The sequence below is a fragment of the Perna viridis genome, chromosome 6 (assembly GCF_037379345.1).
Source record: "Perna viridis isolate PV_CMFRI_1.1 ecotype Kerala chromosome 6, ASM3737934v1, whole genome shotgun sequence".
NCBI classification, from domain to species: domain Eukaryota; kingdom Metazoa; phylum Mollusca; class Bivalvia; order Mytilida; family Mytilidae; genus Perna; species Perna viridis.
This window is the reverse complement of record NC_142450.1, coordinates 4,897,882-5,011,031: the sequence shown is the minus strand read 5'-3', so window position 1 is coordinate 5,011,031 and position 113,150 is coordinate 4,897,882. Positions and strand designations below refer to the sequence as shown.

Here is a 113,150-nt window from a genome sequence, read left to right as displayed (position 1 = left end):
CATCACACAAACGAATTGGAAATTTCCTTTTTGTTAGAAACCGAAGTTCATGGATAGCCAAACCTACCAAAACTACGAAAATTAGAACCACACGAACAATAATACTTTCACAGTATACATACATACATATATATATATAAACGTCTCAGAATGTGACGACTCTATTCACTACAATGCTCCATCGGATCAAATTGATACAGGAAAGATATGTAAACGAATAGAAAGGTCGTTGTTAGAACTGTCAAATTTGCGATGCAAATTTTTGGTTGTTCCCTCCACGGGACTCGAACTCGTACCGCTGTGACATCTATGGCAACACCGCCTGCACAAAGTCCAGTGCCCTAATGCTAATGCAAAAAAAGCACATTCGTTGGTCTCGAGGTAAATTTTACCAGCGTCTGCTTTCAATCACCAATAAGAATTAAGTAGCAGTTATTTCATCAAGCATGCAATAGTTAAGAGAAAATTCACTTCATTGAAAATTAAAACACAACTTGCCTCTACAAAATTCATCGACCTCATCATCGCCATTCCGACAGTCGTTTTCTCCATCGCACATGAAACATTTATCTGATTGTTCAAGCAACCAGCAACCTTCTCGTTTTGATACAGCTGAAATAAGTATATATATATAATATACAACCGGTGCAAGACGATTGTAGAAATTTCTCACATCGAGAGAAATAAATTTTGATAGTTTTGATACCGCGGCTTGTCAGCTTATGACATCAACAGTTGTTACGAGAGAACAATCTTTAAATATAAAAGAAACGTTTTACATCAATGAGATTTCAAAAAACCAACATGAAACAATCAATCGCCTTTTTCAGCTAATCAGCGTGCGAGAAGATGAATCCGTTTGAAACGGAATTATTTTCGCACACCAGTTAGGTAGTGTGAAAAACCAATGACAGAACTCCATACGATAGTGTTTTTGTTTGTTTATATTGTTTAGAGTTTCTGTCTGTTTTCTGTGTTAAGTCTTCGTTCCTGGACAATTAATATAAATTGCCTATCATGGTTCAAGAAACACAGTTCTACTATCAACCATTTCACCTCATATATATCGTTTCTTTGTAGACCTTTTACATTGTAGTTTATATTAACAACAACACCAATTGTATATACTGAAATTCAAGGTATCCCTGCAAAGGATGAAGATGTAGCATTACTCGTATGGTTATTTCATTCGAATTAATATGTGTTTAAGTACTTCTTTGTCTAAGATTATGGCAAAATGTGTATAAGGTGTAACACATGAAAGAACAAAAATGCAGATATTTTATCGCATTATCTAAATATTCATACATCATAACCTCCATAAATAATCATCAAAGTGTTTTGTAAAGTTTTTCTTTTTAAAATATTGATTGGTTTAGTTTAGTTGAAATGCATTTTGAAAAATAACGGAAACATTCAAAAAATATCTACGTCATAGATGCATCAAGTTAAATTTATATACATTTTTCGGTTATTTTCTAGTTGTACTAAATATAGTTTTGGCAAAATTGATTAAATATTGAAAAAAAAAATGATGTGCATTCCATTGCCTATTTGTTTCACATAATGGTACTTTATATACGCATTTACACATATTTTTTGGACTGAGATAGTTCCCTGTGTGCTCTTTTCCCGATGAAAACCTAAAATGTGCAGAACATTGAACTGCGTCTTACGTCTGAAGTCACATTTACACTCCTCTAGACGTTTAGATTTCACGCACACACGATACCCAAACTCACGCTAAACCCTCATCAAACGCACGATTAACGAACGCTTCCATCGTGCGTTTAAACAAACGCACCCAGCATGTGTTTAAACGCACGATAAACGAACGCTCCTAGCGTGCGTTTAAAATAATGATATTGACATATAATGAAGACAGAAAAATAGAAAATAAAATTAATGAAATTATATAAATTGATAATATCAAAACATATAAAAATAACAGTTAAATCAAGGAAATAAACAAAATACAAAAATAAACGAACGCTTCTATCGTGCGTTTATCGTGCGTTTAAACGAACTCAAAACGATGTGTAAACGGACGATAAACGATAGACGAACGCTAAAATGGGAAACGTGAACGTCTCAAGGAGTGTAACACTGCAGCCAGTCATCTCAGGAAATGTACGAATCTTGAGAAGTCGAAAAACGGAATTGATTTCACGGGACGTTATTCGATTGATTTTGTTTTATTCAAAAATATGTGAAGGCCAGTCTGCAGATAAAATGGACATTCGGCGCTGTATGGATCTTGTAAATATGCATGTATTATACCTGCGGCGACCTGTGTATCTGCATATATATTTCCAAGCAACGCTATAAACAGTTCAATTCTTTAATGTCTCGCTATATCACCCTTGAAGATCAATAACTGTTAAAATGGTTATTCGCACTGGACAAAGATAATAACATTTTACTTTGAACAACAAATATTAACAAATCATCTGTGTAAACAAAACAAAACGTTAAGTTTAAAAATGGTTTTCGGCCCAGAATTGTTTTACTGTAGACATAAATACAAAATAATATATGAGTAAAAAAATACTATTGTTGTCGATGTTTAAATGATAAAATTTATTGACAAAATTGGATTAGGCTAAAATGCCCATGTATAATATTAACATAAAAAATATTTTAATGCATATAAATTTGGCTTTGCCTCCAAACGTCATGTATTTGTTCTTTTATCAATAATGTCCGCTGTATTGTATGTTTTGAATCTGTTTATTTTGTTTTACCGAAAAAATAAAAGCATTTCTCTATGTTTCTTTGATTGTCTTTCATCTTACAAAAAATAAAAAAGTGGCCATTTTGTTGTATAAGCAGAAACACTTACTTGGATGATAAAAGAGTAATCAAGGGAACAAAGGTTATAGCTGTAATCAAAAGAATGTAACCCAGGGACAAAGACCAGACATGGAAAACAGACACTCACAACAAAGAACATAAAGTAATTAAAATCATACATACAAAGTAACAAAAGTTAATGAGCAACTCGGACTCAACTAAAAACTGGGAGCATGGACCAGGTGCAACGGTAGGGTAAGCGTCCTCTGCGTTTCTAGAAACACCCGCCGAGTTGCTCATAAGAAGTCAAGTCCGGAGTAGACAAACGAGGAAAGGAAAACTATGATTCGTTGAATACATCAGTTTTCATGGTGCTGATGGATACACCATAACGATCCACGAGTTCATGATGACGACCATAAAACTTCTGTAGTGATGACTTCAATCTTGTAGCAACATAACCCTGTTCCAACAGCCTATTTGTTAGAGTTCTATTGCGATACAAAAAGTCTGTGTAGTTTCGGCAAGTTCTGGCATAACGTATGAGTTGTGATATGAACACTCCATACGCAGGAGCCGAAGGGATGTTGCCACAGATGAAAGGAAAGTTAACAATTCTGAATGAAAAGTCATCACGTTTGTCGTAAAGTTTGGTCAATAGTTTTCCTTTACCGTCGATGTCTAAGTGTAGGTCAAGATATGTCTGTAGCATCCTTTATCTCAAGTTCTTTTGGGTAGATGCGATGTATCAAATCCCCGAAATTAGGATTGTTTCAAGATAATACGTCATCGATATAGCGGAAACTGAGATTGAAGGATCTAGCCAAACGATATTCTTTCTTTCTGATCAGATCAGCTATAAAGTCAGCCTCATAAGAGTGAAGGAATAGGTCAGCAAGTAAAGGAGCACAATTTGTTCCCATTGGAATGCCGACCGTTTGTAGAAAAACACGTCCACCACACTGGACAAATATGTTGTCGATTAAAAATTCCAGCATTTTGTAAACATCTTCCTCTGTATATTTGGAAGATGATTTGCAATTATTTCTTACAAAGTATAAGGAATCTCTATCAAGAACTATATATTTGTATCTAGGTGTACCATCTTTTTTAGGAAAACAACGATGTATAATGTTTCTAAGTCGGGATTTTAACTGAGTATGGGGAATAGAAGTATACAGTGTTGAAAAATCGTAGGTTTTAATGCTATTATATTCAGATAATAGTCTTGAACTGATTGTCTCCAAAAGATCTTTCGAATTTTTCAGGATCCACATTGAATAATACCACTACGGGAGTAACAAGTGTTGTGGAAAAGTTTTGAAAGAGGTTTGGTGGTACATTTTGCAGATCCAGCTATGAAACGTTGTTTGTATGGATTCTTGTGAAGTTTAGGAATCCAGTACATAGACGGTAAATCACAATCATCGTCCTTGGTAGAGAGACCAAAAGACGATAGCACAGATTCATGGTTTTCCACAATCTCATCTTTGGAGAGAGTGTTAGCTGTGTAGGTCCTATCACTGCTATTATTTTCTACGTCTACCTCTGATAATATACATTGGATATAAAACGTTTTGCAGACAAATACAATGTTGTTTTGGGCTTTGTCTGCTGGTACGACAACATACTGGTCCTGTATAGTAGACAATGTTGTAGCCTTGGCACTCATTGACCTACTTAAGACCTTCATTCGTTTGAAAATTAAAGATCTCACGGTCTTTAACCACTCTGACAGAGAATCAATGTCTTCTTGTTCTCGTTTTATCCATTTTCTTGCATAGTCTTCGACGGTATCCATAAAAACTTTAAAGTTATAATTCCAATTTATGGAGCGTGGTTCACGGTACTTTTTTTTTAAACAACCACACAGCTTTTAAATCAATGCATTTTACCATGATTATATAGAGCAATACCTAGATAATTTGAACTTTTGACTTTCCCTTATAAGCGTCAGGAATTTAGAAAATAATTTGAAGATAACATTGTAGAAACGAATAAGGCTTCATTCAGTTAAATGAATGTAAATTGTCCTACAAGACCTTTAGGATGACCTCTGCAAGTATTTAACTGTCTAGGTTAAGTCTATACGCTGGTTCACCATATCCGTGTTATTCTATAGTATGAAGACGCTAAGAACATCAAACAAATTCATTTGGCGTATAAGAAGACGAAATTCTCATTATGACTTTGAATGCGAAATTAAGTCAACGATTGGAATCACTTAGAGTATGATTTAAGTCTTACTGGAATTCACGTCCTTCAGAGCTTCAATACAAAGTTATTTTTTCTATTCTTCCTTCAAAGAGTTCATCATATGGACGTCAATAATTTTTTGACTTCTTTCTTCCGTTCCCGACATGTCATAAAAATAGGCCTTCCTGACTTAAGCCAGTAAATCCAAAATACGAAAGTCTAATCTAGGGAAACAAGGTTATAGGGGTAATCAAAAGAATGCAATCCAGGGACAAAGACCAGACACGGAAAACAGACACGCACAACAAAGAATACGAAGCAACTAAAATCATACACACAAACCAACAAAAGCAAATAAGCAACTCGAACTCCACTAAAAACTTGGAGCATGGACCAGGTGTACCGGTATGGGAAGCGTCCTATGCTTTTCTAGAAACACCCGCCGAGTTGCTCATAAAAAGTCAAGTCCAGGGTAGAAAAAAGAAGAAAGGAATACTATGACACGTTGAACAAATCAGTTTCCATTAACACAGTAATACTGGTCTCAATTATTTGCGACAAGAAGTTGCAAGAAGTGTCAAGAAGTTTCAAAAAGTGACAAGAACCATAATATCTCGAAAGGGCGACAAGATGGGGAGATATTGACAAGATATTTTTGAATAAATCTGTATATTCAACATCATTATCTTCGTGAATATAAGTCCATAAGCTGGAAGATTCCACCATGCATCTCCAACTCATCAACTACATGGTGATTTTCATGTACCTTTATACTTCCCATCAAATTGTCGCCAGTTGATATTCTCTGATAAATTTCCAGTATAAGTCTATATTTGAAGCCGACTGGAACAAAAAGTCAAAATTGTTGTGATCCAGTTGTTTGATAGTCTAAAACTTCCTGAGACATAATGTGTACAGAAACACACACACACACACACACACACACACACACACACACACACACACACACACACACACACACATATATATATATATATATATATATATATATATATATATATATATATATATATATATATATATATATATATAAACGTCTCAGAATGTGACAGTTCTATTTGCTACACTGCTCCATCGTATAAAATTGATATAAGGAGATAATGTAAGCAACGATTTTAGAACTGTCAAATTTGGTCATTCCCTCTGCGGGACTTGAACTCATAACGCTATGACATCTATGGGAACATCGCCTAATATTGATTTGTTGTGACATGCATCATTTATTTGACCCTCTATCCTACATATTAACACCTAAATGCACCATCCCGTACTACCATACATCGTGTACTAAGTTACAACCCCAGAGGAATGACCCGAAAGCTATATTTTATATGGCCTAGCTGGCCGAGTTGTCTAGGGCGCTGGACTTTGTGCAAGCGGTGTTGCCATAGATGTCACAGCGGTACGAGTTGGTCGTTGTGTGAGTGTAAATCACTTTCTTCAAAACCAGATAAGTCAAAACAGACCTTGTGACATACTTAACGTTGGTCTCCCGACACTATTGGTGACATCATAGGTAGATGAGTGCTTGAATTCCGCAGTGACAGAAATTGAATATCAAGCAGTCATAATATTCCGAAGAAATCGAATGAAAAATATAAAATAAATCGCAAAATATCAACTTTCTTTTCTATTTCATTTCTTTAACAATCGAACAACCGAACCCATATTACTTATCGCGCATAATCGTAAACTGATATTTTAGATTAAATGGAACGAAGGGCACAGTAGAGTATCTCATAGGTTACGTATTATTTAAAGTTGTGCCTTGAGTTCCTGATATTCTAAGCGTGGAAATTGGATGAAACCGATTTACTTGGGACACAGGATTACATTGTGAAAATGTTGCAGATGGAGACGAGGCTTTCTACATAGATAAAAGAAATTTCAATTCATTTGGGCAAATATAAAAATATGTTTTAGTGTGTCTTTGTTTTAAGCATGCGCCTTTATAAATCAGAAGTAAAGATCAACTCCTATATAACATGAATTATTTGTATGACCTTGTTGATTGTCAGTGAGAAAGTCGTTTATGAAATGATTGTTTTACTACTCACTTTTTTGTTTAAGGTTACTGCATCTGTAATGCTTTCTTTTCAGTAATATACGAATATGTCATCTCTGTGCTGATGATATTGTATACACCAAGCTGACATGATTGTTTATTACATTTCTTTATTGAAATCTTAAGAATTTTCGGTTGAGTGAATTTCTCTTTTTTGCGAATTAAAAATATGTTGGTACACATTTGTTCGAGTCAAGTATGACTACGATTGTTTATAATATTTTAATGTCGTTTTTGAAAGTGTGCAAACTTAAAACAAATACCTAAATATATTTGAAAAATTGCTATTCACATTGATAATTTTGCTACATAAAACACTTTTATCGTGAGTGTAAACAGATGACTTCAGTCGTACAATATCACTTGTTATCAAAACGTCAATACCACAATACTTGGGTGTGTCAGAAATACATTGCTAAAAAGGAAACTAAAACATACGAAATGTAACAATGACATACACTGAAAACAAATAGTTTCCGTTCTCGGTGACAATTGTCTTTTTTTATACTAGTAGTACACAAACATATTATTTACATCATTATTTTACTCAAAGTATTGGTCATTACTTTTCTTTTGGTTAGTTTTGGTATTTTGGTTCCCTTGATTACTCTTTCTATTCGGCGTTTTCTATTATCGAGGCAGAGTTGTCTATCTTTCTATTTGATATGCGTTTCTTCTTCTGTAAAACAAAACATCACTTAAAGTACGACTGGCATGCTCAATTTATAGTTCTAATATAATGTTACTTTTCAAGTTTAGAATCCCAACTTCCATCTATATGATGGAGAGACACTTTGTCAATATGTATCTGATGACAGTGATAAAGTATATAATGGTAAGTCACCAATCAGACATCATTTATAGTGAAACGCATACTAAGTTACCGATTGGACATCATTTATAGTGTTAATTGTGCTTAGTGACAAATCAGACATCATGTATAGTGTAAAGCATATTAAGTTACCGAACTGACTTACTTTATTGTGTAAAGCATACTAAGTTACCGAACTGACATCATTTATAGTGTAAAACATATCAAGTTACCGAACTGACATCATTCATTGTGTAAAGCATACTAAGTTACCGAACTGACATCATTTATAGTGTAAAGCATACCAAGTTACCGATCAAACATCATTATAGTGTATATCATTCCAAGTGAAAAATCCGACATCGAATAGCATATGTAACATAACAGATTACATTGAAGAAATATGAAGTAGAACTGGACAATCAGATGACACTGATGACATTTTGCACCAAGCTGATGGAAGTGATAACAAAATAACATCATACTCATTTGAAAATAGTTTTGCATTTTTTTTAAAACATTAGTTTAGGGATTCATTACATAATTATATCTGATCAATATTATAAAATATTAGAACATTTAACTACGAAAAGGGGTTTCCAAGGAGAATTGAATAATATTTTGTGAAATACATGCAAAAGAAAATACTTTCGCTACACTGCTCCATCGGATCAAATTGATACAGGGAAGATGATGTAACCAGGGTCAGCCAGCTAGGATAAATAAAACATACTTTTTGCTTGCCAGGTCATTACTCCTCGTAGGAAAAATATAAGATTGTACCTTAGTACACGATGTATGGCAGTACAGGATGATTCGAAAGCGACAAAGCACGGAAGTAAAAAAATCACCTTGTCGACGAAACCTTTTCTCTACATAATTCAATATATTTGTTTGTTTGTTTGTTGGTTTAACGCCCGAGCAGCAATATTTCAGCTATATTCCGGCGATGAATATGAAATGGATGATAAAATAAACATATGATGGTGAAATGAAAAATGGGATGGGACACAAGGATAATGGGGTCGAGAAATTTTGATTGCCACTGGAAATAGGGAGAGGTGGGAAGGGTCGGGCAATTTAGCCTCCTGTGGCGGAGCCCTATGGTTCCTACTCCGGGAGAATACCACAGTAGGGTTTTTTTAACGTGCGAGGAACGTGACATATTTCCCAACACGGTGCGTCACTATGGTTTGTGGTCAGGTTTTCCGTATTATAGCCTGACAACCCCAGCTTGAAACACGCCAGGGGTACCCCATTCCACCAACTAGGGCATACAACCCAGTTGCTCTGTGAGCAGAGCGCCCTAGCCCCCGGCTAGGGTTCTGAGCACTATTTAGTTGCCTTTTACGACAAGCTTAGCGCTGCTGTAGGCCTATTCTTTTAACACCCGGACCTGCACGGGTCCATAATTCAATATGAAATATCTTTTAGTTTCCTGTATTGTATAAATGCATTGGTGAATACAATCACTGATTTAAGCTTTTCATGTGTCAGTGTGGTGAAAAATCAAAATCAAAAGTTTGCATACTGCTGAAAAAGTAAGAGCACTCTTGCAGCTTTTGTTAATTCTTGAGAATCCACATCTGATTAATCTTCTTGATAATGTAGGTTTTATCATAAACACTCTGAATTCCATTGCCGGAGTTTTGATAGAGGTTAAGTCGTGTTCCTGGCAGACAAAGAAATAAACCACTATTTGTAAAAACAATTGTGAAGCCTCGTTATACAATAATGAGTAGGGAGATCCATGTCATCATCACCTCCAGAACAACAAAAGACGTTAGGGCAACATGTGATTGTTAAACGTATCTTTCTTTGGTATAGTACAAAGGAAATATGTATGGTTACTAGGTGAACTGTCAGGTGTTGCTTCCTTAATCAGACAGTAAGTCTTTTGCACACAGGTACTATGTTGTTTGAAAGAAAGACGACACATTTGTGATAAAATCCTACTAAGTTATGATGACCTAGGGATAGTTTAAAATGAAGTTGGTTTAAGAACTCATTGACGTTTCTGGAAAGTATTAACGAATTATAAAAAACTATTCAATTAGAGAGTGTCTCGAGCTCTTCGTTTTCCTATCTAGCCCATTTCCTTGCATAAACCCTCAATTGTATCCAGACTGCTTACTATGACAAGTTTTTATTAAATTCACTATATTTCTTTCTTTCAAATACAAAATATGAAACTCATTTGAATACTACAAATAACGGTATGTTGTATACGTGATTAAAAGTTCAGCATGCAGCGACATTAAAAAAATGAAAAATCATTTTATGAACAAGTATCGTTTATAATTAGGGATGGATATTTCTGGAGAAAATAATTGTATAAAATCATGTTTCATAGTTCGTTTTAGTAATACATCTTATATATGCGATGTATGAAATAAAACATAGTCATCCAAGAACACCTTTATTTTGTTACATTAGATTACGATAGGAAACTTTTATAATATAATCGTTGTAATTGAAATACTGCTTAAAGGATTATTAAAAAAAAACTGTTTGATATAATACAAGTATAAGAAGCAGAAAATTAAGTTTTTTTTTTGTTTTTTTTTGTGTTGACACAGTATATCTGAAACAAAAAACTGTTGAAACTATGCAAGAGGCGTACTCTTTCCAAATAAACTGATACTTCTAAAATTAAATATCATAAATAAATATTGAATCTGTTTATAGTTGTGAACAATGTGAGCCTGACATAAATGGAAAATTCTACTTGGTACGAGTTAAGTAACAGTATGAGATAAGGTGTCATTTCATATGTTTAGCCTGGAAAACATTCTGCTTAAATGAACTCCTTTAATTATTTCCCTTTTCCATTCAACGCTTATATTTCCAATAGTAATACCCCTCAAATATCATTTGCCCATAAAAAAGATTTGATTTATACTATAAAAAATCTACATTCAAACTGGTGTTGTCCGCGATACACATTGAATCAAATGTTGCTATATGACTTTTATTCATGACATTAAATTTCCTCAATGTTTCTAGATCTTGGCAGGAGGCATTGTTAAACTGTTTACAAAACATCTGACTTTCAATACTAGGTCTAGTTTTATGGCTTGAGCAACTTTTGTGATGACATAAGTAATGTAGACGACCATCCGAATGCGCATGCGTTCCACTATCGGAAGTTGAACCGATCGAAACTTTTAACAAGGAATCTTTTGTTGATGGTTGGATTACGGGAAGTAATCTCTGAGAAACAGATCCATTTTTAGGACCGTATAATGTGTTCATTCGAACCTGTTTTTGTTGATACACATATCTAGTTCCACTAGGAGTACTCGACTGCATGTCATTTTTACTTCTAAAAATAGCTTTCAACTTGAAGAACGTTGGAAATTTCTCTAAATCAATACAGCATCTGCAGAACGTCCGCTTGAATGCATATCTGAATTTTCTGGACAAGAGATTGTATAATATTGGGTTGATTGTAGAGCTGATAAAATATAAAACACCTGAAAAAGGAAACGTACTTATTGTAAAAGTTTAATCCTGGCACATTTATATTGAGTATTTCAACTTTCGTACGTTCATGCATGTGTCAGTTTACCAAAGCAGTTTCTGTTAAGCTAGAAACAATGTACTGTACTTTAAGAAAAAATATTTTGCTTGGTTCACAATCAAAATAATACGAACGTTTTCATACAAGGTTTACATTCTAGCCTCGTTTTTACTAATATTTTCCGTTTAAAAATTATTTTAAAATAAACCTTCTTTAGGGTTTACAATAACAATTTGGTCCTTCAAATGAACAAAATGCATTGAGCCAACACTTGTATTTTTGCATGAGTCAGAAGTTGATGAACCTGTCAACAACAGCGTATAATAAGAATTATTTGACGATTACTTGCTGTGTTATTCATACTTTCTTGACTTGATATTACATAACTCCTCATAACCGCAGGGTGTATGAAATAAAAGTTCACTGCATTACAGATTTTTTTCTGAAGAGTTTTATTATCTAAAAGTACAAGTATAAACCGTAACTTTTATGTTATTGTATTTTTAACGCACAGCTCTTAATCTTCTCATTTCCACCTACACCCAATTGAGAATTTACCATTCTCAGAGAATTTACCGTTCCCCACAGAGAATTTACCATTCCTAATAGAGGATTTACCATTCCCCATAGAGAATTTACCATTCCCAACAGAAAATTTACGATTCCCAATAGAGAATTTATCACTTCCCAATACAGAATTTTCCATTCCCAATAAAGAATTTACCATTCCCCATAGAGAATTTACCGTTCACAATAGAGAATTAATTATTCTCAATAGAGAATTAACTATTCTCAACAGAGAATTTATCATTCCAAATAGAAAAAAAATTACCATGCCAAATAGAGATTTTGTCATTCCCAGTAAAGAATTTACCATTCCCCGCAGAAAAATTTCCATTTTTTGTGTGGTCTTCATGGTAGTTTAATTTAGCATATGAAAAATCAAATCTAAGTATACACTTCTGTAGAAATCGTATTCATTTGAACTATAGTCATTAAACTAATTATAATTTGTTTACAAATAAGTATATCTAAATTGATTTCCCCATTCGAAATCCCATCCCCAATACGAAAACCCAGTTCCTCATCAATCCCTATGTTTGACCAATATAAGTTTTTTTATGGTTCCAGGGAAGCTATCAATATATCAACAATTATTTTTTTGTATATATTTGAAGATAATTGGAAAAATTGAAACGATTTTTTAATCTTATAAAATCGTACCAATTAGAATTCATTTATCTAAACATTGCTTAGACTTTATTGTTTCCTCCTTGTATGACCTAATTTAATCAATGTTACAGAATACATTGTGTGGAACCTTTTGAAGAATCACAGACACTTGTAGTCACGTTAATTGAATTGCTAAAAATGTCATAAATAGGAACCAATACTTAATTTTTAGAAATGACAACTAGATGTCTCAAACCAAAAAAAAAAAAAAAAAAAAAAATAAAAATAAGTATGATAGATATAATTTGAAGAAAGGTTGAAGACGTTATATATTACAATTGATAAATCGACTTCTTAAGCCAGAAGCTAGAATTTTAGTATTAGCGTGCTAAATATGGGATATAACTGTTAATAAGATTAATGACAATTCGAACAAAATTCCCCTTTGAGTTTAGAAAACGAGAAATATCTATTTATTATTAGTAACATGACTGTAACATTTTAACTGAACTCTAATTCATATGTCGAAAATTGCATTCATAAGGTTCCACAGCTTACTGTAGTGTATTATTTTTATCCTGCAACAAAAAGAGTGTGTAGAACAACGCAAGGTGCATAATATCGTCGCCTGGTTATCTTTTCAGGTATGAGCAACATAAAAAAAAACGGGAAACAGGTAGCCAGTTTAAATGTGCCCTCGCCGACCGCCGCGCTCAAAAGATTTCTGAAAAAAAAATGGACAAATTTCGCATATTTTTTTTTAGATAATGTTGTTGCAGTTTGAAAAAAAAATAATACATGAACATTGTTGAGAATATCACTATTTTTTTACTCGCTTAGATACAGTCAGATAAGCTCGGGAAACCCTCGCAATCTGACCGTTCCTAAAGCTCGTAAGAAAAATTGTATTTGAATGAGGGAATGGGGTTGGGGGATTGGGATTTTTTAATCGAGAGAAAAGGGAAAGTTCGATTGGGAAGAGGGATGGTGAATATGGGGAATGGGGGATAATTAATGGTGTAAGTGGGAAGTTTATACCGTTCATGAGCTGTGATTTATGCATTTACCTGATATGTAAAACAAATGACTGTGGAATTCCATTGCCTCCTCTGTCCATTGTTTTGTATATAACGTCATTAACCTTTGAGCATGAAATGGTGCCCAACAAATGAAAAAGGCAGCAACAACTGCGACTGTAAATATAAATATAGATTGTTCACTTCATGTTTTGTTCCGAACATAAAAAGACAATAACAGCGTATTGACTTAAAAATCAAATCACGATACACGATATACGGGTGGGGGTTTTAATCGAGATGGCATGGGAGGTCATGCCGAGCGTTTATTTTTAATTGGTGCCAAATTCATTTACTCTTTTATAAGTCGGAATACTGTTATTTTTTTGTCTTTATACTGCTATCCTTATACATATATTAAAAAAATCGCATTCAATTTTTAAAGACGTGCTTATCAGATTTCTTTATCAATAGTAGTTCCCAAAGGTGACGCAAAAGGTAGCTCCTGGAAGGGTGGGAACGTATAACAAGATGCAATATACTGTCAATAGGCATATACCGTCAATCAATATATCGTCAGTGGGAATATGTCATCAATTTAATACACTGTCAAAATATTACGTGAAGTAGAGCCATTGCATTATAAAAATGAAATGCACTCAGCCGTTCAATAATTAGGGAAGACCTTTTTTCAGCACTATGTAATTTAGAAACGTTTGCAGCTGAATTGTGATAAGACATAACCATCTGAAAAGGAAATTTTGTATAACGTAACGAGGCTGACTTCAGAGTGTTTGTAGTATCGTTTGTCTCAAGTTCGTTTGGGTAGATGCGATGTTCAAAATCCCTGTACTACGATTGTGTATAGGCAAAACGTCATCTATATAACGGAAAATGGAATCTAAGGATCTGGAAAAACTACGATTATTCATTTCGATCAAATCCGCAATAGTTAGCCTCATAAAAATGAAGGAAAAGGTCTGCGAGTAGCACATTGTTTTCCCATTGGAATGGTGCTCATCTATTCATGAAAAGCGTGTTCATCAGACTTGCAATATATATTGTCGATATTAAAAATACAGTATTCTTATATCGAAGTTCTTCGATATGCTGCAGGACGATGCGGACACTCTACCAAGTACTGCGTATTTGTACTAAGGTGTAAGTTACACACCACTAATTCAACCAATGAGCTATTAGAACGTATGCAAAAATAGTCCTACACAAGTTTTAGGGAACTTGTTATGTTGCTTTGGAAAAATTGTACATCAAATCTGCACAAGTGAGCTCGTTTTTTTCAGAGAATCATATTTTCTTTATTTCTTCATAAAAATGGTTACTGTAACTTACTAAATTGAATATGTTTATGTATATGTAATATGCCGGTGTCGCACGGTAAGGTAGTAAACCCCACATGATATCTTCTGGACTATCAGTGTAAGCATGCAGCTTTTAGGTTATCATCAGATTAAACTTCAGGAAGAAGCTCCATAACACACATAACTTAATGAAAACATTGTAGCCTATGGGAAGTGACATTAGTGGCTTATAGCCTGTACTGGGAAGTGACATTAGTGGCTTGTACTGCTACTTTTAGAGCAACAACAATGTATGATGTTTTTTAGTTGAGATTGTGGGTAATAGAAGAATAAACGGTTGAAAGATGATAGGTTCTGATGCTATCATACTCTGATAATAATTTAGCACTGAGGGTTTTCAGATCTTGGAATTTTTCAGGTCCCACACTGAATTGATTTCACGACATGTGTAACAGTTGGAAGACTAAAGACCCTTACTGAAAGCTCTCAGTATGGAAATTGATAGTTTCAAAGGAGACTTGGTAGTATGTTCTACAGATCCAGAAGCGTCATTTGTATCGGTTCTTGTAATATCACTATTTTAATAGGGACATTTCAGAACTCATTTTTTTGGAATGAGGACTATGTGAATGAATTACGTGGAACGAGGCATTTTGGGAATGAAGTTATTGAAGAGGCATTGGGAAAAAGATTATGGGGAATGGGGCATTTGCAATAATATATATAACGCTTTGGGCACGTTTAGTTCTGCGGAATAATTGTAATTAGTAGCTGAAAAGTAATAATTACAAATCTAGATAATTACACTTGAATACACAAACATAGACACGATATCTACACAAGCAGTAGATCATGTGCTTGTGTAGGTAACAAGTATTTGTTTTAATTAACTAACGATAAAATATCAGTATGCCGTAATATTAATGATTAAATGTACCTGTAAATTTGTTTTATTCTTACATCTGGTGAAAATGTTCGATAAAGGTGTCAGATGTGCTTACATTTTTACAGAAAAAAAAGTTGATTACAAAAAAGTTGCAATTTAAACGTCTAAATGTTGTTTAAGTCACGATCATCAACATCTACTATCATCATACTAAGAATAATCAATTATCTCTCATTTCAACCATCCCGATCCATGACATGAACGCATGTAAATGTTAAGTGCAGTTATGTTAAAGATGGTTTATTGAGGTATTTTGTATATAACTCTCGACAGCTGCAGCAGTATATTACTTCCGGAACATGAACTTACAATGTATCTTCCGAAGTATAAAAATTATTTAACATTGTTTTATTTGTTTGTACTGATAGCGTTACATACTGCCGCCCTTTGTCCATGTAAAGCTAATAAAATATGAAGGAAACATTTTTATGCTTGGAATACAGCACAAGCATTTAATTCAGAACGAATCTTAAACTTCAGTACTCTTCATTTTGTGAAGTTTATTTTACTAAATATTGACGTACATGTGTTGCGTTTTGAGATTATGTGGGTGATGCATTGAATCGTCTGATATAATTGTCTAGTTTATGAATAACTGACTAACAGCAAAAAAAGCTAAAAACTCAAACAAACGACCAATTTTAATCTAGACATAACTGGTTTCAATACTATATATTGTAAGTATTATCTGCTTATTTAATTTTTGGTTGAAGTTAAAATAAAATGTTAATTGCGTTTCAGGGCTAACTATGTTTGTTTGCTTTTTGTTTTACAATGAACTTACCAAGCATTTTCAAAACAGCTTTCCTCGCTCTAGTTGCTGTGTTCTTGCTACTTGTATTCAAAGAGCCTTTTAATGTTCCTATTTCTGTTTTACGAAGTTTTATTCCAATCAAAATATACATAAGGGTGATGATAGTCATGGGTAAAAAGAAAAATGCAAACGTTGACACTTGAAACATTATTATCATACGCCCGTGCCATTTAAGAGGAATATTACACACAAGAGTTTCCGGAATAGGCAAATTACTCCGGGGATCTTTCAGATAATAGAACGTTCGTGTATGGATCGGATATGGTAACGCTACTATTCCCGATACGATCCATATAATAAGTATACACTTAATTGCCCTCGATTGCCTTGATACCCGTTGTCCAATAACTGGATGGCAAATTGCAATATATCGTTCTATTGTAAACCCAGTAATTGTTAAAACAGATGCATATGACGTTGATTCAAGAAGGAATGCTTTAAAGACACAGAATGGCTCTCCAAATCTCCAGGGATATGCTTCCCATATATTGTATACTTCTGGTGGTAATGCTGAAATTACAAAAAAAAAAAAACACGAAGCATTTAGATACATGAGTATCTTCATGGAACTCACATTTTCATTATTTTATAAATATACGTTTTATGTTATGATAACTCCTGTCGGAAGACCTTTTGTCGTAACTAATGACGTCATTTTGTTTCTATTATGACCTTATTACTATCCATAAACGTCATGAAAGAGTAATCAAGGGAACCAAGAATATAGCGGAAATCAAAATGATAGTTTGTGAAATTGACTTTTGCCTTTAATGACACTGACGTTACCTATCAAATGATTTGTTTGAATATTTTCCTTAAATCATTTTTTTATATGCCACACTTGAATGAAGAAATCAATCCAAGTTTTTTTTTTGCTTATTCTATTTATCAAACAAATAGTTTATCAAAATAAAAGAGCAGTTTATATCAATATATTGATAAACAGTTCAAAAACCAATCGGCGCAACTATTTGACGGATCGATGACTTATGACTGAATGATCGTTCACTGATTGAAAACCGGTGACCGGTGGCCGATCTGATTGTGGTTTTGTAATGTACGATGATAGATAATTGGTTCATGTAAATTTCGGATATTAGATAGGAACGAAACAAATAAATTGCCATATAAAATGTACTTTGAGCTTTAGGTAATAAATTTGTTTTTCATTGAAAATAGTAATTTTAATAGACAAATAAATTGTTGAAAGTCTGAATCTTTATAATTGAGTGAATGTGTGTAAAAATGGAAAATAAAAGCAAACCAATTCGTACAAAAATATAATCCGATCATCCATCACATGATGTAAATAAAGAAAGCGGTTACCGGTTAAACCGATTGGTTTGACAGACCGATCAATAAACTGATCGGTAATCGACGAACAATCATATTATAGTTGCACGGATTGGTTTCAGTATGCTTGCAGTTTCCGTCAATATTTTGGTTGCATATTGATCCATTTTTTGCATCCATAAAATCTGAAAGAGTAATCAAGGGAACCACGGTTCTCGTGGAAATCAAACGAAAGTAAACCAGGGACAAGACTAAACAAGGAAAAGAGACACACAACAAAGAAAATTAACTAACTAGTTTTTCATAAATGATATAGAAAGTTGAAGAACGTCAAAATTGATTATAAATACTTCGATATGAGAACTTAAACAATGTACTATGATAAATATCTGAACCGAAGGCTGGAAAATGGAAAACCTGTCTGAACCAGGTATCAATTTCACAGAAAGTCGTAAAATTTATCATAAGTAATGACGTCATAACAGAAAAAGCATTGTTACGTCAAAACGTACGATCGATTTTACACTAAATGTAAAATTGACGCCAGACCTTTTATTGAAACAAAATCCTTTATACCAGTCTTAAATGTGTTTTGAAAACTTTAGAATTCAAACACCTGTCTTAATCTTATTTCAAAAAGGAGTTTTGTTTAGACAGGAATCGCTGTATATGTTTGTAAATCGTATCAGGTACGTGTTAGCTAAATTCGGGAGGTAATGATCGACGTTACAAATGGCATATGATTGATAATAGGACAAAGAGCAATACGTTACAGTTCAAACAGAAACATGCTTTGTAAATGGTACAAGTAAATTTGTTGGTGCTGAATCTCTTAACTCTTACATGACCTTCGATTGATAAATCACGGAATTATAAGTCTTAACAAGGCAATGACATTGCAACAGTATATTTCAAGTATTTCTCTTTGAAAAATGTTCATCATACATAAGTGACATTAAGGCTTGTTAGTGTCGTCACGTGACAATATGAATTCACAAAAAATTGTCAATTTCCCATTCAAAAGTATATGAAGTAGTTGATTTTTGGGTAAAATCTACAAAGTTATCAAAGAAAACATTTATGCGTGAATTCAATGATAAATTATGATGGTGAACTATTTCTTCGCTAAAATAGGTGTGATAATTACTCAAAATAGGTTTTTTTACAACTATGTATGCCAATCATATACATGGAAGAAACTGACTAAATAAAGAACGGTCTTCGGGTATTAATGATTTCAACAATAGAAATCCCGGAAAAAATATTGAAAGACCGAGACTAACGAGTTTCTTTAGCAAGTATGTTGTTTATAACTCATCTTGACAAACGTGTTTTACCACAATCATTTATTCGTTATTTACACAATAAAAAGTAATTAATCAGTGTTAATGCCTATGGTGTTCTCATTATGTGACCAGACAATGTGAGTTAACCATAGGACAGAGGAATTATTATGGTCATACAGCTATAAAACATCTTGGAGGCTGACGATATATCAAATCGAACAGTCATTGAATGCATAAATCAAAGCAAACGATTTTAGACTATAGTCAGATAATCTACATAAAGGCGATTAATAATAAGTCATTGACCAAAGAATCGTGATTGCAGTATTTACCGTAGAAATGTAATATCACAATGCACTGTTTAAAGCTATATTGGAAACCAACATTTCAAATCATAAAACAAAAGCTGGAAGCTTTATGAATCTTTTCTAATTATAAAAAAAAAAAAATAAATTCTTGTCTGAGATGGCTTTTCTTATTTAAGTCCTGAAATTAGCTGTCATTCGTTATTGTATGTTAACACGTTATTGTCACGTTAACAGTTTTCTGTTGTTTAGAACGAATTTATTTGAGTTACTGTGTTGCTAGTTACTGATAGAAAGATCTAGAAAAACAAAAAAAAAAAAACCAAAAAAAAAAAAAAAAAAAAAAAAAAATTATGTTCAAATTAAATAACAGTTACAGACCCAAGTATTTTTTTCGTACATTTATCATATTTGACACACCAAAATATTTACATCGAAATTTATAAGACTAAAACATATATAAGTAATGTTACTAACCAATCGATCTCATATTTTACATCTATGTTTACGCAATATACATATACATTGTTTTCCAAAACTTTACCAGTAAGCTGGGAAATGCACTCCACTTGAAACACAATAAAATCATCGAGAAATTATTTATTACTTAAATTACTAATAATATATGTAATTGGTTATCTTAATTAACCATTTTTTTTTGATAATCACGCTTTCAATTAATCATCTTATACATACTGTTCCCCATCTAATTCATGGAGCAGAAGTTATAGTCTTATCTTTTGAATTAATAATTTACATAATAGTAATGACTTGGAAAAGTGAGGACAGATTGACAATACACGAAAGGTGTAAAAATGCATTTATAAATATTTCTACTGAACAAGTCCACTATTCGGTTATAAAAACCGAGAATAATGATGCACACACGTTCAAAACAAAAGGCAAATATTGTACATACATTAACTGTGAACTACTTAAAATTTTAGAATAATGACTTACCGAATGTCAACGCCAGAGTATCTGATAAAGCTAGAGATGCTAAATAATAATTTGTAACCGATCTCATATAAAAGTTTTTCAAGATCACTATCAAGGTAAACAAATTTCCAAGAAGTCCGGTGATAAAGATAAAAGTATAAATTACCGTCAAACACATTGCAGCAATGAATTTACTTCGTTTAGGTCCAAGATAAAGAACGGTGAAATCCTGAACGTTAAAACTTGATGTGTTCTTAGAAACTTCATTGAGTGATAAACTAGAATTCTGAACATCAAAGGCCTTTTGTGGAAGCTTATTCAAATCTGACGAAAATGAATAATCTGCGAATTCATACAACTGCGAGATGTTCACGTATGAAATCATGTTTTTCCTCTGTGGTACACACATATAACTTTTATTTACGACATATAACACCTCCATTCTAGTTAAGCAATAAATTACGTTACTTTAATAAAACAAATTCCAGATCAAGCGATGCGTATTAGTCGGATGAAAACAATGCTTAAGAAATTGTCTGATGGAATTCAATAAAAACTGGAATATTCTGTTAATATCTTCGGAGAAAAATACTCTCTAGTCTGACATGAAACAGAACCTTTTATTTGTATGTATTTTAATATAGATGTTAATAGTCGTTGTATCACAAAACAGCACGTAATATGTAATTGATTATTCTTCCTTGTATTCATTTTACAGTCAAAGTTCCCAATTTCTGATTTATTTCATCAAATACTGACATGTTAACGAGATCTTTACAATCCTTTTTGACCTTGACGTGAGGTAGGTGTCAGTAGTTTTGCCTTAACAAATCACAACCTATCGTGGTAGCTCACATATTGGGATTGAAATCAAATGACCAAATAATATATGTTTACAACTGAGCATCTTTCACGGAAACAGTCATTTTGTAGAAAAAAATCGGTTGTGATTGCTTGTTGCGTAAGTTATAACACATGGACACGAATTTTATTAGACTTCGGACGAATAAATTATTTATTGCATACATATCGAATGAAAATATTGATAGAAAACATGGAAGCCATCAAACTTTGTATAGTTTGTTTCGTTGTATTTTTATATTGAGTGAAGTATTTAACATGTTACTTGTATACTTTACATAGACCCTTTGGTGGTAAGTTGGCGAGCATGCTCAATATACACTTCCGGGAGGTAGAGCTTGGGTAGAACAAAAGAATTTTCCTCGCGGAAGTGTATATTGAGCATGCTCACCAACTTACCACAAAAGGGTCTATGTAAAGCTCATCGACTACCCCAACGTTACGACAAAAGGGTCTATCCGATGAAAATCGTTCAAATTTCGAATAATACAGAGGTAATAAAATATTTAAATTTAAAAGATTAACCTTTAACTAAAAGCACAAAAAATAATGCAAGATAATGAAGGGCCTAGATTTTTGGCCTTTTTCTGAATGATATAGAAAGATTAACACAACTGTACTTACAATACGAAACAAATAATCTAAAAAAACTATGTTATGTAATTTCATAATTCGCTTTCATTGTTTCAAAAGCAGATAATATGAAATTTAAGTGTTTAACCTTTGTTATGATAGTAGCAGTTACGCATAAGCGGTCGCAAATTTACATTTTAACTGCATAAAAGTCCTTCTACGTTATACAGGCATCCAGTTTGTCAAATGTTGATAAAAGTAAAATATGTAATCGTTATGACTGTGACAGAATGAATAAACCACATAAAAATTACACTTCATTCGATTATTTGGTCACACGAGTTTATTTCAAAGCCAGTACATATAGATTGATATATCTTTTAATAGCTATACAATGTGTGACTAATTAGACATTTCGAAACAGTTCAATAATGACGAACACGTGTTGCATCCTACAAATGAACTATTCTTCAATTGTTTAAATATCATATCATTGCAACGTTTATTTATATGAACAAACACAATGCATACATGTTGTATATATTTGATTATATCAAAACGTTTTTTATCTATAAACATTTACGCAAATCTGGTCAAAAAAAAGAGAAGTTAACAAAGTTTATAAAGTTAATTCTTATGTAGTTTTTTTACAAAGTTTATAAAGTTAATTTTTATGTAGTTTTTTATCTACCTGTAATTGAAATTTACTATGTTAATTGCAATTACAGCACACAGTGTGATATAACTTAACTTGGAACTTTCTGCTATTTTTTAAAGTACTTGAGCAGACAGATATAAACAATTTTTAAAGAAAATGTATGAACACAATTGTGTGTATGAACACATTTAAGTCTAATGAACAAAATTATCTCGAGTCTTCTCATGTTTTTCTAAAAGTTGTTTCCCATTTTCATACGAAACAAACACAACATCAACAAAGTATCATGACTCGTGACTGATCAAATTTCAAGGCTATAGATGAAAGACAAATTGTATTGTGCGGTGATACTGACAGGAGGTATTTGCATATAAATTTGTTTTTGTGTCGGTAGCCAAAGCTAAAATCAAAATAACGGTCATTTTAATACGTTGCATCAATATAAATAACATATCTATAAAAAGATTAAATTGTAATATGAATTGATAATTTGATGCAAATTTTGTATTAAAAAATCAATACTCAATTTAGATTTTTGGCTTTTTCAAAATCGAAGTTTGTCTAATTTTCATTCAATTAGAGATTATGAAATGATTCTAGAACTATTAATATTTTGATTGCTCAAGTTTTTTTGTTTTTTTTTTAGATTTAAAACAATAAAAATATTCACCCAAATCAAATTGGATCAGCAAAAGGGAGATTGACTTATTTTTCAAAGTAAAAGTATTACATTATGTAGATACATTAAACAACGACAACCCAGCCAATCAAACTTACAACAAGAAAGACATATTTAGTCTTTCAGATAGGGAGCGATTCACGTTAACAGCAGCCATTATTGGTCGAACAATGATGTCATAACACGACATATCGAAGATGGAGGAAAAACAGGATTCAGTTTAATTAGTCAATGTCAGGCGACATGCTTCCCTCTTAGTGGCTGCTCTGTGGGCAAAGTAAATAAAATCAAGTTTGGATTTTAACAAAGTCTGGCCTGTTCGTTTTTTGAGTTTTTTTTCAAAAGTCCTGGTCCTTTTGATATGTCGACTATTTCAATTTTCAAGACTCCTCAGTTGCCTTAGAGACAGGCTTTTAGACCAAGATTAAAAGAAAAAAGTGATCGCATACGCTGCCAAAAGAGTTTTATTTCCGATATCCATATCTTATTGAAAAATATTTTTTATTGACAAACAAATTTAAGATGATGAATTTCGAGCTTTGATTTACAGACTTTTTAATGTATCAAGTCCTTTTAGATTTTCACTTCTTTATTGTTTTATATTCTGTACTGATTTGACTAGTGATTGTACCATTTTATTCTGACCCTTACCGGAAATAATGAACAGTGATGGAACCACGTTTAAAGTCAACATGCCTGTAACAAGTCTGGACCATTGCAATGAATCCAAACCTTCTAGGTTTTACCATGATGATGCATTCTGTTATACGGACTTTCATTTTGTCCATTCCATTTAAAAAAAATACCTAAATTTTATCTAATCGATAATTTTGTTATTGTCTTTCATTAAAGACCTACAAAAAGAAATTGAACTACAATCAATCAATCAATCAATCATTGATAGGTTCAGACTTAAAAAATAAAAAAAAATGAACCAGAAACCATAAACGAATCAGTCAAATAAGAAGAGTTTCCTTGTTAGACATAAAACATTGAGGCATACCACAAAATTACACGACTTTGCACAAATGACCCATTGAAGACTGAATATTATTTGATTCATCAACTGTAAGATAAATATTTTTAACAATAGGTTTTGAAGTATTCTAAAATCATTCTTAAAATATAATTATCGACAATTTGTTTCATTATTGATATTTTAGGAGTCAACACTGCCATTTGAGCCAATGATACATGAAAATCAAAATCTTTATAGGATTTGAAGTCACTGCTTCTGTAAGAAGCATGTGGCATATAACTAAAAACAAATTGACGACTTTTAAAAAAAATGTGTTCGAGTTGGACAACATGCCTACATACCTAGTGTACAATGCTTACATGTTTCCTATAATTTCAATTTCTAAGCCTTTAAAAGCTATGTATAAAACGTCAGTTCACAGATATAAAACATTTTTATTCAATTATTTTGATGAATTTGAATAAACAATAATTGAAGTTTTGCCTTATTGATAAAAAACAAACGCTATAAATCTATGTTACCGTGTTATAAAAAACATGTATGGGAATAATTATATGTTAAACATTTTCGGTAGTTTTAAAACGTCTTTGTAATAAAATAAGCTTTACAATTATTTGATTACAACGCCAAGAACATAAAACGTTATTCAAACACAATCAATTTCATGTGAAGCTCGATTAGCATGAATTTCACGATCTTAAACATTGGTCACCAATTACGCCTTGAACAGCACAGAGCGACTTCAAGAAATCAAACTCTAAGTGCAACTGATGTTAGTTTTACTTACAGAGATAAATCAATGTATTTAAGAATTGCCTATGATAAAAATTTTGTCTATTGAAAATAACATAAATTTTCCATATGCATATTGTTTATTGCGCGACTAAAAACAAACATACAACAGAATAGTTTTCTACGCTACAGTCACAAGCACAATAACGGACTTAAACGGGGGAAAGCAAGTTCCTAAAGAGTGAAAGAAATATAATGATATATTATACAAAAGCATCAAATTCGAAAGACAATTCGATGTTTAAGTGTATTCAGGAACAAAAAGACAGAAACAATCTGTATGTACGATGTTAACAACATTATGATATATGACACCACATAAATAGAAAGATATTAAAAACGAGATTGCCCTACAAGTATTGAGGCACTTGAAATATGACGTCGATTTATACCATTAGTAACATCCCCTGATTCTGAGAAATAGGCACGTCCTGCTCCGCATTCGCTACGGAAACATTCAAAGAGTAAAATCGGTAAAAATTTAGTGGTTATAATTCTGACAGATAAACCGAATATATCTTGTCTCATCTGGTGGACAGATATTTCATATCTATCATTTTTAAAAGTATACTCGGTCTGCTTAGGAAACAAAATCTACAAATAACATCTACTACTGTAACGAACCAACTGTGAGATGTATACTGCAAAGGCTTGGGATGTTAGTATACGGCCACTATTTAAGAGAAGTTTACATCACGTTTGTCAAACAACGCAGATTTCAAACGGCATACATCATTTATGTATATGTCAAGTTACATATGAATCAGAAAAGGTGCAAAAGCTGTTTCTTTATTATAAAGTTCATAAGGATTTTTAAATTCCATATGAAATTCTAGGTTTTTCATTGATTTGTGAAGATTATTTATTCTGGTATGCTACCATTCCATTACGAATTCCAAACCTTTGTTCATCAATTTCAATCTTTCTGCAAGAATACCATCAATCCGTCAAGAAAACCACCCGCTCCAAGAAATCGTTCGTGTCCTTTCCGTTACGGTTCTTTATACGTCCACAAAAACACGCAATTTTTCGAAAAGTGATTATGCAAATGTAAATAAAGAAAAAAAGTGAAAGAAAAAGTAATTTAAAATAAGAACGCAAAGGAACATTCAGAACTATGGAATTGTTCAGTTTTCATTTAAGAACACAAACTTAATGCCTGCAGTTGAAGGTGGTATACTTAATCACAGCACACTGAAAATAAGAACACCCTTTACTGCGATATTATTCTCTTGTGTGCTAATAGAGTATACAATACTCAACTGCGGGCAGTAAATGAACAATATATCAAAGAAAAAATTATTGTTATTAGGATTCTTCATATATAACTCATTATCTCTAAAATACAAGTTTGCATTGTAAAACTGAGCTAATCGCTTTTCTTTTTCTGTACAAATTATGGTAAGATCCCTATCTATTACAAAGGTAGAAATTGATAAACCAGGAATGGGGCAAACTTTTCTTCAAAAGAAATTCAAATGGTCTGTTGAAACTCTAACATTAGATCAAAAATAAGTTTACTAAGGGTAAATAAATATAAAACCTATATAGATATATACCCACATGAAATTCAAAACCCCACTACAAATTACGATCCATATTCTGCATTTTATAATGTGTTATTTCTCCATCTTCGAAAACAATAAAGGATTAATAGAAACAAATCAGGTCATATAAGAGTTCTTTAACCTTGGGCTAACAATGTTCTTTGTCAAAACACCTAATTTGCAAAACAAGATCAATTTTGTATGAGAAGGCAAATTAAACATAATAAGATTTGAGTCTCTTAAGCTTTACAACGTCAATGCAATTTCGAAGTGTGCAAGAACCGACAGAAATTTGCAGTTTATTATTGTGAACAGTTCCAGCATCAATTTGATGTAATTTAATGCTGTTATTCTTAAGGGTGTGAAATTGTATTGAAAAGTTGGTTTAAAGGGAAATTGCACAATAGGAAGCATTGCACTTGTTGGTTTAGATTTCGGAAAAAAATGAATCTAATTTCATGTAAGAATGAGATTGATATTATGAACGAAACCAATTTCAGTACAATAATCATAACATACAATGTGACAAAAAGACAAAAAGAAGCAAACATATAGAGCAAGAACAACAAATTGGAAGGAACAATATACAGATAAATGTACAAACACAGGAAAGTTACATTAAAGAGAACGCATTCAATATTGATATTTTATAAATCTGGTAAGTTTGTTGACATTAAAACATTGATACTATACATAAACGCCTTTCATAAAAATATTTCAAATTTCGATATGTTGTACACCATTTTTAAACAGCTTCCTCTACATGCTGAAGAACCAAATATATAGAAAGAATTAAATAAAATAACTGTATATATGAGGTATAAAAATTTCAAAATAGGAAGCAAAGGCAAGCTCACAGAAGTCTGCCATAGGCATTTGTATTTGATTTTCTTTCGTCATGCTTGGTAGTTGGTTTCTTTTTCTTTCGGCCATTCTTTCTTTTACTATTACAAAATCTATAAGGCAGAAAATTTATGCTACCTATCGCCGTTTTATCGCATTTGATTTGTATTTTATTTATATAAGGCTATTTTTACCTGTAAATGATTAGTTGTTCTTTATTGTGTGCGAATATTTGCCTTGTTTCGTCTTTGTCCCTTGAATATATTGTTCTGCTTTTCGCTCGAATTCTAGTTCTCTTGATTACTCCATGTAATATAAAGAATGACACATCCTGTTTTAGGATTTTTTTTTAAGTTTGTGATACTTAAATAAAAGTCTACAACAATATCCGATAAAAATATACTAAATACTGTTGTAAAATGCCCAAAAGCATGCAAACTGAACACTACAAATCTCATTTTATTTTCGATGTTCTCTACTAGTTAGGTCTGAATTGAGCACCGAATGAAGAAGACATATAATTGCTTTGTGAAAGCACTACCACTACATAAACGACTGACAATCGGTAAACTTGTCTTTTTATTCCTTAAATGCAATGAAAACATTTATCAATTGAAAAAATACCAGTGAAAATAATAAACGTAGATAATTTACCATAATACCAGTTATGGGTTTACTCATTAATAAGAACCAACAGACAACATTGCCGCGTGGAGTCAAAATGTCAATAATTCACTTCAGAATTTAATGACTTGGGATACACGTTTTGTTAAATACTGATAATCAATCTTGTTTAGTTTTAAATGTAATAAATTTGACGTGAAAAAACATAAACTATATGAATTACTCGGGCTTTTCTTGAGATATAAATTAAGCAACATGTACTGGAGAAGTAAAATAGAATATTAGTGAAGAAATAAGTATTGATGTCAATGTTGATAAATGTCCAGCAAAGGACAGGTAGTTGCAATTAAAATCATAATTTTATTTTAAAAAAGAATTAGTGTTAACCCAGAGAGTTTCTTTCATTGGAAATATTATATTTAAAATTAGTTTATAAAGGAAAAATATAACCATTTCATGATCTTTAACAGGTAGTATTGTTTCAATATCAATTGAAATAATAGAGTATCACGATTGTTTTAAGGGCGGATATGCACATAGGTGCAACTGTACGTTCTAAAGATTTCATTATCTGATGTTGGATATTATTCATCTGATCAATAATTCACAGCAATATGCCACCAATAATTCAAGAACATATAGTAGATTTGCACCCCGCTTATTTTATCAAGGATAAAAATTGGTAGCGACATTAATATGTGCAAAGATACTGTGTCAAATATCCTCCAACGTCATGTTCAGAGATGAACTGTGAAACCAAAAGCATCGACTGGTGTGCCATGAAAGACATCTGCCCGTGATTTTGTACCGTGTTTGAAGAAATAACCTGATGAAATCGGCATCAATCCTACGCATACAGTGGGATATATGTTAGACTTTCATGCAGTACTGTGAATAGATGATTGCTATGTATGGGTTTGAAGATTTGCCAACTTTCCCTTTATCGACCCCTGCTTAATGGCTTAAGGAAATAAATACTGCTAGCATGGGCACAGCAACATCATTATCGACTTTTGAGATTCTGACGCCATTTTATCCTTACTGACGAATCAAGGTTTTTGCTCCAAGGATCTGACGGACGAGTGCGAGTGAGGAGAAAACAAGACGAACGTTGCAGGGAGAACTGCTGTGAAAAATATGTTTGTCAAAAAAATAAATTTTGTTTTGAATCGACAATGGGAGGCTCAGAATGATTTTAAAGTTCCCTAACAAAGCAACCACATTTGCTCAGACTAAAGAGTTATCTCCACTATTTTTCAATAAATTTGAATGCTTCCTATGTGATTTGTTCCGTTTTATCATTGCAGTTAATCCAAGACCTGCATTCAACTTTAATAAAAGCTGCATTTTTGATATGAAATGGAATATTATTTTTTGAAAAAAAAACTCGCCATGTGCCACCCACTGGCTGGTTTTTTGCATGGGCATCCTCTTATTGATTTACACACATGTATTGTTTGAGTCGTTCTTGATGACGGGGGAAAATGACCAATCGCTGAAGGCTTTAATATTGTTGATCTCTTATGAATACGTTCTTTCAATGCAATTTTACGCTTAAATAGAAAACGCACACACGCATTCATTTTTTTCTAATCTGGTGTAATAATAAATGTACAATAACCGTGAAACATACGAAAGAACAGTAGTTAAACATGTGAGTTTTGTGGTTGACAATTACGTTATCTTGATAAATAGGCCACAATGCTGAAAACCACTGAATATGAATTAGCTAAATGTACATGATTAATGAAGGTAATGATATGTTATATATGGCGATAGTTTTGTGCTTACAACGGGTCAGTCGTAAATTGTAGATTTTTTAAGAATAATATGACATGTCGTTTTATTCGTATGCTCACAAATTATTATTCCATTATAAATGTAATAAAATATTCAATCGTTCCCGCAATCTCTGTTTATTGAACTTATTTTTTTTTGTCAAATAGAATATTGATCGGTTTTGCATTTTCACTGAAGTAGCCTGAGAGAAATTTAATTATTTGATGAGATATATGTAAAGAAAATACAGACTTAGTTCTTTATAGGATAAAGGGGATATTTTATATAGACAAAATGATTGCAGAAATTTGCAATTCCAAGACGCTACTGCTTTACACTACAAAATATAACAGTGCCAAAATGAATATGAAAACGATTTAATTAAAAATTCTGATAAAATGATGCAATCAATTAATTCTCTACAAGAGACAATGTGTATTCGATCTGAAAAGAAAAATCATCAACTTCCAACTAGTAGCAATCATTTTACAATTCATTTGGTCCGCCAGTTGATGTCAAGCCAAAGAGAAGAAACCATGTCTGTCAATATTATTTAAATTATTGATGTTAAAACCACAGTAAACAACAGAAATGTCACATAAAAACAAATCCAGAAAAGATTGCATGGGATTGAACCACAATTTGCATTTTGTTATTGCATCTGCTGTCTGTTTTACCAGAGCTTATAGGCAAATATAACAATCTATTGAAATCTCTTAACTATAACTTTTGAAATTGTGCGTCTTGATCAATATGGACATAGACTTATTTATGTATTTGGATAAATATATCGACTCTCAGGGTGCCGAGAATAATCATTTCTGAAATGATTCACTATATGCAATGTAAAAATTGATGGTATAAGGATTTTCACAGTATTCAAATTGACAATCATATAAATAAATTGTATGACGATGCTATCAACCGTTTTTTTTTAAACAAAATTCCAAAATAATTAAAGCGAAACAAATGAAATTAAGAATGGTATAACGGGGCATGGAATAATTATAAATACAAAAATACCTACAAAAAGACCAAGAAGAGTTCAAAACCCAAGCATACAAGCATACAAGCTAGATTAAACGATATACTTATTTTAGTGAATATATTATGCAACGGTATGAAGGTTTATGTATAAACATTACAAAATTTGAATGACATAATGTATCAAGATATCTTCAATAAATAAATGACAAAATGGTGTTTTTTCTCAAATGAAAATTTGAACAGAGTATCTGTCACATAGCAAATAATTTCTCGGCCACGGCAGGCAAAATTATGCCATACCGTAGAATTATACCTACCAATAAAGTAGTTTTTACATGTAGTTAAATATACGGGGTATTTCATAAAATGTTCTTCAATTTGAGAAACTTTGAATGAATAGTCTTAGATTACTTAAAATAAAACAATCAACTGTTGTAGAGTGCCAGTAGATGTAATTGTATTTTCCTACCATATTACCGAGCCTTAATGAACTATCTATCGATAATGCTAACAAAATAGCTTTTACATGGCATGGGCGCTTACTTATTTACAAGACTTAACATGTAATGTATAATTTTATCATGGTAAAAAACCGTTTGATTTGACTTTGACCAAGAATGTATGAATGTAGAAACTTTCTCGCCATCTGGAATTTGACATTAGTTATACGACTAATAAGGAAGTATCGTAGTTTTTAATATTCAATTTGGTAACTACTTCGTTCATTACTCCTTTAACTTACGATAAGTTAAATGTTAAAAGTATGTTTGTGGCGGCTGTTGTTGATTCAATTTATTATTTTTTTCATCAGTTTTGCCGAAAATTTAACACAATCGGGCTTTGGTATAAACTTATACCACACTTTCTTACTAAAGTAATAGAGTGCAATTAAGACTCTTACATAACGAATCAATTGACTGATTATAAATTCTGTTATCAATGTTTGGTAAAATGTTTGTTTTTGTAACGTTAATGTTACAACATTTTTTCAACTCATGCTTCAAACATATTGAGGAACTGAGTTTGATAATGAATAACTTTATGCTATTAAAAGAATTTAACCTATTGAAATATGCCTTTCTACTTAAACCTTCATGAGTTTTTGTTTTTATATTAAGCATTTAGATGTACGATAAAACAGATGACTTTTATATTTATTAAATCGGTTAAGTTGATACCTATTCAAGCCGATACAATATTAAACTAATCAGAGTTTCTAACTTTTGAAATCTTGTGTTATTAAGATATTTACACACAATTATTGTTTTCCAATTCTGATGTAAATATTTTGAAAACAGTATTCAGTATTACGAAATAACATTATTCCGACACATGCTTCATACATATTGAGAGGCTGACTTTGATAATAAATTACTTTGAGCTATCAAAAGAAGAGATCCTATTGAAATATGCCTGCATGAGTTTTTGTCTTTAAATTAAGCTACAAAGATAAAACAGATGAGTTTTATGTTTGTTAAATCGGTTAATATGATATCTATTCCAGCTTTAACAATATCAAAATAATCTAACCAGTGATAATTAGCACCAGCAATAATTGGAATTACGGTATATACCAAATGATACGAAATAATAAAAAATGAAATCTGTTTAGAAAACACGTGATTTGATATTCAGTTATGTGTATCTTTTTTTCCGGATAATATTATGATATAAACTGGATCACGGCAATTTCAAGGAGACAGGACAGCAAATATCAGTCTTCCCGAAAGGGCGAAATGTAATACAGTGTTGATATGTTCCAGACTGTCGTTATTATGTTAGATGATTTCAAACTTTATATTTCAGAAGGTTGTATACATACCATAATTTCATAAGCCAATGATAGTCTGTCCATGATATTGAAAGGCTAATATAATGATTTTGATGTCTCATTTTTACTTGATTTTACTCAGATTCTAAGAAAGGTTACTCAATTAACAATACACGTATATATACTTACAATTTGTTTCAAAATGTTCTTGCTTTTCATTTTTTTTTACAATATTTGGAATATAAAAAAGGATCATTTAACATTGTAATTTAAAAAAAAAAGTATTTCGTGAATTAAAAAAATAATGGCAAAGGAAAGAAAGTCATAATTTAAATTTGGAAAAGGCTCAGGATAATAATATTCGGGGGAACAGAATTGATTGTCATTTTAATTTTTGAACGAAAACAAAACATATATGAAGTACTCACCTAACACAATTATTAAAATGTCAGCCACAGCCAGGCTAGAAAGATACATATTCGTTATTGTATGCATGTATTTATTCCTCCGGATAACAATACATGTGGTTAAGTTTCCAATGACACCGGAGACAAATAGTACCACATAAATAAATATAAGACAAATCGTGGGTAACGGATCTCTTTTTCTATTTCCGAGCTTTGTTATAATTATGTTTTGCAGATTGTCATAGGAAGCATTACCAATTTGCGTTTGTGCGCAAACGTTCTCACTACAGTTTGCAATTATATCGAAATCAGAATTCAGATTTGCAAAAGTTTCCATTTTGAAATGCCAATATCTCGAGTTTCTAATGAAGTCTAATAATCATATTTGTATGCTTGAACCAACCATTTGCAAACACTTAAAATTCTCAATACAATTTGCCGGGAATGCAATAAAAAGTATGTACCGGAAGAAGATAATCCCATTGATGATTGGACACATTGAATCCATTCAAAATAATTTGATTAATTTTCCTCGAATGATCTATCTAGATCAATGAATAATTCATAATCCAAAATCATTAACTGTATGTGATGAAAAAAAAATCGCATACCCCCGAAATGTAGATATAAGAAACTTTAACACAGCTTGTAACCACTTGCGTCTTTTAATGAATACCGCCATTTGATTGCTTCTCTGGCGAGTATGCGGGGATCTAACGAAAGTGATTTTTATTGCAATTGAATGAAAGAAAGCTGTAAATAAATTAATTTATGTAGTAAAGTTCAAAAATTGATTACAGTTTAATGTGTTAACTGTTACATTCTTGCAGTGAAACTAAAACAGGTTTCCTCATGAATTTCCGCTCTATAATCTAGTAGTGTTCAATAGATAAATCTGATTAGACGGTAACTTTGTGGAAATCAATCCAGAGCCTGTCAAATTTGATTCTCCTTTGTTTATACATTCAGTGGAAAATGTAAATCTCATTGAAATTGTTGCGCTTATGTTAAGGTCCAAACGTAACCTTTTCTATTTATAAAGTTGTACGTACATTACTAGAATACCTTATTTTTAAGGAGGTAGATCTAGGGAAAGGGACATAACTCTTACAATCCGTGATATGTTTGTATCATTCAATTTCACCAAAGCCTATCAAGCTTTTATTTGAGACAGAATGATACTAGTCCCAGTTACTTTTAAGTTTACATGAGATGGATGTAAAATGCTGAATTCAAACGTTCCAATGATTTGTAAGAGTCATGCCCCTTGCACTAGGTCTACCTCCTTAAACAGTTTTTAAAACAATTTCTAATTGAAATTACAACTTACATGATTTTTAATATCCAACTGTACAAAGAAAAGCTTTGCATAAAGCGATAACCTTCCTCTTCTATCCTACATCATCAATCGAATATCGTTCGTTTAAATTTCAGTCATAGTCTTTAAAAAAGACGTCGAAACTAATAGATAAAATTGAATCACGCTTGCAATAATTTCAATTCAGGAACCCTTGGGTCTTTTTAGTTATACATATAATCAATACACATAAAAAATCCGATCAAAAGCCAATACATCCTCGGATCATGATCAAAATCATACTCCGAATGAAGGATATTTGAAGTTACAAGTACAGTCATTATCGAAGGGATGGGAAAGGAAGGAGACAGGAAAGCGACATAGATGATAGTTCAGGTTATCTTAAAAGAGATATTTGCCTATTTTGATGTTGAACAACAACAATTACTTCCAGTGTCGTATCCGCTAAAACGGTTAGATCATCATATTATACGACTAACATATTTTTGTTTGTGACAAAATATCACTCATACTAACATATCAGCCTGACGGTATTGTTCAATTCAAGGATAAAACCAATAGTTATCGCCAAAGTATCCTGTGTTTCCTAACAAGTTGTTCATGACACACATACAAATGACTTGTTCCATTTTGAAGTGGTTAGTTCTTTAAAACGGTATCTGACAGAGACAACATACCGTTTCTTAAAAACAATATTTATGCAAATATGTCAAAAATTATTCTTAGAAAATCAAGTTACTCTGTATTATACTGAGTATAAAACTGTGCAGGATACTGAATGAAAGAGATTTAAATAAAACCATTTAAAATTCAAGTACTAGTGGAATGGGATCAAAGGGGTATATTATTACTAGATGTTATTTCTTGGTGTAAGGTGGGATGTAAGTCACAATTTAACCGTTGTGAATATATTGAAGCTTTTATTCAACTTGTTAAGTTTTAATCTATATAAAATAATGCCATAAGCAATGGTAGATGTGATACAAGGTGTCTAAACATGTAGAAAAATCATTGTAAGTTATGTAGTCTGAACAAGAAAATACAATCTGTTTGGTTGTTTACAGGCATGAACCACTTATTGTCTGATTTATATATATGAAAACAAAAAACCCAATCTGAAACACCAAAATACAATACAAAACTGTTGCTTTAGAACCGAATGATACTCCCATAAGCTGAATTCAATCCACCGGATAAAATGGTGTTTAAGTTTTACAATCGCGTACATATTTGTTCGAAGTTATTCCCAAAAGATAAAATATCAACATCTTTGTCTGAAAGCATCAGGAAAAGAAACATATGAGTTTAATATTACATCATAAAGTAAATAGCTATAAATCAGATGTGTTTGTTTTCATAAAATAATTTAACTGGGTCATTTTGTTATCGTTTTTTTTATTAAAACGTCTACATCTACTATATACTCATGCGTCAATAGCTTAATCATATATAATGGTCAAGTTTTAAAATTTTAAAACGTTATGACATGAAATTAAACCTATAAGTATTCTCAAAGTGTTTCACATAATAGACGGAGTAGAGATATTCTGACAAGGGGACGTTCGTACAATTTGTTCTTTATAAGCGCGTTGCTGATTGGATTTATTTTATTTAATATGCAAATTGAAATGGCATATATTCGAGAGAAAAAAAAAATCCAAGGCATTTAAGCATAAGGTCCTACGTTTCTATGGCGATGTTACAGAAATTGAACGGTTTCAAATCTTATTCTTCTTAACGTCTGCAATTTTGTTCTACTTTTTATGATTGCCTTTTCATACCAAGAAGAACAATTATATACTTATAGATGACAGATAACCATTAGACATGCTGTAAAGAAATATATCATGAACGTCTCTTCATGTAGATCTTTTGAAAAGTTGTTTAACCGATCTCTTTTATTTTTTAAATACTTTTTCATTTACTAATCAGTTACTAAGGTAAACAATTATGAGGATCATTAGCGGTACAACGACCGATTGGTCGCCAAACACGTTATCTAGGCCGAAGTATAGCCGAATTTTATTTAAAGGTTTGTCATTTATGCTTTACCAATGTGGTTTACTCTGGGGTTTTAGCATTAATGGAAAATAAAAGTTATGGTGTGTGCCTTGGACAAAATGCGATTGATATTTCATTGGTGTTATCAAATTAAACAATAGTAGTTAAGAAAATCAAACATATTGAATAGTAAAGCAACTACATCAAGTTCAAATTGTATATATTTGAATCATAAAGAAACTTAACAAACAAAATAGTTTTCATTTTTTCATAGGTAATGTTTTTAGAATATCAAACACAAAAAAGCTGCATATAATTTTCGCATACAATTTTTACAAAACATTTTAATATGTTGATTTGGTTATTTTGTGTATAATTTCAACCAGTGAAAAAAGACTCTATTCCGTAGAACCCGGATATTCACATCCATGAATTCATATCTTAGAAACTTCAACGGTTTTATGAAAGACATTTAGTTTTTCTTGTCAAATTGTAACGTCAGGTTCAAAGATTTTGGTTTTGTTTACTGTCTGTTATTGATGATACAAATATACGAATGACCTGGAACTTTATATGTAATCTGAGTATCAGTATTTTTATAAGGAAGCAGGGACCAATAAGTCAATGATGTTCCTCTAATAGGTTTTATTTTGAGATTGAATTTCTGTTGGAGTAATTATTGGTTTGTATTTGTAAGAGGATAGTTTGGCTGACAAAATGACAAATACAGCTTCTTCATCGTGATGACTTTTGCCACACGAAACGGACAAAAATAGATATTGTCAACAATTTGACAATTTGCTTTTATCTTGTTTAACTGAATAATCAATCTCTGAAAGGACTTCCGATTTGATATTTAGATATCAACCTACCTTTAATTACTGTAGATACTAAACATATATAGAGTTTCACAACTCGTGAAAAAAAATGAATAAAAAGAAATCGTAAAACTGGCGATGGAATTGAGGGTTATGAAAAAAAACTGTAAAACAGAATACACAATCAAATAAAAATGAAAAACACAGAAGAACTGAAAAAAAAGTTTACTAACAATGGACGTAGATTTTTCGATAGAGTGTACAGTTCCTGCTCCTTGCAAGACACCATCCGTGTTATTCACTGCAACTTAAGTTTGGTTTTAAACGAGGTTGGTATTTAAGGTCGCTAAGGATACAATATCGGTCTGGAATGACGTCGGTTTGACGACGAGGACCCAGATTTTTTATTTCATTTTATTTTTTTTCACAAAATACTTTGGCAAAAATTCTAATTGGTGAATTTTTTTCGACAGGATTCAGTTTCATTTAAAAACAAACCACTGTATTCTGTGTTGTTTAACACACAATGCAATACAATGATTTAATTTGAGGCTTATATCTGAATGTACATTGTTAGTACTCTTGACCTGTCACGTTTGCTGACAGTAAATAACAACATGAAAACACTAATGTTTAGAGATAACTTTAAAAACGTGACACATTTGTCAACAAAATTGCGCAAGCCAATTTTAATCCACATGAAACAAGTTTATTTTGTGGTACACAAGAACCAACAAAGGGGGATCAGTAGCCTTATATTTTTAACAAAAGAAAATATCATGAACAATACAAAAGTCTCTGTAAAATATTTAAGATTCATTGAAATTGTAAAATATCTCTTTGTGTGTTTGTGGAGATTGAATTCATAATTAACGGTTTGTCCAGTACACAATAAGCATATAAACGTCTTCATTTTGTCAAAATGTAATTGATAACTCTCTGCACCAGCATAAAACGACAATAACAGTAAACCTAAGGGGAAAACAAGAAAATCAGAAGAAAAACAAGTACAATTAAACAGAACAAGCAAACAAACACGCGAAAGAAAACACTTAACACATTTTAGTTTACAAAAAAATTGAACAAATCAGGCTACACAACATGACTTGTGTTGATATATAACATTATAAAGAGTTTAACATTCAAATACAAAAAAAAATGCATATTTTTGTTGTAGATAGGTGCACTTCACAAATAAAAGCGGACGTGTTTGACTGAAGATTACTAAATCATCGACACTTCGTGTCGGTGACTTATTGTTTCTACTCCATTAGGTATCATTATTTTTTTTCGCCATCATCTGTCTTTCTATCAATGAACTTTTCCGGCAAAATTTTCAGAAACCGTTAGGCCGATTTGTACGAAACTTTGGCACAATCTGAAGTTGTACCTTTTTTCAAAACTACGAAAGAGGCGGTCATTTTAAAATTGCTACCGAAAAAGAAAAACATTTTAAAATATAGGAAATTGTCATATCTTCGTAACTTAGGCGTCTAAGAACTTTCAATTTTTGTTGAGTACTACAGTTTGATATTCAAAACAAAAGGACGGAGACGGTATTTTGATCGTTGGTACGGAAACGATTTTCCCGCCAACATTTCAAATGCTCTGTTTTCAATGAAATTTGGTATTTAGGGGTTTTGTTTTGCTGAGTTTACAATGGCAACCAATTTTCCCGCAGAAAAAAAAATAAAATGCACTGATTTAGATAAAACTTGGTTTCTAGTATGAAAATTACATGCTGAATCTAAATATCGCGGTTGCTATGGTGACTTATTTTCCAACAAAACTTCAAAATGCTCAGATTTTGGTATCATTTGATTTTAGGGTGAAAATAATGCCCCGCAACTAAATGTTTAAGTTTCAAGGCAATATGTGTACGGGAGGTTACTTGCCCTAAGTTTCGCAAATCGTAAACTTTAATTTACTTGTTATATTCTGGATACATCATTCAAAGTTATCATGTCCCTTGAAATATAGGACAAGAGATCGCCTATAAATCAGACTAATGTAATGCTAGTTCTTTAATGTCCTTAAGACTGAACACGTGCATTCTAAAATTGAACAAGCCTTTCGAATACGGATGAATAATGTGTTAATTTTCAAGTTGTACATTTATGTAATTTGAGTTTACTATTTCACCGAAATTAACGCAATCATTCATAGGATAAGTAACTAACTTTTCATTCCTTTTCTGAATTGTTGTAGAAACGGTTTCCTGATGTGCGGTACTTCTGACAAAAATATCAATCCTTGTCGAGAAACGTATAATCTTGCTAATGTTTCCAATTTTCTATACTTTTGAGTAATACTTGATGCCTTATAAAAAAGTTTTAATGGCTTTTGTTGCTGTTAATAATATATTTTCTATTTCATTTATACATAATTTCGGGTACTCGTGAGTTAAACAAGAAAGATCACCTTCTGCATGTTTATATAAAACACATTCTTTGATTTACTGACATCAACCTTCTTTCAACTAGATAAAAGTTATATATACAGAAAACGTACATTGTAATTGCATTTTACAAAAAAAAGCATCCATGATTCATTTACAAATATCGTTTAATGTGATCTTATTTCCTCCAAATAACAATAAAAACAGTTACATATTCTCGGTAATACTTTTAAAACAATGCCGGAACCAACCAACTGAAATCCTTAAAAAAATCAAGAAACTCTAGCCCTTTATTGATAGGGGTAATAACACATGTACTGAACAAAACAAGTTTATGAAAAGTAATTGTACAACATGCTTTACAGTCAGGTACGATGTATTTCCTTTTACCATTAAACTTTCAAGAGAGCAGTTAACACCTGTTTATTACATTCAATGATCATGTAACATTCTTTACCAACTGACTTCATTACACAAATGTATTTTATTTGGTGGTTTGTCTATTGGATATTAAAAACAGTTAGTAATTTGTTTTGTATTTTGATTACGTTTTCTGTCACTAAAATTATTATGTTGTTTCGTGGTCATGAGATTTATTGTTAGGTTTCTGTAACGCTCGTAGGGAGAACTAACGAGGAAAATACTTTATTGCGCGTTTGGCATTGCGTGCGAACGTACGAACGTTTAATATTGAGAACGCACATTGAACGCTAAGGAAAAGTAATGAAAAAGTAATCAAGAGAACCAAGATTACAGTGGTAATCAAAAAAATGTAATGCAGGGACAAAGACCAGACATGGAAAAGAGACATACACAACAAAGAACATAAAGTAACTAAAATCAAACATACAAAGTAACAGAGGTAAATGAGCAACTCGGACTCTTTTCTAGAAACACCCACCGAGTTGCTCATAAAAAGTCAAGTCCTGGGTAGACAAACGAGGAAAGGCAAACTATGACCCGTTGAATAAATCAGTTTTCATGGTGCTGATGGATACATCATAAGGATCCACGAGTTCATGATGACGACCATAAAACGTCTGTAGTGATGACTTCAAGCTTGTAGCAACATAACCCTGTCCCAGAAGCCTATTTGTTAGAGTTCTAGCGCGATACAAAAAGTCTGTCTAGTTTCGGCAAGCTCTGGCATAACGTATGAGTTGTGATATGAACGCAGGAAAAGGACACGAAAGTGGGACGCGATCATGTTTCAATGAGTGAAATGACTTTCTTTTAGAAAACAAAATTTAAGATGCTTGAAGAATGGGATTTATATTTTGAAATGGATATACTTACCAATAACAAGAGCAAGTAAATCTGACAATGCTAACGACGCCAGATAATAATTCGTAACAGTCCTCATATAAAAGTTTTTCAAAACAACAACCATGGTACATATATTTCCGAATACTCCACTTAGAAATATCATCACATATATAACAGTCATGCTTACTGCAAGTGGAAATTTGTCTTCTTTAGGTCCAAGAAATCTTGAAATGTAATCCGCTAAATGAATAGAAGAATTGATTTCTGGTCCAGATTCAAGAAATATGGTAGAATTCCTCGTAAGTAAATCATCGTTTTCAAACGAATATATGCCCCATTTAAAGATATTGTCTTTCAAATCTACGTTGTTTGAAACATTCCTGAGAAAATTCAAGTCCGAATTTTCGAAAACATATTTTTGACTATTATTTGTGTCCATCACTTACAATGTGCATCATTACAAGTAATACAACAGCCAGCACCCATTTCCTCAAATATCCACCTATGAACCAACTATTTTCGTATGCGTAAAATCATCGGTTTCTTTCATTGTACTAAATACCTAAAGCCGAATTTGTAAATCGTTCTTTTAAATGAAGTCATGATTCAGAATATACTGTTATCTTTTCGATGCCTCGTATGATTTCATTGTATTGTACTATAGCTGCTTCTCTTGCATTGCATATAATAAAAGACATATGTAATTTGTCCCCTATATCAGCTTTCCTATTCATAAGTTTTAAAAAAAATACACTAAGGACATTAGCTCTTTGAACAAGTTGTCTTATGTTCATAGGAAATGATATATGTTTGTAATTATACTGCGAACAAAATGTCAATCGTAAATATCGTAAATTTAGACGTTGTATCGTTTATGACATGTTGTCTTCACTATAACATTAGACCTACATGATCAGTACTGGTTTGAATACGTCAGTTGTATTTCTTCATTCAAATATTAAATACCCATTAGTGCAAGGAATGAGATTAATTTTGATGACCTACTTTAAAACAAATCGCAAATTTAAGTTTCAAACAAACATTAATGGCATTTGGGGCTCAACTTAACACCAAACAATGAGTTATATATGGGAAGAAATTATCAAAATTTATTCACTCACATCTGAAAAAGATCATAGGGTACGATTGTTCTTGTATGCCTAACGCAGTTGACAGATTTGTTTGAAAAATAATAGCGGAGTGTTCGTGTCCAATATTTGTTCTGTTGTCTTATTTTTAGCAGCCTTATTCGATAAAACGTATTAACAATGTGAAAATATCTAATTCTTATTCATTTGATTTTACCAATATTCTCAGACGATAATTGGGCTTTTCCGTAAGACATTTTATTGTGACATATATAAATGTAGATTCTGCATTTTGTTTTATAATTAAGTGTAAGTATTTGTAAGAATCAGGCAAAATGAGAAAAATGGAAAAAAAACATATATGTCAAAACAACACCGATCTGACAATATGATTTCACTCAAAGATGCTTTTTATATTTGAAAATATCATTATTTGACCTCTGCATCACTAGCTTTGCTCAGAAAATTTTCAATAGAATGCTAGATAAGTGGGGTTTTTGACAGAGTTATATGCCCTTGAAATGTTCATTTACAGTGCATTTCAATAAAATTGTAACTCAAGGGTCCAGCATGATATGAAAAATCCTGTCTGTTTTTCTTGATTCTGATGATGCAAGTAGTCAAATTACACTTTCAAAAGTAAGGGTTTTTATACCATGTTTCACCCACTGCCTGATTCTTACAGGGACTGATACCTAAAAATTCTTTTTATTAACTTAGTTAAAAATAAGTTAGGATCGGAAGTTGGGATGAAATAATTGTTTCTTAAACTGTAAGCAGGACAAATTTTGGGAGTCATCCTACCATTATTTTTAAATAAAAAAGAACTATTTACAGGTGTATTTTTACCTAGTCTATCTATATCAAGGTTTGCAGAATGTATATAGTGAATATCATTTTACGATCATGTAAAAAATAAATGAAATATAAATAATGATAAAAACTATGACATTTTCTAGAATATGTATATTATCTGATATCTAAACAGTACCTATTTTTATTATTTGTCTCTACATAACGTAATTATAGTACGTGTTTCACCTAACAAATCACAGACGTAAACAGCCATGGACACTTGCAACTGTTTGTATAATAGAAATTTGATTGGAAATAACCAAAAAAAGAAAATGCCAAGGATTCCTTGTGTTATTATAATACTACGCCGTGTTGGAATCACGTAAGCTATTACAAGTAAGATGCAGATGCAATTGCAATCCATTATGTACTATTGTTCAAAAATGTTAAACATTTGACATATTAAGATTTCCTGATATTTTATTTTGATCACTAATATGCTATGACTTTTTTCCCAGAAGAGTTGTGATATCATATGCATAACCACTAACAATGCAAACCAAGCCATTTTGGAATAATGCAGATTTTATAATAATTTCCTGTCTAAAATTTGCAGATCCTGTATCGTCACACTATTTAAACTATCTAAAAAATACTTTGACTGGGACAAAAAAAAGTAGTTTGATAACTTTGAAAACCACAAAAGGTAATTCCAGCCATTGCACATTTGGAAAACGTCAAAACAAAGTGAACATTCCATTACATAATACATATCGCACATATACAATAGACGACATAACTTGATCAATCTGTTTTCAATGCTGATGACCACAAACCGTTGGCCTCGTGCAATAGAACACTAGATCATTCTCAGTACCAAGGGACAAATGTTCTGGTCTATTGCATTCAACCCATTTAATAACTGTATATTATTACCTAATTTGTCTATGAGATATAATAAAGAATTGAAAAAGGGCATATGTCACAAAGACAACCATTCGACCAGGAATAGATAATTGACCGCTCCATGTTTACGAATTGGCAGACGAGAGTCACATCTACGTTTTTACACACGAGTTTTTTGTGTGTAAATTCCAATTCAATGAAGAGTTTAAAAAAGTTCAACCAATCAAAAGGTTAAGATAAAGGTCATTATGGGGTCAGTGCAATATACTCCTCAAGGAGACTATTGCACCGTGCATGACAGTGCAATAGATTGTCCTGTCCTGAATAAATTTTGAAAATAGAGAAAATTATGTGTATATTTAATAAACAAGATAAAACCTTATAGTTAGGTAATAATTACCCATATAACACTTCCATGCATATCATGTTAATCTCCAGTACAAAACGACTTAAAAAGCATGGTCGAACAGTTGGTAAATAGTTATCATAGGTGTTAAATGCGTGGAATCAAATTGCTTAAAAGAACATGGAAACAAAAGTTTTTTTGTTTTTTTTTAAATATATGAAAACCATATTTGCCATATATCAAGTCATATGAAAGACATAAAATTATCATCTGATTCCTTTCATGAATTAATTTCTTAGTCCTTATATGAAAAACCTATGGGAAAATATGTCTTTTCAAGTATTTTCAGAACATATGGAAAACAGATGTTGCATTTTTTCATTGTTTGAATCATGTGGTAGGAAAAACGATTCCATTTGTTCTTTTTTATACGTTAGATAAGGAATTTAATCGAAGCAATAACGTTCAAATAAATTGATTATTTTGAGTATTGATTTATCTTTGGCAACTACAAAAGTGAATTCCGATTGCACTTCAATCAATCGTAGGGAGTTTGGCGTGGATCGTTAGAGCCGTAACCCAAAAGTATACTCACAAAGTAATACTAAAATAAGCATTTTTTTCATATTAAATAAAAAAATGATTGATTAAATTAAGCGTTTACCAGTCAAGCGCGCCGATAATAAAGGTCAATGTCAGAGCAAACGGCCATCATTATATGTTCGAAAAGCAGAAAGTTATACATCAGAATACTTCAATCAAGACCCTTGGTCTGAAATTTAAAGCTCAATCTTGCAAGCTTTTACTTATTCATGTTCATTAATGGACGAATACGAAAAGTAAATTTTAATATATCAAACAATCCTGTTAAACAAAGCAGTTTTATTGGGAATTTTACTTTGAAATGTTATAAAGGAAAGCTTGTAATTTCAGAAATAAATCACGGAAACTCTATCGCTTGCGGTAAACTGCAGCATGAATGGTCAGCGCTTTGGTAGAACAATGATAAAATGCGGTTTCCGTGATTTATTTCGATTAAATTAGAACAAAGCGATCCATTTATTACATTTTCGTGACCTATTACGGTCACCTTAGACGCGCCATATTTGTCCATATTTGACAGTACTCTTTACGCTAGCTATGTCAGTTTTGGTTTCATACATAATGGCACACGTGGCTAATGCTACCCGATATGTGTGTAAGTGATGTTTACAGAATATAATATAACTTTTCCAAAACATAACTTTCAATAGCATTACTAAATATTAAATGTGAATTTCATGTTCATTCACGCTACTGAAATGATTGAAAGCTGATGCACATCGGAATGTTGCTCGTATTTGTTTACATGATTAAATTGAACAATAATTCACGAACACACATGCCAGGCCCAATGCCATGACCAATAGGTCGCATGCTGCTCATATGTCAATCGAAACTCGATCCATGTTGTGGCCTCAAAGCCTGTTAAAGGACGTCATGTTAGAATTTAAAGATAACACAATATTAATTTCCCAAATTTATCTTGCGGTGTTTTCAAGCAGATACTTTTATTGACTTTGTGCATGTCTATGATAATGTTGAGTGTGTCATTCCTGTTTTTGGGAGTTTTTTTTCAATTCTCTTGAGTTGTGTGAACTCTTATTATCCAGTTATTTGTATTGTCTTGTTTTTTTTCGACTTTGTATTATGAATGAATTTCAGTTTGTTTGTTGCATTTAATCTTCATTTTTACAGTAGTCATTTTGATATAGACGCAAAAAAGTAGATATATCTCATGCCATCTACAAGAATGACGCTGATGAAAGTACGCGTTAAAAAGTATAACACAGTAAAACTTAACTCTAGGGTTCGGTTTATAAAGATTGTAGATGCTTAAATATCTATAATGAAAATATTTAATGTAATGTCTTGTTTAGACAAGCTTTTTGTTTTTGTTTTTGTTTTTTTTTATGTTTGTTAAAGACACGTTTGCATTTAAACAAGGTTAATGAGTAGTGAATTTGTACCTTAAAGGGGGTTAAACATATACGATATTGCAAAACATTCACAACAAGTATCATGTGTATATAATGTTGCAATTATTATGGTTTTCATAACAGTCTCTTAACCGATCCAGGCAACTGTTCGGATCGATGACCGATGAGTGATTGACCGCTTACGGATCGATAATAAATGACCGTTGACCGATCCCATCGCAGTTTTGTAATGTAAAATGATGGATGACCGGTCCATGTAAATTTGGGAATTTCCTTTCGAACGAATCCAGTATAATACCATATCAAATTTACCATATATTGTTGATATGGAATCCACATAATGCACTTTTTTTTAAAAATAAAACAAATGTAAAATAAAATCATTATTGGATGTTTAAGTCTAATGAATGAAGTAACAATGTGTAAATTGACAGACGAAACAACGCCATACTTAAAATATAATTATCTCATTTGTCACGGAATTCAACGAGGTACTGTACTTATGAATTTTGTCTGTGTGTTACTTGATTATAGTTCCAATTAGTATCGGTTATATTCCTGCGATAAAATGTACTTCAAGTGGATCAGGATACTTAACCAGCTGCCCTTGGACTAGACACTGTATTTATCCTTATTATTCTGCAGAGCTTTATTTCAATTGATTTATTTGTTGCGTGTTAAATGGTCTTAAAAGATCTGCATGTCAATTAAGAATGTTTGTACTTTTACAAAGCTGTTTTATAGCAGTGTTTGTACTTCTTATACAACGATACTATTACCAGGTTAATTTTGATAATGAACTCAAGGATCGTATAACCGAAAACATTCTGTGATATGGGCTTGGGAAGTACAACCCTGCTTGTAGTGAGAATAGAAAAAAAAGACGCAAATTACACAGGAGAAATAAAAAAAAATCCACTTCGATAATTAATATCGCTTCCTTATGGAAAAGAAACAGAAAGTTTGCTGAGGTATAAACACGTCCCTTTTCGTAGAAGAAAAAAATGTGCACTTGGATTAATAAAATATTCCCCTTAAAAGTAACAAAACAATTCTATAAAAAATTAATTAGGAAATTCGCTAAAACCATTTCATAAAAAAGCCACTGCACTTAAGTAGAATTTTACACCAATTACAACAAGTAAACCAATAGGGAAATATTTATTGACAGAATTATGTAATAGGCTTAAACACTGATTCAGGTGAATCTGCTTTAGTTTTTTTTATTTTTCTTCAATACGAGACGATTTTAAAAGTTTGTTTCATATAGACTTTTGTTTAATAGCTTAAATGCTAATGGAACAGTAATCAGATTTATGATGTTAAAAGAAATAACAAGCAGTAACCCCAGCAATTAAAATTCTGTATTTGAAAATCTTGATAAGAATATACGTAACGTTGCATCATTAACATCCGAATTTTGTCATATATGGCAATACGTGATAAAGCTGCCCCCACCTTAACTGAAAATGATTTAAATCTGATCATTGCATGGTACAATATAGGCACGTGTTTCTTATTCAGCTTCTAAAACGCACATTTTAATGATCATGTTTTTGGTTTTAACACTGTGTTGAGCTCTTTAAATAGTTAAGGACTGGTTTCATTTAAATTAGTGCAGTCTTTTTTTCAGGTTCTTAATGTATCTATAAAACGATTTGTCAGAAATACTATTTTTAAAATTATTATATATCATTTATCGATTAACATGTTCCTCAATATTGACATTTATTGAATAGGTCTTATTTTCTTATTCAGCGCTTAATGTACAACATATTTTTGGCATACAACCATTCATATAATAGCGAGCGACGGATATAACCTATCATTTATTTCAGTGTACATTTTGTAACAAGAAATAGTTTGTATTCACCATTATAATGGAATATTCAAAACATGGGATATTTCCTATAAGTATATCTTACTGGCCTACAACATTAGACATTGCGTGATTTGATATAAAATATACTTTTGCTTAGACCTTAGACAAGTAACTAGACCAATGCATTGTCGTATTTGTTGAACAGTTACCTTCGGCACCTGCGTATGGAGTGTTCATATCACAACTCATACGTTATGCCAGAGCTTGCCGAAATTACGCAGATTTTTTTGTATCGCACTAGAACTCTAACAAATAGCCTTCTGGAACAGGGTTATCTTGTTACAAGATTGAATTCATCACTACAGAAGTTTTATGGTCGTCATCATGAACTCGTGGATCGTTATGGTGTATCTACCTGCACCATGAAAACTGATTTATTCAACGGGTCATAGTTTTCCTTTCCTCCTTTGTCTACCCCGGACTTGACTTTTTATGAGCAACTCGGCGGGTGTTTCTAGAAAAGCAGAGGACGCTTACCCTACCGGTGCACCTGGTTCATGCTCCCAGTTCTTAGTGGAGTTGCTCATTTGCTTTTGTTTCTTTGTATGTATGATTTTAGTTACTTTATGTTCTTTGTTGTGTATGTCTGTTTTCCATGTCTGGTCTTTGTCCCTGAATTACATCCTTTTGATTACTCTTACTAAAGTAGATAAACGAAACGTGCAATATAGTCAATAAAGATGACTCTATTGCAATATCTAATTTATTATTTTACTAACAACATGACATTTATCATTTGATAACTTCATAACAGGAGGGAGTACACAGGGATCAATTTCAAACAAAGATCGCATTGCAAACTTTAAATTCTTAATTTCTCTCATGCAAAGTGTTAATGAAAAATTAAAATTTTAAAAGTTGCATGTGGTTATTCTTAGTTGTAGATTATACAGAACCATCGTTCCAAAACAATTTTATTTGAATCTAATTAAGATATCAACAAAAGCTTATTCCTGAAAGACACCACTGTAAACTAGTCGAAGACTAGCGCCAACCGCTAACAAGTAAAATTATTAATCAAATAAATGTTACAGGTTTTCATACGGTTAATCTGCTTAAGTTCTTTTCGTATGACTACTCATTTTATCCAGACAGTTTTAACAATACTTATCATGTCACTTTTTTGGTCAAAAGGTAAATTAATAATCAAATTATTAGAAAATATCTTACGGTTTAAAAATTGACCAGACACACATAAAAGTTAAATTACCCTTGTTGCAAGAAAGAAAAAAAACAATATCAACAATTAATACGCCAAATGGCTGTTCACAAGAAGCTAAGAGAATTTTGCTATCTTATACTGTTTATACCGTGATTTGAGACAATGATTCGCACTTCAGTTTATGTTTACTACCAAGATGTCTTTTATACTTCCCAGAATCTTACACCTTTCACAAACATTTGTATTCATTGCGAATTGTGTTCCTTTTTTATTGCATCGAATACATTAACTAATTATTTCTAAGGTTTACATAGTCTTATTTCTATTTATACTAATGAAAGTAAACAGTTTACTGTGAATTATTTGGGGTTAAACCTTTTATGGCAGATATCTAATTGAAATTAGGACAAGACGGTATACATCAACAACACTTTTTTTTTCTTCCGATTTGTTGAGTTTGATTTTAATGTGATAGAAAACATTGGAAATAGAACAGTAAATTGGTAATCATGCAATCAACTCTGAAAACGCTATATGCTTTCAGTTAATAAGTTATTGGTTTGATTCTGCCCTAGATGTAACCTACTACCTTTCACACTGAAGGCAAACACTCTACCTTGATATAACTTAATCGGTTACTTTCTTCAAAAATCAATAAAGATGCATACAAACATTATGCCTTTATTATAAAAGAATGGCATTTTACGATGTATATATATCTTTTTAATCTGTCATTATCATAATTAAGTTACTTGAGAAATTCCTGTGGCGTAAGGGACCACTATTGCGCTGAAGTTGCAATCAAATCAAAAACATGTCATGAAAAATGGTCTTACTTACCAAAAACCAGAGCAAGTGTATCCGACAAAGCCAATGACACTAAATAATAGTTCGTGATATTCCTCATATAGACGCTTTTCACGATAACAATAGTTGTGCATAAATTTCCAAATACTCCACTTAGAAATATCACTACATATATAATAGTCATGATTACTGCAAGTGTAAATTTATCTCCTTTTGGTCCAAGAAATTTTATAACATATTTTGCAAAATTAAGTTCTGAATAATTTCCTGAATCAGAATGTAAAAGTGTACTAGGGTTTTTTGTAAATGATTCATTTGCGAGCGAATATATATCCAAAACAGAAGGATATCCTCTTAAATATATTTGGTATGAAATATTATTGCCGGAAATAGGTGTTGAATTTTCAATTGCAATTTCTCGACTGATATTGCACATTCTTACAATTAAAATATTAGGCACAAATCTGATATTCTTTAATCGTATGCAACAGTTCTATGAATTGAAAGTAATAAATTAAAATTCATCAGTAGTATTCCCGTTCTAATGTATATATGAATAAAGAATGTATTATCATGTTTGTGAACAAATCGGTTTATTGATTACGGCGTATATTACAGATGTAACCTACGTTTCTCTGTTGAAAAGAAAAGAAAGTTCAAGACAATGTCTTTAAATTATGCAAACGTGATAAATAGTTAACAATCGAATTTTCACACACACACACACACACACACACACACACACACACACACATAGTAAAAGTCATCTACTTAACGGTATTACGATCTTTGGTACTGAATTTTGGTTTGGTTTGTGTATGTTATAATGCAGTTTGTGGTCTGCTTGTTGAACACTACCGACTAAAAACTGACTCACTGGAGCATTATAGTTTATTTCGTATCATGCAATAAGCGCTTAATTCCCCTTGTTGATTCTGCACTTAATACATTAATGCAGAATCATCTTTTGTTGTCTTTTATAGTACATACTATTTATGCAGCGTAACTGATGCAAGTAATAAAGACTACAAATGCTGTTTCCTTATCATTGTTAAAGTGTTTGAAAACTATAACTTAAATTGATCAAACATGGCACATTTGAATGCAATGTCTGGACTGCTCAGACGTAAGTGTTTCAATGATTTATGTATTGATTAAAGATGATAAACTAATTTCCGTCACGCGTGTAGATTGCATTTTTAAATATCATAAAAGCACAGAATTCTGGTATATGCTGACAATTTCTTATTATAAAAAAAAATTGTTTTAACAGGTCATCATATTCAAACAGATAAGTTTGGGAAAAGTTTCTTTTTTTAGGTGGAAACATGATTTTTTTTTAATTCACAAAGAGCTAGAGATAAAAAAAACTGAAATTAGATTGTCTTGGTCTTTTTGCTTTGCAAGTCATTTGTTTTCCTAACGAAGAAGCATATCTTTATTAGAGTGTCGTTGATTTGTATGTTAAATACATACTCTTTATATGGTCAGAGAGACATCGTGTATATTTATTACGTTTTTTTATGATGCTCAGTTAGAATGATTTCGCTCTAGTGTAAATTGTATTTGACATGTGTCATGATGATTACCTGATAATATTCTCTTGCGATATGGCAGGTCGAAGCAGGACATGTTTAGGTTTTCGGAGAACCTGATTTTAATCCAGGTATTTTTTCTGGAATTTCATATTGCATGCCATTAAGACACAAGTGCAATATTACAAGTTAAACATTGATTAATTACCTTAATCTAACTCACATAAGTAATGGATTTATAATGAAATATATATTTGAGGTACCAACTTGTTGAAAAAAGGACAGATATTTTAAGAAATATGTGACTTTTACATTTAGTTAATGATGATAAAACTTATTATAAGATTTATCATTTTTATGTAGCCATAAGCACTTATAAAAGTAACATAAAGTTTTAAAGAATGAATATTGATTGTATTGTTTTTTTTTCAGAATGAATATTAGAAAGTAGGCTAAGGACAACGAATGATGTGACTTGCATATGTAGTGCATGACCATAAAACTTGTTGTAGTATTTATTTCTTTGGTATTCATAAAAGACACGTAAAGTTTTAACATATATCAAGATTTAATTGTTATTTGTAAAACATATATTAAAAAGTAGGTTAAGTACATGTAGTGTCGTTTGTTCAGTCCCTAAGGCATTATTTTCTTTTAAGAAATACAAAATCTTGTGCTTTTGTCTTATCAAATTCTTTTATCAAGAAAAAATCTAAATGTTATTCTGAATCTTCCTCGAACCAAATTTGACTGAATATTGGATCTGTTAATTACCAGTAATACTTAAGTACATGTACATGCTAATTGCGAAAAAAAATGCGACTGACTACAAATCGCAAAAAATAATTGTGCATTGTTAATTTTTAACAATAAATATTTGGAGTTTTTTTTTAATATTCCAAATTAAAAGTCACTTTTTCAACTGAAGCGACAATGCAATAATTCGGATTTTCAGTATTCAATCATGATGCCTCACTTAGAAAGAAAATGAGTAGATTGTGAGCCTATACAATCTATATCTTTACAATATTTTTAAATATGCCATCTCTATTATCAAACATGAATGTCCAATGTTTATTTTTTTTTCCACAAGACTGGTTTGATTTGTGGTTTTATATACTCAAACATCTTTTTACAACATACCAGAAGCAAGCATTTCTCTGTCAATATCTTAAAAAAGGATTCTGAATGACCGTCTTGAAACTAAAAGAATAAACAGAAGATAATGTTGCTTTCTTTGCGTTCGTTTTCCTTTTAAAAGAATGATTTAGAAATCTGCGCCCTTGTACATCTGAAAAGTTAATCATTTTAGTACCGAATGCTAATATTTTTATATTAATTAAGTCAAATGTTGATTTATTTCAGATTATATATCAACCATAAGAAATAACCACTAATTTACCAAAGCCGATGAAGTAAAGAGTAACTCTGGAGTCGATACCGTAAGGGGTATGACATAGGTTGTATGAATAGCTCTTTTTTTTAACAGACGATGTGATGACTATTTTTTTTGCACATTAAATGTATAATTGAAATAGAAAAAATGCTCATTCGCGAAATAAAAGGTTCAAATAGTGTCTGATATTAACAGTTTAATGTATAATTGTTTCATACAGATGAATTCACATTGGTATGCTATATTTAATGATCGTATAAAGTATATTTTTAAAAGAAGAATAAATCGATATGTTTTACCGGTTCTTGCAAGCCATGATTACAGATTAAAATTAAAGAAGATTTTTTACTGTTTCGCTAGTACTTAGGTAAATGCCTTCCTGATTACATTGTGCCATGATATTAAACTTTAAAAAAAGTGCAGAAAGTTGTCACTTATATATCTAAAGTATGCTTAAATGATTCAGAAGAAAATATAATTATGAAAAGATGAAGGTTATATTATTTTGATTGGATCGCAATCAGAAGTATCTTTGCCAGAACTGATCTCATCAGTAATAATAGAATTTAAAGTTTATATAATAACGCAGTGAACATGCGCTCTATACATACGGTGTTTCATTGGTCATCTTTATGCAGATCAAATCTTACTAACTACGATATTTGAATAATCGTTTTAGACCTGAAGAATTGGATTTCCATTCACGAAATGAGCTCTGTAAATACATGTATCTGTGAAGTAAAAAAAAAAAAAAACAAAGGATGGTTCAAATTTGATATTTTGGTTGTACATCTTTGCAGGGAATAGACAGTTATGTTACTATCATATAAATCTTCATAATGAATATACCTTTGATCAATTACATTCGATAAAAACAAAACATTGCTGGGAACAGTCCCAGAGCTGTCAAATAAGAGTGTTATTGATGTTTAGAGTTCTAAGTTTCATTTTGGTTTGAGAAACAAAGTTGAATTGTTTGAATAGATACTCGTATGCAACTGACTACTTGATGAATGAGCAATAAGAATAAGTCACAACGTCCACTTGATAAAATACTACTTGGTAAAGATCAGGATTTTTTTTAGCACATCAACTGAAATTTCTACGTAGAAGAATGTTTACAAAGAGGTTTCCCCACATTGAAAAAAGAATTTTTAAATTGAATAGGAAATTATTGTTATACCGGATGTATTTATTAATTTGTAATGACAAAAAAAATGTACTCTCACCACTCAAGACAAACAAACACTCCACCCCACCCCTCAAATAAAAAAGAAAAAGAAAAGCAATACAAAAATAACACAAACAAAATAAACCAAAAATAAACATAAACATAAAAAAGACAAAATAAAAATAAAAACAAAACAAATCAAAACAAAAATCCAGCAAACACAAAGTAACGAACAATATTTTAGCAGGGTTCAATTGTTTTTTTCGTACATCCATTCGAGAAAAATAAGTTACATGGTATATTATGTTTTACAAGTTCAGTGAAAATCTAGGAACATTTTCATGCCACAAAAATATAACAGATATCAAAGATATAAAGTAAGATTCGTATTTTCTATAATATTTCTGTCGGTACTTATTCGTGTTCTTAAGAAGCTGTCTTTGTAAGAATCATGCAGAATCCGAAAAATGTGATGGACCCAAAAAATGCTACATATTTTTATTTTTGTAATCAGTTGTTTTATGGGTCTATATTCTGAAATGTGTAATTATTCATTCAAATCAGTCTGCTCTTTGGGGATATATTTGCAATCAGCATTGAAATTCCAATAGATTATATTGTATTTGAATGTCAATTACAGTCCCTGAACCGATCCGCGCAACGGGATGACCGTTGACTGATTGATCGCTGACGGATCGATGACCAATGACCGGTGACCGATCTGATTGCAGTTTTGTTGTGTAAAATGAAGAATGAATCGTTAAAAATAAACCAAATGTAAAAAAGAGTATAGATTGACGTTCAAATTTATTGCATAATGTAAACATTTGTAAAATTGAGAGATAAAACACTGAAAACTGTAAAATATATTGACCGCTCCGTGGTCAAGTGATGCGATCACCGGTTTGATAGGTCGGTTTGACGGATCGATGACTGATCAGAAACTGATAGGTGATCGATGACCAACCGCAATTTTTGTTGCACAGATCGGTTCAGGTACTGTACATAGTTATATCCCTTAATTTCGATTTCAACAATACATTTTATATAATTTTTATCTTCTAAGAAGGCGTGTGATATGAAAAACCGATTGTGTTCTCTGTTTACAATAATGTTTTACACAAAATGTCACAACTAAAAATAAAAATATGTAGCCTTTTCAACCATGAATCACATTTTGCATTATTCTTAGCTGGAGTACTACTTATTTAAACAGCAAATAAACATGAATCGTAATTTATATGTTGTATCGTTTATGCCATGTTGTTTCACTATACCATAAGACCAAAATAATCAGAATATGTTTGATGACACCAAAAGTTATGCTTCATTCATGAAAGAAATAATGAAGTACAGCGAAATCAAAATGATTGAAGATGACCTTTATTTTCATCTACAACATTTGTATTTTTGTTCTGAATCTGTGCAAAGCAACAACTAATTGTTTCAAATAATTGACATTCATATCTTTGTTAAGTCAAGACAACTCCACTATCGTGAAATAACATGTTAATTTCAAATCGAATTTTGTATTATGCTTCTTGAATATTTTTGTTCTCCAATATTTTTAGATTCCAGTTTCAGGAAAATATATTTCACAATGACACTTGGATACTACACCAAGCTTCAAAATTGTTGGTTAGATATCAATATATGGGTTCAAATTGTTGTAAATAATACCTTTATGTACGTGAATATCATGCACAGGTCTTGAATGGAGATATGCTTCAGCTGGTAAAATAGAATGCACTTATTTTACATAAAATATAAAAAAAATGTAGCATATTTAAGTAAATTATGCAAGATTGAAGCCATTGTCGTGAACTCATACATCGTCACGGTGTATCCATCTGCATCACGAGACTGATATGTTCAACGTGTCTTGTAGTATTCCTTTCCTCTTTGACCTCTTATATGAAACTCGCTGGGCGTTTCTGAAAAAGCTGAGGGCGACTTACCTTATCGATGCATCTGGTTCAGATTCTCAGTTTTTACTGGAATCCGATTTCCTCATTGACTTTTGTTTCTTTGAAAGTATTTTTTGTCATTTTATGTTCTTTGACGATGTGTGTGTCTGTTCTCTCTCATCTTTGTCCCCTGATTACATTATTTTGATTCCCTCTAGAATCATATATCTCTTGATTAGCCTTTCAATATATTAACCTTATCTGCGTAAAAATTGCAGCAGGTTGTAGGTTGTTATAGACACTGTTGTGCACAAATGCAAGCAAGTTGTAACGGATTTGTTGGTGAAGACGTTAAGAATGTTTCTATATTTTCAAACAAATAACCTCATTTGTACAAGATCAATTTTGTTTGACAAGACTATTTGAATATAATAAAAAATTGAGCTTTTCAACGTCAAAGCTGTTCCGGAGTTTGCAGAAAAAAAATTGTAGTTAATTATAGTGAACAGTTTTAACATCAATTTTATGTAATTTAATGCTGTTATTCTTAAGGATGTAAAATTGTATAACAAAATTAGTATAGGAGGAATTGCACACAAGGAATCATTAAACTTGTTGTAACGGTAATTTAAAATTCGAAGAAATTGCTCTCATTTAAAGACAAAGTAACAATAGAGTTAAAGTTGACACTAAGCGTCTAAATGCAATACATAATTCCCTATTATACGGTTATTTCAAAGTACGATATGCTGTACATATGATCTAATGTTCTCTTACAAGATGCATACAAACATAATAATAGAAAGTTCGTTTGTTTTGCAGAAATTAAGAACTTTTTGTTATGTTTGTTTGGTTTTTTTTTGTGGTGAAATTAAGTACTTAAAACAAAACGTATGAAACACAACTAAGAAACCAACACAGTTTGTCCATCTTCAGTACAAAGGATAACGCATCTGTGTGTTAGGTAAAACAAAGAAGTATGATACTTAAAATCATTGTTTAACAAATTTGTAAGTAATTCTTTTAAATTATCATCTGTTTGAACAAAAAAGTTCGAGAAACCAAGATGAAAAATAAACTTTTATAAAACACAGCGAAAGATAATTACGTGCTCGTATCATCTTAATAAATGGAGTGCAACATCGTCTAAATCAATTTTTTGTTGAATTTGTAAACATTCTATTGACACATTTATCATATCTTTCCTTGGCATAGGTTAAAGCCAACAGTTGTTCTACCTTTCCGATGTTTGTCTCCAGGATTTTACACAAACATAGGAGAACTAAAGCAGCGGGCATCATGAGTGGAGCCTTGCAAAAAGCAGGAACTACCCGCGTTTTAAACGCAAAGTACATAAATTCAGATTAATGTAATTAATAACCTAGAGGAAGGAAGCAGAAATAACAGAAAAAAATAATTAATAAAAGAAAAATACGGATGATTATATAAAAAAAAACGAAATAAAAAAAAATTGGTTGGCAAATTGAACATAACAGGCACCACTGGACACAATGGGCATCAAAATCTTCAAAATAACGTGTTCATGTACGTAAGACTTTTTAAATGTCTAATTTTTCCATTAACTAATAGAAAAAAAACTGTTTTGCATCGCATCTTAAAGTTTTCAAAATTTGAACACATTTAATTGTAATTCCTTCTTTTTTTTGACATTTATATTGCAGCAATACTCATTATCTGCCTTTCAAACACGGAAGTAATTTGTTTATGATTTTACACTGTTATAAATTGTATGATGCAATGCATTTACTAACAAAAACCCATATCAGCTTTAATTATTTATCATTTACTATAAATGTATTCCAATGAGACCGGGTGTTAGGTACGTTATGTGCTGTTTATAGATACAAAGTCTTGTTTTAATTGATTGTGTTTCGTGCTTTCAATCAATAAATGTCACTGAATGGATCTTTCCTACAAATGTCTAATCCATACTTCCTGATATGTAGCAGAAAAGGTTCATTTCTATTTGGAATATATGATCAATTTTGCCTTTAACAGTTCGAAAGTCCAAAAAGGTATGTATGCCTTATTATAAGCAAACTGGTGTATACATTATGATGTAAATTATTATTGTTTTTGTGAAAGTTGTGATTCCTGAATGTATACACAACATCTAATTCAATTTTGACAGATTTCATGGTCTCATTTTCTAGTTTTATTTCGCCTGATTCATATTTAAACACCGGTAGGCAAAGTTTGTCACGATCAAGGGAATGACCTAAATTTATAAGGCTTGTTCGAAACCGAGAGTTATTAATGCATAACTGTATGAATAAATTAAGGACAAGTAAACATGCAGGTAATAGCCGTCGACAAACGACAGACACAAAATATCATTGGCCTACAGTTCAACGTTCTTCAATCACTAATTTAATGCGTTTGTTATATAACTCAGATGAAATGTCGGGCATTGAAAGCACACACACACACACACACACACACACACACACACACACACACACACACACACACACACACACACACACACAACAAATGTTAACAAACAATTACTAAAGATTAATTAAAATTGAATAGTTATTTTATTCTTGCTGAGTTGTTAAATGCAAACGATCGATGCTGGCATTCAACGTTTGTATGAATACTCCCGTTTCCTTGTAATGACAAATGTAAGAGCAGTCTTATAAACATAAGTAAAAAAGTTGACAGATTTGTCATTGTGTTAAATAGCCCACCGTGCTGTTTATGTACATATGAACCACTGAATATGAATAAACTACATGTACATGATTAATAAAGATCGGGATATATTAATTATAATTAAAAAAATATCAAACGTAAATTAAATAATTGTATATGCAAACGTCGTTTAACAAAACACATCATTAGACATGGAACTGTATGAATCTACTTCACGCTTCTTGTTAATTTATTACGCTTTTCAAAACGGGTCGATGAATTCTTTTTTAATTTAATATTTTTAGAAGAGAGATACGATTAATTTGAAATTTTTAAACTATCCTTTGATAAGAGAAAAAAGAAAGATATTTTCTTAGAATCACAATGACCCTAAACAGTAAAAAATTGGAAATGTTTCCGCTTAACACTATACAAATGTCAACAGGTCAAACCAGATATAGAACCAATTACGAGTCGTCTGTTATAGTCGTGTCATCAACTCATTATAAAAATAATTGTCTTTTTTAACTGAAAAATAAGTCTTAAATACTCATTAGTAGTATTCATTTCAACATTTAATTAATTATTCATTTAAATCAAATCTAAATTAAAAGGACTTGGACAATATACTATGACTACCAATATTATTGAGATTATTGATGTCATCAATCGTAATTAACACTAGGAATGTCACATATCATCTTAGTAAAATGAGATTAGATGGGACTGGACATCAATATGCATTTTGTTTTTGTATCTGTTAATGTTAAGTATTTTAAGCCATTTCAGTAAAATTTTGAAAACAGATTAAACACTATAGTTTTGAGTTTGAGTAAACGAGATAAAATAAATTAAGCTGCTGTTCAGACAATATGTTTCTCTATATTAAACATCTTCAGTGGATCTATATGAAACCATCGGGGATTATTATAAAAAACAAGAGAGTTATTGATGACATCCAGAACATTTGTGCCATATATCTTACCAGTTATGGATCGGAATACTTTAGGGAAAACCTGTAAACTGTACTAACATTATGTACCAAAAGCGTTTCATAAAATACAAAACAAAAAACAAAAAACAAACAAAACAAAAAACAAACAAAACAAAAGCAAAAACGAAAACATAGAGTCGTTGTCTTATTATTATTATACTCACAATATCCATTGTCGTCATATTATCTGAGGATATGAACGGTACGTTATAAAGTTTTGATGAAATGTCTGTCTAATATGATTTGATTGATGGGATGTAGCAAAAAAAAAAACAAAAACAAAAACAAAAACAAAAACAAAAACAAAAACAAAACAAAACAAAACAAAACAAAAAACGATGAAATGCTGACGGTCATTCGTTGTTCTTTGCAAAAGGATATTTATGATATATGTCATATAAAAAAGATAGTCAATTATTTATTTCTAGCAAAAAAGTTCGAAACTTTGTCTTCCAATACATATGTGTAAATCTAATTAAATATAGCTTCATAAGCAATTTTTCGTCAATTTGTGAATGTTTTAAGAAGTAATCTTAGATTACGTAAACCAACTCATTAAAGTGATTCAATATATGTAATTGTGTCTGTTTAGCCTTAAAGCCAAACGTTAATAAACTAGCTATTTGCAGTGCTAAACTGTTATGTACCAAAGAACACTTGTGAAATTACAAGACTTGGCATTAAATGTAACATATTACCATGGTTAACAACAATGTTGCTAAAAAGATAAGCATTGCAATATTTCAGAATCTATCTATTATTTGAGTAATGGTTTTTTTGCATGTATTACGACAAACGTGATGACTTTTCATTCAGAATTGTAAATTTTCCTTACATCTGAGACAACTTCCCTTCAGCACTTGCATATGCAGTTTGTATATCACAACTCATACATTATAGCAAAGGTTGCCGTAACTACGTAGATTTTTGTATCGCACTAGAATGCTTACAATTAGGCTTCTAGAACAGGGTCATGTTGCTACAAGATTGAAGTCGTCAATACGGAAGTTTTGTGGTCGTCATCATGAACTCGCGGAACGTTACGGTGTATCCATCTGCTCCGAGAAAACTGATTTGTTCAACGGTTTATAGTTTTCCTTTTTTTTCGTCTCTCCCGGACTTGACTTTTCACGAACAACTCGATGAATGTTTCTGGAAAAATAGATGACGCTTACCCTACCTGTGCACCTGGTCCATGCTCCCAGTTTTTTGTGGAGTGTAAGTTGCTCATATACTTTTGTTACTCTGTATGTATTATTTTATTTACGTTATGACCTTTGTTGTGTTTATCTGTTTTCCATGTCTGTTTTTTTCCTTGGATTATATTCTTTTGATTTCTGTTAGAATCTTGATTTCCTCGATTACTCTTTAACGAATATTTTGTGTCGTTGCGAAAATCTGATTTCAACACCGCATTGTTTACCTTGTTAAAAGATAATTGTAACTATTAACAATAGAACAGAACGGATGACAGATTATAAGAAAAGAAAAGAAAAGAAAAGATGCACTTGGAAATCAAAAGTGTTTTTATCTCTGCAGAGATGCATACTTTTCCGCTATCGGTAGACGCAAATTCATAGGGTTACTCATAAAACATCAGATTAAACAAATAATTGTGTATTTTCTGTCAGTGTAGATGCTGCATTCAGTCATCTAATAAAATGCAAAAAGCCTGCAAATAATTGGAATGGAATACTGAATCATTTTAATCCACATTACCCAATTGTCAACAACAGTTGATTTAAATGATGACAGATTTCTTCAAATCCTTGTTTACAACGTACAATACTAAAATAATTATGTATCGTCATATATTCATCTGATACATTGTAATATTTAGCTGTTAATGAATGTTGAAACTGTCTATTGACACCATTTAGTTGCATAATAAAAAGCTATTGAATTTGAATATCAACCCAACGACAGTCCAATGGTTTCAGCTTTATATACAGCAAGTATTTGACCAAACTGAAGATTAAAACTTTCACCATTAACAGCCGTTCTTTTCCTTCCATGAATTAACTTTATTGCAGGTCTATACTCAAATTGATAATGTCAATAAATGAAATCTAACAAGTTCAAGACCAATTTGATAGTGTATCTCATAGCTACGTAATTTCCAATTGTAATCGCAAATATCAATTAACATTTAAATTATGGATAGGATGACAGATCTGGGGTTACTGCTAGTCTATAGTTGAATGTTTGCCACTGTCAAAAACTGTACTTTTATATTTAGAATATTAAATTATCCTTTTTTTTGTATATACATTACAAGTGTTTGCTTAAACCCTATATCGTTTACCCCATATTGCATACCATAAATCACACCTCTAGACCTATATTACATACCCTATATCACACCCCTAGATCTATATCTCATACCCTATATCGCACCCCATCACGGACCATACTTGAATATAATGAACATGACATGTCAAAATCTGTATTACATGTGTTATCAACCCTAGACTGGTATTTTACCCCGAGGGCCGTTGGCTCTTGTGGTGATATAGGAGCCTCGGGTTGATATATCATGTAATACAGATTTTGACATTTTATATTCAATATACATCACACTTTCTCACTTATTAAATCTTTTGTTATTAAGATATTTACATACAATTATTGGATTCCAATTTTGATATCAATATTTTAAAAAGAGTTTTCAGTATTACGAATTAATATTATTTCGACACATGCTTCAAAGATGTTGAGAAGCCGACTTTGATAAATTACTTTAAGCTATCAAAAGAAGAGAGCCTGTTGAAATATGTCTGTCTACTTAAACATGCATAAGTTTTTGTCTTTAAATTTAGCTACAAAGATACAGCAGATGACTTTTATGTTTGTTATATCGGTTAATGTGATATCTATTCCAGCTTTAACAATATCAAATTAATCTTACCAATGAAAGTAGCTTCATCAGTGATTGGAGTAATGGTATAGCAAAATGATATGAAGTATTAACATCTGTTGAGAAAAGACGTGATTTGATATTTAATTATACGTATCTCTTTCAGAATGAGATTATGATATAAACTCGATCACGGCAGTTTTGAAGAGTCGGGACATCAACTATTGCAGTGAACCCGCAAGAGTGACATGTTGATTTTTTCTACACTGTCGCTATTATGTTTATTTGTGATCTCACCGTCGATTCGACATAGCATTGTAATTAACATGGCAATGAAGCTTGTATCATAACAGTAGTTTTAGATTAATCTATCATGTAGTAAGAAATATAGAAAACTTTCCACCATCAAGTAATAACATCAAATAAAAATTGAATAGGTCTTTTACATTTAAATGATACATGTTAAATTTATTATGAATGTTTTAAGACTTTATTGTGTTTGATTTGTTGAGTTTTAACGAACATATCAACAGAATAAGACATTTAGCTAAGTAACGTTGACACTTATCACAAGGAAAAATTAGTTCTCTCTTTAATATCAACCCTTCTCAGTGATAATGTCCTATTGTTGTATTGAATTTCATAGATTCTACAAAGATGATTTCAGTATTGAAAAATTTATATTTAGAAAGGTTGTAAATATACCATATTTTTATAAGCAAATGATAGTCTATCCTTTGAAAACTCCATGATATTGAAAGGCTAATGTTTTAATGTCTCAGTTTTACTATAGTTTATTTAGATGCTAAGAAAGGTTACTCAAAATATCATTTACGTATAAATACTTACAATATCTTTCAATAGTTTCTGGTTTTTCATCTTTTTACAATATTTGATATAAAAAAAAAGGATCACTTGACATTGTAATTTAAAAAACAAAATATATTTCGTGAATAATAAAAAAAAAATAACAAAAGAAAGAGTAATCAAGGGAACCATGACTATAGCAGTAACCAAAAGAATGAAATCCAGGGACAAAGACCAGACATGGAAAATAGACATACACAACAAAGAACTTAAAGTTACTAAAATCATACATACAAAGTAACAAAAGCAAATGAGCAACTCGGACTCCACTAAAAACTGGGAGCATAGACCAGGTGCACCGGTAGGGTAAGCGTCCTCTGCTTTTCTAGAAACACCCGCCGAGTTGCTCATAAAAAGTCAAGTCCGGGGTAGACAAACGAGGAAAGGAAAACTATGACCCATTGAATAAATCAGTTTTCATGGTGCTGATGGATACACCATAACGATCCAAGAGTTCATGATGACGACCATAAAACTTCTATAGTGATGAATTCAATCATGTAGCAACATAACCCTGTTCCAGAAGCTTATTTGTTAGAGTTCTAGCACGATACAAAAAGTGTGCGTAGTTCCGGCAAGCTCTGGCATAAAGTATGAGTTGTGATATGATCACTCCATACGCGTAAGTCATAATTGAAATTGGGAAAAGGCTCAGGATAATAATATTCGGGGGAACTAATTTCACATGTGATAGTTATTTTAATTTTGCAACAAAAACAAAACATATATGAAGTACTCACCTAACACAATTATTAAAATGTCAGCCACAGCCAGGCTAGAAAGATACATATTCGTTATTGTATGCATGTATTTATTCCTCCGGATAACAATACATGTGGTTAAGTTTCCAATGACACCGGAGACAAATAGTACCACATAAATAAATATAAGACAAATCGTGGATAACGGATCTCTTTTTCTATTTCCGAGCTTTGTTATAATTATGCTTTGCGGATTGTCATAGGAAGCATTACCAATTTGCGTTTGTGCGCAAACGTTCTCAGTACAGTTTGAAATTAACTTGAAATCAGAATTCAGATTTGCAAATGTTTCCATTTTGAAATGCCAATATCTCGTGTTCCTAATAAAGTTTAATAATCAGATTTGTATAATTGAACAAATCATTCGCAAACACTTAAAAATCGTAATATCATTTGACAGAAATACAATTAAAAGTATGTACCGGAAGAAGATAATCCCATTGATGTCTGAAAACATTTAGTCCATTAAATTGATTTGTTTAATTTTTCTCGAATAATCTGTCTGGATCAATGAATAATTTATAATGCAAAATCATTAACTGCATGTGATAAAAACAAATCACATGCACTCGAAATGTAGAAACTTTTAGACAACTCACAACTAGTTGCATCCTCAATGAATATCGTCATTTGATTGCTTCTCTGGTGAGTATGCGGAAATCTAACGAATAGGATTTATATTGAATAAAAGAAAGCTGTTAATAAATTCATTTATGTTGTTAAGTTCAAAAATTGATCACAGTTTTATCTATTCACTGATACATCCTTGCAGTGAAACAATAAACAATTTTCCTCACGAACTTCCGCTCTCTAATCCAGTATTGTTAAATTTGATTAGACGGTAACTTTTTGGACATCAATCCACTCAGTGGAAAATGTAAATTTCATTAAAATTGTAGCGCTCGTTTTAAGAACTAAACTTATTTTTTTCTTTTTATACTAATGTTACTAGAACACCTTATATTTGTAAACAGTTTAAAAAATTTGAATCGAATTTATAACTTACGCGATTGTTAGTATCCAACTGTATAAGGAGAGAACTTTTCTCTTCTATCCTATCCGAATATTGTTCGTATATGTTTCAGTCATCGTCTTTAAAAAAAGACGTTGAAACTTATCGTAAAAATTTAATCGTTATATCATTAATTCGTATAAGGTTACATATGCATCACGTTTGTCATTATGTGAATACAGGAACCCTTCTGTCTCTTTAGTTATACATGTAATCAATTTACATACAAAACAGAAGTTCCAAACCAAAGCAAATATATCCATGAATCACGATCAAAATCATACTCCGAATGAAGGATATTTGACGTTGCAAGTAAAGTCATTATCGAAAGGATGGGAAAAGTAGGAGACAGGCAAGCGACGTAAATAATAGTTCTTTTGTATCTTAAAACAGATATTTGCTATTTTGATGTAGAGCAACAATAATTACTTTCAGTGTCGTATCCGCTAAAATAGTCAAATATTCAAATTATACGACAAACATATCCTTGTTTGTGACAAGAAATCACTGATATAAACATATCAGCTTGACGATATTGTTCAATTCAAGGATAAAACCGATAGTTATCGTCAAAGTATCCTGTGTTTCTTTTGCTAATTATCTTTTTGCAAACAAATATCTTTACAAGTTTTTCTTGACAAACATACAAATGGCGTGTTTCATTTTGAAGCACTACACAACACGTGAAGTGTTTTTTTCTTTAAAACGGTATCTGACAGAGAGACAACATATCCTTTCTTAAAAACAATATATATGCAAATATGTCAAAAATAATTCTTAGAAATCAAGTTATTCTGTATTATATTGATATATTGAGAATAAAACTGTGCAGGATACTGTGTGAAAGAGATTTAACTAAAACCTTTTTCAAATTGAAGTGGAATACGATCAAAGATGTAGATTATTACTAGATGTTATTTCTTTGGGTTAGGTGGGATGAAAGCTACAATTTAACTGTTGTGAATATATTGAATCTTGTATACATTTCAAGACTTGTTAAGTTCCAATCTTAATGAAATGCTGGTAGATGTGATACAAGGTGTCAAAATATGTAGACAAATCATTGTTAGTTATGTGGTCTGAATAAGAAAATAAAATCGGTTTGGTTGTAGAAACGCATGAAACACTTCTTGTCTGATTTATATATATTAAATTAAAAACAAAACAAAACAAAACAAGAACAAAACCAAAACAAAGTTTTATAATCGTGTACATATTCGTTCGAAGCTATTTCCAAACGACAGAATGTCAACATTTTGTCTGAAAACATTAGCAAGAGGTATTCATGAGTTTAATATTGCATCATAAACTAAAAACATATAAATCAGATGTGTCTGATTTCATAAAATAATTTAACTCGGTCACTTTGTTATCATTTTTCTTTACTAAAACGTCTACATGCATTATGCACTTTTGCGTCAAATCTTTATCATGTACAATGGTCAAATTTCAAAACGTTACGACATTGAATTAAGCCTATAAGTATTCTCTAAGTGTTTCAAATAATTTTGTAGACCGAATGAAAATATCCAGAATGTTGACACGTGGACGTTAGTACGATATATTGTTTATAACAGCGGCACTGATTGGATTTATTTTACTTCATATATAAACTGATACATATATGACATAATTTCGAGAGAAAAAAAATGATGGATCCAAAGCCTTCAAGTCTAATTTCCCAGTTTTCTATGGCGGTGTAATCAACAGAAATTGTACCGTTTCAAATCTTATTTTTCTAAACGCTTACATTTTTGTTCTTCTTTTTATGATTGCCTTTTCACACGATGGAGACCATCTATATACCTTAAAGATGATAGACAATCATAAGACATGTTATAAAGAAATATACCATGAATGTTTCTAGATCTTCGCTTGACAAGTTGCTTACCCAATCTCTTGTCTTTTTAAAGTCTTTTTGAATACTTTGCCTTTGACTAATCAATTAGTCAGGTTCATTATTGTCATATGACAATACACGAACGGGTTGACTGCCAAACATGTTATCTATTTTTACATGTGGTTTACTCTGGGGTTTTAGCATTAATGCAGAATAAATGTTATGGTCTGTGACTAAATGTGATTGTTATTTCATTTGTGTTATCAAACTATAGTATGCTCATTTTGGTTAAGAAAACCAAACAATTTGAATAGTATAGCAACTATATTAGAAGTTAAAATTGTATGTTTTGTATTCATAAAGAAACTAAACAAACAGATTGTTTTGCATTTTACATAGCGTATTTCGTTTTATAATAGCAAACACAAAGAAGATACATCAGTAGATATTAATTTCGCATACAATTGTACAAAGCATTTTGATATCCATGAACTTATATCTTAGATACTTCAGATGTTTTATTAAAGGCATTATTTTTTTCTTGCCTAATTCTTACGTCAAATTTAAAGACCGTCCTGGTTTTGTTTTCTGTCTATTATTGATGATTCAAATATACCAATGAAATGGAACATTATCTGTGATCTGAGTGTCGGTATGTTCATCAGAAAGCGGGAACCTATAAGTCAGGGGTGTTCCAACCGTAGCTTTCATTTTGATGTTGAATTTTTGTTGGAGTAATTATTGGGTTTTATTTGTAAGAGGATGGTTTGGCTGAGTTTGTGAAATTAAAACAAAATGACAAATAAAGTTTCTGTATCGTGATGACTTTTGCCACGTGAAATCTAGTTTAGTCTAGTTGATCTAATATCAATAACTGAAGGGTCATCCGATTTAGTGTTTAGATATAAACCTATCTTTGATTACCGTAGATACTGAAGAATACATGGAGTTTTTGTGATAAAAAAATAAATGACAGAAATCGTTAAACTAACACTGCAAACAAGGGTTATTAAAACACCAGTAAAACAGAATACTCAGGCAAGTACAATAAAAAAAAAAAAAAAAACACAGAAGAACTGAAAATAGATTACTTAAAATGAACACTTGCGTTTGATCCTTCAGTAGAGTGTACAAATCCTGCTTAGTGTAGTACACCACCAATGTTGTTCACTGCAAGTTAAGTCCGGTTTTAAAAGTTGTTGGTAATTCAATGTCGCTGTAGATACTATATTGGTCTGGAAAGTCACGATGACGACGGTGACCATGTTTTGGGCGTTATTTAATTCTTTCAGGTTTCACAAAATAATTTGGCAAAATGTTTAATTAGTGAAACACCAAAGAATATGCTTTTCAACAGGACTCAGCTTCATTTAAAAAAAACCTGTCTACTTAATGTTTCAATTTTGAAGTATTGTGCGTTGCTTAACACGATGTAATGCAATGATTTAATCTAAGACTTATATCTGAATGTGCACCGTAAGTACGCTTTACATGTCACCTTTGCCGACAGCAAATAATAAAATGAATGCACTAATTTTTAGAGATTACTTTAAAAAAAAGTGACACATTTATCAACGACATTGCGCAAGCCAATTTTAGTCCACATGGAACAAGATTTGTCTTTGCGGTACACAAGCACTAATTGAGAGGAATAAGTAGCTATATACTTTATTTAAAAAAAGAAAATTTCAAGAACAATTTAAAAGTCTTTGTGAAATTTTAAATAATTGAAATAGGAAAATGTCTCTGTGTGGGTATGTGGAGATTGAATTCACCATGAACAGTTTGATCAGTACTCAAAAAGCATATAAATGTCTTAAGTTTGTCAAAATATTATTGATACATCTCTTCACCAGCAAAAAAACGACAATGACAGTTAAAAGAAATGGGAGAAAAGTCACAAAAAATAAAAAAACAAACAAACAAATAAACAAATACAAGCAAATAAAATAAGCAAACAAACACACAAACACGCGAAAGAAAACATATTACACATTTTAGTTTACAAAAAATATTGAACAAATAAGAAAATGACTTTTATTGTTATTATTATTATTATCATTAATATCATTATTATTTCCGTCGTCTTCTGCCTTTCTAGCCATGTTGTTTCCGGACATTTTCTCAGAAACCTAAGTTCTGATTCATACGAAACTTTCCACACATATCCGGCACAATCAGAATTTGTACCGTCAGTTTTGAAAACCATGAAAGAGGCGGCCATTTTGAAATCACTTCCCAAAAACAAAAACAATTATATAAATATAGGACATTGTCATATCTCGGGAGATAAGGTGCCTATAAATTTGCAATTTGGTACAGTGGCAAAGTTTGATAATTCAAACATGATTATGCAGAAAAAAAAAAAACGGGGACGGTATGTTAGTAAGGAAGCGATTTTCCCGCAAAAATTTTTAATACTCTGATTTACATGAAATTTTGTTTTAAGGGTTTTTTTGTTTAGTCTAAAATATGACATTTCAAGAAAAAGAAAAAGTCGCCATCACCATTGTAACCAATTTTCTCCGAAAAAAATATAATGCGCTGATTTTGATGATTTTGATGCAACTTGGTTTCTGGGGTGAAAATGACATGCTGAATCTAAATATCACTGCTTAGATAACACATGCACTCTAAAATAGATCAAGCCTTTCAAATATAGATGAATAATTTGCTAAATTTCAAATTGTACATATATGTAATTTAAGACTACTTATCACCGAAATTTACACAATCACTCAAAGGATATGTAACTATTTTTTATTCCTTTTCCTATATATATATCACATACAGTTAAAGTGATTCACTCAACTTCATTACGATCTTTGGTACTGAATTTTGGTTTTGTGTATGTTATAATGCAGGTTTAGGTCTGCTTGTTGAACACTACCAGCTAAGAACTGACTCACTGAAGCATTATAGTTTATTTCGTATCATGCAATAAACGCTTATTGTTCTCTGCTTGATTGTACATTGCACTTAATACATTAATGCAGAATCGACTTTTTTTTTTTATCTCTTATGGTAGATAATATTTATACAGCTTAACTGATACATGTAATTAAAACTATTAATGTGTTTTTGTTGGCATTAGTAAAGTAATTGAAAACTGTAACTCAAATTTATCAAACATGGCGCATTTGAATGCAATAGTATATATACTACTTTATATCAGCAAAACAACGTGACATCTTGTAACATCAAAGCAATGTAGACTTTGTGACGACATAACTAAAAGTGTAAGTTAATGACTGCAAATCACATCTTGATATGTGGTCAGTGTAACTGACTGCTCAGACCTAAGTATTTCAAGGATTCATGTATTAATTAAAAAAAAAAGAAAAAATATTTTCTGCCCGTTTTCCTACCGAAGAAGTATATTTTATTACAGAGTCATTATTTGTATTTTTAATACCTACTCTGTATATGGCAAGAGATAAGTATAAGTTATTTATATTATGATACTTAGAGTAAGAAAGAATGATTTCGCTCAAGGGTGAATAGTGTTTGACATGTGTCGCGGTGCTGTACTATTGACGATTACCTGACAATATGCAATTATGACATGGCAGCTGCCGCTGTCGGAGCAGGATATGTTTATGTTTTCGAAGCACCTGATTTTATTCCCGGTATTTTTTTCCCGGAATTTCATATTCCATGCCATTAGGACTCAAGTGTAACCGTCAAATGTAACTTTAGTAGTTAAACATTGATTAATTACCTTAACTTAACTCATATAAGTAATGGAAGTGATTTTTTAGATTATAAAGAAATATACACTTGAGGTACCAACTACCTTATTTTGATTCCTGTTGAAAAATGGGTAAATGTCTTATGAAGTATGTGACTTTCACATGTAAATCATGATGAGAAGTAACCATAAGCACCTATAAAACTAACATAAAGGATACTGTGATATAATTATATTGTTTTTCAGAATATATTTTATAATGTGTGTTAAGGACAACTAATGATATGACTTGCATATTTAGTGCATGACGATAAAAGATATATAGTTTTAACAGATACCAAGATTTAATTGTTATTTGTCAAACGGATATTAAAATTTTGGTTAAGGTCATGTAGTGTCGTTTAGTCATTTTTTTTTACGAAATACAAAATTACGTGCTTTTCATCTTACCAAATTCTTAAATCAAGAAAAAATCTAAATGTTATTCTGTATCATCATCGAACCAAATTTGACTGAACATTGGAATTACTAATTACAAAATAATACTTAAGTACATGTACGTGCAAGAAGTCTTGCAATATTTTGCCTAATGCGAAAAAATACAAGTGACTAAAGATCGCGAAAACATAATTTCATTGTTAATTGTGTAAAATAAATATTTTGGGGTTTTCTAAATATTCCAAATCTTAAGTCACCTTTTCGACTGAAACGACAAATTCGTCGATGCGTGTAACAATTCGGATTCTCAGTCTTCAGTCATGACGCCTCACTTATAAAGAAATTGAGTAGATTGTGAGTATATACAATTGATATCTTTACAATAATTTTAAATATCAGTTTTAAATTCACAACTGCCATATATCATCAAGATGTTGTGAATTGATCGTATTGTTGATTGGCGATAAATAATTTTAATGACTTAAATAGCTTGGTTAATTGTTTTTAAGCACTTTGTCATATAATCTTATCGTATCTAGAGTCTTTCAAAATTTAAAGAACATTTTGCTCAATATATACAACGAAAATACACAGCTGTTAGTTCCTCAAAGATCACGACGATAAAAGTACACTATTGATAGTGATATGTTATGCACCTGTTATTGTCATACATTATCTATATATAGGTCCAATGCTTATTTTTTCCCAGCACACTGGTTTGATTTGTGGTTTTATATATTCAAATATCCTTTTTACTACATACAAGAAGCAAACATTTTTTTTACTTATGTGTTATGATAAGATTCTGACCGTTTTGAAATAAAAGAACAAAAATGAGATGAAGTTTGTTTGATTCCCTTACGCTCGTTTGTATTCAAGAATGATTGAGAAATCTGCTTACCTGTACCTGAAGAGATAGACAAACATTGAAAAGTTAATCACTTTAGTACCGAATGCTCATATATTTATATTGATTAGAGGGAAAGACCACCCTTGCATGAAGTCAGGGTCTTATAAACAACATAATGCGTGCATTGGGCATTTGAAGAAATATTCAAAAGTTTTTTTGACCGGCAACACCAACATTCTTCGAAAGTACGCATTAGATTTTCCTATTACATTCTAGTCTTCTGGTTGTAAATCCAGTTGTTCGGTAATGTTGTCTGTCATTTGGTGACCTTAATTTCTTCTTCTGTCTATTACAGGGGAAAGTCAAAAATTTGCGCTTTCTTCCGACATCGTAACTAATAACTTATATACTTTCACTTTACGATCTGACTTCGTGACTTTACAGTTCAACCGTTCATAGTGGCGCCAATAGGCGTGGGAAATGAAAATTCCCTAATTATTAATCACGATCAATAAGTCAAGAAAAAATTGATTTCATTTCAATTGAATTTATCATGAACATTCAACAGAGTAGTTCAGATATCTATAACTTGCACAGTAACATAGCCTTCAGCTTGAAGTCAAATGTTGATTCATATAATAGTACTTTAATTGTCTCACCCATAAGAAATGACGGCTAATTTACAAAAGCCGCCGTACGGAACAAACGGAACCCCCGGGGTTGGAACCGCAAAACCTTCTGAAGGGGTTTGACATAGGTTGTTTGACAAGTTTCTATTAAAACAGTGGATGTGAAGACATTGACTAATACTTTTTGCACATCAAATTTATCTTTAAAATTAAAAAAAAAACAAACAAAACAAAACAACACATACATAAAAAAAATATGGTTCAAATAGTATCTGGTGTTTACAGTTTACTGTGTGATTCTTGATTTTCTGTTTCAAACAGTGATGACTTAGAATATATTCACATTGGTATGCTCAGATACTATAGCTTTTAGTCGTATAAAGATGATTTTAGAAAGGTGAATATACCAATATGTTTTACCGGTTTTTGAAAGCCGTGATTGCTGAATAAAATAAAAATAGATTGTTTTTACTCCTTCGCTAGTACTTAAGGCTAATGCCGTCCTTAACATTTTGCCATTATTTGAAACTACGAAAAAACGATAATAACACTTCAGATATAATAAAGGTCGTAGTGCAGAAAGTTGCAACTTATATCTAACGTATGCTTAAATAATTCAGTAGAAGATATGATAATGTGAAGTTGAAGTGTATATTATATTTATTTGTTTCTAAATTTGACGTTTTATCAAAATTACTCCCCATTACAGCAACCAGAAACCATGGAAAAGCGATGGTGTAACAACGCATAACAATCAAACATATCTATTTAATTTTAACTGTCAGAAAAACTTTTATCTTTCATATACGAATTGTAAGACTGGAAAACACGGCTTCAAATTTTCCCGCGGTTCTTAGCTTTATCCGTGTTTCAGTTTTATGTCGTGTTAGTGAAATGTTGTTGCTTACATCCAATATCTTTTTAAATATTCAACATCATTTGTTATAATGGTAGACAATTGCATACAGAAAAGACTTATAGACATAATTGGAACAATGAAATACAATAGAAAGAGTCATATATGAAAATATACACATGTCGATGACGTAGACATGTAAACATGTCGATGTCGCAGACATATACGTATTAATTGGATAGATAAAGAGTGACCAAGGGAATCAAGATTCTAGCGGTATTCAACAGAATGTAACCCAGGGACAAAGACCAGACATGGAAAGCAGTCATACACAATAAAGAACATAAAGTAACTGAAATAATACATACTATGTAACAAAAGAAAATGAGCAACTCAAACTCCACTAAAACTTGGAGCATGTACCAGGTGTACCGATAGGGTACGCAACCTCTGCTTTTTTAGAAACATGCACCGAGTTGCTCATAAAAAGTCAAGTCCGGGGAAGTCAGAAAACACAAACAGTTAACAATGTGCAAGTACAAATTTGGTCTAAATTTAAATATGAACATATTGAGTCTTAAGTATAAATAACGATTTTGCTGACACATGTATGTGTGTTTTTTAAATCTGTAATGGAATAAAAAAACAGATTTTTTTAAGAACCCAGCTTTTTATTCAGTTAAGCGTATTAGCATTTCACTCATTAAATTGAATTATGGAGATGAAATATCTGTTTAGACTTCATCGATGTGATGATTATTTCGCTAGTTGTTTATGCAACTGATATTCTGCTGAAACAAATGTCAACATTTCAGACGATCAAGGATTGAGTTAAATGTTTAAGAAAATTGTTTGATCATTAAATAAGGAAAGACAACGTTAATCTTTGACTTCCAGAAAAAATAACAAAAAAACACAAAAAACACAAAAACACACACAAAACAAAACAAAACAAAACACGACGACAATACGAAAATGGAGTACGTTCTAAGGCCTTTTATTAAAAAGAAGAAGTATATTTGTCAGGGAGTGCGTTACCGTCTTATATTTGTCAGCACATACGTGTCATCAATATCATATACAGACTTGTAAATAAATACATTGTTGATTAGTTATTACCATATGTAACTTTCTGATGATAGCATATACTGTTTTCTAAAAAAGTAAGAAAAACAATATCATTCTTCTCTAAAATAGTTGTACATCTTTACTATGTTTATAATCACTATGCCAAGATTAAATAATATTGCTCAATTACTGTTTGAGTTACAGATTACACAAAGTGAAGACCAACTTATGTGTCTTTCTAGAAAACATAACAACATAAATAAATAAAAGGCAAAAAGTAGAACACGGATCCTTTTCAGTAACAATTACACCCAACCAAAATATAAACGTTATCCAAGTTTTGTCAAGGAAAAATTTTCAATAGATAAAAGCTTTGAAAATTAAAAAAAAAGAAAAAAGAAAAAAAAGTACGGGATGATTAGTGAAAGAGTGATCTTCTACGTTTTTCTTTTTTTTATGATTTAATGTCATTCGTTATCATATACCATCAATGAAACCTAGTCAGCAACCACCTGTAATGCGCAGTAACCTTTTATACATGTATGTAGTTCATTATATGTAAAATTAATCTCTCTCTATATATATATTAAGAAATAACTTCGTCCCCTGAAAGGTCTCTTATGACGTAAAATGGTTTTATAATAAACAATGAGAATATTCTTCGTAAATACAATATACCTAACTTAAGTTTTGAAGTCATTGCACATACGGGTAAATATCGAAAAAAATGCCAATCAATGAAATGGTTATGATTTTTTTTATCCATATAATCAATGAATTTCAATATATTCATTAGTTCTGAAAGTAAGTTTTCGTGTTTTCTGAAATGTGTTTACCGGTACTTAACATGTTCTTAATTACACAGCAAATGATAGGAATCGTAAATTTAGAAGTTGTATCGTTTATGATATGTTGTCAACACTATAACATAAGGCCTACATGATGAGAATGTGTTTGATGGCAGCCAAGGTAATTCTTTATTCATGTAGGAAATAAGTTATGAAGTACAACGGCATCAGAATGATTGACATTGACCTTTATTTCATCACTTGTATTTTTGTCCTGAATCTGTGCAATGCAGCAACAAATTGTGGCTAATAATTAACATTCACATATTTGTAATGGTGAGAGTAAATTAAAATCTACAATCGTAATATTGAATTCTATATTCAAATAGAGTTTTGTGTGATATTTCTTGAATATGTATGTTTTCAAATATATATTTGGACTCCGGTTTCAGGGAAATATATTATATCCTGACACTTGGATACTTCACCAAGCATCAAGACTGTTGGTTTAAATGTCAATATATGGGTTCAAGCTGTTGTACATAATAAATGTTGTATCTGTATATACATGAATATCTTGCACTGGTCTTGAATTGAGATAGGCTTGAGCTAGTAAAACAACATGTACGTATCTCCCATAAAATATAAAAAGTACGTAACAAATAAGAGTAAAATATGCTTGATGAACTTAGAGGACGTGTATTCTTAGAATGTGCTTGATGAACTTAGTTAGAGGACGTGTATTCTTAGAATATGCTTGAAGAAGTTAGTTCGTGGACGTGTATTCTTGAAATATGCTTGACGAAAATAGTTAGAGGACGTGTATTCTAGATATTATGATAAGTTTCAAGTTTTTTTTAAGATTATTTTTTTTCATGTACATCATTATTTATATACAAGGTCTGGTCGTTTCTTTTTTTTCAATAGAAAATTATCGACCAAATCTAAATAACAAATGCATATTATGTACTTTTCTTCCATCAGTGACAGCACTTGGAGTTTTCATATCACAACTCATACCTTATGGCAGAGCTCGTCTAAACTAGGCAGACGTTTTGTACTGCGCTTGACTTTTTACAATTATGCTCCAGGAATAGAGTTATATCGCTACGAGATTGAAGTCCTCACAACAGAAATGTTATAGTCGTCATCATGAACTTTTAAATCGTTACGGTGTAGTCATCTCACCATGAGAACCGACATTTTCAATGTTTCATAGTTTGCCTTTCCTTGTTTTGTCTACCTTGGATTTTACATTTTATGGAAGCACGACAGGTGTTTCTAGAAAAGCAGAGGGTTTATAGATGTACCTGATTCATATTCAAAGTTTGTAGTGGAGTCTAATTTGCTAATATATATTTACTTTTTTTAAGTATTGTTTTTGTCATTTATGTTCTTTGTTTTGTGTCTGTTTTACCTGTCTCCTCTTTGCCCCTTGATTGCATTCTTTTGATTTCCACAAGAATCATTGTTCCCTCGATTACGCTTTCAATTGACTAGGTTAGAAATGTGTAAATATTGCCGCAAGTTGTTATAGTTTACTGTTCTGAACAACTTCAGTTAAGTTGGTAACGGTTGTTTTTATTGGTGAAGACGTTAAGAATGTACCTTTAGTTTCAAACACATTATTATCCTCATCTCTGGTGCATCAAGATAGATAAACACACAAACTCAGATCAACTCTAAAATATCAGGTTATCGGCTATGGGGATTTAATAGAATACCATTGAGATTTTGTAGATACATTGTTTTCTCATTTAGATGAAGACACTGATAATGAATCCATTTCTGCCACAGAGTTTATATGTTCTGCCAATTAAATTTGCAAATATGCTTGATATTTTATTAAAATTAGAAGTTTCCAATTTTCCATGTTTAAATACTAAAAAAAATAATACGAATATAGCAAATCAGATCATACAAAAGTTCTTCAACCTTGCGTAAAAACTGTTCTTTGTCAATGCACCTAATTTGTACAATAAGATCAATTGTGTTTGAAAAAGCTATTTAGATGTATTATAATTTTAGTCTCTTTGGCTTTACAACGTCAAAGTTATTTCGAAATTTACAGGAACTGCAATAAAATGTAGCCAATTATAGTGAACAGTTCTGACATTAATTTTATATAATTTAATGCTGTTATTCCTAAGGATGTAAATTGTATTACAGAATTAGTATAGGGGAAATTGCACAAAAGAAAGCGTAGAACTTCTTGTTTCGGTTATCTAAACGAACAAATGACCTTCATTTCATGACCAAATATGAATAAAGTTAAAGTTGAAGCTTGGCGTCTAAATACAATATAAACATCCCTTTCATACGAATATTGCAAACTACGATATGCTGTCCAACTGTTCAAATGTACCTCTTCCCAGAAGCATTGAAACAAAATAATATAATTGAAAGTTATTTTTATCGGAAAAAAGTACTTAAAACTAAAGATACTGAAAATAAGAAACCTTAAAAAAGTGTGTCCATCTGCTGTACAAGGGATTATACATCTGTGTTTTAGATTAAAAACAAATATGATACTTTAAATCTTGGTACAACAAATTTTAATTTTCATTTTAATCATCATCCGATTAAACAAAAATGTCCAAGGGACCAATTATTAAAATGAGCTTCCATAAAACTCAACTTTGAGTACTATTGTAAACGAAAGATAATTTATGTGATTGTATGCTGTATGCATCTAAATAAACGGAGTGAAAAATTCTTCAAAATAAGTATTTGTTGACTTTTTTATAAGTTCTAACGACACAGTAATTCTGTCTTTCGTTGGCATTTTATTAGGTTCAGCCAGGAGTGTTGCTATACTGTTCCGGAGTTTGTCTCTAGGGACACAAATCATACAAGAACTTAAGCATCAAGTGGCATGAGTGGAGCCTAGCAAGAAGCTGAAACTTCCCACTTTTTAAACACACAGCACATGTACCCAGATAAAGGTAATTGATAAAGTAGATGAAGCTGGAATAAAAGAAAAATAAATAAACGAAAAATATAAATGATTATAAAAACAGGGAAAAAAACAAATAATCGGTTGCCAAATTTGAAGAAAACATAACACAGGCGCCACAAGAGACAATGGGCATTAACATCGTCATAATAACATGTTGATGAACGTAAGGCTTTATGAATGTCTGATTTGTTCATTATCTACATTTAACATGTAGTGATATCAGTTTTGGCATCGTTTCTTAAGTGAACAGAAGTTAAACACATTTAATTGTAAATCCTTTTTTTTTTGCATGTTTTGTTGCAGAAATACTCATTATTTTTCTTTTCTTTATGTTTGTATACCCTTATACATAATTAACTGTATGATGCATTACAATTACATTCAGAACCCAATACCAGTTTTATTTATTTATCATTTACTTTAAACGTTATCCGATGAGAGTGGGTATTAGGTATGTTACATTGTATATGTAATACAAGTCTTGTTTTAATTGAACGTGTTTCGTGCTTTCAATCAAAATTAAACGTCATTGAATGGGAACTAACCTACAAATGTCTAATACATACTTCCTGATATGTAGCAACATAAGTTTTTTTCCTATTTGGAATGTATAATCAATTTTGCCTTTAATTTGAGTTCAAAAGAAAAAAAAACAGGATCAAAATTAAAAAAACAAACAAACAAACTCACGTTTGCCTTATTATAAGCAAACTCGGGTATACATTATGACGTAAATTATTATTATTTTTGTGAAAGTTGTGATTCCTGAATGCATAGACAACAAATTTTAACACAATTTGTGGGCTCATTTTCTAATTCTATTCACATTTGAACACCAGTAATCCAATATAGTCACGATAAAGGAAATGACATAAATTTACTAGGCTTGTTCATAACCGAGTTTTTTTAATGCACAACTCTATCAATAAATTAACGACAAGCAAACAGTTGATAAACGACAGACACAAAATATCGTTGGCCTGAGATATGTCCCGTAGTTTAACGTTCTTCAAACACACATGTATTGGGTTTGTAATATTGGTCAGATGAAATGTCAGCCAATGAAATCCCCCCTAAAAAAACAAAACAAAACAAAAAACAAAAACAAAAAACAAAACAAAAACAAAAACAAAACAACAACAAAAAAAGGTAAACAAAAAATAATAATTTAAAATTGAACAGTTATTTTTATTCTTGCTGAGTTGTTAAACGTAAACGATTGATGCTGGCATTCAACGTTTGTATGAATACTCCCATTTCCTTGTAATGACAAATGTCAGAACAGTCTTATAAACATAAGTGAAGTATTTGACAGATTTGCCATTGTGTTAAATAGCCCACCGTGCTGTTTATGAACATATGAACCACTAAATATGAATTTACTACATGTGCATGATTAATGAAGTAAAGTATCGTAAATTAAAGAATTGTGTGTACACCTGACACGTCGTCTAACACGTTGGTTAAGAAAACACATCATCATACATGTAACTGTAAGAATCGATTTCGCGGTTTATAATAGCTTCGTTCCTATGAAGTAATTGCTTTTTTCACATATGATTTTACTTGGAATTACAAAGACCGTATAACTGTAGAAAATTGCAAATGTTTCTATTGAACACTAATAAAAATGTAAACTGGACAAACTAGATGAAAAACAAATTATGCGGCATCGTTTATAATTGCATCAATGCGGCATCAATTTATTCGGAATATAAGACAATTGTTTTTTAATATAAAAATAAATATCATTTAATAAACACAAGCCGAATTCATATCACCATTCAGTTGATCTGCAATTCAAATCAAGTCCAAATTATAATGACGTAGACAATAAACAATGACTATCTATATTATTGAGATTATTGGTGACTACAATCGTAATATATCATCTCATTCAGATGCAATTGGATGGGACCGAACATCAATTTGCATTTTGTTTGTGGATCTGTTGAGTTTTTGCTCTTGCAAGACAATTCTGTAATGAGCTACAGTTTCAATTTGATTTTATGTTGCTGGAGTATATTGAACAGATATTTCATTGTATCAGTGTGTAATGTTGTTTTGGGGCAAGCTGCAGTCTGCCCTGTGCTGTGTGGGGTTTCATGGTCATTCATTGAAGAACCGTGACCTTGAGCTGACATTTGTCATCCCAAGGGGTTGTTAATAACTTTGTCTCATTGATATGTTCATAAAATCCAGTGTCGTTATATAATCTGAAGATACACAGGGAACGTTATAAAGTTCAGACAACATGTCTGACAAATATGATACAATAGACGTAACAAAACAAAAATATATTAAGATATATGATAAAATGGTGACGATCATTGGTGGTTCTTTTCAAAGGGATGCACAGCATATAATCATATAAGAAAAAAGATAATTTCATATATTTCTTGCAAACAAGCTTGAAACTTTGTCTTCCAATACAAAATGGTAAATCAAATTAAACGTAGCTTCCTTAACAAGGTAACTTCAATTTGTGAACGTTTTAACAATTTTTCTTGAACAAAAAAAAAACAAACAAAAAACAACACATTCAAGTTATTCAGGTGGTCATTGACAATCCTAAGAGTTATATAGCCTAAACACGTGTTGAGTTACAAGATAAAGCATTAAATGTTACATATTACCATGGTAAATTATAATTGTTATTTATTGTCGGTGGAAACATTTGAATTTACCAGGGTTCAGGGTATTGTTTACCCTGTTGAAGTATCTGTAAAAGTGAAGAATGGAATAGATCAGAGCTAGGATTATAAGAAGAGAAAACATGCACTTGAAAATCAAACATGTGTTTGTACTGCTACAGATATACATCCTTTACTGGTATTGGTATACACAAATTCGCAGAGTTATATATATATAAAATATGTCTGTCTACTTAAGCTTTGATGCGTTTTGTCTTGTAATTTAGCCACATAGATACAAAGATGCATTTTGTGTCAGTTCAATCGGTTGATATGAAATCTATTCCAGCTTTAACAACATCAGATTAATCTCACCAGTGATCATTAGCATCATCACTTATTTGAGTGATACATTATGCTAAGTGATACGAAGTAATGAAATCAACCATGTTGAAATTGACGTCATTTGATATTCCATTATATATATTTTTTACCGAATCGCAAATTTCTGCAAACATGCTCACTTCATTTTGATTCGTAATTGCAAAATTGTTTATGTTGAAATGTTAATATCGTGTAACTCAGATAAAAACGTAATAATAAGTTTTATAAGCTTGAACCTATTATTCTATCTAACGTATTTACATTCTAAATATAATTGGCCAAAATACAATCAGCGAAGCAAGGTAATCCCCTTTTGATGTCTGCACATATGTATTCCATTCAACATGATTTTATTATTTTTAATCGAATGATATATATCGAGGAATGGATGATATATAATCCACTCGCTATCTGTATGTGGTAACAATCGTCTACACTCAAGACATCTGAAACAACTCATCCCTGAAAACGTCTTTAAATTATTCATAACAGTTGATTGCTCATATGGATGATATGCAAGAGTAATCGAGGGAACCAAAGTCATAGCAGTAATCAAACGAATGTAATCCAGGGACAAAGACCAGACATGGGAAACAGACATACACAACAAAGAACATAAAGTAACTAAAATCATACATACAAAGTAACAAAAGCAAATGAGCAACTCGGACTCAACTCAGACTGTGAGCATGGACCAGGTGCAAAGGTTGGGTAAACGTCTCTTGCTTTTCAAAAATGAAAAAAATCGTACAAATTGGATTTTCATTGAATAAATGTAAACTGGAAATAAAATCATTTATGTAGTAAAGTGCAGCAGAAGTTCACAATACTGTTTCATTCCGTCAAACAACTTTAATCAATAATTTTTGTTTTACTTTCTGTTCAAAGAATAAATCTGATTATACAGTCACTTTGTGGAAATCGATTTAGGAGCAGTCAAATGTGATTCTTGTGTTTACATTCAGAGGCAATCGTAAATTTCAATGAAACTGAATCAGCTGTGTTACGAAACATAAATTTGCATTCAGGTAACACCGAACTAAAGTGTTATACAACTGTTTATCCATGCATTACAAAGTGTTGCAGAAAAAAAAAAAAACATAACCTGACTTAAATATCATGTGTTTGCATATTATATGATATTCGTATATAAATGTTTTATCGTTGATTTCATTTACGATTTGCCCCCTGAAAACCATTTAGAATGTGAACAATCGTTTCTTACGTTTGCATCTTTATGTACTTGTAGCTAATGTGCGGTATGAACCCATTACCAACCAAGCAATCGTTACAGAAAACTAGTGGTGATAATTTTGTATCGGCAGAATCGCAAGTAATTCATCCTAAAAGTGTTCCCATGTTCTTGTAATTAGTTCTGATTTAACAGTTACGAACTCACAAAAGAATTCACAAAAAACGTCCTGTGCAAAACATCTGCGCGTTTAGTAAACTGTCCTATTCTTGTCTAGATTGTAAATTGCGTATCGTTTTAGAACAAACGTCATAGTTTTTTCGGTCACGGTGTTAATTTTTTTTTTTATTCATAAAGACATCTTATATAATTAACAGGTTTCAAATGAAAACATAAATATGGAATACTTCATTGTGTAGTACTGCACACTTAAAGTGGTTCGTTCAAGAAAACCTTAATCTAAATGTGCATTTGTATAAATGCAATGTAAACACTCTATACTTCTCAAATAAACAAGAAATATGCCAAAAGTACTACCTACTTTTTAACTTAAATATTACGTTATATTGTGCCAGGATAAAAAGTATAGATAATTACATGTAGAAGAGTAATCAAGGGAACCAAAGTTATAACGGTAATCAAAAGAATGTAATCCAGGGACAAAGACCAGACATGGAAAACAGAAATACACAACAAAGACCATAGAGTAATTTCAATCATACATACAAAGTAACAAAAGCAAATGAGCAACTCGGACTCTACTGGGAGCATGGACCAGGTTCACCGGTAGGGTAAGCGTCCTCTGCTTTTCTAGGAACACCCGCCCGCCAAGTTGCTCATAAAAAATCAAGTCCGGGGTAGACAAACGAGGAAAGGAAAACTATGACCCAATGGATAAATCAGTTTTCATGGTGCAGATGGATATAACGATCCACGAGTTCATAGTGACTTCAATCTTGTAACAACATAACTCTGTTCCAGAAGCCTATTTGTTGGAGTTCTAGTGCAATACAAAAGTCTGCCTAGTTTCGGCAAGCTCTGGCATAACGTATGTGTTGTGATATGAACACTCCATGCGCAGGTGCTGAAGGGATGTTGCCACAGATGAAAGGAAAGTTGACCATGTTGAACACTTAGTGTTTTTTTTAATCGTTGTTGCTAGTACATTTTGAACCATTTTACCATATTCGTACAAAAAAATGTCAGTTTTTGACATGATTTACATGTTGTTTTCCGGATACATCTTTCAAATGTCCATTTCTCTTGAAACTTAGGATAAGAGGTCGTATATAAATTTGGCTATGTAATATTAATTTTCTCATGCCAACAGGAAAAGACACAAAACAATTCTCAAGTAAAGCTAGCTATTTTAAGTGAATGTTAGTAATACATATAAATGATGCCCTCCACTTTAGTAGTAATGTAATTAGACTTCTTTTACACTGAAATTTAGGCATTATTCAGAAAATATAACTAACTTTTATAAAGAATAAACAAGTAAAGAAAGATTTCAAGTCAATATATCATTCCAAAGCAAGTATCATTACAAGTCAGGTATTATTACAAATTCAAGTATTTTACCAGTCAGGAATTCTTCAAGTCAAGTATTGACACATGTTAAGTATTATTATAATGAGTACACTTTGGACAATATTCAAACGCCTTTTTATAAGAATCAATGTAAACAATATTCTACATGTGAACGAGATATTTAAAGAATCATCTGCATTTCAAAGGTCGGTAATATTCTATTCGTTTAACTCAAGTAACCTATTCAAAATGCATCGACGTTTCAGTTAGGATTTGCTTGCCTCTGTCAATGACTGTGGATTTTGTAGTGATAAGGATTGCAAAACCTTCTTGAAATCGGTTGAATGGTTCAAAACATTATTTACATGTATGCCTCCGTAGTAATATGATAATATATTCAACTATTGTTTCAGATTGCTAAAGCAATAGTGAATAAATATAACTTGCATGTATCGTATGTCTTTAAGTATTTCTCTGTCTACATGTAGGATCAGGCAAATGTGTTTAAGGTGTGGCACACGAAGAAGTAAAAAAAAATAATAATAAACAGAGATTGTATTGCATTATCCTAGTATTTATACCTAATAACCTCCAGAAATTACCATAAAAATATTGGTTATATTTGCCTGTTTATAATATTGACAGATCAAATTTATTTAAAACACAACCGCTGAATTGTTTTCCGTCCTTTTCATTAGCAGTCGAACAAATATTTATGCCACATATGCTTCAGGATGACTTTTAATACATGTAGCTTTTCAGCTGTTTCCTAGGGAAAAAAGGCCAAATTGAGAATTATGATGTGCCAACCGTTGTCCGATTCTTATAAAGAATGGTACTTGAATATGAAATAAGTGATTTATGTTTTTGTCAAACATATCAATCAGGGTCCAAACAATTATCAATCCTATCAATCGATAGCTCTATTTTGTCCCCTGATCTTCATTATATTTTGGGTTTATTTCAATCAACGGATTATTTAAATGATAAAGAACTTTTATTCATTTTTTTAAGTATAAAGTATTTTTTAAATGTTTTAAGGTATATTAATATGATTTTAGATAACTGTCAATTGGAGACCAAATACCGTTTATTGCATTTAGATTTTTTAAATTACAATTAAAAGAATTAGATATTTATTCTACCGAAGTTCATTGAACTTAATTCAAAAACTTACAAACAGAGACTAAAAAATGAATTAATACATATAAGCATTATATTAGCAAATGACATTCGTTCATGGCATTCTATAATAATGTTATCTTTTTTTAGGCTTGTTTTGACAATATGTGTGGGGTATTTGGTAGTTTGTACATCTGAGATGAAAGGAAAAAGTAATGTAGCACTTGAACTTAACTCAATCTTCTTATGTTATAACATCCGTGAAATAACCTGTCACAATCTAAAAATTATACAATACGTGCACAATCTACTAGTTCAAATGTGTTATATCGTCATATCAAATGCATATATTCGAGCACTTCCTTACAAAAATGGTTAAATCTTGTGTTTTGAAATCGTTTATACGTATGCACCTATCATGCGATTGGCACTTAAAAGAAAACTATTATCTAAGTTATATCATGCTTTTAAACGCCCAAACCTAACACTATGAAAACGCATACAAAATGCCAAAAGAAAGAAAGAAAGAAAGAAAAAAAACAAACAAACAAACACACACACACGAAAAACAATGCACGAACGTTAAAATGGGAGATTTGGCATTTTAAAGAGTACAGTGTTTCAACTTATCTTTAAAATTCGATGAAAGAGGACTAATATGTTGCGAAAATCAGTATACTTACCAAAAATAAGAGCAAGTAAATCTGACAATGCCAATGACGCTAGATAATAATTCGTAACAGTCCTCATATAAAAGTTCTTCAAGATAACAACCATGGTACATATATTTCCAAACACCCCACTTAGAAATATCATCACATATATAACAGTCATGCTTACTGCCAGTGGAAATTTGTCTCCTTTAGGTCCAAGAAATTTTGAAATATAATCCCCTAAATGAAAAGTTTTATTAATTTGGGGTTCTGAACCAAGAAATGCAGTTGAATTCCTCGGAAGTAAATCATCGTCTTCTAAAGAATAGAAGTTCCAAGAAAAAGTATTGTCTTTCAAATCAAAGGTGCTGGAAACATTCCTGAGAAAATTCTCGTACGAATTTTCGATAACATATTTTAGACTTTTATTAGCGTCCATCACTTACAATATACATCTTGACAATCAAAATAACAACCAGTCGCAATGTCTGTAAATATTCGTCTTTGAACCAATTAATTTTACTATTGTTGTACGTAAAACTGTCGGTTTCTTTTATTTTACAACATGCCCGAAGCCAACATTGTAGAACCTTCTTTTTTAACAAAACATCACGGCTCAGATTCCAAAGTATCATTTCGTAAAGAATGTCACGTACGATTCCCTTTCAATGTAAACTCGTTCTTTCTTCATTGTATCGCATTTAGAAAAAAAAACAACAATTAACGGAATCACCTGTATCAACTTTCCTATTCTTAAAATTTATAAATTACACTAAGCACATTAGCACTTTGAACAAGATTTCATGTACATTTTTTGTTATGTTTATCGGAAATGATATATGTTCTTAATTATACTACGAACAAAATGTCAATCGTAAATTTAGAAGTTGTATCGTTTATGACATGTTGTCTTCACCATAACATAAGACCTACATGATCAGAATGTGTTTGACTACGTCAGTAGTATTTCTTCATTCATATATAAAGTGCAGATTACTGCAACCGAAGAAATCGGATTATGTTTATGACCTATTTCTAAATGAAGTCAAGATTATGATGTATGAAATATTTATATCAATAGCAGCAGCGAGTCAGCTAAATACCATTCAACATGCGTTTAATGGAAGAAAGCAATCCTACTGTGTTAAAAAATAAAACACCTACCTCCGAAATTGTTCATATGGTACATGTATCCCATTTCGTAATCAGTTAACTGTTCTGAAGAACAACAAACAAAAACAAAAACAAAACAAAACAAATCAAGATAAAAAATAAACAAATAATAAACATAAACAAAGAAAACCGAACAAAAACAAAAACTAAAAACCAAAACCAAAAAACAAAACAAAGCAAAAGACCAACCAAAACCAAAAGGAATTGCTAGATGGTAACTTTTTTAAAATAGATAACTTTAGTTAATCTAGTAAAACATCAATGCAGAAGACACTACTGTTAAAATGTGTATGTCCATACAAATATATCAAATATGTATACTGTTGTCTTATTCCAATATGTAGCAGTGTTTAAAAGGTGGTACTGATTAACCAAAGTGGACATTACAAGCCAAAAAACAATTGTATTTAATATAGTAAGAACATTATATTATGTACGCGATGAACGGTATGTACGTGTATCATAATAAACTTATTCATTTTCCTTATAATATGCAGGTACCTAAGACATGGTAAAAGCAGGGAAAATTTTGATTTGACACGCGGAACGTCAAAATCGTATGGTACAATAAAAAAGTGAAGCAAAAACACAATTTGGATCATTAGGGATCAGGAAGAGAGAATATGTTTTATTGAGATATATATATATATATATTTTGAGCGACCATCTATAACAAGATTAATTTACATATTTGTGGAGATGTATTTCTATATCAATGATTTTATCAACAATTGCAAATTTTCGTGCAAAATTATGCAAAAAATAATTTAAGTAATTTAAGACAATAAACAAATTTGAGGACGCTTACCCTACCGGTGCACCTGGTCCATGCTCCCAGTTTTTAGTGGAGTTCGAGTTGCTCATTTACTTTTGTTACTTTGTATGTATGATTTTAGTTACTTTATGTTCTTTGTTGTGTATGTCTGTTTTCCATGTCTGGTCTTTGTCCCTGGATTACATTCTTTTGATTACAGCTATAACCCTTTAGTTCCCTTGATAACACTCTCAATAACAATAAGCAACTTTCATATTTTGTTCCATAATTTTATAGCACTGATTTTTTTGTCACAGCAAATATGATTGATATTGTTATATGCATAGCAAATTTCAAGTTTAAGATAACTATATAAGGAAGAAAAAACATCAGGAAAATTCGAATTCGATAATAATCGTACAAACATTCACATTAATGGTATCAAATAGATATACATTGTACATGTATAACGCTATTTCAAGTTGTTGAGTATACAGATTAGTCAATGGAACCAATATTCAAACGACAATCAAAAAATTGTATTCCCTGGATAAAAACAAGACAGATGAAAAAGAGATACACAGCAAAGAACACAAAATAACCGAAATAACACGTACGAAGAAACAGAAGTAAATTAGCAACCCCGACTCCACGTACATGGACAAGGTATACAGATAAGGTTATTGTCTTCAGCCCGCTTAACTGCTTATAAAACTGCACACAAAGGGATACGAAAGAGAAATCTATGACACAGTGTACACAACGATTATCATAGTGTTGATGAATATACCGTAACAATCCTAGAGTTCATGATGACAATAAAATTTTTAATCTTCAGGCTACATACCCATCTTTAGGAATCCGAATTTTAAGAAACCAGTACAACGTAGTTTCAGCAATCTCTGGAATTGGTTATGACTTATGAATTATTAACTCCAAACACAGGTGCTGAAGGAAAGTTGCCACATACGAAAGGAAAGTTGACAATACAAATTGAGATGTCATCCTGTTTTTTTTTATTATAATTTGGTCATGATTTTCCTTTCCTATCCAAATGTAGGTTAAGATATGAAGCTGATGTTTTAGTGTATGTTTGTCCTTTACTTCCATTTTGTTATGTTTCGATGCTTGCGATGTGTGTGAACTCTGAAACTAGAGTTGTTTGATATAGCATGTCTTCTATAAAACTGAGAACAAATGATCTGTCTCAGCGATGTAGTTAATTATAGTACGTGAAACACATTAACAAATTAGCGATGTAAACATATATTGACACTGCCATCTGTGTTATTTTACAACAGCCTATTTGGAACTAATCAGAAAAGACAATCTTGAGAATTTCTGGTGTTATCATTTAACTGCGGCAGATAAAAAACTTCATATCTAGTTGAGATCTGGGTGTTAAAGGCTACTTCTATAAAGCAATATTCTTACAAAATAAACTATAAACAAATGAAAATATTAGAAAATTATTATGAAATGATTAACAACATTACCATTAATGCCGAATTTTTTCTGTTTCACCTAAATGGAACACTGGCCCGATGCGACTTCTGGCAAGGTGAATGTAAGGTGACTTTTATGCTAAAATACTACTTCAGAATTAATTGATCAATTCAAAATATAAAAATTAAAATCTAAATTTTCGTTGTTATCAATGCGTTTCCTGGCAAAGCCAAGATTGGTTCATTATGATTTATAGCTAAATACATTTCTGTATCTGAAGTACATACGTATCCGCAGGTCCGTCTATAATAAATGTTCATGTTTTCGTTTAAACTATTTTTTGCTATAATTTAGAAACTTCGTGCTATCGTGTACGTCTACCGAGATTAACATTTTTTTTTATTTTGAAATCTTCAAGTAAATTTTATGCCCTGTGCTGGTTTTTCTCGCACAAATTTTCAACATATAGTTGATAAATGATTGATGTGATTTGTCGTTACTTAGGTATAATTTTGTCGATTTCGGATATTTGTCCCCTCTTCACATGTTTTCGGTTGCGCTTGCAGAATGATACTTGGTTAGAAATGAATACTTTCACCCTACTCTTTATAGTGTTTGACAATGTTGGTCATTATTGTATCTTCCTGTCCTTATTAAGTTTTGGTTTCATTTGAAGAAGTGTCATGGTTCTGTTATTTCTTTTGTTGTCCGGGCCTTTAGTAGCTTACTTGAAGATGTGTATACACTTATTGAAGACTGGTGAGCTCTGTAAGTAATTTCTATGTATAAATGTTGTTGTTTTACCGCATCTGTTCCTTTTATCTATTGAAAAAAATAGTGTTATATGGCAGGGTAATGTACTGATATGTGACTGAAGAATTATATCGTTGAAGAGCATGAACATTATTTAGACAGTTAAAGAGGTAGACCTAGGGTAAGGGACAAACTCTTAGAAATTATTGGAACGTATGTATTCATTATTTTACATCAATCTAATGTAAGCATCAAAGTAACTTGCACTAATTTAATTCGGTTTAAAATGAAAGCTTGAGCGGCTTTGTTGAAATTGAATATAATACAAACATATTACTGATTTCAAGAGTAATGTCCCTTACGCCAGGTTTACCTCCTTAAATCCCTCCAGCTGTATCAAAGTATAAAGCTTAAACAAACATCAAATAACGTCAATGATAGTTAATGAATCATTGAATCACCTGTCTTATACAACAAGTTACAGTTTATGAATAATTAAACATGAAGAGCAGTAAAAAAGTCTTGATCATATTGTATATTTTTCAAGTAAAACATATCTGTCTAAAAAAGAAATATGCAAATATTATTGATAAAAATGCTAGTTTACGACGCATATCATGTTTTAGGTTCAATTTAAGTTAAACACAAGCGATTTATTTATTGTTTTCACACATACTGAATTGATAAGACCTAAAGCAATATAGCAGTTTTGCAAGGTTTCATTTGCTATTTAAAAATCGAAAGGAAATACACCTTAAAACCTATGATTTTTCAACACTGTATACTTCTATTCCCCATACTCAGCTAAAATCCCGACTTAAAAACATTATACATCGTTGTTTTTCCAAAAAATATGGTACACCTAGATACAAATATATAGTTCTTTGTAGAGATTCCTCATACTTTGTAAGGAATAATTCCAAATCATCTTCCAAATATACAGAGGAAGATGTTTACAAAATGCTGGAATTTTTAATCGACAACATATTTGTCCAGTGTGGTGGACGTGTTTTTCAACAAACGGTCGGCATTCCAATAGCAACAAATTGTGCTCCTTTACTAGCTGACCTATTCCTTCACTCTTATGAGGCTGACTTTATAGCTGATCTGATCAGAAAGAAAGAATATTGTTTGGCTAGACCCTTCAATCTCAGTTTACGCTATATAGATGACGTATTATCTTTAAACAATCCTAATTTCGGGGATTTGATACATCGCATCGACCCAAAAGAACTTGAGATAAAAGATACTACAGACACTGTGAAGTCAGCCTCATATCTTGACCTACACTTAGAAATCGATGGTAAAGGAAAACTATTGACCAAACTTTACGACAAACGTGATGACTTTTCATTCAGAATTGTCAACTTTCCTTTCATCTGTGGCAACATCCTTTCGACTCCTGCGTATGGAGTATTCATATCACAACTCATACGTTATGCCAGAGCTTGCCGAAACTACGCAGACTTTTTGTATCGCGCTAGAACTCTAACAAATAGGCTTCTGGAACAGGGTTATGCTGCTACAAGATTGAAGTCATCACTACAGAAGTTTTATGGTCGTCATCATGAACTCGTGGATCTAATGGTGTATCCATCACCACCATGAAAACTGATTTATTCAATGGGTCATAGTTTTCCTTTCCTCGTTTGTCTACCCCAGACTTGACTTTTTATGAGCAACTCGGTGGGTGTTTCTAGAAAAGCAGAGGACGCTTACCCTACCGTTGCATCTGGTCCATGCTCCCAGAGTCCGAGTTGCTCATTTACTTTTGTTACTTTGTATGTATGATTTTACTTTATGTTCTTTGTTGTGTATGTCTGTTTTCCATGTCTGGTCTTTGTCCCTGGATTACATTCTTTTGATTACCGCTATAACCTTGGTTCCCTTGATTACTCTTTAGAATTAAGGCACATCATACGTTTAAGCTAAGACAGTGACTTTGATCATTTAAATATTTAGCATGATGATATTATTAAAATTTTCAGATCAAACGTTTCTTCAACAAGAACCAGAGCGAACTTTAATCGCGTTTGCCCCAACAGATCCATCTGTCATTTTAAATCAATTGATTTGATGTCTATTTCAACTTTCTTAACGGGATCTAATCCCCTTAATCATTCATGGCTTGATAAATTGATTATGTCAACAACCTAATGGCGATATAATCAAATCAGTCAGCTAATATACTTTTTTTTTTATTAAAAACGTCGTATTAAGTAATGGTATTTTAGATGTAATGAAGAACTTATTGGAGGGGTTTTAAGTCTTCTATGAATGTTGGATGAGCAAGGATGATATGTTTATACACCGTTTTTCAGGTAAAAGTTACGTGGCATATCTGTTTACTCGATGTTGTAAAGTTGTAAAGAAAAGTTAAAAAAAAACTGCGAATGAACTCATTGAACGTATCATAAGATTGTCAAGAAAACTTTGACCAGAAAAAAATATAACATTTTACTTGTACATTTACTACTTTTTTCTGTAAAGTTATTATATTCAAAATATTAAAAAAGCCTTATTGATGACCCTTATTAGTAAGGCATCTCCTTCTATGTAAAATTCTTAAGTTTCAATATCCAATATTGTAAACTACAAAATTCACTTCTATTCCCTACGCATTTAATCATTGCATTTGGATGCAATGGCGGTTGGCTTGAATTTTGAAAAAAATAAAGAAAAAATAACATTAATAATTTGCAAAAAAAACCGTAAGACCCAAATTCAATATTTAGCCATTAATTTATGTTGTTAAGATGAAAAACCTTCCTCTCTGTAATAAAGTTTTAATCAACAAACGAATCAAATTAAGCAGCACCACTTTATTAAGCAATTCCAGAGCTGTTATATAAAATTATTTGTTTATGCAGGCAAAACCAATGCCTACCCAAGTTAAATAATATCCAATTTCATTGTGATTTTCGTTTGTCGGGAGGGAGGAAATGGCTGCGGTAGGCCGTTGTTGGTTCTGATACGGATCAAATGATCGAATATGAACGACATTCACGTGTTGATAATATATGTCTGGTGAAAAGTGAAAAAACATGTATGGTGAACAAGAGACGACAAGTGTAGATCGTGCCGTTCGCTTGGCAAATTTGTGAAACGATGATTTCTTTGGATGGATAAGTTTTGAAAAATTCTTAATCTGATGGGAAACTGTGGTGCCCTGATGATATTTTGTGGTTTAAAATTGGATCATGCGTTTTAATTTTATGGTACGTGTTTCTAGTTTCCTAGAAAGTAAAATTATTATCCATTACAATTAGGCACCATGTTTAGAATTAAAGAAGGGCCAGATCGTGTGTCGTATATGTCTTTCTGAAAAAAAAAAGAGTTCCAAATTCTGTGATTTTTATCTCATCCATTCATTGAAAAACAATTATAATCTGACATCAAATCGAAGTACACACATCCCCCTCCCGGTCCAATCCCGTAGGATAAACATGTTCATTGTCTTTATTATTAGACTAAATATAGCATTCAAAAGTTTAATTTTGAACTAGAATTTTCTTGAAGTGCATCAACGTGCACAAAGCACAGTCACTTCTTTCTATCAATGCTTTAACTGTATTATCCTTATATACCCTGTGAAGATTTTTTCCCAGGGTAGATGTACAAATGTATGTGTGGATAGTGACAGAAACAAGTGCATGCGCAGCGTACCTATAATGTATTTATTATTTACCAAATTTGATTGGCAATTGAAAATGATTTTTTTTCAGTTTCCTAGTACTTCTTAAATATTAAACATAGAACATGTACACTGCAACAACTGACATTTCTTTTCGGGCTAACAAGTAGTAAATGTTTCTATTGCCTTAATGTTACATTTATTTAATATTTTCCTTGTGTTCCGTAATGGAATTTTCCTATCTATTATCTTGGTAGCATTTATATGTAGCTATACTAGTACATGTATATATTCATGACATATACACATATACATTTAGAGTAACTGTTAACTATTGTAGCTAAATATACATACATGTGTATATTATTGTCATAAACACAGTCACTCAGACAGTATTACTATATAATGCAGTTGTTATTTTACAGGGAAAGTACGGAAAAGTGTGATAGAACAGCTTATGTCGGATTGGATCAACACATGTTTATACCTAGATGAATAGCAACAGAAGGAACACATTTATCAAATATGTGAAGAAGTCAAGAACTGTATAGAACAAAAAATGTTAAAAAAACCAAATAAATTCAATATTTATTTATCACATTGTTACTCCCGCTATGATCCTGGTTAAGTTGCTATTAACCAAACAAAAAATTCAGAGTTGTATCAAACTTGAATGTCGTGTTGATACTTGTTTACATTGTTGAGGGTTCTACCTTTTACGTTTGTATCAAACTGAAATCCTGGAAGCTTTACATTCCTTGTTGAATTAGAATTGGTTAATATAATGTTGCATCATATTTGCAATAAGGATGAAACTTTAAGAAATTTTGATTGTGGGTATTATAGTATTTATACATGTACATAGACAGATTCAATAATTTTGATGAGAAAGTGGTGTGAGTTGCATACTTTCAGCTTTACAGAAAGATTCATGTATACACCAGATTACGTTGATCTCAATAAAATTTTATAACAGTATAAAGAAAGGTTTGTATTGATTTTGGGGTTTTGGAGGAATATCGCGCAGACGAACCAAAATTATGTCGCCTTCAGGGTGTTTCTCGGTGCCGTATCCTCTACACTTTGTGGACATGTGTAATTTAATTGCCTTTTCTATTAAAAAAATGGCCTTAGTTTTAAATTTCATAAACCATAGAATTAGAGACATGTGATTGTTACACAAACATAAGATATTCGGGACTGAAAGCGTGAGAAAGGAAATAAGAGTAGAACGTATGTAGTTTGCATATTTTGACGGAGAGAAAAAATCAAACGGAAACGTTTCAAATAAAAGCCATGTTCAACACTACCACATACACCTCAAAATTAATCAAATTTTCAGAATTTCGCGAATAAAACTCCTAGTAAATAGAGTGAAAAGTATACTGAAATAATATTTGAGTAAATATCTCTGATAGATGGATAGTTGTACTTAATCACTTTTGGTATTAAACCTAGACACTTGTTCGATATACACGTCATGTAACCTGGTTCTTAATTGTTCACAAACTTATTGACGGTACTATACAAGTAAACGTAGGTAAATGTATGTCATGTGTACATCGGCAAGCCTTCGATATCCCGACTCACTTAATTTTTTTTTCTATAATTTATTACAGCTAGAAAAAAATCCAAATTTGGCATGTTGGTAGATACACATTTGACGGACTTGTGCATCTGTTCCTGATTTTTGTGCGATCAAACACAAAGCGTGATCCAATTTTGATTGAATGTACCAAAATCATTTCAATTAAAGATAGAGGCTTTATCTCAGTATTGTTTGTTATTTTTTTTTTGGTAGATAATTTAATGTTTACTAATAATGTGCCTTACTTAAATTGAAAATAATAACTTTTTTGTCTAAAAGTAAAACCGCCTCAACTAAACTAGAGCGCGAGTTCTATTGTTCTGGTCGCGGTAGGTTTCTGTCTTACAAATTATTTGAAGCTTGTATTCAGCATTTTCAGCATTTTACATCACTTTCATGTAAAGATCAAAGTAATTTGGAGTTCCATCCTGTTTGAAAGTAAAGTTTGAGAGGCTTTGGTGAACATAAATAAGATACAAACATATCATTGATTTCAATAATTGTGTCCCTTACCCTAGGTCTACTTACTTTAAGGAGGAAAATTGTCCTTTTTTCGAATTTCATTTCTTCAACTGGACAGTAATCATCACGTTTTGTTCTATTTTTCTTCATTGCACTTACTTATAGCTATTTAATTTCTTTAATGATTTTGTTCACATAAAATATTGAAATATTCAACTACAATACTTCCACTGATATTAATATAGATGGGAAACAAGAAAGATTTCTATATTTAACTAAGTGTACTTATAAAGCTATGCGATATAATAGTGGCTCAATGTTGTTACCGTTATTAATTTTACAAACTCATTGAATACAATACTTGATAATGAGAACATGAGGCATTCCATGACAAAGATTAAGAAGCTTCGATAAAAAAACAGAAACATATTTGTCAAAATTTAGCACTTATGGTGGTTTTTCAAGATTTTACAGTTAATCGAAAATAAACCAAAATACATGTATCAATAGACAGGGAAAATATCACTTACTGTGAATTCCATTTTTGTCTAGTTTCCAGAAACCTAAATCCACCAGCATATTGTATTCAAGACACAATCTATGCAGAAGTGATAATTGCATTTTATTATGAATGAATTGTGGTGTTGTTTTTTTTAATGAAACAGTATCGATGTATAAGTTCCACCTAATGTAGAGAATCTTTATGACACGAAGTTGACACTACACAGTACAATGCATAGTATAACCTAATTGTGTAAGCAAGTCTGTCTATGTATGTTTTATATGTGTTGTAGTGTGTTTTCTGTGTACTGGTTTTGGTGATATGGTTTACATGTAACAATCAATACTTAAAATAGTTTGTATGTTACATGCGTATTTGACAAACACATTTCAGAGAGGATAACATATACAGAAAGATTTCGAGGTTCTATGGGCAATTGACACAATTTTATTTTTCGAAGCGCAAAAAAAGACATATTTTAAGATTTTTTTTATTTTGTTTTATTGTTGTATTTTCCCACCACTGTCCCAGTTTATGGAAGGATTGAGCACTTATAAACATGTTAAACCCTATGTATCATTTTAAAGCAACAGTTCTTGCAACCAAAATTTTAAAAGATTAACCAAAGTTCGATTAATTTTCTACCAGTTACTTGTATTTTATTTTTTTATTAAAAAGAAAAGTTTTTATGTTATTATATATATTTAAGCACAATAATCATCAGATGTTGCAGATTTATCTTATTATTGGTAAGTATTTCATTGAAATTTAGCATTCTGTTCTCAAATTCAAAGATCGACTATTTTTTTCTGAATAATTCATATTGTAGTCCGTTCGTATCTAGTATCTGTCAAACTTTAATCAGTAACGCTTCCCAAATATTGTCAGTTGTTCAACATATGAAAAAGAGTACTTAGATAGTTTTTTCATAAAGTTTATATTAACCCAAAGGATACAAAGTCGTATTTTATCATCGTAAAACACGCATCTGTTATCTGATATGCAAATCGTTGTGATGAATATATTTTACCACACTTATCGAATCAGCGGTTGTGTATATTCTAACAACTTACATGTCACTATTTAACATTAATATTTAAAAAATATTTCATGTAATGGGAATCGAATACGTACATTTAATCTATTTTGAACAGCTAAAAATACAAAAACAAAATAAAAACAAAACAAAAACAAAAACAAACAAAAACAAAAACAAAACAAAAACAAAAACAAACAAACAAACAAAAAATCAAAATTCGTACTTTAATGACGTTATCACGTTTATTGATATCAATCTATGGAAAGTTTCTCATGCTAAATCAAGATATATCAGATATGTCACTTTTTAATATATTGTATTTTTGTTGTTTCATGTGTTTCGTGAATAGCTTTCAACATATTGCCTGTCAGATAAGACTACTGATATTTAAAAGTGATTCAAACATTAATGATGCAAAGTTATAATAAAAGATAGTTATTGGTTGATGCTATTTTTTTCCGTCATGAGAAATAAACGAAGTTGCGCATGCCCTTCTACACTTGTTTTCATTATTGTATTGCTTCTTCAAATTTTATATTTTAATTCCTGGTTTCGATAACTGAATATGTATATTTGACGTGGCTATTTCTGTATTTGTTAGTATATGATTACTCCATCTAGTTTTAACGCTGTTGATGAGAGATTTGTCCTTGAATTTCGTGTACAATGTACTGAAATTTGGTGCATTCATAGCTAGTTAGGCCACTTTTTATATTTAAATATTAAACCCATACAAAATTTAGGGTTTCATTAATACTTACATGTACTGAAAGAATAAAAACTTAAAACAAAACATGAATCACTTTCATAAATTTCATGACTTTGGTAGCTTTTTTAAAATATTTTAACAGCATTCTGTATAAATACAGGTATCCTTATATAAAAAGATTATAACTAGACTATTTTGAAATCTTCATTTTGTTAATTTTGTTTTTGTTTTTGTTTTTGTTGTTGCATTATTTAATGAAGCATTATGGTTTTGATGACTTAAATTAAAAACAAACAAACAATCAAATTTTATTTTTCATATCGAATGAAACTTAGTAATCGCGCTTGTATCATTCTAATTCAATGTAAAAATAAACCTGTTTAGAACAATATAAAATTTAACGTTTTACAATAATCCTTTAAACAAGTATTGACCTTCATATAATAACCAATAAAATCATTTTAATCCCAACATACGTATCTAATTTGTGTATTTCTCTTCAATTCTAACAAGCAAACGCTTCCAATAACCAGCTACAACCTGTTAATAACTCCAAGCTCCGTTATAAAAAGAATGTTGCATAAATTTCTGTAGCCATGGGGCTGATTATCCGTTCTAATCGGAGAAAAGGAAAGTTGTTATGATTTGTTATACTTCAATTTCATATTTCCTGCAGATATAGTGTCGTAATGTCGATATCAAGTCTCTGGAAGTTACAATTCGTGTAATTAAGAACGTTAGATTGTATTTATCTATGCAACGGCCATTAATCGGAAAATTTTGAAATATCATGTTACGAATAATTTTGTGATAAATTTCTTAACTTACCCGATATGCTGTGTGGATATTGTACAAGTTATTAACGTAAAACCATTTAGTACAAAATATCATATACATTTCAAATGTCATGAGTAACTCTTCTCTATTGTTACAACTTGTTTCATTAATACAAAAATAGAAGATCAAAAGAAATGTTTAAATGCCATTATTTTACAATGTTATTTTACATAATCCGACTCAATCATCAATAGGGAAAGATGTTGTAATTTCGTGTTCTTCAACGAAGTCCTTTACTATTTTTTAACATAATAAATGGTGTTTGTAAGAAACAGACATGAAGTTTATGATGTTAATTTTCAAATAAGTACATACACATAAATTGCATTGCTTTATAACAATAACATTGAATATTATGATTGAACTGGTACAAATGCAATAGTCGAGCTAAGTTATATTTTTAATGTTAAGAGATCGGTACATGAAAGCATGACTTGAACAATATCGACAACACCGAGGCTCATCTTTGATATGTTAAACATTTCACTTGTCCGTTGGATGTACCATTAATAACTAGCAATCCTTTTAAAACAATTTGATTGGAAGATATTTACTAACAACATGTCCCATTTCTTTTTTGTAATTTAACAGTATATTGCACATTAACATATTGTGAAAACAGAAAAAAAACATCAAATGATTAGGCTCTCATTGTTCCTGATTTCTGCAGTTTTTTGCATGGTGTCAAGATGGTTTTTTTGTTTGTTTTTGTTTTGTTTTGTTTTGTTTTTGTTTTGTTTCTTATTTGTTTTTTTTTGTCAAAATCCAATTATGATCAAGAATTAAAGCTTTTAGTCTTACGGATATAAACAAGTAGAAAGGTGAATGTACCGATATGTTTGACCAATTCTTTTTCGAACTAAAAGTAGAATAAACTAACATTATTGGTTCAGCGTAGGCCAATACCTTCCTCATGGTGCTTTATCATAATGTGAAACAACGAAAATCTAATTTCACGTCAGATACATGTATCATACAGATCAGAAAGTCGTCTCTAATATCAGAAGTAGGCTTAAATGATTCAGAAAAAAATATATAATTATGTAAAGATGAAGGGTGTAGGATTCTTTTATTGTTTCTAAAGATAAAGTTTCATGATAACAACTTCCTATATCAGTGGTAAGGAGTCACGGAAAATTGTTGTTTACGATTTCATGGCCTTTTAATGAACATTATATTTATACGTGTTCAATAACTTTGTCAGAAGTGATTGATTGTTTTCGTTCTTGGACGAAATTGTCACAGCCTCAGATTTCTCCCCAATCTTTTGCTTCACCCATATTTCAGTTTTATTTCGTGTTAGTAAACTGTTATTTTCTAGATATAATATCTACTTCACTTGTAATGATAGAGGATAATTGTATATTATATCGTCTTTTATAGACACAGTTGTATTTATCGAATGTAACATAATGCATTTGAAGCAAATTATCGAAAACATAAACATTGCTACAAAGCAAAATACTTCGTTTCATTAAGCTAACTAGCATAATACTAACTGTAATTAAAATTTCGGTGCATATGCTCCTTGACTGTGATGACTATTATATTGGAGTTTCACGAAATCGATATACTGCTAAAGCTGATGGTTTAAGAACAATATTAAGACACTGTCCATTTATAAATCTATGCATGGTTCGAGGTAAATTTTATCCCAGGGAATAGTTTGTTTCATTGTAATGTTTTTATCATATGTTTATCTAATAGTACGAAGATATTTGTTTGGATATCGACTATGGATGGTTCAGAAAATGATTTTAAAGTTCCCTAAGTAAGCAAATAAAATTTGAACAAAATGAAATGGTTACTTCCCTTTTTCAATGAATCTCAATGTTTTCTATGTAACATTTTCCTTTTTAACTGTTGCAACAAATCGAAAACCAATATTTAACTTTGAGAAAGCATGCATTTGCATTTTTAAATATATGATTTTGTGGGGGTTTATTTTTTGCACAAACAAATTGTTTTGTACCACCAACTGGATGCCCTCTCAATCATTTAATAGAGCAAACATTTGATCACATTTTCCAGGAAGAAGTTTATGTAAGAGTAATAAAGAGAACGTTTATCTTTGTTTTTTCTGTATAGAAAATAACAAAAAAGGACAATTCGATAGGGAGTTCATACCTACCCCTTTTGATAGAATAGTTTGAAAAGTATCTCAAGTAACCAAATACGTATGGTAAAAAAAATACTATCCTTAAAAAGATAGCCGACGCAGTGAAATATGTTCTTTTTCACTTATAATTGTCTACATTTCATTCAAGAAATAACACATGGCACGCAATTTCAAATTTCGATACAGTGCCTTCCTAACGCCTCAAAGTTATCAGTATTTGACCAATCGAGAAACAGAATTACGGTCACGTTCCCATTGGAGAGGGTTTTTAAGGTCAAAGGGTTAAATGTGAAACTGTACCGACTGCGTCGAAAAAATTCAACTGTTTCTGTTTCTTATATCGTCACTAATACACTGAATGTTCGTTTGATCGTTGTACTACTATCTGTAATGTTGAGTTAAGCATCAGAATTATTATAACAACAATATCCTTTTAGAAATATGAAATCCAGTTATGGAAGACAAAACAACTGTTCAAATACGGAGTAAGTTGAATGTACGGTTATTAAGGCCATCCTTCAAGATAGATTGAAGCAAACTAGATAAGATCAGACCAAAAATAAGAGGTTATGAATTTCTAGTAAATGTTATAAGAAAGTATTTCGACATGAACTTACATATAGGAAATTCTCTTTGACAAAAAAGGTAAACAAAATACTCACCTAAAACAATAATTAAAAGATCAGCAACAGCCAGACTTGATAAATAAAAGTTTGTTATTGAATGCATAAACTTATTCCGCTGGATAACGACACATGTGGTTAAGTTTCCGAAAACACCAGTAACAAAAACTACAACATAAATTGTGATAAGGCAGAAAGTAGACAACGGATCTGTATTCCTTTTTCCAAGTTTTCGAATAATTATATTTTGTAGATCATTAGATGAAATATTTGTAAACTGCATCTGTAAAGATCCACTGACATTGTAGTTTTCAGTAAACTCGAAATCAGAATTTATTTTGGCAAAACTATCCATATTCAAGAAACATTTTTTCTGTAACGGAAAAAAGTCTATATCCTCAGATTAATGCATATTAGTTTCGAAAATAAGCAAGACAACCGTTACATTGTTTTTATCATAACTGAAATCGAAATCAGGAGAAGGATATTTGCTAGAACTGATCTCATCAGTGATAGTAGAACTGACAGTTTGTGAAAGAGCACTATTGAAGTGTGTTTTATGTACAATGTGTTTCATTTATCACCTGCAGTCAAATTGCCCAATAAAGAATGATTACTACTGCTCATGAGCATTTGATTAATTCGACTATTCCATTGCTTGAACAGTAGGTTGGCAAATACATGAAGAATCTGATTTTCAATTAAGAAGACAAATATGTAATTCTATGTTTTTACGTGAAAAAAATTAATTCTTCTGTACATCTGCTTCAAAAGCTAAACTTGCTAGGCACGACCACTAATAGTGTTACCAATTTAAGAGTGTTTACAAACAGAACAATCTACATTTTAATTGGTATGCTTCAGTTGAATTTGAAATAGGTGTCCACACGTGGAAAGATGAAAGTAAAAATAGAAAATTACATTAATGTAAGAAGACGAGCTAAATCCGATATTAATTAAATCTTAATAATTGGAAAACAAAATGACAACATCAACACATGCTGAAAAATACGCAAAAGAGAGGAAAAATCTCAACAAAAAGCAAGAAAGACACGAGTTTCAATAGTTTTTGGCAATGTAACATAAAAATAAATTAGATGGTACATATAATGGTACACGGTTAGAGAATATAAACATAACAAAAACAAAAACAAAAAAACGAACAAACAAACAAAGACAAATAACAGATAACAAAAAAAAGTGAATGGAAATCCCAAAAGTAAACAAACGGGAGCGTAGGTATACAGTACCTGAACCGATCCGTGCAATAGAAATTGCGATCGGTCATCGATCATCGATCAGTTTCCGGTTAGTAATCATTAAACTGGTGATCGCATCACTTGATCAAAGAGCGGTCAATGTATTTTACGGTTTTTCTTGTTTTCGTTGTTAATTTTACACATATTTACATAATGTAATAGATTTAAAAATCAATTTATACATTTGTTTTACAGTTCGTTTAATCTGAACAGATATTACGTTATTTTTTTAAAACAAAACTGCTATCAGATTGGTCACCGGCCATCGGTCATCGATCCGTCAGCGATCAATTAGTCAACGGTCATCGACCCGTCAAATCGTCGCGCTGATCGGTTCAAGGACTGTACGAATGGTCTTTACATTTTTACTTTTAATTTTTGTAGTAATAATACATATATTTAACTCAGTAGTTGATTGATTGATTGATTGGGGTTTGGGATTTAACGCCCGAGCAGCAATATTTTATATTCTATATTCAGACATGAACATGAAATGATAATAATGAAGTGAAAAAAAGGATGGTAAATGGGTCGGGTAATTTAGCCTCCTGTGGTGGAGCGCAAAGGTTTCTACTCCTATCAAATACCACAGCAGGGTTCTTTAACGTGCGAGGAACGTGACATCTTTCCCAACACGGTGCACCACTATGGTTTGCGGTCATGTTTTCGTATTATAGTCTGACAACCCCAACTTGACACACGCCAGGGGTACCCCATTCCACCACCTGGGGCACACAACCCAGTTGCTCAGTGGGCAGAGCGCCTAGTCCCCGGCCGAGTTTCTGCTGCAGGCCTATTCTTTTGACAAGCTCAGTAGTAAATGTATGTCTGCTTAAAATTAAGCTAATATTACATATGAAGATTTGTCAAAGTGAAGACACGGGCTTTTATCGAGTATGAAATACAAACATCCATACTTCTATCTTACATTATAAACTTCTTTCGGAAGTGATCTTGGCAATTTTTATGACATTTTTGAAGTAACATATCCTATATAATAGCTACATTATAAGCCCATGACTATTAAATTTGTTCACCAAATCAAATATATCTTTGTAATTGTCGTCGTAGGAATATCCTGTTTTGTAATTGGACTGCCCGAGACATATTTTGATTCAGTACAGAAAAGTGATGTATGCTAACTATATAAGGAAACCAATTACAATGTAGTATTAAAAAGAAAGACGAACAGAAGTAGTTTAAAAAGACATTCCCTATGATATCAAACAAATACAAATAACTTAGAACAATTACATTTCTACATTTTCATTTTTCGTTGTTAATCTGCTATAAATTCATTTAACAATATCCCTTTTTATAATTTGATCTGCAATTCTAAGAAAACCACATATTCATCAACCAAAATCAAGAACGATAACTCCTGCAAAGTGGCAATTTCATGCACGTTCTACATATCTTTTTTACCTCAAAAGCGCAACTACCGAATGGAAAACTAGTGTAAAAACTTGTTTGTTTTGTGATCTGTACATGTAATATGGAATAAATGTGAATTTAGAATGAGAATATACTTTACTAGAAAGTGATTTGCGAAGTAATTTGCTATCTTCATGACATTGTTGGTGTACTATCCTGTATAATGACTACATTATAGGTGCATGGTTCACCAAAATCAACCATATCTTCGTAATTTTCGTCGTTCGAACATCCTGTTTTGTAATTGGACTGCCCCAAACATATTTTGATTCATTACTGAAAAAAAGAGATGTATGCCTACTATATACGGAAACCAATAAGTATTAAAAAAGAAAAACAGAAGTAGTTTAAAAAGATACTTCCTATTATATCAAAAAATACAAATGACTTACAACAATTAAACGCAAATAATCACCGTAAATGTAATCATACTTTTCTCAAAGATGACCCTAAATGAACCTACTTTCGAATTTTAATGCAAAATATAAAAGTCACCAAACTTGATGTTGGGAAAATTGAGCTTTATTAAAGCCAATATGATTTTACATTTTATATGGATTCTGTAGGAAATTTTCAATATTTTGCAAACTACTAATAACTTGTGGATAAAATCTTTTAAATATTGTATAAATTAAAGTTAACGGACATTCTTTCATAATTTAAAACGCAGGTCAACAAACTCTTTTACTTGCAATATTCAAAAGCCCTTTATTTCAATAGAATACTTTCCCATCATTAATCTCCCCTTAGAAAAAATATTTCCCGCCAATACTCTCCCCATGAAATAGGCTTATTATAAATAATGTTTTTAGTTTTAGCATTTCAATATTTTATGTAATTACATCATCCGAATAATTGAAGTAAATCATGTTTACATCCTTTCAAACATCATAGTTAATAGAACATATAAATGTCTGCATGATTTTGCAAGATGACAGAAAAGTATGTAATATATGTTTTATACTTTTTTTCTTGTATTTCTATGACATGACTCAAAACTTATGTCTGTTTTATTTATGCCTGTCTATCTATGCATGGGATTTATTTGTCCAAAATATCTCTCTGTCTTCTAATGGTATGTATAAATTGATTAAGGAAGAACCTCAAATTGTCATGTCGGTATATAGCCTTGTCAAAATCAAACTCAAAAAGACGTTCAAATTAGAAAAGTATTTTATTATCAGAATACAATAGCATTAAACACAATGCTTTTTTTAACCCCATATATTTTTATTACCAATATCCATTTGAAATCAGTTAGAATAAAACAATTATACATCATTAATACTCCGGATAATACGGTACACCTAGATACAAATACTTGGAACCTAGTATAGATTCATCATACTTTGTAAAAACGATGTCTAATCATTATCCTAATATAGTCTCATGTTTTGGCCGATCGATGTAAAAAAGATAAATATTACGACAAAACGGGGTGACCTTTCATTCGTATTGTCATCAAATTTCCTTTCATCTGTGGCAACATCCATCGCGTCAACAGCTGCGTATGGAGTTTTCTTATCACAAATCATACGTCATGCTAGAGTTTGCTACAACTACGCAGACTTATTGTACTGACTTACACTTCTTACAATTAGGTTTCTGGAACTGGGTTATGTTGTTAAAACATTGAAGGCATCAATACTGAAATTTTATGGTGGTCCTCACGCTTTATCCATCTGCACCATAAAAACCTATTGGCACAACGTATCATAGTTTGATTTTGTTACTTTGTAAGTATGATTTTAGATACTCTATGTTCTTTGCTGTGTATGTCTGTTTTCTATGTCTGGTCTGTCCCTGGATTACATTCGTTTGATTACCGCTATAACCTTGTTCCCTTGATTACTCTTTCCTTCCTCTTTCGTCTACCCCACACTTAACGTTTTATGTGCTATTCGACAGATGTAACTAGACAAGCAGATGACGCTAACGGTATCGGTGTACCTGGTCCTCACTCCCAGTTGTTAGGGGAGTCCGAGTTACGTATTTACTTTCGTTACTTTGTACGTATTATTTTAGTTATATTTTGTCCTTTGTTGGATGTCAATTTTCCCTGTCATATATCTGTCCCTCGATTGCATTCTTTTAGTTTCCTTGATTATTCTTACTGCAGTAATGATTATCGTATATATAGACTATATCATACTGATAATATTGCTTATCACATTTGCTATTCTTAACGAATCATCTAAGACGAAGAAGATATTGTAGAAAATAAAGAATGTGCTAACAAAGAAAAGTACAAAGAAGCTTTCAAGTTTGATTACTGTGTTGTTGTATATCTAGGGGAAAGCAATAAACATCAGTCCACGAGAACTCCAGTTTTATTACATGTATCTGGTATTACTAGATGAATTAATCAGATGAGGCGGCAGCTCTGGAAACAATACCAAAGTGTCAAATGAGATTGCTTTGATTTAAATTCTGCGGAGTCAGTTCCGAAGCTCCATTAATCTCTTTTGATTATGACAGGAACTTAAGCATATCTTTCTTACAAATTAACCTTATTTTAGGTACTAACCGCACATATAATGCTATATAAGAATAAGAATAGTAATAGTATCCATGTTTTTTTTTTCAAACAAGTAAAATTGTGTTAATAATTTTATTTTGTAAAAGTGCAATAATTAGCCATTTTTTTTTACTGTCGGTAAAAAACAATTTATACGTCACAGGTATTCACCTGATTAGGTAGTGAGTTGTGTTCACAGACCATTTACTTTCATACACACTCAGTTTATTTAAGGCACTGAAAAAGGTCATTTGTTGACTGAAAATTTTGCCCATTATATACTTTATTATAGTGTGTTAACATCTTTATCGGTATCGTTGTACAATCCTTTAGACTTATATATATATATATGTGTGTGTGTGTGTTTTAAAGGACACAGGATCAAATTAACTATACATATCACCTTAACTAAATATCATAAATACGTCTCAAATTACGATGACTCTATTTAAAACGTTGCTCCATCATAATTGATACAGGGAAGGTTACATACGCGTAGAAAGAGTACACGATAGGACATCATTAACGGTTTGGAACAATGTTATTCGTTGTTCTTCATACAAATGACAGTAAATGAAAATCATATTGGCTATTTTATGCATGTGAATCATCCTCTTTTCTTTTCGAGCGTCATGACGAGAAGTTTTTCTTCGTTAGAAATCAGGGGAACTAGCCCAGATTGCAGTGGATCGTCTTTATTTTTGTTTTTATGTTCAAGCAATGTTGAATGATTTTTCACATATTTGAATTATTCCACCGCTACCGCTTCGGTATTTTGTGTCGATAATTATAAGATTCATATAATTTTACGCTTCGAGCGTCATGGAGGGAAGTTGTCCTTCAAAGAAAATCAGGGGGACCAGGCCCAGATTACAGGAATAGGTCAGCAAGTAGTGGAACACAATTTGTTCCCACTGGAATGCGAACCAAATGATGACACAAAAATGTGCATTGTATGCGTAACAACATTTTTTCTTTGGTATGCTAAGAATATGATTTGGAAACGAAGACCACAGAATAACTGCCAGGTAATTCGTATGTGTATCTAAGTGTTCCGTCTTATTTTTATGGTAACAACGATGAATATTGGTTTTTAATAAGCGATTTCAAATAAGCACGGGAGACAGATGTAAAGCATAGTCCAAAATAAAATTATCACTTCATCAACCATGCTTAACGATCTATAAATAATTCCGATTTTAATAATTGTCATATGATTCTGATGCATGAACCTGAGATAATAAAGCACTTTACTCAAGCTTATCTAATATGCAATTAAAATAAGGAAAAAAAACATTTCCGCCTTTCAGTCACATTTATGCTATGCTTTTATCAAACTGATAATACATAATCTGTTTTAACAGAACTCAATGGTATTGTATATACGTTTAACCTAGGTCATGTTTTACCCGTCTTTCCATCACGACATTTTGGACCCTATAAGTTGCATATAGTGAAACATGCCTCAACCGAACATTTGATATTTCCATACAATGCTCTAATATTCAAAAAACGAGTTTAAACCAGTTTTTTCATGTCACGTGAAATATTGTTAAACATTGTTAACACCTTTCTTAACCTAACAAAGGTTACAGTCCATTGTGTACAAGAACATGGAACCTTTGAGAGTTTGATTAATAAAAGAGGGAACTAAGTTGTAAACAAATTTCAAACAAAGGAGCGGGTATCAAGAGAATGTAATCCAGGGACAAAGACCAATTGTGAAAATAGGCACACACAACAAAGAAAAGGAAATGACCAATATAAAATATACTAAGTAACACAAGTAAATGAGCAACTCGGACTCCACTACAAACTGAGAGCATTGACCAGGTGCACAGTTGGAGTAAGCGTTCTCTGCTTTTCTGGAAACACCCACCGAGTTACTCATTAAGTCAAGTCCAGGGTAGAAGAAAGAGGAAACGAAAACGATGTCAAGTTGAACAAATCAGCTTTCATGGTGCAGATGGATGAATCGTAACAATCCAGTTCATGATAGCGACTATAAAACTACAGTAGTGATGACTTCCATCTGGTAGCAACATAAATCTGCGTAGTTACGTCAAACTTTTGCATAACGGATGAGGTATGATATGAAAAATCCAAAGGCAGGTGCTGAAAGGATGTTGTCACAGATGAAGGGGAAGTTGACAGTACAGAATAAAATTTCATCGTGTTTCTCGAAAATATTGGTCAATAGTTTTCCTTTACCATCGATTTCTAAATGAAGTTTAAAATATGAGACTGACTACACAGTGTCTTTAGTATCCTTATTCTTTTAGGTAAATGGGATATATCGATGTATCAAAGTCCCGAAACTAGGATTGTATAACGATAAAACGTCATCTTTATTCCGGATACCGAAAATAAAGGATCTAGTGAAACGATGTTGCTTGTTTTGGATCAGATCAGCTATAACACCAGCTTCATAAGAATGAAGGCGTAGGTCAGCAATTTAAGGAGCTCAATAGTTCCCATTTGAATGCCGATCGTTAGTTGCAAGACAGATATGTTGTCGATAAAAATTCCTGCATTCTGAAACATCTTTTTCGGTATATTTGGAAGATGATTTGGAATATTTTTAATGTATTAGCAAATTCTACCAAGAACTGGATATTTGTATCCAGGTGTACCGTCTTTTTTTTTAATAAAACGAAAAATCATGATTTTAATGCTATCGTGTTCTGAGCATAATCTTGAATTGAGAGTTTCCAAAAGATCTTTCGAATTTTTCAGGATCCACATTGAATTAAAACTACTACGGGAGCAACAAGCGGCATGAAAGGACTATAGAACTTATTTGACACCTGTGAGTATAGAATGAGATTTGGTTGTACATTTTGCAGATCTAGTTATGCAACTTTAATATTGTGTATTGTAAGAGCTTTGCCTGTACAAATTAAACATCTAAATAGGATACACTACACTATTTTATAAAATAATTAAACTTTCATATTATTTTTGCTAAAACTTCAACCAGTCTGCATATTGTAACCATAGTTAATCCTATAGCATTCATGTTGTACTTATCTTTATGTGTTTATGTTTTGCAAAGGTTTTGATGAGGTGTTATCGAATGAACGTCTTTCAAAATTAATTTAAAAGTAGATTTTTCAAATGCAAATGCAAGTAAACATAGTTAAGTTATCATGTCTGTCTATGAAAGTTCTATTTTAGTGGGTTACAAATTTTCGTGGTTTTCGTTGCAGGCCAAACCACGAAATTTGCGTCCCAACGACAAGGAGATGTCCATTAATATTTTTACAGAAAAGATTCAAAACCACGAATGCAAAAATCTACGATCTTGTGTTTCTTCTCTTATCCACGAAAATTGGTATCCACGAATTAAAGTACTTGTACAGTATACATATACTTGATGTTTGACTAATTATTTCATGAGTTTTGCATATATCGAGTCTCAAGCAAATGTAAGTAATATACATGTAAGTGTACTTACCATTGACCAATGCAAATATATTCGACAACGATGATAAATAATAATTCGTTACAGTCACATATAAAAGTTTCTGGAAATTACTATCAGTGAACATAAATTTCCAAATACTACACTGAGAAATAGCATCGCATATATGATTGTCTTACAAACTGCTTAGTGAGATCGGATCTTTCTTTGGTCACAGAAATTTCCAAATATAATCCGCAAAATCGAATTCAGAATTAGTTCCAGAATGAAAATCAACATATACACTAAAGTTGTGTGTAAATGAATCGTCCTTCTTTATTGAGTATGTATTAAATGCATCAATAAAAGCCATCGAATTATTTTTCAACGAATACTAACGTGAAAATTTAGATATGTGTGTTCAATTTTATTTAGATGACTTTCATTTTTGTCCATGACTTTCACAACATTACGAACCGTTACCTTCAGAAACCGCTTACCCTGCCAGTGCACCTGGTGCATGCTCCCAGTTTTTAGTGGAGTCCGAGTTACTTATTCATGTTTTTGTCACTTTGTGAGTATGATTTTAGTTACTTTATGTTGTTGGTTGTGTATGTCTTTTTTCAGTGTCTGGTCTTTGCCCCTGAAATACATTCTTTAGATCACCGCTGTAACCTTGATTCCCTTGATTATTCTTTCAATACACGGCCTCCATGTACACTATAAGTTCCCGTCTTTTGAATCGACGGGTTTTTGTAACCTTTTTATATAGACTCTAACCTAGCCTGGAAAACAGACATACACAACAAAGATCATACAGTAATTAAAATTATATATACAAAGTAACAAATGCAAATGAGCAACTCGGACTCCACTAAAAACTGGGAGCATGGACCAGGTGTACCGGTAGGGTAAGCGTCCTCTGCCGAATTGCTCATAAAAAGTCAAGTCCGGGGTAGACATACGAGGAAAGGAAAACTATGACCCGTTGAATAAATCAGTTTGAATAAATGCAAATGTTTATTTATAAAATTGTAACATCATACGGTTTAAAACTTGTTTTTTTATGTTTTGTTATGATTGAACCAAATAAGAAATTTTTATCATTTCCTTATTTGGTTCAATAAATTAATGTTGCGAACTATACGTCGTCGTATGAGAGACCGCTTCTACACAAGACTTTTGAATTCCCATAAGAAAAAAACTATGTTTAATCATTGGGTCAAGGAAGCGATATAACTTTGAAACGAGCAACCGTAGGTTTAAGTTACAGTCATCTTATGAATTACAATACGACTTTCAACGAGTTTACCTTTAGCTTTGTTTCTGTATTTCTAATGTAATAATAATAAGATGACAAGGCAAGAAAATAGCACAAATCCGGAATGACATAAATATCTTCCATTAGACAATCAAACAAAACCAGAGAAGATAGTATGCAAGTTCACAATATAATTAAGAGATTGTCTCAATATCCTGTAATGATATCTTAAATTATAATTTCCAAAAGAAAAGATATATGTATGCGAATGTGTTCTAAGGGAGACAAATCGAATTGTGACCATGAAAACAATTTTAGCAATTTTAGAAATTGTTTCAAGTTCAAATAATTTAATATTCTTATTCATATTGTTTTTTTATCAAACTTTATAAGATCGTATATAATTATGTTTTACAATGACAAATTTTGTATCAAATTAGAGTGTGGTTATTATTGTAGGTAACGTGTAACCGTCCAAGATTTACAACAAATTCAGCAATCAACATATGTAAAACATTATTTTTATTTCAACGTTTATACAGGCCAGTTGAGAGAACTTATTAAATACTATTTTCCTAATGCAAAAGCCAATCGTTATAAATTAGGGTTGTACAACTTCACTTACCCTCTATAGCTCTTCAATGTTATGGTGGTATTTGATAAATTTGTTTGGGAGAAGTTATAGACTCTTCCATATTGTATCCAGTAAGCTTCACTTTTGTTGTAACGTTTTAAAGATTCAAGCCTGTTTGTCAAAGATGACATATGTTTTAAGAACATGTTGAAGGAAATATTTCCAGTTTAAATGGTTTTGTATACCATTTAAACATATGCTGGTCAAAAGATATGAAACGCTAACTGATTAATGTCACTAAATACATTTTATTTTCCCAATCATTATAGATTCAAACAACTCACTTGCTTCAAACCATTTCGAAACATCTTAGATTAATCCCTGAATAATGAAGATCCAAAAGTTACAAACACTCGTTTGATATGACAAACTATGGTATATTGATAGTTTTGCCATCAACAATAAGAATGTTAAACTGAGAAAACATGCCACTTTGTTAACGGACAAACCGATTTGATTATCCTGTTTTTGGAGAAAAATTGCATGCAGAGCTTTCAAATGATGCTTCAATGAACTTTTCGCGGTAGTTTTTCAGTATGTTTAAGAGCCATATCAAAGTATTTGATGTTAGATTGTGATCAAATACATTAAACCTCGAAGAAAATTGATGATAAGTATGCACGAAAATATTTTGTATTCTCAAAAATTAGTCATCCTTAGCAAATAAACATATTAATGAATGTGAAACAAAAAGAGAAAAGTACACAAAAATATTTTTAAGCAGTAACAGTTAATATTATCTGTAGGGATGAAGTTCTCAACATGTAAATATTCAAAGCAATTTGAAGTATATCTATACAATTCATTCATGCCATTTCATGTTTTAAATTGGTCATAAAAAAACGTTGCAACCTAAACTATAGATTCCTATTATTGGTATTAAACATTTACTGGAGTTATCGTTCTTTCCCTTGTTAGCAAATTTATCTATATCCTATAATCATAAAAAAATAATGATAAAACTAACTTACCTATATATCATGTAATACCCCCTATATTCCACTGAAATGCAATAACACATGTAACGAATGACTTTTATTATGTTGTTAATGTTGTAAACTTTTTGTGTACTATTCCAGACCACCTCGTTACATAATTGTCTTATTACAAACATGCATAGTGTCGTGTCATATACAGGGGTTTAGTTATTTCTATATTTGCATTTTTTATAGCAGTGTAAGCGTACAGTTTTTCCTTAAAAAAGTTTGTTTCACTCATAGTTTGTTAAAACATATATCAACATACATTGTGTCACTTTGATAATACACTTGACATCGCGTTATTGTTAATACTGAGGTGAGTGTCCTACATATGTAACAAGTTTATTTTAGTCTCTACAGACCCACACTGAGATGTTAAAGTACTCCAATTTAGTAGAGAACAATACGGGTTTATCCATTGCTGTATACATGCATCGTTTTTTCCCTAGATGTTTACCTTTGAAT

At 31.5% G+C, this 113,150-nt stretch overlaps 1 protein-coding gene across 5 annotated transcripts; it reads right to left on the bottom strand.

The window, feature by feature from the left end:
- Nucleotides 1-10,292: 10,292 nt before the first annotated feature.
- Nucleotides 10,293-101,743, bottom strand: LOC148613307 (neuromedin-U receptor 2-like). 5 transcript variants are annotated; one of them, XM_088586638.1, is made up of 4 exons: nucleotides 101,236-101,743; nucleotides 16,648-17,187; nucleotides 13,650-13,775; nucleotides 10,293-11,362 (listed from the first exon to the last, which is right to left on the bottom strand). In XM_088586638.1, the coding sequence occupies exons 1-4, from the start codon at nucleotides 101,549-101,551 to the stop codon at nucleotides 10,788-10,790; spliced, it is 1,557 nt and encodes a 518-aa protein (XP_088442764.1). In that variant the 5' UTR covers nucleotides 101,552-101,743; the 3' UTR covers nucleotides 10,293-10,787. The 5 variants fall into 5 exon arrangements, with proteins under 5 accessions (XP_088442764.1, XP_088442761.1, XP_088442762.1 ...); XM_088586635.1 differs by lacking the exon at nucleotides 101,236-101,743 and adding an exon at nucleotides 85,588-86,474; XM_088586636.1 differs by lacking the exon at nucleotides 101,236-101,743 and adding an exon at nucleotides 40,832-41,481.
- Nucleotides 101,744-113,150: the final 11,407 nt, after the last annotated feature.

Bases quoted from the DNA above. Each gene is read 5' to 3' on its own strand.
- LOC148613307 (XM_088586634.1), bottom strand. From the start codon at position 20,942: ATGGAGGTGTTATATGTCGTAAATAAAAGTTATATGTGTGTACCACAG. The intron at 13,776-16,647 runs GTAAGTTCATTG...TTATATTTACAG, and splicing joins AGCTGTTTTGAAAATGCTTG to TCGCAGTTGTTGCTGCCTTT. The intron at 11,363-13,649 runs GTAAATGCATAA...TTCCTTTTTCAG, and splicing joins TCATTTGTTTTACATATCAG to GTGTTTTATATTTTATCAGC.